The 131,494-nt window shown below is 52.7% G+C and overlaps 8 protein-coding genes across 13 annotated transcripts in view; 2 read left to right on the forward strand and 6 right to left on the reverse strand.

The window, feature by feature from the left end:
* Positions 1-4,593: 4,593 nt before the first annotated feature.
* Positions 4,594-12,858, forward strand: CALM3 (calmodulin 3). Its single transcript, XM_080908365.1, has 6 exons — positions 4,594-4,777; positions 8,702-8,732; positions 10,638-10,781; positions 10,871-10,977; positions 11,090-11,225; positions 11,311-12,858. Exons 1-6 carry the CDS (start codon positions 4,775-4,777, stop codon positions 11,337-11,339), a joined length of 450 nt encoding a protein of 149 aa, XP_080764491.1. The 5' UTR covers positions 4,594-4,774; the 3' UTR covers positions 11,340-12,858.
* A 5,257-nt stretch (positions 12,859-18,115) lies between these two features.
* PTGIR (prostaglandin I2 receptor) lies at positions 18,116-21,422 on the reverse strand. Of its 2 annotated transcripts, XM_080908491.1 has the most exons (3): positions 21,132-21,422; positions 20,400-20,516; positions 18,116-19,314 (listed from the first exon to the last, which is right to left on the reverse strand). In XM_080908491.1, the coding sequence occupies exons 1-3, from the start codon at positions 21,258-21,260 to the stop codon at positions 18,919-18,921; spliced, it is 642 nt and encodes a 213-aa protein (XP_080764617.1). In that variant the 5' UTR covers positions 21,261-21,422; the 3' UTR covers positions 18,116-18,918. The 2 variants fall into 2 exon arrangements, with proteins under 2 accessions (XP_080764617.1, XP_080764616.1); XM_080908490.1 differs by having other exon boundaries at positions 20,400-21,422.
* Positions 21,423-31,565: 10,143 nt separating this feature from the next.
* GNG8 (G protein subunit gamma 8) lies at positions 31,566-34,689 on the reverse strand (the record flags this gene model as incomplete). Its single annotated transcript, XM_080909184.1, has 4 exons — positions 34,428-34,689; positions 33,519-33,609; positions 31,878-31,963; positions 31,566-31,694 (listed from the first exon to the last, which is right to left on the reverse strand). Exons 2-4 carry the CDS (start codon positions 33,601-33,603, stop codon positions 31,566-31,568), a joined length of 300 nt encoding a protein of 99 aa, XP_080765310.1. The 5' UTR covers positions 33,604-33,609; positions 34,428-34,689.
* A 4,505-nt stretch (positions 34,690-39,194) lies between these two features.
* On the reverse strand, positions 39,195-50,514 carry DACT3 (dishevelled binding antagonist of beta catenin 3; the record flags this gene model as incomplete). Of its 2 annotated transcripts, none has more annotated exons than XM_080908188.1 (4): positions 39,195-41,309; positions 42,391-42,543; positions 42,680-42,776; positions 50,251-50,514. In XM_080908188.1, the coding sequence occupies 4 exons, from the start codon at positions 50,497-50,499 to the stop codon at positions 39,976-39,978; spliced, it is 1,833 nt and encodes a 610-aa protein (XP_080764314.1). In that variant the 3' UTR covers positions 39,195-39,975. The 2 variants fall into 2 exon arrangements, with proteins under 2 accessions (XP_080764314.1, XP_080764315.1); XM_080908189.1 differs by having other exon boundaries at positions 42,391-42,561; positions 50,251-50,499.
* A 4,559-nt stretch (positions 50,515-55,073) lies between these two features.
* PRKD2 (protein kinase D2) lies at positions 55,074-83,092 on the reverse strand. 2 transcript variants are annotated; one of them, XM_080908740.1, is made up of 19 exons: positions 83,009-83,092; positions 82,187-82,569; positions 79,934-80,072; positions 78,586-78,717; positions 77,482-77,636; positions 77,154-77,379; positions 75,851-75,928; positions 75,628-75,781; positions 72,865-72,982; positions 72,177-72,254; positions 70,383-70,641; positions 68,805-68,857; positions 68,562-68,634; positions 67,558-67,664; positions 66,891-67,052; positions 61,831-61,929; positions 59,778-60,045; positions 56,136-56,221; positions 55,074-55,900 (listed from the first exon to the last, which is right to left on the reverse strand). In XM_080908740.1, the coding sequence occupies exons 2-19, from the start codon at positions 82,424-82,426 to the stop codon at positions 55,700-55,702; spliced, it is 2,628 nt and encodes an 875-aa protein (XP_080764866.1). In that variant the 5' UTR covers positions 82,427-82,569; positions 83,009-83,092; the 3' UTR covers positions 55,074-55,699. The 2 variants fall into 2 exon arrangements, with proteins under 2 accessions (XP_080764866.1, XP_080764865.1); XM_080908739.1 differs by lacking the exon at positions 83,009-83,092 and having other exon boundaries at positions 82,187-82,998.
* Positions 83,093-85,081: 1,989 nt separating this feature from the next.
* On the reverse strand, positions 85,082-110,035 carry STRN4 (striatin 4). 2 transcript variants are annotated; one of them, XM_080909077.1, is made up of 18 exons: positions 109,737-110,035; positions 103,850-103,953; positions 103,353-103,426; positions 102,245-102,323; positions 100,066-100,266; positions 97,988-98,129; positions 94,846-95,005; positions 94,213-94,326; positions 93,768-93,862; positions 92,335-92,510; positions 92,204-92,251; positions 91,448-91,569; positions 88,180-88,350; positions 87,908-88,048; positions 87,529-87,627; positions 87,243-87,329; positions 86,001-86,232; positions 85,082-85,769 (listed from the first exon to the last, which is right to left on the reverse strand). In XM_080909077.1, exons 1-17 carry the CDS (start codon positions 110,016-110,018, stop codon positions 86,063-86,065), a joined length of 2,265 nt encoding a protein of 754 aa, XP_080765203.1. In that variant the 5' UTR covers positions 110,019-110,035; the 3' UTR covers positions 85,082-85,769; positions 86,001-86,062. The 2 variants fall into 2 exon arrangements, with proteins under 2 accessions (XP_080765203.1, XP_080765202.1); XM_080909076.1 differs by having other exon boundaries at positions 93,768-93,883.
* Positions 109,641-116,321, forward strand: FKRP (fukutin related protein). Of its 2 annotated transcripts, none has more exons than XM_080909078.1 (3): positions 109,641-109,671; positions 111,171-111,233; positions 113,684-116,321. In XM_080909078.1, the coding sequence occupies exon 3, from the start codon at positions 113,725-113,727 to the stop codon at positions 115,207-115,209; it is 1,485 nt and encodes a 494-aa protein (XP_080765204.1). In that variant the 5' UTR covers positions 109,641-109,671; positions 111,171-111,233; positions 113,684-113,724; the 3' UTR covers positions 115,210-116,321. The 2 variants fall into 2 exon arrangements, with proteins under 2 accessions (XP_080765204.1, XP_080765205.1); XM_080909079.1 differs by having other exon boundaries at positions 109,654-109,671; positions 111,174-111,233.
* Positions 116,322-121,005: 4,684 nt separating this feature from the next.
* The window catches only part of SLC1A5 (solute carrier family 1 member 5), a 16,897-nt gene continuing 6,408 nt past the window's right edge, over positions 121,006-131,494 (reverse strand). The window contains exons 5-9 of the mRNA XM_080909110.1: positions 129,783-129,943; positions 126,293-126,526; positions 124,944-125,138; positions 124,735-124,869; positions 121,006-123,684 (exon numbers count right to left, since the gene is read on the reverse strand). Coding sequence (XP_080765236.1) covers positions 123,447-123,684; positions 124,735-124,869; positions 124,944-125,138; positions 126,293-126,526; positions 129,783-129,943 — 963 coding nt within the window. The 3' untranslated portion in view covers positions 121,006-123,446. The remainder of the gene's footprint in view (positions 123,685-124,734; positions 124,870-124,943; positions 125,139-126,292; positions 126,527-129,782; positions 129,944-131,494) is intronic.

The raw sequence follows: 131,494 nt of genomic DNA on the forward strand, positions 1-131,494 counted from the left end.
CGTTGGTTCTATTTTCCCACAAACAGAAAAGAACCCAAGGCCTGTGTCTTTGGCTCAGTTGGGGGTCAGGGTTCTATCAGCCTTGGTTTGTTAGGACAGATGGTAAGAATCGTCCCCAGAGCGCCCTCTAGTGGCCCATGTGTGAACTGCAGGGTTCCTGGCCTTGCCTGTGGCCTTCGGGTTCCTCACTGAAGTCCTAACAGAGAGGTTAAGTCTCCTGCCCGAAGTCACACAGTCAAGAATGACAGGAGCAATGACTTTCATATATAAATCCGGGTCTCCGGGCACCATGTTAGCACAGGATGCACAGCCATGGGTCCAGGCACACACCCATACATGTGACATACAATAAGAAAGTAACTAAAAAGACATAGTTTTTTTTGGTTTGTTTGTTCGTTTTTGTTTTTTTAAGAAAGAAACCCAGGTCTCTCTGACAGAGCACTTAATATAGAGGAAATGTGTAGACAGATCCAAAGGGTGACACAGGTACGCCACAGGGCTCACTGCAGATTCTCTTGATGCTCAACAGCCGGACATCCACCATCATGGTAAACCACGACTAGCAGGTCCTGAGCGGTTATGAGCTATGCTCCAATCTCACTAAATCTTCCTGATAATTTTTGGAAGAAAACGTATTGCAGTGCCTGTTTCACAGAAGAAGAGATTGAGATTCTGAGGCTACCGTGAAACTGCTGTAGACCACCCGGTCAACAAGGATAGGACCCAGAGATAGGGCCCGCCTTCCCTCTCTGACAACTGTTTAGGGAGGGACATAGACGGTTGGCTAAGTGTGAGCCTGCCTCAGGGCAGGAAGTGCTGGGGGGAGGGGGCTCATGCCTGTAACCAACCCTAGCACTCAGAGGCTGAGGCAGGAGGATTGCTATGAGCTCAAGGACAACATAAGTCACGGGAATTTAAAAAGCAAGAAAGGAAAGGATGGAGGGGAATCTGCTGGACGAGTAATTTGCATATATCTAATTTGCATATCGCTAACTGCAGCGCTCTAGTAAGAACATATTGGGAAATACTTGGGAGGTAGAGGCAGAAGGGGCTCTGTGAGTTCCAGGCCAGCCAGGGCTACACATGTGAGACTTTACGTCAAAAACAAATAGAATCTATAGGTGGTAGAGAAACAGTGTGGCAGTTAAAAGCATCTGCTGTTTTTCCAGATGACCCAATGATGCAGGATGGCCCAGCTCCCTGTACACACAGTTCCATCCCAGGCTGGTAGTCCTGGATGGTATAAGAAAGCAAGCTGGGACTAGAGAGATGTCTCAGTGGTTAGAGCACTGGCTGCTCTTCCAGAGGTCCCGAGTTCAAATCCCAGCAACCACATGGTGGCTCACAACCATCTGTAATGAGATCTGATGCCCTCTTCTGGTGTGTCTGAAGACAGCCACAGTATACTTATAATAAATAAATAATTAATTTTTTAAAAAAAGGAAGCAGGCTGAGCAGGCCATGCGGATCGAGCCAGTGAGCAGCATCCCTCCATGGCCTCTGCCTCTGCTCCTGCCTCCAGGTTCCTGTCCTTCCTGCCCTGGCTGCCCTCAGTGATGGCTAATGGTCATAAGCTATAAGGCGAAATAAATTCTTTCCTCTCCAAGCTATTTTGGGTCACAGTGTTTTATTGGAGCAAATAGAAACTCTCACTAATTAGACCTGGCAGTGGTGGCGCACATCTTTAATCCCAGCACTCAGGAGGCAGAGGCAAGTGGATCTGTGAGTTCGAGGCCAGCCTGGACCACAAGTGAGCTCCAGGACAGCCAGGGCTACAGAGAAACCCTGCCTCGAAAACCAAAAACAAACAAAAAGCCTAACACACTCCCTTTTAAAAGTACAGCCCTGAAATTGGACACATAGTTTCTACTTACCTTCAGGGACAGAATTCAGTTAAACAATCACACCCAACTGGCAGGCCATTCGTAAACGCTGCTGTTACTGTGAGCGGCAATGCAGCTAGCAAAACCCAGCAGCTGCGGGAAGATGGGACAACAGAAGACCAGCGAGAAATGCAATGTGGGCTGTTGCTGGGATCCCTCATCCTTCCAGAGACTGGCAGCTCAGGGCAGCGCTGGATGAGGGCTTAGCTGGGGTGTGCCTGCCTTGGCGGAGGGTTTGCCTGGCGTGCAGAAGGTCCTGAGCTCAGTCCTTGCACTGCTCAAACCCACACCTGCAATCTTAGCATACACATAGCGGAGGCAGAAGGGTAAGCGAACCAAGATCATCCTCCCTGGTACATTCTGAGTCTGAGGCTAGCCTGGGATACTTGAGACCCGGTTCCAAAAAAAAAAGATATATGCTTGCAATCCCAGCACTGAAGGAGCTAAGGCAGCAGAATCAAGACTAGCTTGGGCTACATAGTAAGACCCTGTGTGCAGATTAGTTTTATTGCAACTTGCCACAGCTAGATTCATCTGAGAAAAGGGAACTTCAACTGAGAAAGTTCCCCTATGAGATTGGTCTCTGAGCAAGCATTTGGGGATCTCCTTGATTGAAGATGTATGTGGGGAGGCTCAAACCAGACGCCACCTCTGAGCAGGTGGTTCTGAATGATATAAGAAGTCAGGTTGAGCAAGCCAGGAAGCAGCGGTTCCTCCACAGCCTCTGCTTCAGTTCCTGCCTCCTGGTTCCTGCCCTGAGTTCCTGCTTTGCCTTCCCTTCAAGAAGGGCTGACGCCTGTAAGCTAAACAGACCCTTTCTTCCCCAAGCTGCTGTGGACATGGCCTCTATTACAGAAATAGAAACCAAACTAAGAGTCCCTGACTCAAAACAAGTAGAGAGGACACATTTTAATGTGCCAAGTCTGTACTTCTTAACCTTCCTAATGCTGCAACCATATAAAAGCAGTTCCTCATGTTGGGGGACTCTCAACCATAAAATTATTTCCTTGTGGGCTGGAGAGGTGGCTCAGCGGTTCAGATCACTGACGGCACTTCCAGAGGTCCTGAGTTCAAATCCCAGCAACCATACAGTGGCTCACAACCATCTGTAATGGGATCTAATGCCCTCTTCGGGTTGGTATCTGAAGACAGCTACAGTCTAATCATATAAATAAAATTAAATACACATTTTTAAAGCTTACTTCACTGCTACTTCAAACCTTTTGTAATTTTATTACCTGCTATGAATCCCTATGTAAGTATCTGATTTGCAAATGACCCACACGTAGGTCATGCATGATCCTTGGGTTGAGAACCACTGTGGTGTGCTATAATTCTCTCCTTACAGCTTGCAGTTTAAACCAACGTCAACAAGATCATTCCTCCTCTCTACCCCTGCTCTGTTCTTGCCCGGGAGTGGTGGCCCATGCCTTTGATCCTAGCATTCTGAAGGCAGAGGCAGAGGCTGATGGATCTTTGAATTGGAGGCCAGCCTAGCCTACAGCGGGAGCTCCTGGACAGCCAGGGCTATACAGTCTCAAAAAAAAAAAGACAAGGCAGGCAGGCAGGCCGGCCAGGTCCCATCCTATATGAGGGCTCTGTAGAGTAGTGTCTAGAGTTCAGTATATACACTGTGATATATAATACAGTAGTTTCAGGTACCCTTAGCAACAGTTCCTTTCCTTTCTGTGCCTGGAACCCCCTAGAATAAGACGTGAGTCAAGCCATCTAGATGACAAGAGAATGATTGAGAAGTGTGATAACTCCAGCCCAGCCAAGCACCAAATCTGTGCATACAGCGGTGCCCAATTCATGTTTATTGGATGAGTGAGTGAATGAATGAAAAGAATGTTCTGTATCCAGAGATCGTTCTGGATACAGATCCTGAGATCAAGTCAAGTCGAGATTTCCACAGGTTGCTGCTGTGCAGGTTTTAATTTTGTGTTTGTTTGTTTGTTTACACTTTATTTATACAGCGCGCATGTGGAAGTCTGTTCTCCCGGCCACCACGTGAGTCCCGGTGCTCGAACTCACACCACCTGGCTTGCCTGCAAGCGCTTTTCGTCGCTCAGCCACCCCAGCGAACTGTATGAGTCAAGGGTGGAACCTTCGGGAGGAGAGCGGAACCTTGAAGAGCGGGCCACGGAGAAGAGCCGGGCCAAGCCAGGCTCCCAGATTTTGGATTAAACCATCTTGTACCTGCTCAAGGGGCGAGAGAAGAAAGTCCTTCTGCTTCTTTCTCCATCCCCTTTTCTACTTCCGAGCCACAGAGACAACGCATTTGCATCTCCAGCGTCCATTCTGTTTCCGTCTTCGCCTCTTCATTCCTCAGAACCACTCGGGTCGTGCTGCCCCCCACACACCGCGCGGTGGCTCGCCCCAGTTTGACGCATTGCAGGGAAGGCCGGACCAATCGGAGTTGCGCTCTCATTTCCGCCACGAGGCGGGTCCAATAGCGGCGTGGCTCTCACAGGGACGCGTCACTCCCCGTCCACTGGTGCCCTTCCGCCAGAGAGGAGAGCGCAGCGGACGCAAGGGGCCGAGAGCGCCGAGACTGAAAGTAGTCCTCGTGGCGGGGAGCGCGCGTGCGCGTGCGCGCAGCACATCCGCCGGGCTCTGTGGAAGGGGCGAACCGCACGGTCCGGACGCGGAGGGATCCGCAGGAAGCCGCAGTGCCGCGGGAGCGCGCGAGGCGGCTGGGGCGGGGCCGGGCGAGGCGGGGCGCGCGCGGTGGCCGTTGAGGGACCGTTGGGGCGGGCGGCTGTGGCGGCGGCGCGCGCTGCGGGCAGAGAGTGTGGAGGCGCGGACGCGCGGCAGAGCTCGAGCTGCTGCAGCTGCTGCCGCCGCCAGAGTAACCTCGATCCCCGAGCTCCGGATACCGGTGCCTCGCCATGGTGAGTGAGGCGGCCCAAGTCGGGCGGAGACCCCCGAGATGGCGAGCGAACCCTGGGAGGGAGAGGCCAAGCCCCTCGGGACCTCCCATGCGGCCCTTGGGACTCCTAGCAGCGGTTTTAGTTGCAGATGGAATTGGTAGGACCCCCCCCCCCAAATAGTCTGAGGCTTCAAATGGAGAGTACCAGGACACCCCCCCCAGGCAGCATTGGATCCCTCACGGGGCGATTTGTCTTAGAATCACATCCACCTGGTCCCCCGGAGGAGGAAATAGGAAGCGCCGGCGATGAAGGCTTTGGGTCCTGGAGGAATGCAGGAAGCTACTCCTTGGAAGGGTGGCCGTGGTTAGCAGAGTCTGAGTGAGAGAGGACCGATCGGTTCCTAGGGAGTGTTCTGCAGAGAGGATAGATGGGGATCCTGGGTTACTTCTGCACACTAGACCCCGGTGGGGGAGGGGTCTCCAAGGACAAGCATTGCCGAGGAGGAAGAGGAGAGGAGGAGGGTCAGATGCAGGCTGAGGTAAGGAGGAGCCCAAGGTGGGTGGCAGCAGTGGCTAGAAAATGCTCTCGTCGCCTGTGAGGACCCAGAGGGGGACTGAGGAGAGTGGGGGGGGGGTGTCACAGAAATGTTTTAAAGGAGTGGAGATGTGATCACGGGTGGTGGGGGGAACCAGGGAGCCTTGTGGAGAACTTGGGGGTAGCTAGGAAGGATTCTGAGGTTTAGGTTGTTCCACTAGAGAGGTTGGGGTTGGTAAGGTGTGTTTTGTTTGGGTCAGAGAAAAACGGGGTTTCCAAGGTGAGGGATGGGGGAGGACTTGAGTTTGGGTGGTGGGGGTGAGGTTGAACAGGCTTCTAGAGAAGTGTAGGAGACAGGGAATGATAGATAGCTACTAGGGTTAGGTTTAGAGGTGGGTGTCTCCAGGGACTCAAAGGCTGATGGGTCGGGCTTGGTAATGGGCTGCAGAGGTCCTGAAGGAGTAGCTGTGCGACCCCTTTCCTTGGGAAGAATGGGCTGGGCCAGGCTGCAGGCACCGAGGCGAGGCAGTGGGCGCAGGTGGGCGGAGTTGTCCAGGTCCCTATTGCGTACTGAGGCTGCGTGAAGTAGGAGTGGGGTCAAAGTTTGGGATGCATCAAATGAGCTCTCTTGCTTAAGCCAGGAAGCCTGGCCCCTCATTGTCCCTTCTCGGCCAGTACACTGCCTTTCTCCAGCTCCATGCACCTGCTTCTCCTCACTGTGCCCAATGACAGTGCAGTACAGTACAGTGTGGTGTCAGTGACAGACGCCTAGTTCCATCCCCTCAGGGTGGGGGCTGCAGTGCTTGTCCAGAGAAGACTTCCAATGATCCTTGTTCTTTCCAGACCTCTTACCAGCTTCCGCAGCTAAAGCTTCTAGAAGCAAAATAGCAGATTACTTCTCCTCTGGTCCTGCCACCCACAACACCCCCAGCAACCTCCCCCCCTCCCCAGGCTCAGGCTGGGAACCGCGTGCACCACCCTCCCTGGCAAAGCTGAGGAGGACAGGCAGCCGCCACCGTGTATCAGATCTCATACTGCTGACACAGACCTGAGGGCTCTTCTTGCCGCCACCCCATTTTCCCCCCAGCAGGACCTCGCTAAAGGAGCCCTGCAGCTTGGGCAGCTGCCAGCAGCCCCACTCCCCACCTCCAAAGGAGGGTCCCAGCTTTGGCCCTGACTAGCTTTTCTCTTCCTGTTTGTATTCAGCAAGGTGTGGAAAGGAAGCGTCCCTGGTGACTGGCCTTGGACTTTGGCCTGAGCTCTGTGGCTCCTCCTTGGCCCTGGGTGAGGGGCCCTGGCCCTGGTTTCTGAGCTCATTTAACACTGCTTTCTGGCACCTGCTGGGGGCTGGGGCAAGACAGAGAAATAATCCCTTCTTCCCTCCTTACCTCAAGCTGATTTTTCTTGTCCAGCCCCTCTCCAGAGCCTGAGAGGAGGGTTCAGAGAACCAGAGACAAGTAGCTTATTGTGCGGTGAAAGCTACCGAGCTAAGCTGGGAAGGGCCACAGCCATAGTCAGGCTTACCTCTCGGGCCATCCATCTTCCAGGCCAGCAGCCGTGGTGTCTGCGGCCTCCCCTTCGTGGAGCAGGGGAGAGGGCTCCTGGATGTGGGAGAGTCTGACAGGCCACGCCTGTTTGCAGCGACCGTGACAGTGCCTCCTGTGCACCTTCCAGCTCTTTGGGGAGAAATGGCACACAGCGGCGTCCAGAGCCATCCTTGGCCATTCCGCAGCCTGCCTGGCCTCCTTGCCCCCAGCGCCTGTTATTGTCACCAAGAGGGGAAGGGAACAGGGCTTCTTGCAGACAGCGCTGTGTGCTGGGAAGGTCCCTGAGTGGGCTGGCTTTTCCCAGACTAGGCCCGTGGAAGAGAATGAAAAGCAGATGGGCTCCATAGCCATCCTCCCCGCTGCTCCTCTGGGCTTCCTCCTCCCCTCCCCCAGCACAGGCTGGCCTGGGAAACCAGAAGCCCATTCTCCTCTCACTTCTGGGAGCAGCCAGCAGCACTGTCCTCAGGTGTCAGAACTAAGGGGTGCCTTATCGTCTTCACCGGCCCTCAGGCTCAGGAGGGTAGATAGAACAAGAGCCCTTCAGCCCAGACCACCAAGTCAGGGTTAGGAAGCCCACCGCTCTGAGTCATTTTTGATGGCTGTGCAGAAGACTATCCATTTGGCCATTACCATTTCTTCTTTCCATCTTCTTTTCCCCCCACCGTACGCCCTCTGCGGGCATCCCCATCTGGCCTCATCACTAGATTCTCCTCCAATACTGCCTGTTTGAGGCTTGGTCTCTAGTTCCTCTTCCTCTAGACAATACCCCAGCCCTCCATTGCACCATTTAAGAGTGTAGAAAGGGGGTGGGGTGGACTGTTGTTAAGACCAGCTCAAGGGTCCGGTAGGTAATGGTTTGCCACCTCTGCTGGGGCCTCCAAAGCCTTAGTACAGCGACGCACGTGCCTGCCATAGTTCACTTCCGTTTCTGGGACTTAAAAGCTCAGGCCAGGATCCTGCCTTGGTACCCCTTGCCCTCATGGGAAAAGGAAAGGAAGCATCATCTGGACTACAGTGACCCCAGAACGGAGGAGATTGCGGGGGGGGGGGGTGGCAGGATACAGAGAGAGAGGGAAAACTGGCCTCATTAACTGTCCAAAGCTTGATGTTGGGATCCAGCTCCTGTTGCCCTCTCTCTCTAGGACACCCCGAGATAACTAGGGCTCCAGTAAAGGAAAAGCTGAGAGCTGTGTTTCCTCCAGGAGACACTAGATGCAGTAGGGCTGTCTGCCATGGCTGGCCAGGCCTCAAGTAGCCCAGACTAAAAAGGGTTAAAAACTGCAGTGCCGAATACCAAGCAGGTTTCAGTCCTTTGCCATCATCGCGGCCTGCTGCAGTCCCTTCCTGCCACTTGGCCCTCTTGTCTGAAAGTAACAGCAGGATGGCGCACTGCACCTACCCTGCATGAAAGTGGGCACAGCCGCCTCTTGCCTGACCAGGCCCTGGAACAACTTGGAGACACCGATTAAAAGAGATCTTGCCATTTGGAGCCACACTGTCTGGGCCTAGTACCCCCAAATAGGTGACAGAGAAACTAGCCTGTTTTGTTTTGGAGCCTTTGGAGCGTTTGATGAGGCCTCTAGGGCAGCAGCTTCTTGCCTCAGCCTCTGGGGCTCCCGGAGTGAAGCCTCAGCACCACATGCACTGTGTGTAGGTTGGACTGGAGCAGCTCTTGATGTTCCTCCAGCCTGCATCAGGCAGGCCTGTGGTTCCAGTGGGTCCCAGCTAGCCCAGGCCCTGACTCTGACATGATCTTCCCTTCCTTAGCAGGAATGCTTTAGGAAACTGGCCAGGGGGAGGAGGCCACATCCTAGGTGGGTGGGTACGTTAGCCCCGTGACTTATTCTCCCTCCTCCTTTTTCAGGCTGACCAGCTGACCGAAGAACAGATTGCAGGTGAGTTTGCCGCTCTGTCCCAAGCCAGATCTTCCACATTACCTCACGCCAGGCCTGTGGCTAGAATGCTGGGGTGAATGTGTGTGTGTGTGTGTGTGTGTGTGTGTGTGTGTGTGTGTGTGTCACACCTACTGACCTTGGTCAGGCTGCAAGGGCTGACTGTCCTCCCTTGCTTTAGCTCACCTGGGGCCTTGAAATGGACCTCTTATTGCAGGACCTACCCAGCCTTCCCACCCCACCGCCCAGTTCCAGCTAGCCAGGCAGGGTGTCCCCTACCTCTCCTGTGGTAGGCTGGCCACCCTGTGTACCCCCAGAAAATGGCTGGCCACAACCACCTCTACTTGCTCAATTGCTTCCTTCTACCATAACTTAGCTACCCTGACCCCAACTCAAGCAGGCAGCCCCTTTCCCTCCCTCCCTCCCTGCCTGTGAGGTGCAGGCTTGTCTGATGGGCCACAGGTGTTCCATCCAGTTCTTTTCCTGTTGTTGCCTGGCACCAGGAATCAGTTTCTAGAGCACAGGACTTGGTTTCCTTGATTGCTACCATATCCTCAATACCTGGTGCATTGTAGGCACCCCATGAATCCTTTCTGCATTAACAGTAAGCACGCACCTCCCATGAACTAAAAGAAACTCCCTAGACTCTGTGTGACTTTTGTGGCTCCAGGAGGACTAGTTGCAGGGCTGATGGAGCCATGGACTGTGTTTCTGTGGTTTTGCCCCTCCACAGCCTATGCTGCCAGAAACCTGAAGCGACTCCTGGTGTATCCGTCTCCTAAGAGCGGGTTGCTGCAGAGCTGACCAGAGGCCAAAGTGAGAGAAAAGGTCTCTGCCCTTAGCTTTGCCTACTCTGTGACCAGGACCTGCTTTCTCAGTCACACTTGGCCCTAGGCGGGTAGAGCCCCACCAAGAAAATCCAAAAGATTAGACTTGTTCATTGGTCATAGCCTCGTGGATCACATGACCCACTCAACTGGTACCCACCCATCCCCTGCAGCCAAGTCTCAGCACAGAGAGATGACAGCATCACCAAGGAGACTTGGACTATTTCCCCAGAGCTCAAAAGCTCAGGTCACAGCTGCCCCGCAGTGTGTGTCCCTTTCTTCCACCCCACCTGCCATCCCCATCCTGGCCATCTTGTAAACACACACACACCTCGCTTTTCACCCTGCGCATTAGCAAAATGTCCACCACTCCCCTCCCTAACCACCCCCAGCCCACACCCTCTGGGAACAGGCTTCGAGGCATCTGTTCTCAGAGGGCTTGGGGGTGGGGAGCTCTGAGTGCCAAAGTGGGCCCAGTGGGAGGGCAGGAGCCACATGCTTCTCTCCCCTCTCCTGATGCAGCCCCAGCTGCGGCCTTCCCACACAGCACCACACTCTGTATCCTCCTGGCTTGGCAACCATCCCCTTTGCGCCCTATCCCCTCACCGCACACTGCCCATCAGCCAAGCCCTGCTGTGGACCACCCCCACCTGTCACTGCCCCCACAGGCTTGGCTTCGCCCCTGGAAGCTGGGAGCGCCCACAGCTGGGGACTGGGCTAGCAGTGCCCAGGAGAAGGAATCGGATGCCACAGTTCCTTTTGAGGCTGGCTAGAAGTCTGTCTGCAGCCTCCACTTTTCCTCTTGCCAGTTAACCTTGGCTAATGAAGTTGAGATGAAGAGTTGTCTTGCCTCTTACCACTCTGTAACTTTGATGCAGTGCATCACTTTGAGAGAGAGGCCAAAGCCAGGGACCAAGAAGAAATAAGGCAGTAGAGGAAGCTGCCAGGCTGGGGCGCTCAGCCAGATGGGCTGAGGAGACGGACGGCTGTTCGTGCTACAGGGTGGAGAGCCATGAGGCAGTGCTACCGGAAAGGGGCCCAACCTGAGGCTGACTCCTGCCGTGTTCCTTTCCTTCCCCAGAGTTCAAGGAAGCCTTCTCCCTCTTTGACAAGGACGGAGATGGCACCATTACCACCAAGGAGTTGGGGACTGTGATGAGATCGCTGGGGCAGAACCCCACTGAGGCTGAACTGCAGGACATGATTAATGAGGTGGATGCTGATGGTGAGTGCCCGGGAACCCCGGGAACCCCAGGAGCCCTTCTCTCTAGAGGGCTCCACGTAACACCCATCCGCCTCCTTACCCTCTCCTAGGCAACGGGACCATTGACTTCCCAGAGTTCCTGACCATGATGGCCAGAAAGATGAAGGACACAGACAGTGAGGAGGAGATACGAGAGGCCTTCCGTGTCTTTGACAAGGTTGGTGGTCAACCCTATGACATGTCAAACAGCAAAGCCAGAGCCCCTCCTGCCCTCTGCAGCTCTCCCATCAGGGGACCCTGAGTGACAGGCCTTTATCCCCAAACCTCAGGATGGGAATGGTTATATCAGTGCCGCTGAGCTGCGTCATGTCATGACGAACCTGGGGGAGAAGCTGACGGACGAGGAAGTGGATGAGATGATCCGAGAGGCTGACATTGACGGAGATGGCCAGGTCAATTATGAAGGTGCGTTTGGTTGGGCACGTCATCCATGCTGGGAGGACTGTGGGGCTCAGTGTGTGCCGGACTCAACCCCGTTATCTCTTGGCAGAGTTTGTACAGATGATGACTGCGAAGTGAAGGCCCGGGCAGCTGGCCATGCCCGTTCTCCTGATCTCTCTCGCTCTCCTCTCTTCAACACTCCCCTGCGTACCCGGTCCTAGCAAACACCAATTGATTGACTGAGAATCTGATAAAGCAACAAAAGATTTGTCCCAAGCTGCATGACTGCTCTTTCTCCTTCCTTCTGACTGTCCCTCCATGCCCTCATCGCTTCCTCTGGCCTTCCCCCTCCATTCCCAGTCTCCAGGCCTGATGCATTCACAAGGTGAACCCCATTGCCCTGCCCTGGGGAGCCTCTGCCCTTCTCCTCCAGCCCGGATGGCTCTCCATTTTTGGTTTGTTTCCTTTTGTTTGCCCTTCTTTTGGGTGCCGGGTGGCCACCATTCCTATCCCTGCCCAGTGGGGAGGGGAGCATGTCCCCTGCCACTGTTGCATGCACCCCAGCCCTGTGACTCTGTGCAAGCCCAGCAGCCTGTGGGGCGGGGTGCCAAGAGGGGACGGGACTTTCCAGGCGGAGGGAGCCGGCCCCCCAGGACGGGGGTTGGGGGGATGAAAGGGTGGGAAGGGGCAGGAAGGCCTTGGAAGCTAACATGCTTTCACTACTGGAGGGGGACGGATGGAGCGGACGGCACTCGGGTCTCGCTGACGCTGTTCTGAAACCATCTGGCTGGCTTTCTGAGGTCATGCTGGGTGGGGGGCTGTCATCGGCCATGCTGCCGATCACACTAGCCCTCATCTCTCCAGCGATCTCCCGCTGTTCTGTAAATACCTGGTGCTAACATCCCATGCCGCTCCCCCATGGCTCCCCCATGGCGCCCCCAGCCACCTGCCCAGTTCAGGGCTTGTCCAGGAATGGACGTGGGGGATGGTCGCTGTGTAATGTGCTGGTGATCTTTTTTCCCTTCCCCCTTATGCCCCTTAAAACTTTGATTTTGTCCTAAACATGCCGGGCCAACTAAAGGGTGGGGAGAAGAGAGATGAGCCCCACCATGCTCACAAGAACCAACCGCAATAAATACTTCTGTGGGCCGCCGCGCAGAGCACGCAGCGGGCACCTCCTGCCCCTCCATGGTGACTTGGCATCGCTTTCTGCCCGCCTCTGCCCTCGCCCTGCCTGCCCCACTCCCCAGCGGAGAGCATGATCCGCGCCCTTGCTTCTGACTCTAGCCTCTGGGACACGTCAGTCAACGTGGGCAGTTCAGTCTGGGTTCGTTTCCTTTCTCTGTTCTCATCTGGCCCCCTAGGGCGATCTTGTTGCTTTTTGCTGGGACCTGCCCAGCTTTGAGACTCTCTTCTCTACCCCTCGGCGGCAGCCTTGAGGGAGGGGGGACAGAGCACATCAGGAGACCCAGCCTAGAGCTGAGAGCAAGGGCAGGTAGGCGTGAGCTCTGGACTTTGCGGAATGTTTCGGGGTTTTGTTTTGTTTGTTTTTCCGTTTTTTTTTTTTTTTTTTTTAAACCGGGCAATATTGTGTTCAGTTCAAGCTGTGAAGAAAAATATATATCAATGTTTTCCAATAAAATACAGTGACTACCTGTCTGGACTCTTCTGTCTGTCCTCAGCCTTCCTCTGTGGACAGGTCACTAATAGCAAGGAAGACCGGCCCTTCGCCAGGAGAGCATCTGGAGGCCCTGACTCGGGATAGGAAGGAAATAACCAGAAGGGACTGTGGAAACCCTGTGACAGGACATGAGGGGACAAAGAACACTGAGGCCAGTGGAGCAGAGGATGACGGCCTTCGTGGGTGGGTCCCACAGGTGGCTTCCTGGGTGTGCCACCGATGGAGCCCAGGTGACACTAACTAGCAGCATCTGTGGGAGCGGGAGTGCAGCAAAGGAGGCTGGACTTGAAAAGCAGTAGCTGTGACTTGCTCCCAGCTCGGGCAAACCAAGTTGGAGGCCAACCTGGACTTCAAGAGAGACCCAGTGTCCAGAAGCTCACCGAAGCCCTGTAGTTCCATGAGGCTGTGGGAATGGGAGTGAGAGAGCTCCTGGCTGCAGACCCCTCCCTCTCCTAAGCTTCAAATGGGCTCCTTGGGGCCAGACAGCTCTGTGCATAAAGGGCTGACGGCCCATGTTAGTCTCCAGAAGCTACATAAAAAGCCAACTGCTCAGGCACACATCATAGTCCCAGAAGTCCTGTTGGGAGGTGGGGACCCCCAAAGCAAGGTAGAGAGCAGTCCGTTGAGTGTCCACACAACAGCACCTTCCCTCATGCAGGCACAGATCCGTGAGGCCGTGGCTCTACCTGGCTTGAAGCAGTGACTTCTTCCCCTGGGCCACAGTTTACTAACAAGGAAAGTGACTACTGAAATATTAAAATTATCTCTGGGCCGTGCCACGGAGTGTTTCCACTCCTGCCGGTGGTGGGCATGCTCCGCCTTATGGACACGCCGCAGCCAATTGTGGGTTTTGGTTTTTCAGACTGAAAGGCCCAAGCATTTACCCACGGAGTACTCCACCCCAGCCCCCACGCCTTTGGTTCTGGATCCTTATTACCCGCAGACAGGCCACAGTGTTAAATATTCATCACCGCCCCCTTACAGACCGAAGACAGCACTCCATTCTGATTCTAACTACCAGGCTGGGCAGGAAGGGCTAACAGCTGCAGCCCAAGGCCTTTGAGATCCCTGTCAGGGTGTGTGTCCAGGTCAGGCTCCCGGATCTAGGCCACAGTGTGCCAGGCAGGGTCCCCTCCATACCCAGAGAGCCAGGTGGGACAGCCCAAGAAGCAAGCCACAGCCTCTCCTAAATGTCATTCTCAATATGACCAGCAGATGGGGCCATGAGGACAGCCGGCCTGCAGCTCAGCCTTAGGCCTGGTGTGTTAGTGTTGTACTATTTCACCGTCGATTATAATTTAGTCTGTCTGCACTTCAGTGCAGTCGGGAGACGGGCAGTGTGGCTGGTCTTGTAGGCGAAGCACATGGTCACCTTTGCTAGGGAGAGCTCTCTGATTTCACTGGTTTCCTCAGCAAACGGGCACTGCACCTCAACAAGGCTCCTGATGTTCCTGGGGTGCGTGCGTGCGTGCGTGCGTGCGTGCGTGCGAGCGTGTGTGTGTGTGTGTGTGCATATGCACGCTCTCCAACCCTTTACAACCATGACCATAAGGTGCTAATGGTTTAGTGGCATTTGCCTTCACGGCAACTTCTCCAGCACACTCGTAAATGTTTCTAACGTTTGCTCTCTGGGGACCTTTCTGGGCGCTGTGTGGAATTGCTCCCACTTTCTGTAACCTGTTGTGTTTGACTTCGCTTTCCTGTGGTGTCCGTGTCCCCAAAACTTAGTGGTGTGTTACTTCTCTTTGATTTGCTTTGAGAGACGGTCTCATATAGCCCAGGCTGGCCTGGAAGTTGCTAAGCAACTGAGGATGACTTCAAACTTCTCATGCCCCTGCCTCCACCTCCAGAATTCTGGGACTACAAGCCTGTACCGCCACACGCAACTTCATATGGTGCTGCAGATGAAACCCAGGGCTCGGAGCGTGGCTGAGGCAGCAACTTGGGCAGCCGGGCCACATCCCCAGCCTCCCAAGTGCAGAGGGTTAGGGTACTTGTCACGAGCCCTGTTTATGTGCATACAAGGAGGGAAATGAGTAAGACAGACGGTGAGCGAGATGGTTCGGCAGATAAAGGTGCTCGCCACCCAGCCCAAAGCCTATGTTCAATTCCCGGAACTGACTCAGAGAGAGAGAGCTCAGTCCTGAACGCTGGCTTCTCACCTCCACATGCACACACAAATGAAATAAACGTAGAAGACTTATAACAAGGTTTTAGAACTAATAAAGTCGGGCTGGAGAGATGGCTCAGTGGTTAGAGCACTGACTGCTCTTCCAGAGGTCCTGAGTTCAATTCCCAGCAACCACATGGTGGCTCACAACCATCTGTAGTGGGATCCGGTGCCCTCTTCTGGTGTGTCTGAAGACAGCAATGGGGTACTCAGATACATTAAATAAATAAATAAATCTAAAAAAAGAGAAATATTAAAAAATAAAGTCAAGAGACATTAAAGTGGGCAGGGATTAGTTGCACAGAAGAAGGGGTCAGCGGAGTTGGGGAGGGGGGATAAGAGAGGTCTTCAGTTTTGAAAGTGAATCAAGTCTTCGTGATGGAGACAGGCGCCCCTCAGCATCCCATGACTCCCACCAGACTATGGCAGGTGCCCAGGGTTTTTTTCTGACATATCCCTGTCTCAGGCCCAACTTGAAATTTCACATGCGATGCTTCCTGTAAAACATATTAGTGTGATTATTCATTTGTTGTCCCCCTGGACTGGGAGCCAAGCAGGGCCATTTATTGCTCCATCGGACACTGAATGGCCGCCAGCCCACAGTGGACTCAAGGGAAACTGTGATAAATTAGTAACACATGAGAGGCCCAAGAAGCCAGTGAAGCAAAATGGACACCAGAGTCAGAGATAAAACACAACAGAAACACTCCCTGCTACTTGGCTGGATGGCTTCCTAAATCCCTGACTCAGTGCAGCCACTGCCTCCAGGAAGCCCTCCCTGATATCCCTCTACCCTCTCTGAGCCCACCTGAACACAGGGCTGTCTTCCATATTGAACAATGAAACCCAGGAGGACAGACACACTGGCATGTCCCTAACTTCACAGAGGACAGGCCACAACGGGTGAGAGGCCAGACACAGGTATATTCTGGCAGGCTGAATACTGCCAGAATATATGGTACTGAAAGGGGTCAAGGGGTCATGGAGAGGTCAAGTCTAAGTATGATCTTCTCTTCCATTGTCTGAGGTGCTAGGTTGGCTCCAGAGGCGCGCACCTGTGAAATGCATGTTTCACCCCTTGCCCTGCCCCCATTCCGGTACTAAAGATTCAATATTGAGCCCAGGGCCTCTACTAGGCAAGAGCTGACCACTGAACCACCATTTTAAAAAAGACTTTTACTTATTTTGTGTGTATGACTGCTGTATGTGTACCCACACCTGCATGCCAGAAGAGGGCATCAGATCCCCACATAGATGGTTGTGAGCCACCATATGGTTGCTGGGAATTGAACTCAGGACCTCTGGAAAAGCTGTCAGTGCTCTAACCACTGAGCCATCTCTCCATCCCCTGAAGCACACATTTTAAAGTCACAGCTGGCCTTAAACTTTCTGTGACTAAGGGTCATCTCAAACCTCCTCCTGCCTCTCCCTCCAAGCTCCCGAGACAACAGGCAGACGCCACCTTGCCCCTCCGTCTTTAGAACGTGCTTTCCTGTGTACTTTAGATTAACCTCGAACACCCAGTCCTGCCTCGGTGTCTCCAGCGCTGAGATTACAGGTGGAAACCACCACGCCCAGCCGAGTTTTCGTGAATAACTTCATCCACTATACTACGATTCCCCTGGGACTGACATGAAGCTGGGCGTGGTGGGCTACAATCCCAACCCAGAGAGAGGAGAGGAAGGACCAGGAATTCAAGGTCTTCCACGCAGGCATGACGTAATCATGAGGTCCAGATCTGAGCATCCACATGACACACTGCACACCCCAAAGCATTATAGCTCCAGCCCCACAGGGTCCAGTGCTCACTTCTGGATATGCAGAGATGTACACACACACACACACACACACACACACACATACACACACAGGGGGGTGGAGTAGAAGGGGACAGAGTAGGGGGGGGAGAGAGATATCCGTAGTACAAGAGGAAAGAGACACATACACATCTTTAAAGACAAACAAAGAAGCAAGCAACAACAAAAACCCAGGCTGGAGAGATGGCTCAGTGGTTAGAGCACTGGCTGCTCTTCCAGGGGTCCTGAGTTCAAATCCCCAGCAACCACATGGTGGCTCACAACCATCTGTAATGGGATCTGATGCCCTCTTCTGGTGTGTCTGAGGACAGCGACAGTGCACTCACATGCATGAAACAAAGAAATCATTTTTTAAATTGTGGGGCTGGAGAGTTCTGACTGCTGCACCCACCATCCACATGCGTCAACCATCTGTAACTTCAGTTCCAGAGAATCTCAAGTCCTCTTCTCAAACACTAGACACACAGCCACAAATGTGCCCCGAAAGCCATACACGTGAACTAATTAAAAAAAAAAAAAAAAAAAAAAAAAAAAAACACGGAAGTTTCTAGGAGCCTTCATTATTTTTTCAGTATTACATTTTTTTTATTATGGTAAAATACCCGTAAATAAAAATGACCGTTTTAACCATTTATCATTCACAGCAAATTATCCATTCAGTGGCATTTGGACCTTTTACACTGTCAGTAACTGGAACCTTTCAGTACCCGAGGACTGGGTAACTCGGACCCTTGTTTTCTAGTTAATGTTGGCCCAGAAAACAAACAATATTGACAGGGAAGGCAGAAACAGTCACACCCGCTGTGGCTTTCTTCCAGGTCCTGTGCTAAATTGTTGTTTTGGGAAAGAGTCCTTTAATCCTCAAAGTACTGTCAGATGAGAGATTAGAAGGAGACACAGAGAGGCCATGATTAAGTATGGGATACAGACCTACTCCCCATTTTCTCTGTGTGACCCATGCCGGGGCTTTGCCTTCTCTGGGGCTTGGTTCCACTGTCTCTGGAAGGGCTTTGTTAATATGTTGCCAAACAGATGAAGTGGGAGGAGAAATGACCAGAGAGGCTGAGAAACAGGAACCAGGAGAAACAGCAGTCAGGAGCTTTGGCCCGCCCTCCTGACTCACTCACTTCCCTCAGCTCACAGCCAAGCACCCCAGGATTCCTTGCTTTTCTGTGGCCCCCATCTGTGAATGCCTGCTGACTTCAGGGTCCCCCCCACCCCCCCACCCCCGCCAGGAGTTTGTTGAATGAATGAGGGAAATTTGTGGAGGTTCCAAAGAAGGTGAGTTGAGGTCCAGCTCTGAATGGAGACAGATATTTGTTCCAAGACTGGGGGACAGGCTTGGGACATGCATCCTATGAAGCATTCCTGCAAAGTCCTTTGGTGCCTCTGCGTGCGACATCACCACCTCCTCCTTGTCCCTGTGCCCGCCTCCAAAGTTCACACAGCACAGTTCCCCAAGGTAGCTGTGGCATTTCTCAGGCCATTTTTGTGCCAGACACTTGTTCAGTAATGTCACCTGCAGTGTGATGGCTTTCCCTACTTCTCACTTTCTTTTGAGGTTCAGGATCCCCAAGTCAGATAGGGAATGGCAAAGGGGAGAGGCAAGAACATTTCTGAGAGAAGTTGCTGGAATGCCTTATGTCCCCTGGGGACCTGGGGTGGGCAGTCAGGGGGCCCACTCAGTGGAAGAGGAAAGCAGACGGTCTAACCCCACCAGACCCAAGTCCACAGAAGCCTCTGAGAATTTTTCTGCTCCTTAAATATTTAGACAATGAGATGGATGGAGGAACCCAGGGCCTAGAGCAGCCTGCCCAGGCCCTGGTTATTTTGAGAGAACCCTTCTGAGAGCCACAGAGCCTTTGGCATTCCTCACCCTCTTCCCAAGGCCTTTAGCCACCATACCAAAGGAGGAGACGCAGCAGCAGACACCCCCAGACTTTGGGGGTCACATATGTGGTTTCCGTTATCATCAGTTGAGTCCCTGATTTTCTGGCTTCTGGTCCTGTGATCCTGGGCTTAGGGTGGCATGCAGAACCAGCTCAGGTATCAGCAGAGAGAACAGGCAGTCATAGCCTCTGTTTTGGATGTCATTCCCACGGAACAGCCGTCACCACCAGACAGACACACAGCTGTCCGTGGTGCCACCTGTCCCGTACCCCAGGACGACAGGGGCACCCAGCTTCCTTCCTTAGCCTGGAGAGAAGCGGGAGCCGGTGGGTCTCTTCTCCCCGCTGCGGGCCGGGCGAGGGGTGTCTGCAGATCCCCGTGAACAGAACGGGTACACAGGCAACACAACCAGAACTTGAGGCGTTGGAAGACGGCCTTTCGGAAAAGGATGAAGACCCAGGGGTCCAGAATGGGGTTGAAGGCATTGAAGCGGAAGGCAAGGAGGTCCCCCATCTCTCTCTTGTCCGGGGCGATGGCCTGAGTGAAGCCTCGGATCTGAGGGGCAGGGCAGGTGACAGATGCATCATGGGTGGTCCTCCCCATCCTTAGGCCTCACCTCCCACTTCTTACCCACAGGGATGAGGACTTATGCAGTCACAGGGGAAGGAAATGAGATAGCGATGAAGAAAGATGCAGGCTGAGTTGCTAATGTGTGCAGGCATCCGGGGAGCCCAGGAGACAGCAAACATCGGGTAGAGGAAAGACAGGGTGGGGTCGTGGGTACCCACCTACCAGAGCCACCTTCGAAATTGAGGCGACTCCCCCTCCCCACCCCCAACCCGCACTGAGCCCTCTGAGGCTCCCAAAGCCTCTTCATGTGGAGCCACCCTTGGGGATAAGTTTGTCAGACGTTGTTAACCCTCAAAAGGCCTCAAAATCCATCCCAAACCCTATTCCAGGACCCAACACAAAGGTGCGGCTAGCCACACTGGCTGCTATACTGGGAGGGACAGCGCAGGGTCTCAGTGAGGCTGAACAGGTATGGGAGACAAGGGTAGGGCCCAGGCTCGGGGAGTGGGTGGGGTGCTCCTGGTCGTACGGCCAGGCTCCGGGATTCGAGGACCAGACGGAGACTCAGCCTGTGTGAGCTGGGGCAACACACACTGTCATCTTTCTGTAAAGAGGGTGCCAGGATGGGACCTCAGTGTCATTTCCTGCCCAGTGGTTCTGAAATGATTGTGTAAGGTCCATTTGAAATTTATCTGAAGAGGCATTTGGAAGCCGCTAAGCGTTGTGTCAGCAGAAAGCAAGTGTTTGTGAGTTGTGGGTCCCGTTATCACAACGGTGTGTTTGACTGGGGAGCCGGCTGAGAGGTGTTGACAGGGGACAGCTAAGGGCTGGGGATTGTCTAGCGGAGCAAAAGAAAGTGAAGAGATTCCTCAGAGTACTCAGGAGTACATGACACACAAAGTCACTGTCTGACCCCTTCTGAGCCTCGGTTTCCACATCTGCCAAACAGACTTGACAGGTGGAGATGAGGGATGGATGCTGCCCTCCCCTCCCCTCCCCTCCCCTCCCCTCCCCTCCCCTCCCCTCCCCTCCCCTCCTCCCCCTGCACCCCAGCTCCAAGGGACACTCACCATAAGAGGCAGGGAGCAAACAGCCATGATGCCTGTCATGAGGGCCAGCAGAATCAGGTGGTAAACTTCATCCTCTCGGGCTCGAGAGGTCGGGACGCAGGAGCCGTGGCTGCGTCTCTGCTGGCGGTACATGTGACAGAGGCTGAGAGTGACGGAGCCGTTGCAGAAGAAGATGGAGGTCACCAGCAGGGCCATGAGACTGGCGTAGGCCAGGGAGAAGGCACAGCCGCCGGGCTGGGCGGACCGCATGCGGATGAAGCACCAGCTCCCGGGGCAGTACTGCTGGTGCTCGCCGAGGCCCAGGCCCAGCAGGGGCAGTGAGCAGAAGACGCAACAGAAAGCGTAGATGGCAGGCAAGGCCAGACGGGCACAGCGGGGGCCGTCCATCTGCGCGTACAGGTAGGGGTGACTGAGTGCCAGGCATCGCTCCACCGCCATGGCGAAGAGGATGAGCGTGGAGGCCAGGCCGAAGAAAGTCATGGCGAAGGCAAAAGTGTCGCACAGCATCGTCCCACCGTGGGCCAGGCCCAGCAAAGAGCTGTTGCGAGCATAGGCCACAAACACTGCGGGGCTCAAGAAGCACGTGCCCAGCAGATCCGTCACCGCCAGCCCGGTGACCAGCACTGCAAAGGCCGACGGGTGTGACCTCCGTCGGGCACCCAGGATGCCCAGTGCCAGCCCGTTGCCCACCACACCAGCCACAAACATCAGGGTGCTGGTGACAGGTCCTACCGAGTCTTGAACATAGGTGATGTTCCAGCAAGAACCTGCCGTGTCCTGCCATTCTCTGCCAGCTGCAACGAGAGGGCTCCCAGGGGGGATGGAAGGGGGGCCACCAAGATGTCCACCGCTGGCCACCATCCTTACAGCAGCTGGGGTCTAACAGTCAGTTCCCAGTTCCCCGTGTGCGTGTGTTTCTGTCTTCTCCAGTGTCTGTCCGTCTCCTGTTTCTTTCCTTTTCTGTCAGCCCCTGTCCCTTGGTGCCTCAGTGTTCCCTGTCCGCTCCTCCTCACTTTTCTGCTACCTCCTTTACATTTCTGCTTTCTGGCCCCTCTGCCTTCTGAAGTCCCTCAGTCTCTCCTGTCGGGCTGTGTAGGTCTCTGTCAGCTTCTCCCTCTTAGGACCCGCCCTCTCTTGCCTCCTCGCCCCAGCTTTTTTCATTTCCTCTCTGCTCCGCCCTCCTCCCCCTGTGCTGGTCTCCAGAGGCCCCCTCGGGCTCCCTGCCTGCTTTCCCTGGCTTGTACCCCATCCCCTGCTCTGAGCATCCATCTCTTGCCTCCGCCTGTCCCCTTACCCCCTCCTCATACAGTCCCCGCATGGTCACCTCCAGCCACAACCAGTCCAGTCAGCCTCTGCAGCCCCCCATCCCAGCATGTCATTTCTGCCTCTCTCTTTCTCTCTGTCTCCGTCTCTCTCCCTGTCTGTCTCCAAACCCATTCCTATCTAAGTCCCTTCCTTATGTTCCCAGGTTCAGAGATGCCCCCAGGGAAGCCAGACAGTGCTGAGCGGTTCTCCAGCTTGGCCGTGGCCTGAACTGTGTGTGAGTGGTCTCTGAGAGCTATTCTGGGCTTCAGGCCCTGGGGTTAGGCCCTGGCCCTGGAATTGAGAAATGACCAGGAAATTCCTCCATGATGCAGTGTTTTCCAGACACCACGGAAAGCCTTGGCCCCTGGACACAATTCACTCCTTCCAGGAGTTGAGGAAGGAGGTCGCCCGCCAGACTTCATCGCTGACCTCCGAAGATCTCAGAGTCCTGTGTCGTGTCGGGACACACCGTCCAGCCACGGGGCCTTGGTGGCCCACCATTAAAGGCTGACCCCTCCCTTCTCACCCAGGCCCCAGGCCAATTGCTCACAACACTGACCTCCACATTCACACTCTGGCTGTGGATAGCTATCTCAGGGTCCAGCACGGTTCCCACTCACAAGGCTCTGTCTCTCCTCCCTCAGCACCCCCCCACCCCGCCTCCGTCTCTCTTCCCTCAGCATCCCCCCCACCCCGCCATGCCTCGTCAGCCCAGCTGTCAGCTCAGAGGTGATGGGACCTTTGCTGATTCCCCAGTTCCTGCTTGAGGGTCAGAGAGGACCTTAGAGACCCCAGCCACCCTGTGTGGCTTTTTAAAAATTATCTGTTCTTCCTGCTTCTGCTCCTCTGCTGTGTTTTTGAGATAGGATCTCACACGGCCCAGGCTGGCCTCAAATTTTCTGTGTAAGCAAAAAATTATTTTAGCCTTAAAAAAAAATGTGTGTGTGTTCTGTGTGTGTATGTGTGTGTGTGCATGCGAGTGTGTCACCATGTACATGTAGAGATCCAAGGACAACTTGCAGGAGTTAGTTCTCTCTCTGTTCTTCCTGTCTTTTTATCTCTCTCTCTCTCTCTCTCTGTCTCTGTCTGTTTCTGTGTCTGTCTGTCTGTCTGTCTGTCTCTCTCTCTCTCTCTCTGTCTCTCTCTCCACCATGTGGATCAAACTCAAGTGTCTGCTTGGCAGCAAGGCCTGCAGCCTTTGTTGTCTTCAACGGTGAGACACAAGGTCTCACTACTGTGGCTTAGGCTGGCCTTAAAACTCTCAGCAAGTCTCTTGCCTCAGTCCCCAATGTGCTAGCATTAAAATTCTGTGCCCTGCCTACACACTCAGCTGTGACTCCCTTGTTTTTCAGGGAGACTGTTTTAGGGAAGAGGTTACACATTTTATTTCTGTACCAATGTGACCACCTTTCTGATGCATTATGGTCCTGGGCAAGAGTGGCTTACCCCAGCCTCCTCTATGTTATGAGCATGTGGCTGAGTATATCCAGCGTCCCACCTGCCTTGTAGCAGGGAAAAGGCCAGTACAGAAATGTTTCATGTTCCGGGGCAGGGGAGTTCCTGACCCAGGGCTGGACTGCAAGCAGCTGCTGCCTTTCCCTCTCTGTCCCCACCCCCGTGGTGACCACATCTTCCTATCGTCCATGCCAGCTGCCACCCCGCTGGTATTCCTGGTTTCCGACAGGATGGATCCCCAGTTCCAGCTGCCCTGGGGATCCCCAGAGGACCACCCAGCCCTGCCCTGGGGAGTAAGGAGCCTGATGGGGTGAGGGGTTGGGGTGGGAAGATGGGAGGGGGGGGCAGCCTGTAGGCCATGTGGTCCCTGTCATGGGCTCTGGTTCCCAGGCAGAGCAGAGGGATCTCAGGAAGTCATATCATATTAATGAAAGATGATGCCTGGCAGGCTTGGCGTCCTGTCTCAGTACCAGGGGAGTTTTCTCCTGCCGACTTCCTGTCCCCATCACCATCACTTACTATTCGGGAAGTCCCTTGGCTCTTGCGCCCAGGGACCGCAGACAAGCCCTCACACTCTCCTAGGCCTCGGTTTCCCCTTTTACCCTGTGGATGCCAGCCTCTGCTCCAAGTACCCCTCCCCTGCTCCTAGGTCAGAGGTGGGTAGCTTCAAGCGTGTAGCTCTGTGCTCCAGAAGTGTAGCTAAGAATCAGAAGTTCAAGGTCATCCTCAACCACGCAGTGAGTCCCAGGCCAGACAGCGCTGCGCAAGACTCTCGCTCCAAAGGTCAGAGGCCATCAGAAGCAGGTAAGGAAGCACCAGCCATAGCTTTCACCTTAGGGGGGGACAAAGGGACCTTGGTATCGACGCCAAGGTTACCCATGGCTCAAAGTGCCCCCTAGTCTGGTACCAGGTGCTTTCTTGTGAGGGGTGAGCCATTTGCACCCCTCATGTGGTTTCTGGGAACAGCACTGCCTGTGAGGGTGACTCAGCAAGTTGCTTCCTACCCACCACAGACAAGAGGACTCAGCCTCCCCAAGGGACCCCAGGGTTCTCCAGAAGAGGAAGGACAGGCCACAGTGGGGACTGACTGAGGCAGGGAGCAGATGATGGGAACAAGTTAAAGTGTGAGTCCATGTGTTTGTGTGTGTGTGTGTGTGAGAGGGGGGGGGGGACTACACAGCTTCTGTGGGTGTCTTCACTGACCAGGTCTTTGGCACATAGGAGTCACAGGTGGGGTGTGCCCAGATGTGGCCAGGTGTACAGATATGTGATCTGCAACCAATCTATTCATTCTATATGTATAATATTACATGTATGCCTGTGCACCACATGCACGCCTGGGGCTCAAGGAGGTCAGGAGCCCATGTAGGGTCACCTGGAAGTGGAGTTATAGGCGGTTATGCGGCGCCATGTGAGTGCCTGGAATCTAACCCAGGTCCTCTGCAGAACAAGTGTCCTTATCCTCTGAGCCATCTGTCCTCTGCGGGTATATTTTTGCTGCTGGGTGTTATGCACGGATAGGCACGTGTGTGAGACGCACATGTGTGAGACTCACATGAAGACATGTATACTGCCAGTTCATGGGGACCTTTGCAAACACGTATCAACATGTCACAGCTCACAGTGATTCTATATCATATTCCTTGAGTTTATGTACTTTTTGATCATGGGCCAAGGCATACGTAGGTCAGAGGACAGCTTGCGGGTATTAGTTCTTTTCTTCCACCACGTGAGTGAGTTCTGGGGAATTGAACTCAGGTCTTCGGACTTGGTGGCAGGTGCCTTCACAAGAAGAGCCATCTCTCACCACTGTGAAGCCTCGGTGTTCCTTAACAAATGTCCTAGCGTGGGCTGCTGTGTAATAAGAGACTCCATCATCTCTCCGATAGTTGTTAAAGCAATATCTGTCCAACAAACCTAACAACCACCGTGTTGTAAGGCTGGAGGGCCAGAAGCTCAGAGGACACCCGTACACAGAGACTGTGCAATGCCACACAGTGCGGAACCTGGCTTAGCAAGTCCCAGCCGCGGCAGTGCCTGCTGCAGACCCCTCGTGCCCTCCGCCTCGGTCTCGTGTTCCACCCCACCCAAGTACTACCGGGCCGCCTTTGCCTTATGTCGGGCCTGTCTTGTCTCACGCCGCCCTAGCACTGCTTCCAGAAGTTTCTAGGCCTTTCCAGGCTCTCCTGCTCTTTTGGGCTCTTGGCTTTCTCTTTTCTCCCAGGTCTCCTGAGCTAAGGCAGCCCTGCTCCAGAGCGTGAGAAGTGAGGAGCAGGAGGCAGGGAACTTATTCACAAGAACAACGGGACAACCCGAGCCGAGCAAGCGTGGGTAGAGCTGGGAGGGGCACTTCCTTAGGCTACGCTCACCCTGCCCCCACCTCTCTCGGCCTGTGTCTGACCCCAGCTAAATCCTGGTCCCCAAAGCTGACCTCAGAGCTAGGGATGACAGGAAAGAGCTGGGATGACCAGAGACAGTGCCATTAGGAGTTGTGAAGTTAATGAGATTAATTAATCAAGTGCTTCTGGTGTCTGGTAAAGCTAGGACTAGCCTTGTCTCCCTGCCCCCACTTGAGGTTTCTGCCTCCTCCCAATTTCTCTCACCCGCCCCCCCATCTCCTGACTTCCCTCCTGCCAGCCAGTCCTCAGCGGTTCCCCACAGCCTCCCGCAAACCGGCAAGGTGCAGGAGGAAGCGGAGACCACAGGGAGACCAGTCTGGAAGGGCACTAAATCCCAAGGGTCTAGGCCAGTGGTTCTCAGTCTTCCTACTGCCTCGGCCCTTTAATACAGATCCAGTGCTGTGACTCCCAACCACAAAATTATTCCCATCACTACTTCATAAGTGTCATTTTGCTATTGTTATGAGCAGTAACAGTAACATAAATGTCTGTGTTTCCCGGTGGCCCCAAGGGGGTCCAGTGAGAATCACTGGCCTGGGCTCCCCAAGTTCCTTCCTCACAAGGCTAGAAGGCTCTGGAATGTGAGAGCCTGGTGGAGTTTATACCTCTAACTCCCCAGCCCCCGACAGTGAGGAGGCAGAAAGATTGCTTAGAGTTCGAGGCCAGCTTGGGCTACAGAATGAGGAAGTGTAAAACAAACACACAAACACACAAACACAGAGACAGGTGTACTGGTTGGTCTGTAATCACAGCACCAGAGAAGCTAAGGAGCCAGGAGGGTTGCTAGGAGCTTGAGTAGAAACAAAAGGATCAATTCTAGGCTAGCCTGGGCTACATAGTGAGTTCCAGCCAGGGCTACAGTGTAAAAGTAAGACCTTGGAGAGAGAGAGAGAGAGAGAGAGAGAGAGAGAGAGAGAGAGAGAGAGAGAGAGAGAGAGAGAGACTGATAGAGAGGGAAAGACAAGAGAGACAGAGACAGACAGACAGACAGAGAGGGAGGAGGGAGGGAGGGAGAACTAGTGGACCAGCTCAGCAGAGAGAGAGGCACCTGCCACGAACAGTTTCATCCACATGCTCACACACACACATACACACAGACACCATCCGATGTAAAAAGAAAGAAATTGAAACTTAGTGTTGGGATTCTGTAAACCCCACCCCTCAGTTACCTGGCAATAGCCAGGTGTGCTGCGCCCCCTGACACTATAAAAGGGGCTGCTTGCCCCCCTCTCTTGTTCTTTCTCTTGCTTCCTTCCCCTGCCCCCCCCCCCCCGTACTCCTCCTCTTCCCCTTCCCTTCCCCCTTCTCCCTCCACGTGCTCATGGCCGGCCTCTACTCCTCTCTTCTCTCTCTCCCTCTACCACACTCTTAACTCTCCCATGACCTGAATAAACTCTATTCTGTACTATACCGTGGGGTGGCTGGTCCCTCAGGGGGAAAGGATTCCCAACATGGGCCCCCCAGAGGCATCTCCCTTGTCCCCAGGCCCTGTCATACCTCCATGGGCCATGCTCCCCCCCACTCTCTTCCTCCTTTTCCTAATATTGGTGCCGAAAACCTGGGACATCATTTTTTAATAACATTGGTGCCCGGTGACTTTTCACAACACTTAGGGCTCAGTAGTTGTGGGGGCACAGATTCGCCCAGTGCTGACCTGTGAAGGGTTTGGGCTTCTGGCAACCCAGCAGCCTTGGGGCCTGCGCCCCGCCAGGTGTCCTTCCCCACGTCCCCCACCTTCAGCTCATCCTTGGCTCTCTCTGTCCTGCGTTTCCCTTGGGGCTCCCACAGACATGATGCAACCAGTATGGAGCGAGCTGAGAGGTGGGGGCAGGACCAGGATGTAATTGCAGCCGCTTTGGCCTCCACTCTTGCAGGAAGCTCAGAGTGGGGGCCCAGGGGACCCTAATCCGATGCAAATGTAGAGCACTTACCAGGCGCATGCAAGGCCTCCTGGGAAGGAAAGCCGGTGAGCGACTTCAGGAGACAGACAGTTCAGTCTCCATTAGCAAAGACTCTGAAGTGGGGTGGTGTAAGAGAGGCTGAGGAGGAAATGGGTAGTTTGGATTGAGTGAATGTATGATAACTAGATAAATCAAGTCTGATACCCCCCCCCCCCCGCTTTGTTTGTTTGAGAGGGTGTCCCTCCCTGGGACCTAGGGCTTACGGATTTAGCTAGATGGCCTGACCAGTGTCAATTGAGTTTCATCATTCCCAGCTTCTTACACGGTTGCTAGGGATTAGCTGTGGCTCCTATGGTCATGTGACAAGCACCTCACTGCCAGAGCCACCACACTAGCCCCCTCCCTGGTTTCAAAGGAAACAACAGTCCCTTTTCCTTCTCCTGTAAGAAGTCCCTAAGCAGCACCCAGGGTGAAGGACAATTCCTTAGCCTGCAGTTCTGTAGCTGTTCCTCCTAGCAAAAACATTCTCCTGTGGAGGGAAGCGGGAGGCACCTAAGACACTGCAAACCTCAAGGTCCAGGAAGCTCAGAAAGTCACAGAATTCATATGCACACCCGCATGCGTAATATGCACCTGCACTGGCACATGCATTGTGCACACATGGACATGCAGGAACACCTTTGCATACCTTTATGCATACATGCATGTACAATGTGCAAATCATGCACACACATAACCTTGCATGCACACACTCAACCCAGCCACAACACACACACAACTCAGCCACTGCATGCATACACACACACACACACACACACACACACACACACACAAAATACAGTCAATTCAGCCACCACCACACACACACACCAATGCAGAGTGATTTATCCATCTGGCCATACATTCACTGAATCCCAAACCATCCCTCCTCAGACTCCCGGAGCCCCTTTACAGTTCCATAAGCAGTAAACAGTTGCCATGGAAGAAGGTACTCTTCTGCGGAGCTGCCTACACATTGGGCTGGGAGGTCCAGGGATGCAGTTTTCCTGTATCATTAACTATGCCATGGTGGGCATTTTCAGTGATGAGGCTGCCTTTGAGTCATCAATGTTCCTGTAATTGACCTCAGTCAAGTAGTTGGGTCCCAAGCTAGATCCAAGTAGAATCATTTCCTTTGTCTATCGTTGATAAACAAGTAATTGTTCATGTGCTTCCTAAGAAAAAGTTACACAACAGAGTCACCATGGGGCATGATGGGAACATTGCACCGCGGGAAGTCCAGAAGCCTTATAAAATCGCAGGGAAGGCCAGGCATGTTGGCACATCCCAGTAACCCCAGGATTCACAAAGCTGAAGCAAGAGGACAGTGGGTCTGAAGCCAGCCTGGCTGCACAGCAAAACCCTGTGTGAAAAACCAATAAATGAGGGCTGGAGAGATGGCTCAGCGGTCAGGGGCGTCCTAAATCCAATCCCCAGCAACCACACGGCGGCTCACAACCATCTGCAAAGGGATCCCATGCCCTCTTCTGATGAGTCAGAAGACAGCTACAGAGTACTCATACACATAAAATTAATAAATCTTTTCTAAATTGCCTTTAAACATAAATAAATAAATATGAAATAAAATTTGCCCTCAGGGAAGCCGGAAGTAAGGACTTTGATGAGAAATCCTTCCTTCGTCACAACCAAATTAAGAACATGTTTAAGCATCATCTAGGCCCAAAATAGTCTCCAAACCACAATCGCAAGCTATGTGTACACTGTTCTAGAGTGTGTACAGGAAACAGAACAGGGGACCTCTGTCCTCACAGCTAAGAAAAAACATGGCTGAATTGGAGCTCACAGGACCTCCAGTTAAAATGACAACAGGAAGGTTGCAGAGGGAGAGACTCCTAAATGAGTGACTCCTTCAGTTTCTGCTTCTTCTGTTATCTAAGGACCTGCCTTTCTCTTTGTTTCTGTTTGGTTTGGGGTCTTTTGTTTGTTTGATTGGTTGCTTTTGTTGTTTGGTTTTTCTTTTTAAAATATTTATTTAATGTATGTGAGTACCCTGTAGCTGTTTTCAGAGCAGGGCTTCGGATTCCATTACAGATGGTTATGAGCCACCATGTGGTTGTTGGGATTTGAACTCAGGACCTCAGGAAGAGCACTCAGTGCTCTTAACCACTGAGCCATCTCTCCAGCCCTTTTGGTTTTTCAAAACAAAGTCTTTCTCTCTGTGTAGCCCTGGCTGTCCTGGAACTCACTCAGGAGACCAGGCTGACCTTGAACTCAGAGATCTACCTGCCTCTGCCTCCCAAATGCTCTGATTAAAGTCAGGAGCGCTGCCCTGCTAATCACATGATTTTCTTATTTAGGTTCCCAAGTCTTATCAACCCTCCATACTAGCCCAGATGTTTTTTTCCACAAGGAGCCCCTCTATGGTCTCCGAGGTGGGCCAGGAGTATTTTTTCTCTCTTTTCTCACCCCTTCCCCCCTCCCTCAACTCTCACCTGAGCTCTGCCCAGTGGAGGCAGCATCTACATCCCCAGAAGGAAGGATGTCTCTGCCACAGCCATATCCCCAGCATTGCCCAAGTCAGGACTGTTCCTGGGACAGTTGGGAAGAGTGAATTGGGTAGATGGATTAAGAACAAAATCAGTGCTTGAAGACAGAAGTAAGTTAGACAGGACCTGGCATGGTGGGAACCCCGGCTACTTAGTGAAACCCTGTCTCCAAACTGCAGGTTAAGAGGGGAGCCAGATGTGGTGCACACCTTTAATCTCAGCACTTAAGAGGCAGAGGCAGGCAGATTGCTGAGTTCAATGCCAGCCTGGTTTACAGAGCAAGTTTTAGGATAGCCAGGGCTACACAGGGAACCCCTGTCTTGAAAAAGCAGAAACGCACAGTAAAATGTAAAACGCACAGTAAAATGAGGACTGGTAAAATGGTTTAACAGGAAGCATCTGCCTAGAATCCCCCAGTGAGGGGCTGGGGGCGTGGCTCAGTGGTAGAGCCCCTGCCTAGAATCCTCCAATGAGGGGCTGGGGACATGACTCAGTAGTAAATTGCTTGTTTGCCCTGGGTTCTAATCCCCAGTACCTAAAAGGAAGGAGGTATGGAGAAGCCCAGCTTGTTGATGTATTCCTTTCATCCCAACACTCAGGAAGCAGAAGCAAGCAGGTTTCTGGGAGTTTGAGGCCAGCCTCGATTACAAAGCAAGTTCCAGGACAGTCAGGGCTAGGAAATAAAAGTCGGTCAAGGAGGGGCGTGGGGGGCGTTGTGTGGGCATGTTTCTGAAGTTTGCTCAGTAAAGAACACATACTGCTCTTCCAGAGGACCAAAGTTCGGTTCCTAAGCATCCAGATAACATCTCAGAGTCCCTCCAACAAATAGCTCCAGGGGAGTCTGACACCTTCTCTTCTGGCCACCTGCACTCATGCGCACATATCCACACACAAACATACACTCATTCATAATTTAAAGTAAAATAAATCGGGGCTCAGAGGCTAAGGGCACTGGCTGCTCTTCCCGAGGACCCTGGTTCAGTTCCCGGCAACCATGTGACAGCTCACAGCTGTCTGTAATGTTAGTTCCGGGAGATCTGACACCCTCACACAGACATATGTGCCAGCAAAGCACCAGTACACATAAAAAATTAAAAGGTATCGCCAAAAAAAAATTGTTTTCAAAATAAGGCAGTGGTATGGGCAACGCGATGTGAAACCTGGATGGGGTCTTTAGGGCATGAGCAGGGAGACCCACAAGCCCCACCCAGGAAGGAATGGAAGACAGGAGGTAGCCGAGGCAACAGGGAGCTTGTAGTTGGCGCCTTGGTCAGCTCGCAGCTGTGTGACTGAGAAGGGGACCTTCAGTTCCAACAACTGCGAAATGGTTACCACGCTGACAGGAAAATGAGAAAAAGGCTATACCGCACTCATCTCTTGCAGGGCTTTGCCATCCACATAGCTCTCCACACACACTCGGAAAAAAAGACACAGACTTCCCCCAAAAGTGGACCCCACATTCCAGCCTCGTTTTCCCCTCAAGTGCAGACACCGCCAAGTCAGCAAGTTTATTGGATTCATATTTCTGCGGGAGGCGGGGGATAACGCTGTCTTGAGGGCTCAGAGCAGGGTGCAAAAGAGTCGCTTGTCGCGGAAGGGATTCTCGGCGGCAGGGACAGGAGTCACCAGTGGGTCGTCCTTAGCGTGAGTCTCGCAGAAAGCCAGCAGCTCGGCTGCCGCCTGCGACACCTGCAGGCGAGGGATAGAGATGCAGTTGACCCGCCCCGGCTTGGTCCCGCCCCCGGGCCCTGACCACGCCCAGACTGGCCACGCCCCCGGCCCGAGCCCCACCTTTCCATCCCGCCTCAGTTCCAGGCTCCGCCCTCAGCGGAGACTAATGCCCTCAACCTATTTTCCCATCAGTCTGTGCACCTTCATGCGATCGATGTTGACCTCCAGCTTCAGCTGCTCCACCGTCTTGCGGGCCTCAGCGATCTTGGCCATGTTGTTAGACATGGCTGCAGCAGGAAAAGGGTTAAACGCCTGGCAGGAGTGTGGACTGGGGGCTGGAACACTCTTGGATCCCCCCCGGAAGTAGTGAGAAGCGGTGGTGTGGCCCAGTATCAGAAGTGGTTGGGACTATGAGTGAATGGGACCTCAGAGACAGATAAAGGAAAGGGTGACGACTCAAGAAGACAGGAGGATGGAGGGGTGCCCGAATGGAGGCACCAAGAAGCTGCTGGAGGGAAAGCAGAGGGGCGGGGAGGGAAGGAGGGACGCACGGGGTGGGAGGCTGAGAGGCAGGTGGAGGAGGGAGGGCCAGAAGGACAGGGCCACAGGTGCTTGATCAGAATCTACTGATCCAGGTGCCCTCACCCCCTGGGGGACAGAGCCTGAGCCAGGAAGGGGGGCCCCTCCCCAGGCCAATTAGCAGCGACTCCAGGGAGAACTGAGAATTAAGATCTCGGCGGGAGGGGCACAGAGGGGGCCTCATTAGGGCCTCAGCAGCAGCTGCCCCCTCTGCCACCCTCAGGGACCCACCCTCTCCCCAGCCCTGGCTGCCTCAAAGGCTGCTCTGCTCATTAGCAGGCAAAGGAGAGGAGGGTTGGGGCAAGCCAACCCAGCCGGCCATACAGAGGGGCAGAGAGGGAGGCGAGTGGAAAAGCCAAGGGATGGACATAGGGACTGGAATGACGGGCATGAAGGACCATAGACTGAAGATGGAGATGGAGATACTGGGGGAGAGATGATGAGGAAGAGGAGGGGGAAGGAACAAAGGGGGGGTAGAGGGAGCTACAGACGGAGCGGGAAGGAGGAGATAGGGAGACAGAGATAGGAGAAGAGGAACCCGGACAGAGGGGGACATGGCAGGGTTAGAAGGGAAACGAGCGAGGAACGAGGAGACCCGGAGGCATAAACAGAAGGAGAGGACAGAGGGGAAGATGGAGACACACGGAAGTAAGAAGTTACTGATTCTCTCATTCACCCATTCAACCATACCGGGCAGATAGTGGCCATCTAACCAGCTCCTGGGACCCGGGACAGGAGCCTCCTACCTACCTGTTGCAGCTCAGGGCTGGGATGGCTGGTGGGTGACAGAGGCTGACAGAGGCAGCGGCTGGTCCTCTTCCCAGCCCCGCCCCCTCCCCTGGGGTGCAGCCCCTCAGGACCGCCTCCTCCTCCTAGGCACCACCTGTCTCCAAGCCCCCCTGGGTCTGTGTCTCTGAGTCCTCTCCCTGCCAATGATGTATCCTCCTCCCCCTCCTCTCTCTCTCTCCCTCTCCCTCCCCCCACTCAGTCATTCCTGTTTCTAGCATGTCTCTGGGTCCCCCTGTCACACTTGCACTAAAAGATGGGCCCTCTAGGTGTTCACATCCGCTCATGCACACAGCATCTTCTTCCCCAGCAGCCTCTCGCTCCTTCACAGATTCGTCAAACCGCATCACCCTCTCGAGGCACACAGACTCACGCTCAAACCTTGCTCACTCAGGGACGCACCCTACTTTGCTGGGTCACTGAGTGACGCCCCCCCCATGCTTAACCCAACACACAGTGACAAAGGTCGCAAGATACCTGTCCACTTCTCATGATTTCTCACAGCAGAGATTGCGTCACTGCACAGTCGGGCACGGTGTCTTAGAGAGTCAAATGTGCACATTGTCACCTGCAAGTGCAGTTTTAACTTCTGAAGCTCTCGCTCACATTACCTGGGGGTCTCACACATCCGCAAACTGGTTCAGCCTCTCTGCCGAGCGTCCCATGCGTAGTGTGAGACAGAACCACACGGTTTTCTTTCTGAGGGTGCCTTTACTCCTGGTTATTTTCCTGATACACAGTGGCCCACGCTCTCCCTCACCCTACAGTGTCACATGTCATCGCTGTCATAGCAGTCCAATGTATTTTGGTGTCATACAATGTTGACATTCGATAGCATGGTGTTCACACACACACACACACACACACACACACACCGTTGTGGACATAGCCTTTGCTGGGCCTCAGTGTGTATCACAAGCGCTTGTCACATTCACACACCGTCTCTCTTTTCCTCATTCAGCATTCCCCGTCTTGCCTGTACCTCTGCCACCAGGAACAATCACACACCTTTGCACAGACAGTCACGGACGCAAGCCAATCTCTCAGCGTCACAAGTAGTCACCCAGTTTCTCAGGACTCACCAGTGTGGCAGACATACTGTCTCACCTCCACACAGGTGGCCTCACTAGGTCCCTCTCCCGAGCCTCCCTCTTGAATGGCTTATTCGGTCACTTGAGCATTCGGCCTCCCCTGGCTCACTCTGCTAACACGCGTGGCCTCCCTTACATAAGGCCAGACTTACTTGCGAACAGTCTCCAGGGAGTTCCTCTCCCAGGTCCGAAGCCACACACAGTGACCCACAGTCTCACTGATAAACTCATCAGCCACACATCACACTTACTCTGACAGTCCCACTCAATCCCTTCTTGTCATTCGTAATCTCACCTTGTCACACAGTCACGCGTCATCTCCTGGCGTCCCATACCACCTCTGAGGCGTGTGCCCTATTGGCGTGGGTCGCACCACCTTTGGATGTCGCGTGCGACACCACAGCATCGCTTGCTTGGGCGCTCACCCTCGCCGCCATCAAGGCCTCCGCGATGGCCACACGAGGGCGCCCGCGAGCCAAAATCGCCGGAGGAGCGCGAGCAGAAGAAGCAGCGAAGACTAGGGTCCTCGCCGGCCCTGAGAAGATTGAAACCGGAGATCTGGGGGGCCCGAGAAGGATAAGAGAGGGAGATGGCTTCCTAGGAAGGTGAAAGAAGTGAGGGATCAGAGCGAGGGATCAGAGACAGAGAACTTCAGAGAAAGGTGAGAAGTGCAGAAACAGGAGAACTAAGTTCGGAGACAGACGCAGGATAGATGGGATGCACCGGGAGAGGTCACAGAAGACAGACAGACAGACTGAGACTTGGAGACAGACACTCAGAGACCGAGTCAAGCCGGCCAAGAGACGAGACAGAAGGCGACTTCCCCGCTGGACCACAGGGCGGAGGCCGTGACTATAGGGAGAGAGCGATGTGGGTGTGGTCAAGGGCGGGGCTTTGCGGGGGCGTGGTGGATGGGGCGTGGCCTGTAGGAATGTGAGGGCGGGGTTTGACGTTCCTTTTCATTCTGGCTCTCTGGGATGCTGGAACCCCGGGAAGAGGTGGAGTAAGGTTTCTTTTGCAGACAGCTCTACCCTGATTCGGCTTTCACATCCTGCCCTGGGAAGCCAAACTGGTGGGGAAAGGATACCAGCCTCTTAATAGTTCCCACCTACCAGTACTGGGGATAGAATCCAAAGTCTCCCATGTGCTAAGCAAGAGCTCTACCACTGCGCTGCATCCCATAGCCCTCTTACTTTTTTCATTTTGAGACAGTCTCCTATAGTTACGCCAGACTGGCCTTGAACTTTCTTTTTGGCCAAGGCAGCCTTTGAACTTGCGGCCCTCCTGCATCGGCCATTCCAAGAGAGCTGGGGTGACAAACCAGAGAGAGCCACCCTGATAGCTTTTACTAGTAGGGAGTCTGGAGCCCTGGCTCCCTGCCCCCTCCCTCGTGGGCTCCCAGGGCCAGGTTGGAAGGAGAGCACGGCCCACATCTGGAAAGTATCAACCGCGCCGGACGTGCCAGGGCCCGAGGCCGGGGCTGCGGAAGGGGGAGGGGAGCCTGAGAGCCGCGTCTGCCGGCGCCTAGGAGGGGCCTGGGCGCGCGCCGAGCCCGGCGCCTCCCGCAGCTGGTTTTCATCCCCGGATCTGGCCTAGGCCGCCTCTGGGGAGGAAGCCCAGCTTACTTAAAGCTGGAAAGACAGGGTGACGACCCCGTCTCCGGACCAGAGAAAAGAAGATGGAGGACAGACAGACACGGTCTGGATAACCTCCAGCTCCCTCCTAATCTGCAGACCTCAGCTGCCTCTTTATTATTTAAATATATTTACGTTTTACTTATTGTGTGTATGGAGAGGTGTGTGTCGGCGCCACAGTCTTGATGTGGAACGGTGGCCACCTTGTGAGCCTCGGCTCTCTCCTCCCATCATGTGGGTGCCAGGGTGGAACTCGGACCCAGAGGCTTGGTGGCAAAGGCCATCTTCCAGCTGAACCATCTCCAAGTCCTTAATCATTAAGCATCTTAAAGTAAGTTCAGAATCCAGTTTCTTCCCACAAACTCAATCCAGCTTCACTATTCTCTCGACTTCCTTTTCTGGTTTCTGCCGTTTGCCCCTGACCCTATGAACACGTTCCTTGTAGAGAACTTTTGAGACTTTTGTCCAAAGTCAAGTTCCAGGGGCACGGGGGATAATGAGCCTGGAGCACCGGAAATTCTGGGATAGCCTGGACTATACAGTGAGTTCCATCTCAACTGGTGCTAGAAAGTGAAATAGCCTAAAAAGCGGAGTTGAGGGATACTGGGGGGAGTGGAGGAGAGTGGGGGGAAGTAGGAGGGCACGGGGGAGGGGGGAGGGTACTGGGGGTGTATTTTAGTTGGTAAAGGGATTCTCATTGTGTAGGAAACCCCATACCAGTATTTCTAAGATTCAGCATGTGGCCAGCATTGGCTACATAGCAATTTTTTTTTCATTTTTAAAAGATGTATTTTATGTGTATGAGTGTTTTGCTTCTATGTAATGCATTATGTATGCCCCATACAGCTACCTATGAATAATTGTGGAACACCATGTGGGTGCTGGGAACCGAACCCAGCTCTTCTGCAAGAACAGAAGGTATTCTTAACCACTGAGCCATTTCTCATGCCCCCAGCTTAATTTTTATTATGAGGATCAGAACACAAAGCAGTGTCGTGGGGTTGGTGAGGGGCAGGCCTGGAACTCACCATGTAGTCTAGTCTAGTCACATTTAAAACAATTCTTCTGCTTGTCTTTTGAGCCCTGGCAGGACAGCTGCATTAACCATGCCTAGCTGCTGTCCCTACGTTCCCTCTCAGCTTTTAAGTCACCCCCATCCCTGCCCAAAGATCTCTTCCTGGGACCAGGAAGAGATGAGTATAGCAGCCACGTTGAGAAGGTGGCCATTAGCCAGGTGTGGAATGGGCACACAGCTATAATACCTCAAAAGGCTGAGGCAGGAGGATTGCCTGATCAAGGCCAGTCCATCTACAGGATGAGTGTACGTTTCAAATACACACATATGAAGAGAGGTGGGGAAGGGTAACACCTACAACCCCGGATCCCACCACCTGGGAGACGGAGGTCTGGGAGCTCAGGGGTTCAAGGTCATCCTTAGTTACACAGAGTTCAGGGCGGCTGGGACAGATTTGAAGAATCATTCCTATTTATCTGGACCATCTCTAAAGCCCTGTGGAGCCCTAGCCAAATCCCTTCCCACTTCTGACCTCTGCTGCCTCTTTGGTAGAACAAAGATCCCCAGGGACTGACAAGGAACAACTTTTGAGAATAACATTGTATTCACTCCCTAGTGCGGAGGATCAAACTTTTGGCCAGTGCCTGCTAAGCAGGAGTGTTCCTTCAGAGCTGCACTGCCAGCTCCCAGCCTCTAACACCCATCTATACCGTTCAATTTCCTAGTTACCTATCTGTGAGTTTCATGTAGCCCAGGCTAGCTTCAAACTCACTTAGTAACTGAGACTGTCCCTCAGTGCCAGAGCCCCTTGCCTCTACCTACCTCCCAAGTGCTCCATTACAGATATGCGTGGCCACGCCTGGTTTCTGGTTTCTGAGCTGGAGTCTGGGGCTTCATTTATGCTAGGTATAAGCTCCACCCACTGAGCCACACCCCAGCCCGCCATTTGCTGTTGTCTCCTCTGTCCCCACTACAGGGGAGCAGGGACTCTTGTTTTCGGTTGTGTCCCTCTAGAACCCAGACCCGAACTCTTTCCTCCCAGTGTTGTAAGGGACATGGACCCATACGGATAGAATTTTTCCAGCTGTGGAAGCAGGTAGCAGTTGGATCCAAGCCCTGACTGCCCTCAGGCCTCGTGACCAGGGCTAGTAATGGCCTCTCCAGGTCTCTATTTACCCGCCGATAAAATGGGCATAGTCTCTGGGATTAACAATGGGGGGGGGGGGACGTGGAAAGGCTACAAACAGGCTATTCACATTAAGAGGAAACAGAAGGGCCAAATCCCACACAGAAAGATGTGCCAAGGCATAAAAATAGGGACTAGAGAGATGGCTCAGTGGTTAAGAGCACTGGCTACTCTTCCAGAGGTCACAAGTTCAAATCCAGGACGGGAAACTTCTAGCCTTTGACGGCAACAGGCATCCCTGCAAGCCAAACAGCTGTGCACATAAGAATAAAAAGTAAAAACAAAAGCATATAAACAGACGTGCTAATTAACAGCCATCACCTCCCATCTCTTGCCATGAACTGAAAGATACATCCAGGCAGGCCTGTGTCTCCAAATCCCAGAGGCTGAGGCAGGAGGATCTCCAGCTTCAAGCCAATGTGGGTTTAATCATAAGTCCATGGCCAGCTCAGCCTGCGCAAGGATGCCCTGCCTCAGTAAAACAGTACATGTTATTTTGAGACAGGGTTATGTAGCCCAGGCTTGCCTGGAACTATGTAGACCAGGCTGGAGATATGCTCACCTCTACCTTTCCTGGCTTTTCCCCGCCATGCCGGCATTCTACATGATTATAAGTGATCCACATTCCGGTCTTCATGCTTGCACGTGACTTCATAATTATTTAATGTGTATGATGTAAGAGGTGTGCACAAACAATGTTTCATGTGCGGAGGCCCGAGGACAATCTAGGGTGTCGGTCCTTGCCTTCTACCTCGACAAAGATGTTGTTTAACACTTCATATACCAGGGTGGCTGGCCCCTGAGCTTTCAGGGAGTCTCATGTCTCCTCCCCCCACTCCATAAGAGCACTAGCGAGTCGGGCTTTTCAAGGGACCTGAGGACCGGCACTCCCTCCCTCCCACCTGTACAGCAAGCACTGAGCCATAGCGCCAGCCCGATCGTGACTTGCCCTTCTTAGGAACACATAATGACATCCAAATATAACCAGAAGGTCAGAGTCGCTGAGAAAAAGTGGTCATGGGGTGACGTTGAAATTCAACCTGGTGCCACTCCACAGCGGACGGAAGGCGCCATACATGCTGGTTGGAAGAAAAAGGGCGCGGCTCTCATTCAGGCCAGAGCAAGAATCCAGAGACTATGTAACATTGTGCATTTATTTACAAAGAGGTTAGAGAAACACACAGAATCTGGCCCCCCATGCACCGGGGAGTCACCATTGTCATAATAAATACAGTAATTTTTTAATCAAAAAAAAAAACAAATTAAAAAAAAACCCCACTGGATCGGAACAGCTGAGGGTCATTCAGCTTCCCCCACGCCCCGTGGGGAGAGGCGCGAGATTGAAACCATCTTCCTTCCTCTCTCTAACTTCCCAATCCTCCATGACTGTCCAGGGATGGAGCAGAAAGAGTCCTTTCCAGGTGTCAGCAACTCCTACTTGACCCTCAAAGCCCCTAAGACAGAGTGCCACTTCCTCTTCCAGGGCACTCTGTAGGCATGACCGGAGTCAGACGGTCTCTGACTCGGGCCCCAGGGGATATCCTAAGGGTCCGGGGACATGGAGGGGGCACTTTGTGAATGAGAAGGGAGCCCTGTATGGGCAAGGAGAAGAGGAATGAGAACGCTATGTGAGAGAAGTGGAGAGAGAACAGACTAAGCTTCTAAAATTAAAACGGGGGCGGGGGAGGGGAGACCCGAACGGAATTACCGCATTTGCATACATGGACACCCATTGTACAGATGGGGAGAGTGTGGCCCACCGAGGGGCGCCTTCTGGTTCAAGGCTTTGAAAACCAGCAGTACTGGACCAATCTGGGCGCCTCCCGGTGGGGGGGGAGAGGGGCGGCCTCTCCAGGCCGGCTATGGTCGGCGGGCAGTGAGTGAGGAGGGTCTTTGGAAGCAGAGAAAACGGTGGTCTTTGGAAGGTGGGTGTGGAGGAGGTTGGAGGATGAGAAGTGTGGGGGTGCGGAGGCCATGGAGGTGAAGTTCAAGCCCATCCCGCCCCCGCTCACACAGTCGTCATGACCTTCAGAGAACCCGACCGAAAACGAAGGATCTTTTTCTTCAGCGCGTGCGAAGCCTTGATCTTCACGAAGACCTTGGCGGGGCCCGCGGGCGTCCCTCCGCCCGCCGCACCCCCGGGCCCCGACGGCGAGGCCCCGGCGGCCGCCACCAGCTGCTGCGGCCACACGAGGCCCCCGCTGCCGTCGGAGTCGCTGGAGGCAGAGCTGAAGGCGGGCGACTCGCCCTCGCTGGCGCTCGACTCGCTCTCGCCATAGCCTCCCGGGGCGCATCCAGACGGCATCCGACGGCCAAGCGGCACGGGCCGCCCTGCCGCCGAGCACTCAGAGTCGCTGCCCGCGCAGCCGTACAGCAGCCGGCGCGGGGGTGCGGACGGCGAGGGCACGGGGCCGCGCGGCGCGGGCACGCGGGCTCGGGCGCGGCGGCCGTCGGGCGCGTCGATCTCGGCCGTGGAGCGCCACCGACGGCAGGCCTGGACCGTCGGCGTGGGCGGGGGGCCACGGCGGGGCCGGGGCGGCCTGGGCTCGTCTCGCTCGGCCGTGGGGTACTTGGGCGGCGGAGCGGCGTGCGCGCGGCCCAGCAGACTGGTCTCAGACTGCGAGCGCGCCGCTTTGCGCGCCCTCGGCGATCCCCGACGCCCCGACGGCTCTGCCAGGCGGCCCCGACGGCCCGCGGCGCGCGGCCGCTCCCTGGGCGGGGACTGCTCCACGCTGCGACCGCGCGTGAGCGGCGGAGCCCGGCGGCGCGCGGCGCGGCCCGGGAGGCCCCTGGAGGCCGCGGGCGCGCCCGGGATGTACTGCGCCTTCACGAGGCGGCCCTCCGCGGGGCTGGAGGGCGGTGACGCGGCGGCCGGAGGCGCGGGTTCGGGTGGAACCTCCGCCTCCCACGCCGCTGCCCAGGCGCGCTCTGTCGACGGCTCCCGCGCGGGTCGCGCGCCTCCGGGGGGCGGGGACGCTTCGGGCGGCCGCGGGCGCGCGCCGTTCTGGCGCCGCGCGCCCCCGTCCGCGCCCCCGGGACTCGTGCGCGGTTGGCCCGCCCCCCGGCGGCGGCGCCTGCGCAGGAGCGCCGAGATGTAGCCGTCCAGGGGCCGGCTGACTGCCCTGTCCGGGGAGCCGCTCGGTACGCGTCCACTTGGCCGTGGGCTGCGCAGAGCCACCGCGTGCAGCGGGCTGGGTGTCAGGAAGGGCCCGGCTCTAGCCCGTCGTTCAGCGGATGAGCAGGTCTCAGCTCCCGCTGCTGCCGTCGGATAGGGAGCTGAGAAGGATCGAGGCACTGCAACCCGCGCACCCACTGACTCCGGATGGCTGGGACTGGCGTCGCCTGCAGGAGAGAGGCAGAGGGAGAGAAAGGAAGGGTTCTCAAAGGCCTTTTTTAGCCTAGAATGGAAGCAGCTGAGGCAAGAGGGTCACCTCGAGTCCCGAGCCAGCTGAGCTATGTAGCAAGTTAATAGTGTAAAATAAATAGATAAATAACCGACTTCGTGGTGAAAGTCTGTGATCTGTCATAAAACTGAGGCGGCGGAGGCCATGCTCAACTACTGAGCATGTTGGAGATCCCACCCAGCCCCCACTCCCGCAAAAAAAAAAAAAAAAAAAGGGCATACTGATTCAAATCTCAGCACTGCGTAGATGGAGGTTGCGAGGATCAGGAATTTAAGGTCCCCCTCAGCTACATAGCAAGTCTGTGGCCAGCCTGGGCTACAAGAGAGCCTGAAACAACAGTTAAGTTGGGTGTGGCGGACAGACTGAGGTGGAGAACTGCGGCAAGTCCAGGGCCAGCCTGATCTACACAGGGAATTTCAGGCCAGCCAGGGTTACATCCCTGAAGACCGGCCTCACTCATCCCTCCAAGTCTCCTCTGACCTGTCACCATTGCTGTCACTGGGCATCCCCATCCTTACATCTGCAGCCAGCTGACCTCCTAGATGTCCCAAATCGCTGGGCTCTGGCCCCAGGGCCTTTGCCATTGTGGTTTCTGCTTCCTGGCCTAGTCCTCTCATTTCTCTCGGATGGCAAGGGTCAGGGGCTCAGTAAGGCCTTCAAAGTTCCCTCTTGAGGCCAGGCTTGGTGGTGCGGATCTTTAATGCCAGCACTTGAGAGGCAGAAACAGGTGGATCTCTGTGAATTTGAGGCCAGCCTGGTCTATATAGTGAGTTCCAACCTCGAACTCAGAGATCTGCCTGCCTCTGCCTCCTGTGTGCTAGGATTAAAGGTGCTCACCACAGTGTCTGGCTGATGTAGACACTCTTAGGACCCCAGTAACTAAATGGAGGCTCAGAAGGAACAGAGATGCTAGAACTACACCAAGACTGATGGTCCCAGCCAGAATTGGACCCACTTGTATGGTCAGAGCTATCTTCTGACTGTCACAGGGCTCCACCCGCCCCACCCACCCACCGTACCTAAGGACTTGGGTCTCTCGCTGGCATAGATGCCCCGGGGGTCCGAGGGACCCAGGCGTCCATAGGAGCCAGATCCGGAGAAGCCACTGTCTCCGCAGAAGGTTGAAGGTGGTGAATCTGGACCTCCGGTAGAACTGGGGTCTTCATAGAAGCCTGGATTCCAGGAAGAAGCTGAGACAATTAGAGGGCTGGGGTTGGGAAGGGAAAAGGTGGGTCTGGGACAGAGGGACTGCAGAAATAGAGGATACGGAGAAAGACTGGGGTGTCCCGGAGAGACGCCATCCCTCACCTGAGCTGCGCCCACTCTCTTGGTCCAGGCCACCAGACTCCAGACTCAGGTCTCCCAGCTGCTGGCCCAGGTCCCAGATGAGCCCAGGCAGGGCCCCCTGAAGCACAAGGAAAGCAAGGCCCGTTAGAGGCTCCAGAGCCCACCTGCCTCCTGGTTCATGAACTCCTGGCAGAGATCCACGTGGAAATGTCAGTCCCCTGTCCCTCATCTCCATCAGGAGTCCTGTCTAGTTTCCAGCCTTCATGCTGTAGCCCCATCTATGTGGTGAAGACTTCAGAAGGGGGTGGGGCTGGAGAGATGGCTCAGCAGCTAAGAGCACCGGCTGCTTCCTCCAAGGTCCTGAGTTCAAATCCCAGCAACCATATGGTGGCTCACAACCATCTGTAATGAGATCAGATGCCCTCTTCTGGTGTGTCTGAAGAGGGTGACAGTGTACTCACATACATTAAATACATAAATTAAAAAACAAGACTTCAGAAAGGCCCATTGTTTGTTCATTCTGTTAGCTATGCCCTCATCTTCTCCCTAAACCCCGTTAGAGCAGCTCTCCCCAGCCTCACTTCACATCTTTGTCTTTTTGTGTTTTGAGGCAGGGTCTCTCTCTGCAGCCCTGGCTGTCCTGGAACTTACTCTGTAGCCCAGGCTGGCCTCGAACTCAGAGAGAGACCTGCCTGCATTTGCCTTCCGAATGCTGAGATTAACGATGTGCGCCATCATGACAGGCATCTTTATCGATTAATTAATTATTAGTTAATCAAATTAATTGGCTAATGAATTAATTGTATGTGGATAGGTGGTTTGCCTGAATGTATGTCTGAACACCGTGTATGTGGGGTGCAGTGCTCTAGGAGACAGGAAGAGGGCGTCAGATCCTCTGGAACTGGAATTACAGATGGTTGTGAGCCACAAGTGGGTGCTGGGAATCAAGCCTGGGTCCTCTGCAAGGGCAGTCAGTGCTCTTAACTACTGAGCCGTCTCTCCAGTTCCTTGTCTCTCTCTTAGGACAGAGACTGAAGCATCTATGGTGGAAAATGGCCTACCAACACCCCCAACAGGATTTCTTTGTGTAGCCCAGGCTGTCCTGGAATTTGCTCTGTAGACCAGGCTGGCCTTGAACTCAGAGATCCACCTGCCTCTGCCTCCTGAGTGCTGGGATGAAACACTTGCTCCACCATTACCCACCTCTTTTTCTTTATCATTATTTTAAGTGTATTGGTCTTTTGCTTGCAAATATGTCTGTGTGGGGGTGTCAGATCCCCTGGAACTGGATTCACAGACAGTTGTGAGCTGCCATGTGGGTGCTGAGAATTGAACCCAGGTCCTCTAGAAGACCATCAAGTGTTCTTAACCTCTGAGCCACCTCTCCAGCCCCTGCTAACTTTTTATTGGGGGCGGGACAACCAAAGGATGATCCGGTGTCTTCCTCACTGACTCTCCACATCATTGATGTTACATGTATTTATGTGCGTGTGTGCACGTGTGGTGTGCACGTGTGGAGGTCAGAGGACTGGTAGGAGTCAGTTCTCAGATGCTCTGCTGTGTAGGTCTCAAGGACTGAATCAGCTTGTCAGGCTTGGCCGCACCTTACTCACTGAGCCGTCTCGCTGGCTACCCTCCCTTTAAAAAATTACTTCATCACCCCTCACACATTTTTTTACATGCATGCACATTTTGCTCACACCTATGTCTGTGAGCCATGTTCATGCCTAGTGCCCACGGCACACAGAATAAGGCCCTGGATTCCTTGGAACTGGAGTTACAGACACACGTGAGCCACATGGGTGCTGGGACCCACATTCAGGTCGTCTGGAGGACAGCCAGTGGTCCCAGCCACTTGTCACTCTACTGTTTGCATATTCATCTGTTTATTGAGAGGGAGTCTCACTATCTAGCCCTATCTAGCCTAGAACGCCCTTTGTAGACCAGGCTCGCCATAAACTTGAAGAGATCCTCCTGCCTCTGCTTCCCGAGTGCTTGGAATAAAGTTGTGTACCACCGTGTCCAGTTCCCTTTTTAAGTTACCTCAGTGTGTGGGTGTCTCTGTGCATACGTGCATGTGTGTGCACCTGTACTTGTGTGGAGGTCAGAGGTGGGGTGTTAAGTGAACTCTATCACTGTCTGGCCCTGTGAGGCAGGATCTCCCCCTGAACCTGGGCTTCAGTTGCCCGGTGACTTTCCTGCCCCCCCCCCCCAGAGCTGCAGTTAAAGGTACATGTAAGACACTCTGTTCACCTCGTGGTGGTGGGATTCAAACTCTGAGGGTCCTCGGGATTGTGAGCTAGAACTCGTAACCACTGAGCCATGTCTCCAGCCCCTTCGCCTTACTTGTTGAGGCAGGACTTCAGCTGCTTAGACCAGCCTTGCTCCGAGAGCTCCACAATCCTCCCCCCCCCCCCCCCGCGCCTCACCCCGCCCTTTTGCCTGGCTTCTTATGTGGATGCTGAAGAGTCAAAGTCAGGTCTACGCGCTCAACCAGCCTCATTGAGACAAACTCCCTAGATGTACCCCAGCCCCTTCTTGAGCCAGAGTCTCACTTGCACAAAAGCCCAGGCTGGCCTCAAACTTGCCCCTAGGGAGCATGACCCTGAACCCACAACCTTCTTGCCTGTACCTTCTAGTAGGCTGCTGCTGGTACTTAACACACTACTCGAGGGCATTAAGTTCAGGTCTTCTTGCTGTGGGAGAGATCTGTGGTAAAGGGGTGTGCGAGAGAAGGCAGATCCAAGGCAGATCCCCCCTTTCTTAGACACTACACTCCATTATCACCAAAGGGAAGTTCTTATGAAAGTCTCCTCTTAGTGCTTCATGCTGCTGCAGCAGACTGGCTACCTCATATAACATACAAGCAGTACAATTTACACGTCTCATCATTCCTCCCTTCCGAAGGAACTATACCCTTCTTGTCCCCTGCAAGTCCCTCTGTAAACCTAGGCTTCCTGCTGGCTACAGCAGTGACCACAGACCAAGATGCTCAGGACTGGGGCTGGGGGGTGGAGCTAAGTTGGAAGAGTGGTTGCTTGACTCTTAGTTTAAACTCTGGGTCTAGTCCCCAGTATAAAAGACCTGTAGTCTTAGCACCGACCTGACCGGGGAGGTAGAGGCAGGAGGATAAGGAGTTCAAAGCCATTTTTGCCTGCCTACTGCTTCTGAGGGCAGCCCGGGCAACAAGACCCTGTCTCTACCATTTAAAAATAAAATCTAGAATTTTATCTTATTTTGGAAGCCACAGAATCAGGGCCAGGGAATGTCTCACAGGGGACTCAGTGAGACCAGAGGTAGCGGCTGCCAGGGGCAGACAGTTGACCCTCAGACAAAAGCGGCTTGTCTGGATGCTGGCGGGAGGGCGGGGCCAGCACCCAGCCCTGCCTATTTAGGGCAGAAAGACTGGCCTAGCTCTAGGCAGCAGCCACAGTCCTCCCCCTTCCCCCAGCCCTTGGCTCCCCCAAGCCTGGCCTCTTCCCCTCCCTGAACAGAAGCCCCCAATGTGGTCCTGTCTGTGCAACGAAGGTCAACAAATGTCTTCCACTCCAGTTATGTTCAGACGCCCATGGCCTAATCGATCAACTTTAATTTAAAAAGAAAAGTCTGTGCATATATAGTATCAGGAGGCATCCAAAAACAAAACAAAACAACACAAAACTGAACCCCACAGGTTGCCATCAACTGCCTGCGTCATGGTCCAAGTGGACCAGACAGTCTGCTGCCTGGCCCTTTGTATACTGCATGACTCTGGGCTTCTGCCCCCCACCCCTGCTCGGGCTTTTCTAATGTGATCTCCCATCCTCGCCTTTTTAAAACAGTCCCTTTGCCATTCTGTACCTTGCTGCTCTGCCTTTTCTCCTGCTTCCTCACGCACGCACGCACACATATGTCAGAGTGTCACTTGTTTATCATGTCTCTCAGTAGGAAGTGATTTCTCACTAGGACAGAGGGTTCTTTTTTTTTTTTTTTTTTTTTTTTTTTTTTTTTTTTTTTTGTTCACAGTGACACTGTTCTCTCTTGGGCTTGGAGCTTAAGAAATGTCTAATGAATGGATGCCAGAATGCTTGTGGTGGAATACTATACAGCTGTTAAGAGGGATGAAGGCAGACCCCCCCCCACCCCATGATAGATTACTGAGCAAAAAAGACACATGCAGGGGAGGGAGGGAGTCAGAATCACAGTCATAGGGACACGTTCTTAGAAACGTGTTGTTCTCTAACTTCATCATGATGGGGGCATAACAGACTTCACATAAGCGAAGACTACTACAATGCCGTCATCCTTTTGGGCTTTGGATACACTCTCAGGTAGCCCAGGCTGACCTTGGACGCCCTATGTAACCATGAATGACTTGCTTCCAATCTTCCTGCCTTCACCTCTGGAGGGCCTGAGTGCTCAGATGAGAGCAGACCCAGTGGTGATGATGTAATGGGGGGTCACCAGTCTATGTGCAAGCACCTCAGGTGTTGGCAATGGTAGTAAGCCTGACCCGCCGTGGAGGGTCTTCAAACTCCAAACTTTGCATATCTAACCATTTCCACACTTCTGACTGGGGGGGGGTCACATTTTGAGGACCGTGTGCAAAGCCTTGGGGCCTCGCCCAAGAAACTGGAATTTTATAAAACGGCAAACCCTTTGACACAGGCCAAGGGTGGGGTTTGAGATTCTTCAGTGCAGGAAGGAGAAAGGAGCATGCAAAGTTCAAAGCCTGTCTAGGAGTCAGAGAAAGCCAGTCTCAACAAGAGGGCTAGGGCCAGACAAGATAGAAGATCCCTGTGAGTTCCAGGCCAGCCAGGGGTTACATACTGAGATCCTGTCTCAAAAACTGAACCAAACCAAAACTAAACTAAAGACAAAAATGGGGGAGGTAGAGCCCCTGTCTAGAATCCCCAGTGAGGGGATGGGGGCGTGGCTCAGTGGTAGAGCCCCTGCCTAGAATCCCCCCCCCAAGGAGCTGGGGGCGTGGGGGCGTGGCTCAGTGGTAGAGCCCCTGCCTAGAATCCCCAGTAGGGGCTGGGGGCGTGGCTCAGTGGTAGAGCCCCTGCCTAGAATCCCCGCCTCCCCCCCCCCCCCCCCCCCCCCGTAAGGAGCTGGGGGCGTGGGGGCGTGGGGGCGTGGCTCAGTGGTAGAAAATCTCCATTTCTTTCCCATAGGAAAACTGTTTTTGAGATAGATACATTAGAAAAAGTCAGAATCGACTCAAACCAAGCCAAATGGTAGTGGTCTTCTCAGTGCAGGGAATCAAATGGAAGACAAGGTGAGCTGTGTGGGCCAATGACTATTTAAGGTGAGACCCAGTGTCCAAGATCCAACTCCTCTCTTCCACTGCCCGACTTGGGCCTTAGGTGGATGTCTTGAGCTCTCTGGGCCTCACTTCCCTCATCTAAAACCCGGCACCACACAGCTTGGTTTCCTTAGCTCGCAGGACGGGCTAAAGGGCAGTTTCTTTTCCAGCGCTGCACCAAGGCCTGTGGACATCGTTACACGGAAGCATCTCACCAGGAATAATTTCTAATCCTGCTTGCATATTAAAATTATATGTAAAACGATGGATTCCACAACTGTCATTTCAATTTTTCCACCAGAGGGAGGAGTCAAGAGTTGGGGAACAAACATAAATGATCCAATGTCTCCGGAGACTCCTTTGCCTAAACTTCCCTACATTTTTCTTCCTCTTTTTACATTCCAGTGCCTTTTCATCTATGTTAGGAAGTCCTTCTGCAAGTCTAACCCAAGTCCTCTTTGCTGGAAGGGATATTTTTTCTTCTTACAAGCAAACAGGACCCCTCTATACACAAAATCCCTGCCTGTCTCTCTGCAATACCTCCACTCTGAATGTGACATGCCCACATCATGTCCCACAGTCACCAAGTCTAACTTTGGGGCTTTTTGTTTTGTTGCCTCATAGGAAGCACGTTTCTGAATGATGGATAGAAATGTAAGTTGTCTCATGAGACAGGGGGTTCCTGGAATCAGGGGTGACCCCGCTTCCTCTTCAGAAAGACCCGGGAACCATGAACAGCAGAGGTGTTTATATTTAGCGCTTTTCTAAGCCTCCCTCAGCCAGGCTCCAGTCCCGGTCTGCCACCGCCTCCTCTTTGAGGCTGGGCTGAGCCTTGACTGCTTACAGTGGGGAAGGGGCGGAGTGTGAGAGACAGGTCCTCTCTCCCATCACCACTTCATGCCAGCCAGGAGGAGTGAGCACTGAGAAGTGGGAAAAGAGTGAGGAGGGAGAGGCCAGACCTCTACTGGTCTGCCATGGTGCCTTCTCCCGCACTCTCCTAATGGGATGGATGGAGGGGTCTGGCAAAGCCAGGCAGCTTAGGGCAGGGGGACCGGCTGAACACCTCCCCTCCTCGGTAACTTTTGGAGGAGGCGGGGCCTCCCACAGCTGTTTCTGCTTGGAGAAGAATGTGTAAGGTCCCGCTCCTTGCACGGTCAGACCGGTTGGGGGTGGGGCTGGCCGTCTGGCCTCAGCCCCTTCCCCATTTCCCATCTGGGGAGGGGGCAGCCGAGGTCAGCAACAGCCAGAGCCCCTCCCCACCCCCACAGCCTCGGCTCAGGTTTCCCTAAACCGGAAGCTCTGACCACACACATGTACACACATAGAGCCTGGGATGGGATGGGCCAGGGGAGTGGGCTGGGGGAAGGGAAGAGAGATTGAGACAGACGTTAGGCAGAAAGGCACCGAGGCCTAGAGACAGACCACGACCCCATCTCCCCTGGTTTTGGAAGCCTTACAGGTCTTGGAAGACCATCGAGACAGCGACAGGGTTAAGGAAATGAAACAGAGATACCGTGGTACGGAAAGGTTGGAGTAACCCCCGGGAAGGGTCTCCAGACTCAAGGAGAGATGTAGGGAGGGAGAAAGCTGGGGCCTTTTCAATTTGAAAGTCATCATTAGAGTGCCGCAGGGAATCATACTCTTTCTCCCCTCAGCCCCCAGCTACCTTCACCTAGCCCCCCATGTTACTGAGCCATAGGACCAAGTAGAAGAAAGAAGTGTCACTGGGTTGATCAAAATGCCCCCGGGGGTCCTCAGGGACTGTAAGCTTCTCAGCAGTGGGTCTCTCTCTCCAGAGGCCTGAAGATTCCCCTTCCCCCACCCCGCCCCCTCCAGGGATCTCCAAGCACCCCGAGACTTAAAGGAAAGATGGATCCCGGTTAGCGGGGGCCCAGAGGGAGGTAACGTTTGAATGCCGGCTGTGTGTGACCTTGGGTGAGTCTCTTCCTATAATCTGAGCCTCAGTTTCTTTCTCTGTAAAATGGGGACTTTCAAACCCTCATGAGATGGAAAGACTGTAAGAAGCTGAATGTTCGGTTTAACACACACTAGGCGTCCAGGACGGTTAACAGGGTCCATGCTGAGAGTCCAACGGAGGCCGTGCATCCTTCCTATCAGCTCTATTTGGGTAGGAGAGGCCAAGTCTCAAGTCTTATCTCTCATCTTTTCCCCCTGCCTGCTCTCCTACCTTAGGACCGGTGTGCTGAGCATACCGACAGACAGACCGACACAGGAGCAGGGAGGTGAGGAACGGATGGGGGAGGGAGGGATGCATGGATGGACGCACGGACAGGCGACCCCTCACCAGCTGCTCCTCCAGGGCTGCTGCGGCCCTGCGCGCCGCTGCCGCATCCTCGTCCTCCTCGGCGTCCTCCTCGTCCTCGGCCTCGGCGCCCCCCATCCCGGGCTGGGCCAGCCGCAGCGCCTGCTGCACGCGGTACTCCTGCCTCTCTCGGAGCCAATGCAACTCGCAGAGCCCGGCCAGGCTGCCTTCCAACCATCCCCGCAGCCGACCCCGCTCCGGGCTCACCGGGAACGAGAAGGCCCGGATCATGGCTGCGGCCCCCCGCCCCAGCCCGGCCGGGCCCCACGGCCGCCCCTCTCGCCGGTCCCACCTCCCCGCCCCAGCAGCCCGCCCGCCCGCTGGCCGGGCTGTCACCGTCTCATCTGCATAGGCGCCCGCCCATTGGGCCGCCCACCCGCGCCTCATCTGCATGACCACGCCCCCGAAGGAACGACAACGACCTACTATTGGCTGCTGCCTTCCATGACGCAGGCCTCCGCCCCGCCCCGTTTTTCCTCCTTAAAGCTTGCCCGAGACTACCTTGGGGGCATCAGATTTGCCACGCCCCTTTGTGCGGCGACTAAAGGGCTGTGGCCACGCCTCCTTTATATTACAATGAAACAAGCCCGCCCTTGTTCCAATTCCATTGGTGCTAGCCGCTTGGTTCTGGAGCTGGTCCCGCCCCATCACGGGCGAGCTATGGCTGCCATTGGGCTCTCCAGGTCCAGGGGAAGGGTGGTCTATAAATAGAGACTGAATCCACGTGACAGCTCCGCAGCTGCTCTTGCCGCCCGTCCGGAGCTTTCAGCTTCTGAGTCTGCGCAGAAGGATCATCCGTGATGATTGAATCCGAATCACGCCTCCTCTTCCAGGCAGCTTTCCCAGACCCTCAGAAGTAAGACGGAGTGAACATCTTAACATACGATTCGATTATGCTTTTAAGAAGGACCAGCTCAAACAGGCTCTGTAATTCCATCATTGGGTAGGCTGAACCAGGAGGAGAATTGAGAGTACAAGGCCAGCATGAACTACATAGTGAATTTCAGACTAGACTGGATCACACAAGGAGTTTCTGTCTCATCAAAACAGCACACTTATGGAATTACAAGACCCTGGATGAAATATTCTGTGATTTGACCAGAAGAGAATCTGAGGTCTTTTTTGTCTTCCAGGTGCGGTGGAGCTGAGTTCCACCAGTCTGAGCTCGCTGGGGCCTTTGTTCCCGGTTCTAAGAGGCTTTGTTCTCCATCTTCTGAGATGCTCTGTTCTCAGCGTTCTGTGGTCCTAAATCTGAGCCTCTCTGCTCTGGAAGGCTGCATCTGCCTCCCTTCACTGGGCGAGCGAGGCTAGCGCCCCCTCGCGTGGCCAGCCTCTGTCACTACACCCGGTGTGTCGGCAACGTTTGTGAAATAGCCCATTTCTCAGATGGACCTTTGACTCCTTAAAAGATATGTAAGGGAGGATGGGGCAGGAGAATGGCGGTGAGTTCGAGGCCAATCTGGGATAACTATGAGAGCCTGTTAGAATGTCTTTTATAATCTTTTACGATCATCTGGCAATAACCAGCCTTGATGTGGTGAGTATCTGCCACTTTAAGGTTGAGTAACACGAGGAAACATATTTAGTCTCTCTGTGTTCTTCATCTGCATCTCAAAGAGTTATTCTGAACATCAAACAACATAATTTAGTTTTGCTTTTTAAGGGTTCCACTAAGTAACCCTGGCTGACCTGTAACTATGTAGACCAGGCAGGCTTGTAAAGAGATCAGCCTTCCTCTGGGTCCTACCTGACTTCCCCCTCCCCCAGTGCTCACATTAAAGGAGTGGGCCACCACACAGAGCTGTGTTGGAGTAGTGGCTTCTACCACTCATAAAGAACTGAGGCCTTGGCATTGTGGGTCACGTCTGATCCTGCACTGGGGCTGGAGAATTGGCTCAGCGATTTGAGAGTGCTTATTGCGCATGCAGAAGACCTGGGTTGAGTTCCTGGCACACAGAGGGAAAAAAGGTTCACAGTCCCCTGTAACTCCAGCATCAGGGGATCCATTGTCCCCCCCCCCACACACACACTTTGAAACATTTACTCTTTTAAAAATTCTCACGGTACAAGAACGGTGGCCCAGATTGGCCCACCCCATTGCTCTAAACGATCTGCAGGTCCAGGCTAGCCTACACCACATGGCAAAACCGAACAAGGCTGGGGGTGAGGCTCAGAGGTTGAGGGTGTGTCTAGAATCCTACTAGTTTCAACCCCCAACACATGAATAATCTGTCAAATGAATCTTAGCTGTTGGGGGGGTCGAGGGCTAAAAGTCAGGGTGACCAAGCAACTAGAGAACTGGGCAGGGATCCAGAGTTTACAAGGACAAAATGGTGGCACACACCTTTAATCCCAACCCTCAGGAGGCAAAGGCAGATGGACAGTGAGTTCCAGGACAGCCAGCACTAGGTAGAGAGACTCTGTCTCAAAAAACAAACAAACAAAACAAAAACAACCATTCTTTCCCCACAGCCTGAGGGCCAAGCTGGGAGCAATGGAAGTTTAGCTGTTCCCTAGACACACGGGCCCATGCTCTGACTGCCTCAAGTTCCCCATCCCCACTCATCCAGTCCCCAGGTCTCATCTATTCTCAGTGCAATGGTAGCAGGACCTGAGGTGTCATGGTCACCACTGCATACCCAGAACCACTCAGCACAGTGACAGAAATGGACAGGAGCCATTGCAATAGAAAACACTTAAGGCTGGGAAGGCAGCTCAAAGGGTCCAGTGCTCACCCTGAAAACTCGAGGGTCTCAGCTCAGATTCCCAGGCCCCATGCAGAAGGCCAAAAGCAATGGTTCGGTTCCATGACTGTTATTTTAGTGCGGGGTTGGGGGGAGGGACTCAGGAGGATTACCAAAGCTTGGTGGGCCAGCCACACTGAGCTTGTGTGTCACCAAGAGACCCTGTCTCCAAAAGCTAAGTGAATGATAGGCCAGCAAGATGGCTTTCAGTGGGGAGATTGTGCTGCTGAGTCCTGAGTTCTATTCCTGGTACCCATGTCTGCATGGTGGACAGAGATAACTGACCTTTGCAGGCATGCCACCAGACACACCCTGCCCCAGAATTAGATATAAGAAGAAGCAAGCTAGAGAGGGTAACAGGAACACTCACGATAGAGACATTTTCATATTCTTCTAAGACAGGGTTTCTCCAAGTAGCCCTGGCTGTCCTGGAACTCAATCTGTAGACCAGGCTGGCCTTGAACTCAGAGATCCACCTGCCTCTGCCTCCTAAGGGCTGGGATTAAAGGTGTGTGCCACCACTACCCGGCATGATACACAGTCTCCATGTATGCACACTACACACTGACAGGCTATACTAGGCTGTACTCAGTGGTACGTGGCTCGCCTGATATTTGTAAGGGCTTGGGCTCCAACCCCAGAACCTCAAATGGAAGGACAAAAAGGAGGGAGTTTTGACATCAACATGGTGCAAAAATGGTTTTTAAAACTTGCTTGGAGGACTCGTCCGGCAGTTAAAGAACGTGCTGCATAAACACAGGGCAGGTGTTCGAACCCCCATGTAAATGATGTGCGCAGAAGCCTGCCTGTGACTCCAGCATCTTGGAAAGCAGACAGAGGATCCCTGGAGCAAGCTGGCCGGACAAACAGGTTAACAGGGAAGCTCTGGACTCCGGACATCCTGCCTTTGCTTGTGGGCTGGAGAGATGACTCGACAGCCACCAAGCGCTCTGTGGAACCCATAAGACTGCCTTTGGGAGCCAGTTTCCTCCTCTCATTGTGGGTTCTGGGGGCAACTCAGGTCGTTAGGCTTGGTGGCAGGCAGCTGCCAAGAAAGGCTCAGCTGGGCAGCGATGGTTCACAAGTTTAATCCCAACAGGTGGAGGTGGGTGGATCTCTGAATTGGAGATCAGCGTGGTTTACAGAGTGAGTTCCATCAGGACCCCGTCTTAAAGGGGGCGAGGGGGAAGAATCACTGATATATCCCAAACTGGTCTTTTTTTTTTTTTTTAAGATTTTATTTATTTATTGTATATATCGTTCTGCCTGCATGTACACTTTGCACACCAGAAGAGGGCATCAGATTCCATTACAGATGGTTGTGAGCCACCATGTGGTTGCTGGGATTTGAACTCAGGACCTCCGGAAGAGCAGTCAGTGTTCTTAACCTCTGCGCCCTCTCTCCAGCCTCCCAGACTGCTCTTAAAATATAATTTTAGAATAACGTATGTAGTTAAAGATATTGAAAATTTTTTTGCCTATGTATGTGTGTGTGTGTGTGGGGGTGGCTGGCTACACTGTGTTTTCCACACTGACATGGAGGTCAGAGGACAACTTCCTGGAGTCTGTCCTTGTCCCCAAGACTGCTGGGTTGGAGCGTGGCCTCAGCTCAGACCTCCTCTCAAGCAGTTCCTCCCTGAGCCGTCTCATGTGCCCGTGGATCTCAGTCTCTGAAGCTCCTGCTCTGACTCCTGCAGTGCACCATGACTGCAGGTGCGGGACACACCCAGCCTGCTTGTCCTTTCACAGTGGGAGATGTTGGGTCAGTGGCCCTGCCATATACTAGACAAATACCCCGGGCTAAGCCACCCCCTGCCCTCACTGGTAAGGGCTCCATCCACTGTCCCTTAAGTGTGCTTAGGACCTAAGATAGTTTTCTCCATCTTGAGAGCTGCACCCACTCATCTGCCATGGTGCTTCCTCTAACCCCTCCCCTTCACCTCCCCATCCCTTCCCCTTCCTTACTTTCCTTTTTCTTCTCCCGACCAGCCCGACCCGCACTCACAGAGATCCTGCGCACACGTTCTCCCTTTTATATATTCTCCAAGTCGTCCCCAAACTCTTCCCCTTCCTCCCGTCTTCTGCGGCACCCACTTTGTGTTTTTGAGACAAGGTCTCAACAGCCCGGACTGGCCGGGAACTCACGATGTACCTCAGTACGACCTTGAACACCTGGTTCTTCTGACTCCACCTCCCAAGCGCTGGAATTACTCAGCACACACAGACTTGTCTTTTTTGAAATTCTGCAGCCCTGGCTGGCCTTGAATTTAAAGCAACCCTCCTTCAGCCTAAGTGCTGGGATTATAGACATAAATTACCCTGGCCAGTGGGAGCCTCATTTATTTAAAAAAAAAAAAAAAAAAAACATTTATTGCCTGTGTTTGTGTGGGCACATGTGGGGGTCAGGGGACAAACGGCAGGAGTCAGTTCTCCAAATCGGTTTATCCCAGGAATCAAGGTTGTTAGCCTTGGTGGCAAGCACCTTTATCCACAGTCACTCTCCAAGGTTGGGGCACCAGAGACTAAGATCATGGCCCTGGGAAGCGTCTATTTCACTGACAGGAAAGACAGAGGGCCCTGGCCCTCCTGCATAATGTGCAGGAAGCTGCTTCCTCAAGAACAGTCCACTTTTAGGATGATGTGCAGGACTCCAAAAAAAGCAAGCAGCACAGCGGGGAACACTGGCCTCAGAGGATGCTGATCCGCTCAGCCAGCCCCTGCATCTCGTGGTCCTGCGGCAGACAGGCGCCACCCAAGTCCCCTTCTACAGGCGTCCCATGGCGCTCTGCCACAAACTGTTCCCAGCGTGCGTCGTCGCTCTCATGCGTGATATATCGCTCGCCCATCTTTCCCTCTAGCTCTCGGAGGTCAAGCCACGTCTGGTACTCCTGGGCCGGGAAGAACTGGGTTAGCTTGGGGACCACACACTAGGCAGAATACTGGGATCTCAGCAACAGCCTGGTTTCTGCTGGGACCAATGATGGCAAAGCACCACACCCCACAACCTGCTCAGCCAATAGCGGTGTAGCCTATTCCCAACTACAGCATAGCAACAGGCGAGTCAATCACGTTCCCATTCGCCCAGCCAATTGGAGACCTAGTTCTACCCCCTCCCGACGTCACCTGTAACCATGGGTGGCTGAGAGACTTGTCCACGCTGTAGCGCTTGCGCATCTTCACCTGCAACAGGTTGTTGATGAGGTCGATGGCTGTGGGGGAAGGAGACAGATGAAGCTCTGACGGATGGGCGGCCTCTTCCAGAAGGTCACTCCATCCTGACTGCCACAAAGGCATACCTCCAGCACTGGCCCAGGCTACTCATGGTGGCCCGCACTGGTAATTCCAGTACTTGGGGGAGGGAAGCTGGAAGATCAGGAGTTCAAAGTCAGCCTGGACTATACCTAGCAAGTGCTGGGATTTTAAGTATGTGTCGGTATGACCAGCTCTAATTTAAAAAAATTTTTTTGATTGATTATGGTAGAGGAAGCCTATATTTTATCCCAGCAGTCAAGAAACATGGTTTTCTGAGTTCAAGGACAGTCAAGGTGAGACATTGTATCAAAAAAACAAAACGAAACAAAATATATTTTATTTTTATGTATATACCTGTGCGTGTGTGTGCGCGTGAGCGCACACGCGCGTACACATGAATGAATGTCTCCTCTTAGGTTAGAAGCGAGTATTGTGATCCCTGGAGCTAGAGTTATATCTACCAGACATGGATGCTGGAACCTAACCTTCGTTCTCTGAAAGAGCTGCAAGCAGTCTGAGCGGCTGAGACATCTGCCAGCCCGTCTACCTCCGGTTTTTAACAGCATATTTTTTGGGGTGAAAACATATTTATTTCAAATGGAATATGACGTTACAGTGATCAGTAGGGACCTAACAAAAGGCCACACACTGAAGCCACTGTTGCCTGCAGAAGACCCCGAGAAGGAAGCCCGGTCTTTGTGAAAAGGAGGATTATTAAGTACCAGCTGTTCGAGCCAAAGCCCCACCGAGGCTTTGTCAGTGGAAGCACATTTAAAGGACAAGGCTTCGCTATGTGGGCCTGTGCTAGCCTAGGGGCAATGTCTGCAGGGATTTCCATGGATATCAAACTCCACAGATGCTCAAGTCCTGTACAGAAAACAGCAGTGTTTGCATACAGCCTCCACATAGTCTCCCTGTTGTTCTGAACCATTTCTAGATAATTTATAATGTTCTTACATTGCCATAGGGAGAACCTAGCACCCTGGTTCTGTACTTGTCCTTGAGACTTGTACTGGTCTCAAGCCACCATGACACCAAGACTACTACCACTGACCTGGCCAACAGCTTCTCAGGATAGTTTTCTAGATGTGTTCCACCACTGAGCCACGCCCCCAGCCCCTCACTGGGGATTCTAGGCAGGGGCTCTACCACTGAGCCACGCCCCCAGCCCCTCACTGGGGATTCTAGGCAGGGGCTCTACCACTGAGTCACGCCCCCAGCCCCTCACTGGGGGATTCTAGGCAGGGGCTCTACCACTGCCCTATACTCCCCCAACAGATTTCCTATACTAACACAATGGAAATGTGTGAATAGTTGTTACACTGTGTCAGGGAATGATGGAAAGGGTTACCAGGCTCTTCTAGTGTCAGCCTGAGATCCCAGCAGTGGGAACTGAAGGCAGGAGGATCAGGCGTATGCTCAGCTACACAGTCCAACAAGACCACCCCAACTCTCAAATTCTCAAATGTCTGCCCCACACTGACCCCAAAGCCCCACGCTTCAGGCTGATCTCACGGGCCCAGTCGCCAAATGATATCCTTGTCGTGAGACCCATGGCCACTGCTGAGCTCTGATGAAAATATCAAAATGTCTGCCCAGCCCTGGCTCTGTGTTCCTCCTACCTCCGTCTGGTCCTGGATCCCCACAATGCACCTCTTTCCTGGACCACCCCTATAACCACACCCCTAGACTGAACTGCCTTCTCTCTGCACACATTTGCAAAGCTGCAGGCTCCTCTCTGCTCCATTGAGAGTTAGGCTCCAGTCCCTCCTAGAGAGGTACCACCACCCCCATGCAGGCCACTGGCTTCCTCTGGTTCCGTTCCTTTCAGGCTCCTACACAAACAAGCTGCACCCCATCTTGAAGGCCAGACCACACACTATGGTTAAAACTTGAGTCTTAGGGATGGAGAGGTGGCTCAGCGATTAAGAGCACTGACTGCTCTTCCAGAGGTCCTGAGTTCAAATCCCAGCACCCACATGGTGCTTTACAACCAAGGGATCTGATGCCCTTTTCTGACCTCCTCTGTCACCAGGCACACATGTATACATGCAGGCAAAACACTGCTGCACATAAAGAAAGGAAGGAAGACAGATGATGAATGGATAGACAGACAGACAGACCAGCTGACCTAGAACTGGAGGGATGGTTCAGTGGTTAAGAGCACTGGCTGCTCTTCCAGAGGATTTGGGTTAGGTTCCTAGCACCTACACGGAGGCTCTCAACTGCTTGTAACTTTAGTTCCGGGAGATCTGGTACCCTTTTCTGGCCTTCAGGAGCGTATGATGCACATGCATACATGCAGACAAAATACTCATACACACAAAATAACCACACACACACACACACACACACACACACACAAGAAAGAAAGAAAGAAAGAAAGAAAGGAAGGAAGGAAGGAAGGAAGAAGGAAAAAAGAAACCTCATCTAGTCTGGCAGTTCCTCAGAAAATTGGACATAGTACTACCTGAAGACCCAGTTATTCCTCTTCTGGGCATATACCCCAGAGACGCCCCAACATACAATAAGGACACATGCACCACAATGTTCATAGCAGCCCTATTTATAATAGCCAGAAGCTGGAAAGAACCCAGATGTCCTTCAGTAGATGAATGGATACAAAAATTGTGGTACATTTACACAATGGAGTACTACTCAGCCATCAGAAACAATGACTTTATGAAATTCTTAAGAAAATGGATGAATTTAGAGAATATCATCCTGAGTGAGGTAACCCAGTCACAAAAGAACAGACTTAATATGCAGTCACTGATAATTGCACACTAGCCCCAGAAAGCTCTGAACACCCCAGAAACAACCCACAGACTATATGAAGCTCAAAAAACAAAACAAAAACAAAACAAAAAAACAAAAGGCCAAAAAGTGAAAGCCTCAGTCCTTCTTAGAAAAAAAAAGTGTATAGCACCCTCTCAGCTTTTCAGAGTGAGCTACACCTAGACCTTAAATCATTAATAATTCAAGAGCTAAGAATGTAGCCTTGTGGCAATTTTTGGTATTCAAAAATCATTATTTTTAATCTATACACATCAAGAAAACTGACTGTTTCCATGTTACGTTCTGTTCTACATGTACTTTATGCTTATGGTAACTAGTAAGATTCCAATGCACACTATCAAACCTGTAAAAGGATCAAGTACTGACAAAAATATATTCATATAGTTTTACACCAAAATGCTTTTAAAAATCTGTACACGTATCTCTCTTTTTAAAACCCTCAGGGGTTAACCATAGTTCGACCCGCTCCCACAGCCCAGCCTCCCTGACTGCCTTTCTCTCAGCCCCACCCACATTCTGACCTGGGTCCACACCCACCCTTCATAGTCCCGCCCACCCAGGCCCAGCCTTGCCCAATCTCTTACAGCCTTACCCACTAGGCGTGGCCTTGCCCTGTTGTACTCTTTTGCCCACGTTCCATCCCCACACTTACTGAAGTCTAACCCTGGCTTCTTCCCCACCCTCTTGCCTCCTAGGCTGTCCACAGTAGCTCACCTCCAGATGAGATGTGGCTCCAGGGGCTGGCCGGGTACATAAAGGCCGCATTCTGTATCTGGTCATTGATGTCCTCGTCCTCATTGAAGGGAAACGTGCCACTGAGGCTCACGTACATGATCACACCCACGGACCACATGTCCAGCGAGCGGTTGTAACCCTGGTTGAGCAGTACCTCAGGGGCCAGGTAGGCGGGCGTGCCCACCACTGAGCGCCGGAAAGACTTCTCTCCGATGATGCGAGCGAAGCCAAAGTCACATAGCTTCACCTGTAATGGTGGCAAGTTAAGGTTGCGCGGGATGATGACGCCACCTCCCCCGTTTGCCACTGCATGTACCAGCGCCTCAGTATTCCTCAGTATTCCAAACAATATTGCACGACGGCTCAAATCCAGGATCTACCACTCACTAGTTTAGTGGTCTCAGGTGAGTGACTTTCTCTCTCCGTACCTGTTTCCAAATCTCTAAGACAAGAATAATTGCACCTGTCTCACGGGGCTGTGGTGAGGACGATGTGAGTTAATCCATATGCGGCTCCTGAGTGGAACCAGTACGAAGACATCGCTGTTAAATGCTCTCTACGGCTGAGTGTCTGCCTCCTAGGTTAGGTCGCAGCCTCCACCTGACCTTTTGTTAACGGTGCCTACAGGACGGGTGTGTTATGGACTGGAAGGGGGGGACACAGGCAATACTTCAGAAGTCTGTCCAGTCAGAAGGGGCCCATGATTCCATCATCTGGGGATGGGTTAACGTCTAAGACTTTCTGGGGATACTAAAGAGGACCAGGTATGCAGGACCTGCTGCAGGTATGTGAGCTCAGCTACTGGGGGGTGGGGAGGGGGGCAGAGCTAGGATCACAAGTACAAGGCTAGCCCAGACAATAGACGTTCAAGGTTAGCCTGAGCACCTCTATTTATTTAGCTGTTTATTTATTTAGTTTAGTTTTGTTTTTGATACAGGGTTTCTCTGTGTAGTCCTGGAACTCTCTCTATAGACCAGGCTGGCCTCAAACTCACAAAAATCCACCTGTCTCTGCCTCCTGAGTACTGGGATTAAATGCATGTGCAGGGCTGGAGAGATGGCTCATTGGTTAAGAGCACGACTGATCTTCCAGAGGTCCTGAGTTCAATTCCCAGCAACCACATGGTGGCTCACAACCATCTGTAATGGGATCTGACGCCCTCTTCTGGCGTGTCTGAAGACAGCTACAGTGTACTCACATATAGAAATAAATGAATAAATCTTTAAAAACTGAAAAAAAATGCATGTGCCATCACTGCCTGGCAGATTTATTTACTTTTTAATGCAGAACAAAGACAGATTAAGAAAAAAAAAAAACTGAGTATGAGATAGATTCCAAGGAAGAGCTATTGAGACTTTGTTACAAATAAAATTTATAAAGCATAATGGTAGAGCCCCTGCCTAGAATCCCCCAGGGAGGGGCTGGGGGCGTGGCTCAGTGGTTAGATCCCTGTCTAGAATCCCCCAGTGAGGGGCTGGGGGCGTGGCTCAGTGGTAGAGCCCCTGCCTAGAATCCCCCAGTGAGGGGCTGGGGGTGTGGCTCAGTGGTAGAGCCCCTGCCTAGAATCCCCCAGTGAGGGGCTGGGGGCGTGGTTCAGTGGTTAGATCCCTGTCTAGAATCCCCCAGTGAGGGGGTAGGTCTAGCATAAGCAGGGCCCTAGGTTCAATTCCTAGAAGGTGAGAAAGACCAATGAGACGTGAGAGAAGTGATGTGGGCCACAATCCTCAGTACTTCAGAGAAGGAAAGGGATGCATGCATTTCTTGTCTTTTTTCCCCTTTGTCTAGCTGGACTACTGACTAGGAAGGCCAGTAGCACAACAAAAGTGTTTTAAATGTAACAGCAGGGAAGAGGGTACCCAAGGAGTAGTAACTTTGTAGCCCCAGAATGGAGTCCGAGACCAGGCCCTTGTGTTATGAAGCCAGGTCACCCAGGGTGTGAAGCTCACCTGCATCCAGGTCATTAGTCACCGTCCAGCCCCTGCCGTGGAGACCTCCCCCTCCCCCCTCCAGTGTAGGAGGGGATATAACAGACCTGTGGAAACGGATCGGCTGATGCCAGTAACACATTCTCTGGTTTCAAGTCACAGTGGACGATGTTCTTGAAGTGCAGGTGTCTCAGCGCCACCAGGATCTGAGCAGAGGAGGCGGGGCCAAGTGGGGAAAGGAGGAGATTAAGCTGATGCCCACAAGTCCAAGGCCCACCCAGGCCTTCCCTGCATCCCTAAGGATGCTGCCTAGGTGAGGGAGTTGTTAAGGAAAGGATCCCAGAAACAGTAGTACCACTTACTCTCAAGCTAAGAGCTTGATATAGAACTCTAGAAAGGTCGGGCCACAGTGGGAAGGGGTGGGAAGACCGAGCTTGAAACCCTAATGAGGTATTAAGACAGCAGGGCTTCCAAGGCACTTCCGTCCTGTGGTACGATTCACATGCATTTTTAGGTCTGATGTGACAGCACAGGCGTTTAATCTCAGCACTTGAAAGGCAGAGGCAGGTGGACCTCAGTGGGTTTTTGTTTTCTGTTCTGTTTAGTTTTGCTTGAGGTAGGGGTTCTCTGTGTAACCTTGGCCTTGGACTCAGAGATCCTCCCTGCCTCTGCCTCCTGAGTACTGGGATTAAAAGTGTGCCCCATCATCATGATCCGAGTGATTCTGAGGCTAGCCTGGTCTACAGAGGGAGTTCCATGACAGACAGAGCTACATTTGGAAGACCCCCATCTCAAAAACAATAACCAACAACCGCAAAATTTGTTTTGTTGGTAAGATGGCTGAACAGGGAGAGGTGCTTGCCACTAAGCCAGTGATCTGAGTTCTTTCCCTGGAACCCACATGGTGGAGGGAGAGAAACAAGCTATTCTCCCATTTATACAGGTGCATTGTGACACACCCCCCACCACACATATACAAACATACTACATTTAATTTCTAGAAAGTATTAGTGAGGTGTGGTAGGGCATGGTTATCATCCCAGCAGTAAAGGGGCTGAGGCAGGGCAAGGACAGCCTGGGCTATATGAGAACTAGGCTAGCCTGGGCTACAGTGAGAGCCTGTAGGTTTTTTGTTTTGTTTTGTTTTTCAAGACAAGTGTTTCTCTGTGTAGGCCTGGGTGTCCCAGAACTCGTTCTATAGTCTAGGCTGGCCTCAGACTCAAGGATCTGTCTCCCTCTACCTCCGGAGTGCTGGGATCAAAGCCGTGTACCACCAACACCCAGGAGAGACTCTGTCTTAGAAAACCAAATAAGTAAATAAATCTTACAATACAAGGCGATACAGCCAATAGACAGTGTAAGGAAGACACCAAGTGTATCCAGCTCTGTGAGGAGCAGTGGTTCTCAACCTTCCTAATGCTGTGGTCCTTTAATACACTTCCTCTGCTGCAGTGACCTCAGCCCATAATATTGTTTTTGTTCCTTCTTCATAACTGTAATTCTGCTACTGTATATCTGATATGCAGGACATTTGCTGTGCGAAAGGGTTGTTGGACCCTGGAAGGGGTTGCGACCCACAGGTTAAGAATCGCTAGTCTAGGGCTGGAGAGATGGCTCAGTGGTTAGAGCACTGGCTGCTCTTCCAGAGGTCCTGAGTTCAAATCCCAGCAACCACTTGGTGGCTCACAACCATCTGTAATGGGATCTGATGCCCTCTTCTGGTGCATCTGAAGACAGCGACAGTGTACTTATATATAATAAATAAACAAACCTTTAAAAGAAAAAGAATCACTAGTCTAGAGGTCAAAAAGCAGCTACTGGCCCAAGCAGAAAACCTGACTCCACATTTACTAAGGTGGCTTTAGGCAAACTGTTGCATCTTTGGGTCTCAGTTTGTTACTCTGTAAAATGGAAATAATAATGACAGTGTTTACATAAGGTCTTAAATTGAAAGAACAGACTGACTTTGTGCTGCCCAGAGTGACCTTGAACTTCTGTTCTCCCAGCCTCCACTTCCCCAGTGTTGGAATTATAGGCATGTGTCGTGGTTTCTGGTTTTTTGTGGTGTCGGGGAGTGAACCCAGGGCTTTGTGCGTGTTAGGTAACAAACTGAGCCATGTCCCTAGACCCTCCTCTGGTTTTATGAGACAGGGTTTTGCCCTAGTGCAAGCTGTCTGGAAATCTCCTTTGTTTTGTTTTAATTTTGTACGTTTTTATCTCAGTTTGTTTTTTGAGCCAGTGTCTGTATATCCCTGGCTGACCAGGAACTCACTACGCACCCCAGGCTAGACCCAAACTCATTATGTAGCTGAAGCTAGCCTTAAATTGATCCTTGTACATCTTCCTCTTGGGTGCTAAGGTTACAAGCCTGTGTCACCACGGCCTCTGGAGTACAGGACTCAGTGGTACCCACCTGGAAATGTAGTGGGTCAGGTCTAAAGTTCGTGAGGCAAAGAAATGGGTCCAGTACTTAGAGGTGGAGCAGGCAAGAGCCCCGAGGACAGAAAAAAATCTGCAGAGAGAAAAGAGAGGAGAGAGAGGGAGAAGGAGAGAGAGAGGGAGGGAGAGAGGAGAGCAGAATGAAATGGAAGACCAGAGAGAGAGAAACTGCTTTGGTTGTTGAAAGTACTCGGCCCCTTCTTCTGAGCAGTGGCATGTAGCTGCCTCAGGGGACCTCTGTCCTATCTCCCAGGCATATTGCTGGGGGCTGGGAGGGGTCAGAGCAGCGACAAAGCGCAGCAGGTATGCCTTGCAGCCAACAGGACTGACCTAGAGTGGGGAGAGTCCCAGCTGGAGGGGAAGCTTTTCCCGGAAGGACTGAAACCCGGACACCAGGGAGTGTCCAACACCGCACAGGTTAAAGTGGCGAATGAGGGCCGCGGTGGAGGGACGGCCCAGCCAGCGTGCACCAAAGTTCTCAGCACTGGGGAGGCAGAGCGGGGAGATCAGGGGATTCCAGGTCCCCTCTGACTACATGGTAGGTTCAAGGCTAGCCTAGGATGTAGAAGACCAGGTCTCAAACAACAACAAAAATAAGAAAGGATGAAAGAAAGAGAAAGGCAAGTTGGAAACAAATACTGGATAAAAAAGGACTGAGAAGCCCGCAGAGATGGCTCAGTGGGTAAAGGCTCTGGACAGCAACCCCGACACCTCAATCCCTGGGACCTACACGGTGGGAAGGAGAGAACCAACTCCAGCAAGTTGTCCTAAGACCTCCGCACGTGTGCTACGGAACCCAAGCTGTGGCACGTGCGCAGCCACTCACATACAAATTCACACCGGAAATATAATGAAACATTAAATAGCATAAAGGACAGTTGACCTCACATCTATCATATTATAAAGAGCACTTATAATGCAATAAGTATGCCTGGTGACCCCTGTGTGCCCAGTTGTTTGGCCATGTTAGGCCAGTCTTGTTGAAGTAGAGTTCCAGGCTAGCCAGGGATACATATTAAGACCTTGTGTCCCAAACCAAACCAAACAACCAAACAAAAAACCCAAACACCCCAAAACCAAACAACAAACCACCACCACCACCATCAAACCAAAAAACAAGAGCTGGAGAGACAGTTCAATGGTTAGGACCAGGGTTAAAATCCCAGGACAAAGGGTGCTTCACAACTGCAGTTCCTTCCTAGGGACAGCCGATGTTCACTTCTGGCCTCCCCCGTTAGTGTACACACCACATCCATACATTAAGGCAAACACTCATACACATAGAAAATAATAAATCTCACATGCCTTTAATCCCAGAACTTGGGAGGCTGAGACAGACGGCTCTCCATGAGTTCCGGGGCAGCCTGGTCTACATAGTGAGACCCTGTCTCAAAATTAAATAGTTTTTTTAAAAAGTGCGAAACTGACATAAAATATGGACCAAAATAACTTGAGTGTGTGGCACTTGTGACCCCAGCCTCGGGAAGGCTGATACAGGAGAATCACATGGGGTCAGCACTGAGTGTATGAGATCCTGTGTCTCAAAAAACCAAAAGGCAGTAAATAAGAGGTTTCCTGGGGCTGGAGAGATGGCTCAGTGGTTAGAGCACCGACTGCTCTTCCAGAGGTCCTGAGTTCAATCCCAGAAACCACATGGTGGCTCACAACCATCTGTAATGTGAGATCCAATGACCTCTTCTGGTGTGCAAGCACACATGCAGGCAGAAAGATATATATATATCTTTCAAAAACATTGTTTTTCTGAGCCTGGCAAATATTTTTATCCATCATTAGTAAGAAGTGTGAAAACATGCATCTTCCCACTCAGTTGGTGGAAAAAGACAGGAAAGGTTTTAGACAATAAAAAGTTGTGTTTTACTTTTTGAGACAGGGTCTCATGTAGCCCAGGCTGCCCTTGAATTCACTACATAGGGAAGGATGGCCTTGAACTCCTGATCTTCCTGCCTCCCATAGCATTCTGTCCCACCATGCAAAGTCTATACAGCATTGAAGCACCTACCCAAGTCCATAATCCCAGCACTCAGAAAACAGAGTCATGAGGATTCCAAGTTTATGGTCCTACTCGTCTACACAGTGAGCTCTGGGCTAGCCTGAGCTACACAAGATCCTTTCTCAAAAACCAAGAGGAAACCAGGAGTAGTGGCGCACACCTTTAATCCCAGCACTCGGGAAGATTAGTAAATCAGTACCAATCATAGCTACTATGAAAGGGGGAAGTTGGTTCCCCTTCCTCAATCTTTCAACCATTCCCTAGGTTATATGACGAAGGGTCCCCCAGATCTGCTCCATGCTTGTCCCAGTGGTAGCCATCCACCCTGGATGGTGTCTGTGACACAAGGTGGGCAGGGGGCCACGACGGGGAAGACTATAATAAATAATGTCATAGTATCTGCTAAGCCCCAATTATCGTCTCCCCGACCCCTTTTTTTCTTTCTTTCTGATAAATGGATCTTAAAATGTGGCCCTGGTTGTCATGGAACTCACTACGTAGACAAGGCCTTGAACTCACAGGGATCCACTGCCTTTGCCTCCCAAGTGCTAGGCATACACCACCACACCCGGCTTCTGTCCCTCTATTGTTTATCTCTTATTGCTATTAGTAAGATTTCCATCTATTTCTCTAATCTGATCTCTTGAGTGTCCAGGGCACCAGCCTCTTCTTCATGCCTCCGCCAGGGGGCGCCGGAGGCCACGGCGCACAGCGCACCTGCGTGATGAGGAACTTGGTGAGCCGCTCTGGAAGCCTGCCCTTCTCACTTGAGAGGATCATCTCCAACATGTCTCCGTGCAGTTTCTCCATTACCACGAATACCTTCTCAGGGGTCTCAAACATGCACTCGAGGTTCACGATCCCGGGGTGCCGCAGACTCTGTCCGGGAATGGGGGAAGAGGGGTCAGGGCTGAGGATCAGTATGGCAAGAGGTGGCAAGCGCCTAAAGAAGTCTTTGCATTGTGAACTAATGGGCAAGGCCTGGGCTGCAGGAGACAGCAGGAAGCTCGGGACAATAGCAAGATCGCACTGCATGTGTGCAGCTTTGGTTTCCATGTGATCGTTTTTCTTCTGATACTCGCACATCATAGGCAAGCTCTACCACTGACACCCTAGCCCACATCTTCCTATGGCACCCCAGATACCTTCAGAAGGAAGCCCACTAAGTGTCCCCCACCCTCTTCCCTGGTCTCATTTCTTCCATGACTCTGGAGTTCCCTGTCACCTGCACAGACTGGCCCTTGTCCCTCTCTGCCCAGGACACCCCTCAGTCCCAGCATGTGTATCTTCTCTTGCAGAAAGACTATCTTGATCACCCCTAGACTGCGGCCCAGGTTGTGCTTAAAAAGAATGTCTTGTCTGAGTCATGGTCCCTTCGGGTCACCTGGAGAATGGCCACTTCATTCCTGAGCTGGCTCTCCTGCTTGGTGGGGAAGCGCAGTTTGTCAATGACCTTTACTGCAACGTCTCTGCCAGTCTTCCTGTGTTTCCCTGAGGTGGGGCACAGGAAAAATAAAGGGTCAGAGATCAAGAAAGCCCGGTTCCTTCCCCTCTGTGGAGACCCAGATGAACTGAGCAAAAATATCGGAGGCCTTCAAGGTTTCTCTGAAGAGTTCTCAGTATGAGGAATGGAATGGCAGGGCTGGAAAAGTGGGAGAAGAGGGGCTAGAGGTATGGTTCAGTTCCAGAACCCCTGCCTAGGATCCCCAGTGAAGGGCTGGGGGCGTGGCTCAGTGGTAGAGCCCCTGCCTAGAATCCCCCAGTGAGGAGCTGGGGGCGTGGCTCAGTGGTAGAGCCCCTGCCTAGAATCCCCCAGTGAGGGGCTGGGGGCGTGGCTCAGTGGTAGAGCCCCTGCCTAGAATCCCCCAGTGAGGAGCTGGGGGCGTGGCTCAGTGGTAGAGCCCCTGCCTAGAATCCCCCAGTGAGGGGCTGGGGGCGTGGCTCAGTGGTAGAGCCCCTGCCTAGAATCCCCCAGTGAGGGGCTGGGTGGCTCAGTGGTAGAGCCCCTGCTTAGCGTGCCTTTCACCCCTAGAAAAAGAAAGAAAAAAACAAACAAGCCAGGAGTGGTGGTGCAATTTATGATCCCAGCATTTGGAAGTCTGAGGCAGGAGGACCACAAGCTTGAGGGGACCGTGGGCTGCTGATTAAAGCTACAGAGAGAGCTTCAAGAAGGGCAATGGATAATAGGCAACTATACTCCTAACCAATCAGAAGCCAGAATGTACATCTCCTATTGATAACAGTCAAGAAGCCCACTGATTGTCCTGATGGGCAAAGGAGCCTGAGAGTCCCTGAACTTAGGATCCAGCTTCCCAACCCAAACGAAACAGGAAGGCATGGCATCCCCCGACCCCGGTAGCCTCTGAGTCAGGCCTGAGGCACCCTTACCTCCATAGACCACTCCAAACTGCCCGGAGCCCAGCACCTCATCTGGGAAGATCTGGTAGACAGTGGCTATGTCCTGTGAGGAGGACACAGCAGGGTCACGGGTGCAAATTGGAAATAAAAGAGGGTCAAGGAGATGGGAGACTGGAAGGTTGGAGGGTGAATGGGAGAGCAGGGTATTTCATCACAACGAGTTAAAATGAAGTTAAGACAGAAGGAAGGGTCCTGCGCTGGCAGGAAACTTACCACGTTCTCTTGGATCTGACTGTTGGACACAGAGATGCTCAGAGAAGCTTGTCCTGGGAGGAGAGGAGACTCGAGTGAGCGAGCTCCGGGTCTCCCCTGTGCCTCCCAAGGCTACACATGAAGCCTTAGTTTCCTCATCTGGGAAATGGCCTACAAGAACCACCACGGGAGTAGACCAGATGTCCCCAGAGGCTTATGGGACCTCGCAATCCTATACCTGGCATTTTACCCAGCATCCTCAGTGCTGCAGAATGGAGGCATGCTGAGCCCATTTAACAGAGTAGGAAACTGAGGCTGGGAGGGACAGTCACCACAGATTGCGGCAACCTCCCCTGACCCTACCCCACGACATTACAAATCCAACTGAAGTGTTTACAAAGTCCTGTTCCTTCAGCCACTCCAATGCCTCCCTTCCTCTCCCACCCCTGTCTTCCCACCCCACCCCCAGATGCCTCTTTCTCCCAGCCCCAGACCTGCCCTTTCCGTCTCCTCTTTTCATTTTACTTTTGCACGTGCTTACAAGCACAGCTGTCCACAGAGAGGCCGGAGAGGGCAGAGGATCCCCAGTTCCAGGCAGGAGGGATTCATCCAGTGCGGGGGTGGGGGGGGCTGGGAACTGAACTTAGCCTCTGCAAGAGCAGCAAGTGTCTTACCACTGAGCCATCTCTCCCCTTCCTCCTCTTCCTCCCTCTCCTATTCTTTCTCCTTTGCGAAAGTCTCTGCTATACAGCTCAGTCTGGCTTTGAAATCATTGTGTAGCTTGGGCTGTACTCATAGTAATCCTCCTGTCTCCGCCTTGAGGTTGCTGGAGAAAGCAGTGTGTGTTGCTATGCCTGGCTCAGTTCTGTCCTTTCCTGTATATGCGTCTGTATACACATCAACAAAGCCAGAGGGGTCTTGTTAAATACAACCCTGAGGCTGGAGAGACAGCTCAGTGGTTAGGAGCACTGACTGCTCTTCCAGAGGTCTTGAGTTCAAGTCCCAGCAACCACATGGTGGCTCACAACCATCTGTAATGGGATCTGATGTCCTCTTCTGGTGTGTCTGAAGACTGCCATAGTGTACTCGCAAACATAAAATAAATAAACAAACAAACAAATCCAACCCTGATGCTGTCCCCCCTCTACGCTCTTCCCTGCCACAGCTCTCCAGTGCCCTCGGGAGGACGCTCAGGGCCCTCTAAGACCTGTAGGCTGATGTAAGCCTCATCTCTGAGGCTTCAACCCACTGCAGTGTGTGTGTGCTCCCGACATATGGCCTCCCTCTGGTGCTCATGCGCAGAAGGCTCTCTCCTGCCTCTTCTCTTTCATCCACACCGTATCAGAGATGTGCTGTCTCCAGTAAAGTGCCCCGGCTTCCCAGCTTCCTCACCCCTGTCCTGCCCTACTGATGCCACAGAACACTTCAGAGGCTGGGCTCAGAGATAACACGCCCAAAGTCGTATCAGGTCAGGCGTTTCATAGACTCAAACCCAGGCCCAAGCCCAGCCCACAGCCTGCCTGCTTCCGGGCTTGTTCCTTACCCAGAATACCTAGAGCCTCTCCTGCACCACCTGTGGCACCCCGGGTGGGGACTTACTGTGTGGTGTGTGGCCTGGGGCACTGGGTGCATCTTGAAGGATAACAGGCATCAATGCCTGGCGGATGGCTGTCTCCCAACCACGAACGGCCTCTGTTCCCTGCCCACTTGGCCCTCCCGGGGCCCCGCCAGGTGTCTCGCCCACAAAGTAGGTGACATTGGCCGTGATGATCTCGAAGCAGTGTGGGTTGGTGCCCGGAGGTACTAGGCTGAAGTTCTGAGCCGGCTCCACAGCAAGGATTTCAGACAGTGGGATTTCCTGGCAAGGGACGGGACTGTCAGTACAGGCAAACCGATCGGGTCATCGGCTGTTCTCAGAGGGCCGCGTTAGAACCAGCGTCGGTAAGGACAGAGCTGTTCTACATGGAGGCGGGAAGGCCTTCCAGAAATACCTATGCTTACCCTAAGAGTAGCCAGCTGGCAAGGAGATCATGGAACAGCATGTGAGAGGGCCCTGAGGAAGACTTGCTGTGCCCATCCTATGAGACAGTGCCTGGCACACTGCAGGCACTTGGAAAATGTTTGATGTATAAATGAAGGACACGAATCTACACAAGGACATCAGGGACCACACAGAGAAGCCTGGATTTTTGTATAAGGGCCCTAGTGCAGGGACTATGAGGTACTGAGAAAGGAAGGAAGAAAAGATGAAGGAGAGGAAAGCTATGTCTTAGTCACAGGGAGAGCTGCAGCAGAAGGACCACAAGTTCAAGGCTGGCCTAAGCAACTTGGTGAGACCCTCCTTCAAAAATAAAAAGTACAAAGAGGGGTGGGAAAATGGCTCAGTGGTAGAGCCCCTGCCTAGAATCCCCCAGTGAGGGGCTGGGGGCGTGGCTCAGTGGTAGAGCCCCTGCCTAGAATCCTCCAGTGAGGGGCTGGGGGCGTGGCTCAGTGGTAGAATGCTTTCCAAGCTTAAGTTGGACTCTGGTTTGAAAAAGTGACTTATGCAACAAGCTCTGTGGTGAGACAGATAGTGGAAAGTAAGAAAGATGCAGGCCTGGGCATGTCAAGAAAGACATGGTGGAGGCTGGCGACCTGCTCTCTATTCCCAGATCAGTGGAGTCACTGGATTTCTGATGCCTTTATACATGTGTGCATTTTGCTTTGGAGACAGGGCTCAAGTAGCCCAGGCTGGTTTTGAACTCTACCTCCCAGAGTTCCGTGATCACAGATGCATGTCATCATGTCCAGCTTACTCTATAGAGTTTTCAGTAAGGGCTCCTGGGCTCCAGAGAGGAGCAAGGTCTCACGACACAGACTTCCGCGAGGAAGGAACCAGAAACAGTGAGGATAAGACAGTGCCCCACGGGGAAGCCGCAGAAAAGACAAGCTATAGGCCACCAATTAATCTGAAGGTAATAACAGGCTTGCTAGGCGTGGTGCACGTGTCTTTACCCCGGCTCTCAGGAGTCAGAGGCCGGCAGATCCGTGAGTTCCAGGCCAGAGCAGCTCTGCCAGCCGGAGCCTTGCACATGTTAGGCCTGAGCTCCTCGCTTTCTACGGGTGATTTCTGAGTTCTCACGCTGGCCTTAGAGCAGAGCTAGTATTTGAGGCTTTTTTTTTTTTTTTTTTTTTTTTTTTTTTTTTTAAACAGGCGAGATAAAGGAGCGAGGAGAGGCTAAGGCACATGCCTGCCCCCCAGACTGGAAATCACAGATGTGGAACCAAGTGGGCGGTACTGGCTTCACCTCTAGAAGCAGGGAGACAGCGGGGCGGAAGATTATGGGAGTTGTAAGGATCTGGGCTGGCCACTGGAGAACAGGGAAGGAGCAGAGATGGAGGACACGGGCCCACCTTGTAGTATCTGTTGGTCGTGTTGTTCTGGAAGAGGGTAATGCATTTGCAGTCCAGGCGCCAATAGTGCCGCTTCCTCTGTCCGAAAGACACGGGCAGGGTGAGGGTGGTAACCAGGCTCTTCTTGGCCCCACCCACCAGCTGCCCCGCCCTAAGCCCGCGGGGCTGTACATCCTGCCCAGTCCCCTTCCTCTACCCCCCATTCTAGCACTGCCTACAGAACCCCAGCTCCTTAGACCTCAGCTCCCTGGACCCTCTTGGCCCTCCCCTCTGTATCCCCGCCCACCTAGACCCCGCCCATCCTGTATCCCCGCCCATCATGTAATCCCCGCCCACCTAGACCCCGCCTATCCCGTATCCCCGCCCACCCAGACCCCGCCTATCATGTAATCCCCGCCCACCTAGACCCCGCCTATCATGTAATCCCCGCCCACCTAGACACCGCCTATTCGGCCACTGAGTACTCTGAATGCTCAAGCTTTTCCAGCAAACCTTTACATCTAGTCACACCCAACTGGCCTCACCTGCCCATTTTCTCGGCCCACCCACAATTCCGGCCATGCCCACCCAGACTTATGACTCTATGCCAACTCAAGTTCTTCCAGCCCACCCCTAAGTCTATCCCCGCCCACTTGTCACCACCCACCCTGACTAGCCCAGTCCATCCACACGTGGGCCCCGAACTCACCAGTGTGTCCTTGTTGCTGAAATGGACCACCCAGCCCTCCCGCAGGGTGGTGCTGGATTTCCGGGTCGTGTGCCGCACAGACTGTACCACGCGCATCAGGGGGATGTATCCCAGAGAGCTGCAGGGAATGGGTGGGATGTCACGTGCAAAACTGATGTCCTGCCTGGGGCCACAGGGACATCTTTGAGCAGCCACGTGAGAATGCTACTTCTTTCCCCCACGGAGTTTACAGACTTTCATAGCAAGGAAGGCTCTTGCTTTTTAATAAAAATATGTTTTTCAGTGTGTGTGTATGTGTGTGTGTGTGTGTGTGTGTGTGTGTGTGTGTGTATGAACACCTTTACCTTCAGAGCCATCTTGATAGCCTGGCTATGCTTTCTCTTTTTTCTTTTCTTTTTTTTCTTAAAGATTTGTTTATGAGCTGGAGAGACGGCTCAGTGGTTAGAGCACTGGCTGCTCTTCCAGAGGTCCTGAGTTCAAATCCCAGCAACCACATGGTGGCTCACAACCATCTGTACTGAGATCTGATGCCCTCTTCTGGTGTGTCTGAAGAGAGTAACAGTGTACTCACATAGATAAGCAAATAAAATAAATCTTAAAAAATATTTATATTAGTTGGGCATAGTAGTGCATGCTTTTAATTCCAGTACTCAGAAAATGAGTCTCTGTATTTGAGGCCAGCCTGGACTACAGAGCGAGTTCCAGGATAGCCTGGGCTGCATAGCAAAAGCCTGACTCAAAACAAAACAAAACAAAACAAAACTAACCACACTTACTTCTTTTATATCATGTGTCTGAGACACATGCGTGCACAGCATGGTGCCTGACTGAGCCAGAAGATGTCAGATCCCATAAAGGGGACAGCTGGGCCCCGTGGGTGCTGAGAACTACACCCAGGTCCCCTGGAATACAGCCAGCCATCTCTCTGGCCCCTGGCTTTGCTCTCTGAGATAGTCTCATGTAGCCTGGGCTAGTACTGATTCTCCTGCCCAGCCTTCTGAGTATGACTACAGGGGTGCTCTGCACCCTTCAGTTTATACAGTGCCGGGGGTCACCCAGGACTTCCTGTTGGCCAGACAATCACTGTACCAACTGAGCCACATCCCCAGCAGGAAGATTACTCTTGAAAGGGCCACGTTGGGCTGGAGAGATGGCTCAGTGGTTAGAGCACTGACTGCTCTTCCAGAGGTCCTGTGTTCAAATCCCAGCAACCACATGGTGGCTCACAACCATCTGTAGTGAGATCTGATGCTCTCTTCTGGTGTGTCTGAAGACAGCGACAGTGTACTTATATATAATAAAAAGTAAAATGAAGAAAAGAAAGGACCAGCTTGTGAAGCTTTGGCCTGGAGGCAGAGCACGTGGGTACCATACCTGACCCTGGGTTCCAACTCCAATACTGTATTATGAAGTCAGACTGCGTAGCACGTGCCTAACCTCCTTGTACCTCAGTCTCTAGCTCTCCAAGGACCGTGGCTTACAGGGGACCTGTAGTAAGTGCTGGGTGGCATCCAATCCAGCCACTGTGGATCTCAGTGACTCAACGGCTCTGAAGGCCAAGCTCCCCTTGGGCCACAAGCTGCATGCTCAGTTCTGTCACCGAAGCTGCCACCTTTCCTGGGGCCTAGCTCACGCTGGCATGACGCTGTATCTTTCCTACCCAACCCCTCACGGCAGCAGCTGAGAGTCACAGTTTGCCTGTGTTGTCTTTCTTTCAAACACTAAATTGCCCTTGAACGTAAGAAGAAAAAACCAAAACAAGACCCTTTTAATGACTGAGGAGGAATTCGATTTTAAGTTGGCAGTTTACGAGCTATGGTGGTATGCCTGTCATCATAGCACTCGGGAGACAGAGACAGCACCAAGAGTTCTTGAAACATGGTCTTGAAAATGCCCAAAAGTGGTCTAGGGGTTAGGGTCGTAGCTCAGGGGTTAGGGTTGTAGCTCAGGGGTTAGGGTCGTTAGCTCAGGGGTTAGGGTCGTTAGCTCAGGGGTTAGGGTCGTTAGCTCAGGGGTTAGGGTCGTAGCTCAGGGGTTAGGGTCGTAGCTCAGGGGTTAGGGTCGTTAGCTCAGGGGTTAGGGTCGTTAGCTCAGGGGTTAGGGTCGTAGCTCAGGGGTACAGGGCTTGACTAGCATGGGTGCAGCACCACGTTTACTGTACATGGTGGCTCAAACATTGTAATTTCTGTCATTGGGAGGCAGTGGCAAGGATTAGAAGTTCAAACTTGGGGTGAGGCCAGTGTAAGTTATGTGAAACTATAGTTTAAAAAGAAAAATAACAACAAAAACAGTTCTGGAGAGATGGCTCAGTTGTTAAAGGCACGAACTGCTCTTCCAGAGAACCTGGGTTTGGTTCCCATCACCCCCATGGAGGCTCCAGTTCCAAGGTGCCTGGTACCCTCTTATGGTCTCCATGGAAACCGCACACATGCAGTGCACAACTGAACACACACAGAACTTATACATCACCCCTGCCCTCAAACCCCAGGGTCTCTCTGTGCAGCCTTGGCTGTCCTGGAACTCACTGTGTAGACCAGGCTGGCCTTGAACTCAGAGATCCATCTGCTTCTGCCTCCCAAGTACTAGGATTAAAGGCCTGCTCAGCTCACGTAAAATTGTTTTAAAACAGAAGAGAAACGAGAGAGAGAAAGACCCAAAGATAAAAATTGGGGCTCAGGAGTCTAGAACATCTACAATCAAACACTGCCCATTTCAAAGATGGGAAAGCACGGGCTTGCGGCCTCCCGAAGGGCCCCTGGGTACCTCTGGGCCTTGCGTCCCTCGCCCTCCTCTTCCTCACTGGCGTGAAGAGCATTCTCTGCATGGGAGCCTGGGATGACCCCAGAGTCCTCCAGCTCATCTGAGAGGGAGCTCTTATCAGCCTCGCCGTAGTCAGCGGCCTCCTCCATCGGCACGTCTGCGGGCACAGGGGCGTCAGAGGGGCCCCCACCCGGCCCCACCCTGCCTTAGATGGCAATTACCTCACCTCCATTGATGAGAGCCTCCCCCAGGCAGTCGTTAGGGACACGAGTAGCGCAGCGTTTGTGACAGTTAAACTTGCAGTCTGAAGGAACAGGATGGGCAGAAAAGGAGACTTACTATGTGCAGGAGTACGGGCATACATGATTGGCCTCACTACGTAACCTAGACTGGCCAGCATCTAATTCCTGGCAATCCTCCTGCTTCAGCCTCAACAGCGCTAGGAATGAATGTGCATCCTAATGTCACTCTTGTTTGCTGTCCTTGTTTGCTGTTTGAGGCAGGGCCTCATGTAGTTTAGAGTGGTCCAGAACCTACGTAGCCAAGGATAACCCTCCTCTCTCAGCTCCCAAGTGCTGCTTGCTGCCTTTACCGGTATGGGGAAACCAGGTCACGTGTTTTACCAGAAGAGGGCATCAGATCCCATTACAGATGGTTGTGAGCCACCATGTGGGAGCTGGGATTTGAACTCAGGACCTCTGGAAGAACAGTTATTTCTTCTGACGGCTGAGCCATCTCCCCAGTCCAACATTTTTATTTTTAATTATATGTATTTATTTGCGATTACGAGTGCGCACGTGTGTGTGTGTGTGTGTGTGTGTGTGTGTGTGTGTGTGTGCATGTATGAGCAGGCATGCACCTTCATAACGTGCACGAATACATCAGAGGGAAACTTGTGGAAACCGACTCTTTCTTTCCACCATGTGGGGTCTGAGGGTTGAACTCGGGTCGTGAGGCTTGGGGGAAAAGCCTTCTTTACCTCTCCTCTTTCTTCCGGGTGTCACGGTTGTTCTTTTGAGGGTCTCTTACAGCCCAGCATGGCCAGGGACGGCTAGGGCAGAAGGTGATCTAACTCCCAGCCTAAGGTGATGACATTCCAGGCTTGTGGAGGGTATTGGGGATGGAACCCAGGACCTGTGGCATGCTAGGTTGGTACCCCTACCCAGTGAGCTCCATCTCCGGCCCTTGCAGAACGTTTCATGTCATTCACACACTGGCTTCAAACTATATAGCTGAGGCTGGTCTTAAACTTTCTGATCCCCCTGCCTCAGCACCTCAAGTGCAGGGTGGGATTATGAGTATGTACTTCAGACAATTCCAGAACTCTTGACCCCTACACTCCTAAGTCAGATTCTTGGCTTTTATAGTGGGGAATTCTGCTCTGTTCTACAGATCTAGATTTCCAAGGGTCTAGGGTTCTAGAACTCCAGAAACCTCCAGAATGGCTGGGATTCAGGACAAGGCTCAGGGATCCTGTGTTCCTCTGGGGGAGTCTCACACCCACAGTCTTCCCAGTGGGTTCCACTAACCTTTGCACTGCAGGCCCTGGCGGAACAGACCCTTGAGCAGTTTCTTGCAAGCCTGGCAAACGGTGGGCCGTGTGTAGCTGTGTATGAGGAAGGTGTGTGGCACCTTGACCTTGGACATCAGCATCTTGTCCAGCTCAATGGGTCGGCCTGTGTAGAAGGAAGAGGAAGAGGAGGAGGACGACGACGAGGGTGGTCGGCGAGGCAGGAGGTCTGTGGTGCTCCGGCTCTACCCGGCAGGGAGGACGGAAGGAACAGATCAGCGTATTAGCACCTGCTTGGTGCCACCAGCCCTCAGTCTCCAAACCTCCCCATTCTCCAGCCCCCTCACCAGCTCTTCGGCGGTGCAGGGTAAGGACTCGGAGCTGCCGAGGCGCACAGAATGTCCGCTGGCCAGAGACGTGGATGACAGTCTGCGCTTGCGGGCACCACTACAGTTGTTCGGGATGCTGAAGGCGCAGCGTTTGTGGTAATTCAGCCCGCAGCCTATAGGGGGCGCAAGACCATCAGAGCCAAAGCCTGCACCCCACTATTAGGTGTGCCCCCCACCCCGGTCTTAAGAGGTCTTAAGAAACCGCCCCCAACCCGGCTTCAAGCACGCATGTCCTGTCCACATCAGCAAAGGTGGATGTAGCACCCCAAGATTCGGTGCTGCCGCTGAAGGAAATTTGTGCGCTGGATTTGAGTCTGTGTCTCATGATCGTAGCCTGGTTGCTAATGGGCCTGATTTTTCACTAAACCGCAAGCTTTAAAGAGATTGGCAGCGGATTCCCAGCCGGTAGAATCCTGCCCGTGGCCAGGCAGCTTGCGCCTGAGACCCCCAGCAGGCTGCCCTGAGGAGTCTGGAGCTGCCTGGCCAATTCCTCCACATAACTGTCTCCTTCTTTGCTTCATCTAATGGACACGGAGCTCACTTCCATCACCACACCTCAAGATCTGCCTAGATCTCAGCAGTGAGAGAGAGCACTTGTTATTTTTGTACAGGACCTGAGTTCCGAACCTAACCCCCATGCAACATTTGTGGTGCGATAGACAAACACCCATGCACATGGGGTAAAAATAAACAAACAGTAAACACATCTCCGCAGTAAGAGCCCTAGCTTCCTGAGCTGCATCCCCAAATCTGAACGACCCCTTCCCTCTGTCCAGGAACCTTTAACCTCCCTGACACCAAAGATCACCTCCTGGGCTCTGCACCCATCCGGAGCCCTCACTGTTTCCCAAACTTTGCCTGGAGTCCTAACTTAGCCCACCAGCCCCATGGCCAGGGGCTCTGCCCACAGACCGGAACCCCAGCCCCCTCCCAAGTTCTCTCACAGAGCTTAGGTTACTGCCTTCTAAGCTCCACTCCTAGACCTTAACCCAGTCCCAGCATGCCTTTCCTAGCTTTGTCTACCATGCCAAGCTGGCCCCGCCCCGTCCCTTTGTCCCTCACCGTCGCACTTGAGGCCCTGCCGCACGAGGCCGAAGAGCATCTCCCCGCAGTGGTCGCAGAAGGCCGGCGCGCGGTACGAGTGTACAGTGAGAGCATGGGGACGGATCTGGAAATCCTCGAAGGTGGCTGAGGCTGTGGGCAGCAAGGAGGGTGGAGACGCTGAGCCAAGAGGATGCGTGCCTGGCCAATGGCGGCCGGGGCTGCAGAGAAACGCTGAGCAAAACACCTACGAGCCTCCTGATAAAGTGGGAGTTAGTGGGCAGTTGTTCAATGGGTAGAGACCTTGTAATTGCTGTTCTTATTGTTGTTGTTGCAATATTAAAACAGTCCATAATGCCAGGCAGTGGTGGCACGTGCTTTTAATCCCAGCACTCACAGGCAATCGGATCTCCGTGAGTTTGAGTCCAGCCTGGTCTACATACAGAGTTCCAGGATGGACAAGGCTAGATAGTGAGGCTGTCTCAAAAACAAACAAACAGTAAAATAAAACATTCCTGGGGCCGGCGAGACAGCTCAGCAGTTAAAAGGTTGCCACACCTTATGACCTGAGTCCAACACACACACCCCATTTGGTGACTCAAGTCCTGCAAGTTGTCTTCTAATCTTTACACACACACACACACACACACACAGTGTAAAACAGTAGTGGTGGCTGAAGGTACGGTTCACCGGTAGGCACAATGCTTGCCTAGCATGTGAAATGTGCTGGGTATCACAAAAGGAGTGGGCTAGCTAGCTGGGTGTGATAGTCCACATCGGTAATCTCAGTAGTCCAGAGTCAGAGGCAGGAGGATCTCTGTGAGTTCTAGGCCATCCAAGGCTACACAGTAAGATCTTATTTCAAACAAGCAACAACAACAATAAAAAAAAATAAATGAATGAATAAATTAGCTGACCACTTCCTCAAGTTTTCTCTGAGGCATGTCTCTTAATAAGCCTCTCTCCCTCCTCTTTTTAAGATACATTGACTTTTTTTTTTAATGTGTGTGGCAGTTTGCTGGCATATATGCCTGTGCCTGTGGAGGTCAGAAGAGGCAGTCAGATCCCGGGACTGGAGCTGCAGTTTGTGAGCTGCTCTGTGTGTGTGTGTGTGTGTGTGTGTGTGTGCTGAGAATCGAACCCCAGTGCCCTGAAATGGCATAAGTGTTCTTAACCACTGAACCTGTTGTTCAGCCCAAATGTTTCACTCTTTCACCCAAGCTGGTCTTGAACACGTGGGACTCAAACTGTGCCTTGAGAATGCTGAGATCACAGGCTAGTCCCCCCATACCCACCCTCTGCCACCTCCCCCAGAGGCCTCCCCCAACCCCACCGAGGCCCCACCCTCAGGGTGATGGCCACTTCTCACCCGACAGAACCACCTCCACCAAATCCCCCTCCTGGATATCTGCAGCAGATCGCACCAGCTGCAGGAGGTTGGCCGATGTTGGGTCATGTTTGAAGAGCAGGATCTTGTCATACAGGCCGTAGAAGCCACACTCTGGAAACTGAGGGGCAGGAGAGGAGGGATGGGGTGGGTGACGACGGAAAAGCTCAATACAGCCTGCAGCGGAAGGCTACTGGAATCCTCTAGGGACAGGATCGGCTGTTTCCCGCGGAAACTGAGACCCTGCAGCCCACCGCTTCCTGCCTGTCCCCTCCCAACCCCAGCTTGAGCCAGCAGGAAGCCGGAGCCCCAGGTGTGCTAGGGAGGGGGGCTCTGGCCAGAGTCTGGTGGCGGGTCTGGCAGGGAAGGGGATCAGGGGCAAAGGAGGGTTAGATCTGGCTCCAGGAGCAGAATGGACATTTCAAAATTTCCAGAGCTGTCGGAACACTGAGTGATCACCCCCTTCTCGTTCCGCCACATCTCCACCCCAGCTTCCTTCCTGAATCTATTGTCCCTGTTACCTGGCTCTTAGCCCAGCATTGGGGCAGAATGAAAGAAAGGGGAGGGGGTCTGGGGGGACTTTTGGGGGAGTGCTTAGGATAGCTGGAAGTAAGGAGGCCTCTCCATATCCAAGGCTCCAAAGACCCAGGTGTCCGGGTCCCAGCTTGGAAGGGGGCAGGAAATGACACAGCGTCGAACAGAAAGTGAAACTACCCAGGTGGGGCACAGGGAAGGAAGGCAGGCAAGAAGGGGCCCAAAACAGCACCTGAGCCACCAGAAGAGCGGAAAACAAAATTAGGCTGGGCCCGGGGCGGGCAGGCTGGGGATCTGCACCCTAATAGAAAGAATTTCACTCCAGGGTCAATGTACACGAGCCCCAGTCCTGCCTCCTGCAGGCGGGCGGGGCTGACTCAGGAGTGGGAGGGGGCTGGGCTAGACTTGGAGAGTCGGTGGGCACAGCTTCCCTTCTTTCGATCTACAGAACATCAGAACTGCCTTGTCCCTGATGGTGGCCTGATCTAGTTTTTGTTTTGCTTTTTTTTTTTTTAACAGCCTCCCCCCAAGACAGGGTTTGGTTATGTAGCCTAGGCTGACTTAAAACTCCCGATCCTCCTGCCTCTGCCTTCCCAGTGCTGGATTACAAACGCGCAAGGACGGGGTGTGTGTGTGTGTGTGTGTGTGTGTGTGTGTGTGTGTGTGTCTTCTTTTAAACTAGTTTTTTTTTTCGGCTGGGAAAAACAAAAACAATAAAAACACAAACAAACAGACAACAACAAAAACCAGGGGAGGTGGCCCTGTTCCCGATGCTTCCCCAGAGACAAAGATCCATTCCCAGGAGCCCGAGAAAGGCCTAACCCTGGATGTTTGGGATCCCAATGTGCCCCCATTATAAGATCACTCTGGGTTATCAGTGTCAGCTAGGATCCTAAAGACGTGGCCACGTGATAAATTTAGGATTATAGTATCTGAAAGCTTTAATATGAAAAGGTTTGGATATTCAACCACTCATGTGTTCATCACCAGGCACTTGAACTACAAAAACCCCCTGGGGTTGGTGGGCATAGACCCTAAGGGGCTTTTGCTTGTTAGGCAAATGCTCTACCAGCTAGGTTGTAAATTTTAGCCTTCCTAGGATTTGGGCTTCTAGTCCTACTTGGTTCTTTCTAACCATGGTACTCAAGGGGAGGAACCTGGATAACCGAATGTAAGAGGAGCAGGAGGGAATTAATTAGGAGAGGAGTCTGCAGGGATTTTGGGGGGATGCCAGGGAGGTACACAGGAGTGCCTTACACCCCATCTCAGGCCGGAGAAAGGGTAGGGGTTGTACCCCGAGACCTTGTTTGCCCCTGGCGGCTTGTTCACACACCCACACATGTCACCCGATCACCACGGCCAGTATGGCTTCAATTTCTACTGTTTCCAAAGACGGGAGGCCCAGGACGGGCCCATCGAAAGAGGGCTTCTTGATCAGCTGCCCCTTCCTCCACACCTGGTAGGCCCCTCCCTTCCTCCCTGCCCGCTGCAGAAAACAACAAGCAGCGACACGCAATTTGGGGAGGCCTCTGGAGCACCCCACCCCTATCCGGGCCTCTCACACCGGTGGTGGAGTGGGGACTCGACTAGGGTGTAGTGCCCCTCCTCGTCTGTCACCTGGGCCCCTTTCTCCCCTCCCAACAACCCCAGGCCATCTCTGAAGCCTCCTCCCTTTATCATGAGAGTCCCCTATGCCCTCACCTTCTGGTCCACGATAGAACAGGCTAGTTGCTTCACATGAGCCAACTCCGAGGCGGCCGGCAACAGCACGAATTCTCGGGTCAATCCGATCTGGATGTGGAAGGAGACCCCCGAGCCCGGAGCCGGGATCTGAGGCAGCAGAGGTGGCGGAGACTGGAGATCCAAGCCACCGGGGGGTGGAGGAGACCCGGGCCCCGGAGAGCTGGGGAGTCCGGCGGGATGGGAGGGGGCGGCGGCCATGGGGGCCAGACCCCGGACCTGCCGCCCAGAGCTCACCGAGGAACCTGGGACCTAGATCCGCGAGCTCTCGTGGGGTGGTGGTAAGAGCGCAGGCATTTGAGAGAGAAATCTGTCAAGTTGAGAGACTCGAGGATGGCGGGATCCTGGGCAGTGAGAGAAAAGGAATCTAGTGGGTCACAAGCCGAGAGTCTAGAGAGCAGAGCTCAGTAAGAAAAACAGTGGTTTGGGGGAGGGTACCCAGAGATTGGAAGGTTGCAATAAACCAGAAAAGAAAGTCGGGTAGGGCAGGATCCCTGGAATAAAAAGATACTGATGCAAGGCCCCTGGAGAAAGAAGGTTGAGAGTCAAGCGGGGGAAATCCCAGGATCCAGTGAGTTCGACCTCAGGTCCAAACTCAGAACAGGCCTGAGGATGCTCTGCCTTGGGGGTAAGAAGCAGGAGTCTAGTACATCGTAGGGACCCGACTGGCTTAAGGGATGAGGAGAGGGGTTTCCAGGGCCAGGGCTGAAAGAAGAGACTTTCACAGGTCGCGAAAGTTAGAGAAAAGTTGGATCGGGGGGGCGCCGGAGGAGAGAGCGTTACCGAAGGCGGGGCGGGTCGGGGGCAAGGGAGGGTCGCACTGCGCGGGTAGCTCTATTTTTTTCCCCCTTCAAAGTTTAAGTCGGCGGCGGCGGCCCAGAAGGAAGTCTCAGGAGCGATGGCGCAGCTGGCCAATCAACGCAAGGCACCGTGACATCACAGGGCGGGCCTTACTGGGACGGAAGGGGAAGGCGGGACCCTGCACCAGGGAGTTGGGGGGGAATTTGGTGGCTGGGGGTAGGAGGGCGGAAGGGTCAGCGCTTCCTCTGCACAGTCCAGCCTGGAAAGTTGACTTTTCGCCTCAGTCCACCGCGGCACGCGGGAGGGGCAGGCGTTTGGTCGTTGAAGGAGTGAGCTGTCAGGCTGGCACGCATCCGGCGCCCACCGCAGGGAAAGGGTCGGAAATCGGTGAAAGTCCGGTGGCTTTAGTTTTTGCTCTTATCCAACTCCCAGTTCCAGCTCCAACACACACACACGCACACGCACACACACACAGTTTTCTCCAGCTCAACTACAAGCCCAGTATACAGGTGGGAAGTCGAGGCCTCAGGATGCACAGAAGAACTTAGTCCCAAATCTGTCTCCAGTGAGCTGAGGATACAAAGCCTGTCCCCCAAACCAAGGTGTCATGCCAAAGGACACCACCACTTGATAGACCTCCTGTGAGACCAAGTGCCTACACCTTTCTGGCTGTGACTTGAGGTGTGGGGCTTCTCCTCTGTGAGCCTTAGTTTTTCTGTCATGAGGCTGTATTTCAGAAATGGAATACAGGTAGTACCAGGACACCACTAAAATTGAGTTGACGTGACTGCCTTTAATTTTTGCAGAGAAAAGGGAGGGCACAGAAATCACTCAGGGGCTTCTGGGTGGGTTGGTGAGATGGCTCAGTGGGGAAAGCAAAGCTCACGGCCTGAGCTCCATCCTATAGACTCACATAAGAACCAGCTCAGCTACTGAAAGGTCCTCACCACCCTTTCTGAGATAAACAGTAGTGCAATAACAGGAAATCTAAAAAGCTAACATCAACTTCGAGCCTGTGAGCCGGGGCTGTGTAGTCAACCCCAACTCCATCAGGAGTGCTAACTTTCCTCCAATAGTCAGGCAGTGGCTACCAACTAGTTGTCACCTCCAGGAAGCTGGAGCTTGTCCACAAGGGCCCCCCTTACTGGTTCAGTGCTGCTGGGGGCAGCTGAGGTAGGTGCAGGGCTGGCTGTCACCACATCCGGGGGCAGGGGCTGGGGAAGGAAGTCTGAGGCTGGAGTGAAAACCCAAACTACCACCTGGGGAAGCTGCAAGGAGCCCAGAGGGGTGGGGGGAGGCAAGGCCACGTGGAGCTCACAGCCTGGCCGATGAGTGTCCCCTAAGAATCACATGCCTGCATGCACCTTCTAGATAGGCGTGTCTCCAGCAAGCTCGGCCGCCCTCCTTACCCCTTGCCCCTGGCGGGGCTGGAAGGTGGAGGCTGTGGGGCATGCTGTGCCTGCGGTTCACAATGTCAGTGGAGAGCTCTTAGCAGACCTCAGTTTCTCGCTCTGTAGTATGGGACTCCCAGTCCTAACCCACCATGGCTATGAAGACTGGGTGAGGCCTAACCCCACAAGTCGATTTTAAACATGAGGAAGGGGAAGGAAGTCTACACTGCTCTGAGGACTAGGGACCTCATGTCCTCTGTCTGGTCACTGGTGGGCCTACCTTCCTGTTGTCTATCAGTCCAAGAGTGGGCATGGGGCAGGAAAGGGGCTTTTATTCTGTCCCTGAGCAGGCAGGGGGTCTTCAACTATACTGTCCATTGCTGCACCCCAGCATCTGCTCATGAGCTAGCTCACTGCTCAAGGGGAGCACATGCTGAGGGACAGAAAGGGGAAGCTCATGGAGATTCTGCCATGTGCCCCCACTTCCACCCTCCCACTGACATTTCACCCCATTCCCCAGCCCATTCTACCACAGAACCCCAACCCACCATATACCCCTCTCCCCAGACTCCACTCAACCAAGGCGGAGGGAGTGGCCTTCCCCTACTGTCCACCATCCCCTTGACAGACAGCCTGGAGAACCTATCTTACTCCAAAGGGTTTATTGAGACAGATTTTTTTCACATACAAGTTGGGGCAAAAAGGAAGGGGCTTATAAACAGGAACCTGAAAGGGGAACCAAGGGCATAAGGTGGGACCCAAATAAAGAGTGAAATAAATAGAGGGCAAAGTGTGGAGCAAGGAGACTGACAGACTATCACACAGTGATAGTGTGGGGTGGGCGCCATTAAAATCCCATTCCTTTATACAGATATACACTGGGCTAGGGGCACAGCACCCACTCCACCCTCTACACCTCAAGGAGGGCCTGTGGTGAGGACAGTGCCTTGGAGGAGTGGAAGCTCTCCCCAGGAAGGCCTGGCCCCAGAGGCTTGGTTAGTGTTGGAAAGCAAGAGGAAGAGACTGAGGTCCAAAAGGACAACCTGGGGCCCACACAGGAGACCCCTCTCAGCACAGCCCTCATCCGATAGATGAGGAAGGGTGGCACTCTGGGGTGGAGCCTGGCGCCTTCTTTCATCTTGGACAAAATCAGATCCCAAAGGACACCCAGCCTGGGCCGTGTGAAACTCAGGACGGCAGCTATGTCAGAAGTTGAGAATGGGGCATGAGCAGAAACCCCAGAGGCCATCCTTGAGGGACGATTCCTGGGGAAAGGGCCATTAGCACCACCAGGCTCCAGGAAGATGAAAGAGGCCAAGACTCAGAGCCTCTAAAGGGAGGCTGGGGGCTGCCTGTAGAGACAAAGGGGAGGCAGCTGGTTAGGGCAGTGTCCCACTCTAGCCCCAATTCCCCCCTTCTCTTCTCAGAGGAGCCACTATTTCCACAGGACTGTGGGCTTTGACACAACTCAAACTGACAGGTAAGTAGATCATGGGGGTGGGGTGGGTAGAGGGGTATTTTCTGGGGCAAGGACACCGGGTATCTGCATTCCTACCTAGAGCACAAACGGCCCTGGTCCTTACCTCAGCCCCACTGCCTGGCCCCGCTCCCTGCCACTGTACAGCCAGGGCGAGGCCAGGTGGGATCATACGAAGACCTTGGCTAGGGCGTCAGCACCAGCACTGGCAATGAGTGCCTTGCTGGGATGGCAGGCCACCGCATGGATGGCCTCCTCATGCTTCTTGCGGTGGGCCGTGATCTCCTGCACACAGGTCTTGTTGTCTAGGCTCCATAAACGCAGAGAACAGTCATGACCTGCACAGGTGTGGAGCAGAGGAGGCTGTCTCAGCCCAGACCTGGGGCTTGAACCCTTCACCTGGCCTCATGGAAAGTCCTAGGGGCAGGAGCAGCTCAGCTCTCTTCCTGTGGCTCTGCCCTAAGGAGAGCCTTTCTGTCTCCATCCTGTCCACCATTCTGCTAACCACCGAGCATATTTAAGGACTCTGGGAGGAATGCTACACACAACAGGCAGCTCTAGGCCTGCAGGGAGACTGAGCAAGAACAGCTCGAAGCGGTAGGGTGTGGCCTAGCCAGCCCAAGGTCCTGGGTTCTATCCCCAGTACAAGGAAAAAATGAAAACAGCAGATCCTAGCTCCAGGTAATAGGCTAAACAACATGGCTTAAGGAGGGGGAGCCTTCCAGGTATAGGAATGGCCAACAGGGCCTGGAGCAGGCAGGTAATGAGGAATAATGGCTTCAGGGAACTGAGGACAGAAGTGACACCAGCAGAGCTGCCTAGGCTAGGCCTTTGCTGGGAGCCTCAGGCTCTGCTCCTCAAGTCAGAAAGCTCCCGGGACTCAGCCTAGAAAGCAGACCCTCAGATCTTAAGTTGCTATCAGGACTGGGTCTAACACCACCGGGAGGGAGACCTGGGGTGTGGTTGCTCAGTACATGCATCATCAGGCAGAGAAAGCTGTGATTCACTCCGAGCCTCCCCACAGCCTCCACTACCACTGCCTGGACAGCTACAGGCACATGTGCACACACTGCAGCTGACACTGGCTTGCGGGATCTATCCACCCATTCTAGAGTAGATGGCTGCTGAGCCTGTATCTGAAAGCAGAGATGGATCGAGTACTCAAACTCTGAGCCCATCAACGCATGCCTGCAACACAAGAACCCTCTCACCCCCACCCAGGCAGAGCCAATGAGAGTCACTGAGGCTGAGGCAAGAACGCTGAGTGAGGTTGCCTGCCATGGCTGTAGCCCCTCCCCTTTGCCTCCAACCCTCCAGAGGAAGGAACATCTAGAGGCGCCCAACTTACTTCCTGACATCAAGAACACGCCATTTGGGTCCACAGCTAGGCAAGTGACGGCGTCCAGGTGAGCCACCATGGAATGCACAGATTTACCTGGAGGGAGGACAGAGAGTGGCTGGGAGTCCCCACAACGACTTGCCTTACCTGGGATCTGAGGGGCTAGGAGCAGGGAGTCTGAGAGCCTATAAGGTAGACACCAGGACTTGGTAATCTGAACATACTCTGCCCTTGGTTCCATGCCCCCCAGACCCCCAAAATACACAATGGCGAGACAACCAAGGCTGGGCCTCACCTGTCCGATTGTCCAGGAACCGGATGCCTCTGTCGTCGTGTGCGGTGATGGTCAGAGGCTGGTTTGGGTGACTCACCACCTGGTTGATCTGTGTTGGGCCTGGAGGGTCAGTGGGAGGAAGGGGAGAGGACTGAACATGAAAGCAGGACTGGACAGAGGCAGGAGGGGCAGGCCACTTCTGCAATTGAGGACATGCTACCTAACCCTCATGTCAAGCTGGCTGGCTACCACTGAGCCTTGTTTCCTTCCTGCTTGTGGCATATGGGTAATATTGTCATCATCTACCTGATGGCTAGGTCCCCAGAACCACAGGAAGAACCGGGGTCCTATGGACATTCAAACCCCACTCTTATTGGCCTGTCTGGCCAAGGGCCCTCACCGCTGCTCCCTCGGGACTCCAACGTGAGAAGGGCGCTGCCAGCTTCCACATCATAAAGAACGGTATCACCAGAACGAAAGGAGGCCACGACATGGGCAGGCTCGGTGCTGGTGAAGGCCACTGAGGTGGGAATCCCGTGTTCTGAGAGCACAGAGGAAGAGAGAAAGCTACTTAGAGGGCCAGTCCTGCCCTGTGGCTGGGGGCCCTCCTTAGGAGCCACCAGGGTCATGGGCTCTGTATCCTGCTGGTGAGACACTGGGGTCAAAACTCACCTCCAGACGTGGGGAAGGTACAGAGGCAGCTTGGACCACTGCTGCTAGGATCCCAGATTCGGACGGTGCCATCGGCAGAGCAGGATGCTAGGCGTTGGGAGGTGGGACTGAAGGCTAGACCCCACACAGCATCCCCATGGCCTTCCAGGACATGGCTCAGCACACTTGGGTCTGGGCAGGCCAGGAGGAAATAGACTGTCAGGGAACCAGCTACAACAAATGGCCCGAGGGCGGCATCTCTGCTGGATCCTGGTGACTGTCCGCTGCCCACAAGCTCCTCTGATTCTAAGGCTCAGGAGCAACTCAAGAGCTTAGAAAATTAGGCTTCCACGTTCACCGTCTCTCCAGGGCCAGCTAAGGCCAGCAGCTCAGGGCACCAGTGGAGGGAAAGGCTGCCTCTTTGCTGCTCAAAGGACCTTCTGTGGTCTCTCTAGCTGGTGACTCCACATGGTTCTGGGTCAAGTCCAGCTGACACCTGAAGTATGGCAGTTCACTGAGGACTGATGCCTGACTTTCCCAGATGACTGCTATTGTGACAGGAAGTACAACTCTATATTCTGTCACAACAAATTTAGCACAAGGCCATGCTCAAGAATAAAACAGCACCCAGGAGGCAGAGGCAGGAGGATCTCTGTGAGTTTAAGGCTAACTTGGTCTACACAAAGATTTCCAGGATGGCTAGGATACCATAGTGAGATCCTGTCTTTAAAGGGGGCAGGGTGGGGGTGGAGAAATGGCTCAGTGGGTAAGAGCATTTGCTTTTATGCTAGGCTTGGTTCCCACATCTACACAATGGCACGCGTCTATCTGCAACACAAATACATGTGAAAAGACTTCACCGAGCAACAAGAAGCTAGGCAAGGACACTGAGTGGGAGGAGAACTGAGATTTCTTCACATATGGCCAGCAATGGTGGTGGCACACACCTTTAGTTCCAACCATCAGGAGGGAGGCAGAGGCAGGAGGAGCTTGAGGACAACCTGGTGTCAGAGCTCCAGGACAGACAGGGATACACAGAGAGACTGTCTCAGAGCTCATCATGAGGCTGCCTCACTGAGCTCTGCCCGTCTCTGCCCCTGAGTACTGGGGTTAAAGGTGTGCATGACCACATGCGGCCTATAAGACATTTAAAAATGTACTTACAGAACTTTTTCTTAAGATACAGTGTGATCACACTCTTTCCCTCCCCAGGTCTTCCCAGACTCTCTACCTCCTTACTTACTCTCCTGCCCAACCAACTCCATATTCTTGCTCTCTAAAACACTAAGACTACAGCAGAAGATTAAAAAAGGGGCTGGAGAGATGGCTCAGTGGTTAGAGCACTGACTGCTCTTCCAGAGGTCCTGAGTTCAAAGCCCAGCAACCACATGGTGGCTCACAACCATCTGTAATGGGATCTGATGCCCCCTTCTGGTGTGTCTGAAGACAGCTACAGTGTGCTCATATAAATAAAATAAATACATCTTAAAAAAAAAAAAAAAAGAAACATAAAATTCACCCCAACAACATGGAGTCTATTTTGTGTTGTCCAACCACTCCTGGGCATGAGGCCTGCCCTGAAGTGTCACCGACAGACCCCGTAGCACTGGGTCAGGAACAACTGATTTCCCTTCCTCAGCAGGAATCAACTGCAAATAGCTTCTTGTGAGGGTGGGACTTGGTGTCCATTTCTCCTAGTGAAAGACTTTTGTTTGTTGGTTCTTTTTCAAGACTGGGTTTCTCTGTCCTAGAATGCACTTTGTAGCAGAGGCTGCTGGCCTTGATTAAAGGTGTGTGCTACCACTGCTGGGTAAAACACTTCTTTAAAACAGACTTAAAAACTGGCCTTAAGACAGAGCAAGACCTTGTTTCAAAATGGAATAAAACAAAGATACAGGAGTTAATACAAAACAAGGAACTCAGGATGGTAAAAAACACTCAAGAACACGGGTGAGGGTGTTCCCAAGTCAGTGTTACCTTCTACTCACCTCATATTCACCCATCTACCTGCCCACTCACCAGCTCATCTGTCCAGCCCACACCCCACCCCACCCAGACAAGGTTGGTGTACAGTCCTGGCCACTCTGGACCAGGCTGGCCTCAAGCTCAATCCTTCTGCCTCTGCCTCCCAAGTGCTGGGATTAAAGTCTTGCACTTTTACTTACTTATATGCGTATTTGTTTATTTATTTATTCGTGCATCCATGCATGCATCTGTGTGTGTGTGTGTGAGTGCTCGCGTGCGCATGTATGCAGGAAGCCAACTCACGGCAGGAAAAGTCACCTCATGGTGCTGGCTTTCTCCTACCATGTGGATTCTGGGGACTGAACTCTGATCATCAGTGGTGGTGGCAAGGTCCCTTTACCTGCTAAGCCATCTTGCAAGTCCAATGTAGTGTGTTCTTTTGAGACGAGACCTTTCTATGCAGACCAGGCTGACCAGGACCTTAAAATCCCCTGCCTCAGACTCCTGAGCACTAAGACTATCATTTCCTCTAACTTTTTCTTGGGGTGGAGAAGATTTTTCCCCCAATAGGGATTCACGATGTCCAGACAGTAGCTTGGCTGATCTGTGGCATGGCAGACCTGAAACCCAACACATAATCAAGCTGGTCTTGACCTTGTGACTGTGGTTATCTCTCCTGCCAATTCTGCTCCATTACAAAACAAACCTGCATTATTTTTTTTTGACACTATGTAGCTCTAGCTGGCCTAGAATTTGCTATGGAAACCAGGCTACCTTGAACTCAGAGCTTTGTTTGCTTCTGCCTCCTGAGGGCTGGGATTAAAGATTTATGGCTTGTTGTTTTGTTTGGTATGTTTGTTCGGTTTCATGTAGTCCAGGCTGGCCTCAAACTCCCTATGAATTCTGATCCACTCAGTTCATGTGGTACTGGGATGGACCCAGGGCTTTACTCTACCTACCGATCCCCATCTCCAGCTCCTCCACTAACTCTTAAAGGCTAAAGGACAAAGCCTAAACTCCCTGCCATTTATGATCCTACCAATGCCTCTCAGCTCATCTTCTGTTTCTAACAAATCCATGACCTATAGTAAGACCTTAGCTGGTCTGCAACATAGTCCAAGCTGACCAAGCCCATTCTGGCCCTGACTCAGGCTAGCCTCTGCTTCTCCAAAAGCCAGCTCAAGCTGACCCTCAAATGCAGCCCAACTCTCCCTTCACTGGTATGACTCCTGCCTCATTTCCCTCTGCCCCACCTACTAATGTTAAACCGGACTAGGAACCCAGAGCTGGGACAAGAGGAGGAGTGGGCAGGGTCTGTCCTCACCGTAGCCATCATATGGGTCCATGTTGAGGTCAGGAATCCTCCAGCTGTGGATTCTGGCATCAGCCCCACCACTGTAGCAGTACTCACTGCTGCTGCCCATGGTGACGGCCAGCACAGGGCCCCTGTGGGGTAAGGGGTAGGTGATGCAAGGCGGCTAGGGCTCAGGCCTCCCTGTTCTTAGGAACCTGGCATTTCTCCTAGCTTTTAGTTTACTTTGGTTTTTGTTTTTCAAGACAGGATTTCTCTCTGTAGCCTTGGCTGTCCTGGAACTCTCTCTGTAGACCAGGCTGGCCTTGAACTCAGAGATCTGCCTGCCTCTGCCTCCCAAGTATTGGGATTCAAGATGTGTGCCACCATGCCTGGCTCTCCTAGCTATTTTTAAACACCATTTAAATGTATTTACTGTCATATATCACAATGCACATGTGGAAATTAGAGGACAACTTTCTGGAGTTGGCTCTCTCCTCCTACCACATGAGTCCTGGGAACCAAACTTATGTTGTCAAGCTTAGCATCTTTACCCACTGGGCTCTCCCATCAGTCAGTCTTCTTTCCTAGGGTTATTTTAAGGATGCCATGGGGAATTTGGCATCTCTGCTCTGGGAGCCTCAGTGAAACCACAATGGGAACCACGATGTCCCCTGAGTAAGGGGTGTACCCAAGACTCCACTGTACAGAGGTCTCCAGGGCAGCAGGCAGCAGCCCAGTCTATGCTGCAGGGTTGCAGGGCTTAGAGCAGGCTCAGCATCTCCCTACCTGTGAGCTCGGAAAGCATGAATTGGCTCCACATCCAGTGCAGCATTTCTGTGGGGAAAAAGGAATCCCGTCACTAGGACCTCAGATCCTAAGGCCCCCCCCCCCCGCACCCTCCAGGGTGGCACCCTTACTTCTTGGCTGTAACTGCCTTCTGCAGGTTCCACAGTTTGAGTGTGCCATCCTCAGAGGCAGTAAGCAGTGCTGACTGGCTGTGGTGAAAGGCCAGGGAGCGGATGCCATCGTAGTGTGAGCGGAGGGTAAACTTGGGGTTCCATGTCTTCTTGAAAGCGTCTTTGCTGTCAGACAGCTAGGGATGGGGAGCTGCCTCAGTGTCCTCTTGGACGTCCCAGCACTCACACAGACACTGACAACCACCCCGTCTAGACTGGAACTGACTGGCCCCAGCTTGACATTTCTTTCTGTGTGCCTCAGAAGAGCCCTTCACACATACTCAGAAGGTTTAAGCAGCAAAGGAGGCTCTGGAGAGGCATGGGGAACCTGACTCTTTGGGGCCTCACAGTTCAGAGGCCCCTGGGAAGGAGAGGTGGGTCTTTCCTAAACACACAGAAACAGAAATTCTTGAGTATGAGGAAGGGACACCTAGGCACCCCAGCCTCCTCTGCAGGGACCAAGAGGCGAGTAGAGACAGCAAGGCTGGGGCACACAAAATTCAGAAGCATGCTACACAAGAGGAAGCCAGAAAGGTCAATGGCAGGCAGAACAGTGGGTCCCATTTAGAAACTGGCAATTCCTTTTATCCTAAGCATAGCCTCAGGGTAATGGGAAGCCAGATGAGGCTGCAGAGCAGTGGAATGACAGTTGGTTCCGGCCTGAGGCTGGGATGGGGAAAGTCAGAATTAACTGCAGAGATAGGTAGTGAAGCTACACAGTCCCAAGGAACAACCCCTGACTGACTTGGGAAACAGGTTTGGGGAACAGAGCCTTCAGACCCTGGGAAAGACGCTCTGAGAGCACGTGCTCTGCAATGTGAAGCTGCTCACTGAGTGGAAGGCCAGGTTTGGGAGACGCCATGAGCTGTCAGGAAAGCCTCAGCACCCCAGACCCCCTTCACCTGTGCTCAGCTGGAGTGCCCACCATGGTTCTTAGGAACCAGATTTGTGCTCAAGTGGGCTGCCCTCTTTCTGAAGGGCCTCTGTGGAACAGGTTGAGGAACCATGCACTATAATCCCAGGTAGATCCTGCCCAGCCTTCTACAGTCTCCACATCTCCAACCTCGCTGGGGTCAGTAACCTGACCTTCTGTCCAAACCTACCCCTGAAAGTCCCAGTGACCCACCCAAGGTGCAGAGCACAGAATGCCTGTCACGAGGGGAGCACGGCTGCCAATCATCTCCCCACATCCCCAGAGAGGGAGGGCATGAAGTGAAGACCTTGCACCTTGGTGAGGTCTTTCCCAGGCACCCTCTAGTCAGGCACGATGTGTTGGAGCTGCCCACCGGGGCTGTGGAATGTCTCTCACAGTCCTCACAGGAAAAGGACAGAACCCAGGCCTGTCACATGGTCAGAGTTGAGCCAAGAACCGATGGGGCATCCCAACAACTTACATCACAGCTGAGGTCGTTGTCATTGGTGACGGTGAGATCTGCCAAGTCCCCCAGGCTCACCTCCCCGCCCCCGATAGTGTCCATGATGAAGACGTCTGAGGAGAAGCCAAAGGAACCTGGTAGGGGGGAGGGGTGGGCGGGGAGACAGGGCCAAGGAAAGAGAAAGAGGCAGAGAGAGGCGGAAAGGATGAGGAGCAAGGAAGAGAGGTAGGAAGACAGGATCAAGAATCGCAGCTGGAAAGGAAGACAGGGACAGACAGACAGACAGACAAGGGAGGACAGACAAAAAGAGAGGGAGACAGACAGACAGACGACCTTTTGGGACAGGGAGGCTGCAGACTGGAGGCTGGGCCTTACCTCTGAGGACACAGAAGCCCCAGGCTTAGCTCTGCAGCCTCCCTCTGTCATGGACCCCAAGGGACTGAAGTGTGGGGCTGGAGATTACCTTCATGAGGCCGGGGCTGGGGTGTGCCAGGAGGTGGGACAGTCACTTTCGGGGGCAGGCCATCTACATCCCGGAGGTCAGCAAGAATTCCCTGGAGTTTGACCCGACGGCTTTCTGCATAGAAGAGGAATGAGCAAGAGTTGCCCACCAGTTCTAGCCAATCTCTCAGGGAAGCCCCTCACTACCGACACCTTTCCTGCAACAGTGGAAGCTGTAAAGATCTGACCCCAGGAAGGGACAGACTGAGGAGACAGACTGGCAGAGAGGTGGCAGGCAAATCCTGGCCCTGCCCTAGACCCAGTAAACCTCAAGGCCCTTCTGGTCAGGAGTCACAAGACAGGAAGACAGCCATCCCCCTCTTCACCATAAGTTTTCATCCTGTCCTTTGCTTGAGCTAGACAGGCACTGGTCACCTCCTGTGAGGACCGGAGCTTGACTTCTGGCAGAGCTGCCTGAATACAGCTTGCAGGGACTTTCCAGGGAAGAGTAAGGGCCTGGCTCTGACTTGGGGCTTGAGCTATCCTTGACCCACCACAGGAAGTATATCCGTCCGGGCAGAGCCCTGGACAGGAAGCAGCTGAAGTATGCAGGGTCAGATTTTGCCCTGGCCAGGCCTCTCAGTCCTCAACTTACCCAACTCATGGGGGTTCCCCTCTGAAGCACAACGTCGAGGATCTGGAGACCCCTCTCCATCCTCTCCTGAGCCCAGGAAATCAAACTCATTGATGGCATCTTCCGAGTCATCTTCTTCATCCTCGTCCTCCATTTCAGGTACTAGGGCCTTGGATGGGAGCTGGGACGGGAAGAGAAGTGGGGAGAGGGGTTGGAGTCCAGAAATCAAACCCACCTGGTTCCCAGAAAGAGAAGCCATCAGCTCATTTTCCAAAGCCTAGATCTAAACACTGTGTGGTGGGCGCTCCTCTACCTACAGCACATGGCTCTCAGGAGGTCATGATACAACCCCTTGGGGTAGACAGACACACAATTGCAGGCAGATGAACAGAAGCCCGTATCTCCACTCTGGGCATAAAACTACAGCAACAACACACTTGTCACCAAGCAGTGTGTTGAGCATGAGCATCAATCAGTGACTCGTGGAGGAGCTTTCAGACACGGCTTCACGGTGCCCACAGCCCTGTGAACAGTGACGCAAATTGCAGCCCCTTCCCCATCCTATGTGTGTGGGAGCAAAGCTAAGCAGAATAAAGCCAATTGCCCCAGGTCCCCAAATGCAAACTGGGCCCAAACCTTGGGCAGCACCAACAGACAGTGGCACCCACAACTGACTCCCCAGGGTGGAACAAGGTCTGGATCTAGGCGCCCATAGGGCACGGGGACAAGTCCAGTGAACACGGCAGGTCTCAACGATATTCAACAGTCAGCGACAAGAAGGGTGTGATGGCTCATGCCTGAACTAGTACGCAGGAAGCTGAGGCAGAAGAGTGGCTAGGAGCTCTGGGTTAGCCTCAACTACAGTATGGTACCTTGCCTCAAAAGCAAATAAACGAGCTGAAGTTGGGCGACAGAGTGCTTGCCTGGCAAGTGTTAAAGTCCTGGTTTTGCGCGCCAGAACCACAGACAACAAAATCAAACTAAAGCGAAGACTGCCGTCTGCTGTGCGTAGCTAAGAGAATGTGAGGCCACTTCCCAGAGAAAACGGCATTCGGACTTTTTAAAGTCCTGAGAGGCTGAGGAGATGGCTCAGGTGACAGAGATTGCCAAGCAAGTAAGCATCAGGCCACAAGTTCAATCCCCAATATCCTTATAGAAAGGTGGTTATGGCAGCACAAACTTCCAATCCAGTGCTGGGGAGAGGAAAACAGGACTTCTGAGGCTTGCTAGTCAGCCAGACTGGAGACTTATCAGCAAGCCCAGGTCCAGTGAGAGACTTGTCTGTCTCAATAAAACAAGGTAAGCTGGGTATGGTGGTGTAGGCCTTTAATCACAGCACCCAGGATGCAGAGGCAGGAGGCTATCTCTAAGCTTCAGGCCATCTTGGTCTATATTCCAAACTCCAGGATAATCTAGGACTACATAGAGAAACCCTGTGTCAAAACCACAATAAATACACCATGATAGCCATCACTGGTCAACTTGATTACATTTGGGCTTCACTAAAACTTAAATACTGGGCACACCTGTGAGGAAATATCCTTAATTAAATTTTTTGAGGCGGGAAGACCCACCTTTAAATCTGGGCCACACCTGCTGACTGTTTATAAAAAAGGATGTGGAAGAAGGAAGCTTGCTCTCTGCCTGTTGGCAATCTTTAGCAAGCCCGTTCCTTCAGCAGCATTGGTGCTACTTCTCCAGGAGTCTGGCATATACTGAAGACCAGCTGAAACATATGCTGACTTCAGCAGATACTAAAGACCATATACGGAGACACCAAGCCTTGTAGACTGAAAAACTACTAGATTTTCCGGCCTTTCATTGGGGAACAGTTACTGCTGGACAATCTGGAACACAGCCTATAATCAATCTACCTTCCTACGTATAGATTTATTCCACTAGTTCTCTTCCTCCAGAGAACCCTGACTAATATATGCATACATACACGGATACATATGTGCATACATACATATATACATACGTACATAAAACACTCAAAATGAAAACAAATAAACAAAACAAGAAACCACAGGACAGATAGGTCTTAAGCAGACTTCCTGTCTCCAGATGAAGTCGCTCGCGCCTGCACATGCGCACACGCACGCGCGCACACACACACACACACACACACACACACACACACACAAAGAAAAGATAGTCCTAAGTAGGGGTTGGGAGGAGCAGAGGACTCCAGCTTCTGACCAGTCCACATACTCAAAGATGCCTTTTATCCTTTTCCCTCCTTCAGGTTCCAGGTGTGTATTTTGCTCTCATCAGAACCCCATCAGGACAGGGCCCTGTCTAAGTCATGCAATGCTAGAAACCCTAGAGAAAGAGTGAAAGCCAAGCCCCGCCCCCAACCCGTACCCTAAGGGGTGGTCAAGGTTTGAAGAAGGGAACCCAGAGGCTCTGGAAGCTGACAAAACAGATGGTCCCAGGAGACCCAGGGCAAAGCAGAGAAGGGGTGACTGAAGGGAGTGGGAAAGAGCCACAGAAGCTACTGGGAAAGTGGGGTTCAGGGAAACCCGAGGTCTTCCCCACAACTGGTGTCTCTGCTTCTACTTCAGCACATCCTACAGGTGGCCAACCCCCCCCCCCCCCCGCCACTACTGATCCACTTGTGGTCTAGATCTGTGCCTTCTTGTCCCATACCTGCTCAGAGTTGGGCTGTGAAGGGCTCAGCTGATGCTCAATAAGGCAACTAAGTCCATGACCAAGGACAAAATTCCGAAGGAAAAACGAAGAGCCCAGAAGTACCGAGCCCAAAAAGTAAATGACACTGGGTGCTCTGGGTGCTGGGAGCCAGATGTGAGGACATGCTGATAAGATAGGAGCTGCCCCACGGTCAGTGTCCACAACAGCAGACCAGAATATGCCCCAGGTCATTCTGACCCCCCAGAAGTCACCCAGGCCTGGGTCCAGACAAATTTATTTCATTTACAAATCTTTACTGAGGGCCTGTGCTTAACACCCTTTTCAGGATTTGGGTACAGACAGCAAGAGTCACAGGAAAAAAATTCAACTTAGGGTTGAGGGACAGACTAGCTGAACAACGACAGCCTACGTGGGGTCAGGGCACTGAGCTGGCCTGCAGGACCATAAATGGGAGGGTGGGGTGGGGTACTATCTGGGCCAGGGCAGAGGAGAGTAGTGGAAGGCTCACCCTCACACGCTGCTTCTTATGTTGCACACTGTCCAGTTCATCATCTTCATCGCTGTCTTCGTCCTCGCAGTTCTGCAGGAAGGGTATCTGCTCCAGTACGGAGCCACCCAGGCGCTCCTTGCCATCTTTGCCAGCTGCATTCCTGCCAAGACAGGGAAGTAGACAAGAGAGAGATTGCCAGGTGACAGAACCCAGAGAGGAGACACTCCAGACACAGCTGAGCTCCTAAGCCCCAAGAAGCCTTGGCTTTGAGCGTGCACAGCCTCCTATCAAGTCTGCCGTGTACCATCATCCCTGGAACCCTTGTATAGGCCTAAGGCTGCACCTCCCACAACACTGAGTTCCAACTGTGGTCACACGCAAGCCCCCAACCTGAACATTCCTGCCCCACGTGTGGCCAAATCAGATATGAGCCGGCTAAGAAGATATCCCTGCCCAGCAGTTCCCTGCCCTAATCAGCCAGAGGCAGCAGCCACTTGTAACACTCAGTCACCTCCAACTCTTCAACCGTCAACTAACACGGACATGGAGAGCCTTGTCCCACCATATAGGCAGTCTCCTCCGCTGCCTGTCTCCCTGGAAGCCAGACCCCAATACCAAGCGTAGGTGGCACAGACAGACTCAGATGCCCTTGCTTCCTTACAGACTCCTGCCCTCTCTCCCGCCGTCCACTGTCACACCAGAGCTGTGACCTGCCAAGACAGTTACTGCTTCCCATGGAAATCAATTTCAAAACACTTTCTTTTGAGGACTTCCTCCTTCCACACCCACCTTTGCCTCCTCACTGGCTGATTCCTCCTTTAGCTCTTTTTGCCATCTCTTGCTGAAGAGCCCCCAGGCTGTGCAGTTCGATCCCTTCCAAACACAGCACTGTGCTGGTAAACTAGACATCTTTAGGGCTCTTCATAGGGCACACAGCACCTTCCCCTTCACACTGCTGCACAACTGCTGATCCAGCTCCTGCTATTTCCCTCGGGTTCCTGACCTCAGGAGATGCCTCCATTCCTCACAGTTCCTTCTCTCCCCCTACCTCTAAGTCTTTTATAAGAGCACATTTCTTACCTGTCCATTGCTAAGGTCCAACAGCCCTGGCCTCCCTGCTTCCTCAACCTTTCCTTGAAGCAAACTGAGATGTCAAATGATGTACCTCTGCTGGAAATCACTGGCTTCCCACAGCCCTGTGGGTAAGCATCCACTGTTTATCGTGGCCTAGGAGGTGCTCTGTGATCTGCCTCCTGAGATCTGGCCTCACCACAGACCACAGGCCACAAGACTCATGTGTTCACTGCAGCAACCATGCCACAGTCTCCCGCTTACCACACACATTGAGCCCTCTGTCTCCAGTACTTCCCCTGCCCAGAGACTCTTTCCTGCTACTCTCTGGCCAAATGCCACCCCCACAAAGTGGTCCTCCCTTCCAGCCACCAAGAGAGGCACTACTTCTGTTACTTTTTCTTTATTTATTTTTTAAGACGGGGTCTTATGTAGCCCAGGCTGGCCTCAAATGTGTTCTGTAGCAAAGAGTAACCGTGAATTTCTGACCTTCCTGAATCTACCTTCTGAGTACCAGGATTCCAGGCATGAGCTGTTTTCCATGTCTGGTTTATACAGTAATGGAAATGGAAACCAGGGCTTCGTGCCCGCCTTGTCCTCCTCCTCCTTTTTGGCTAGGCCTGTCTCTAACCCCTGGGCTCAAGCAACTCCTGCCTCTGCCTCTTGAGTAGCTGTAATCCCAGGGACATGCATAGTACCTGGCAGTGTCCTGTCACTCCCCACACTCTTCACTGCACCTAGCAACACCTAATGACTTTTCTGCTTCTGAGGGGTACCAACCACAGATGGGAAGATGAACAAAATGAGCCCCTAAGACAAGGGTGGAGACCTCACGTTTTTATCCTCTGCAGCCAATCCCTCCCTCACCCTGTCCTCCCCACAAGAAAAAGAGACCACGTGACAATCTGAGGGAAAGCACACAACACACAGCGAAGGGCTGGCAGAAGAGCGGGGAGCACCTGACTTCCTGCCCAGGCTTCCCCAGGGGAAGGAAGAACAAAGTTCCTGATGAACCAGGGTCTCACCTCTTGATCTGTTCCTCGATCTGTTTTACCAGCAGAGACTCGCCACCGCTAAGTCCCCCAGGGCCTGGTGAAGCCCTGGGGGCCCCCTCGGCAGGTTCACCGGCCCCATTGTTGAGTTCCAGCGAACGGCCCAGAAGGGAACGCACACGCTTGGACCGCATGTCCAGGATGGTATCTGTGTAGCCCACCTCTTCTAGGTACCTGTAGGAGTAGAGCCGGGGCAGGTAACACATGAATTGAGCTGCTCCTGACTGCCATGGCCACGCAGAAGCCAGCAGCCTTCTGAGGGACCACCAAAAAGAGCAGAGGGCAGTTGTTCGGAAGCAACCCCTGAGCAGCAGCTTGGCTTCTGATACTTATCAATGGAAGCCCGGGTCCCCATGCACGCTGCTATGTATGGCACACGGTGTCCCCAACATGTAGGGGAGAGCCCACGTGCAGGAACAGCCCGATGTCCACTGATGGACGCTAGGCAGAAGGTGACAAAGGCAGAGTGCCACAGAGAGATGGCTATGACCGGCAGCAGTGAACATGGCGGGTGCGCCATGTTCCCATGTGATTCCGGGTTATAAATGGGAAGAGTGTGATGGTGTGTGTCTCACACACACACACACACACCCTCGTGCTTGCTTCCTGGATGCCTAGAAGACAGACATAAACTGAGCAACAGTGACCTCTGCAGGGGAGGACACAGGACACAAGAGTACACTGTTTGTTCTGCAGTACTGGGGACGGACCCCAGGGCCTTGAGCATGCGAGGCAAGCGCTCTACCGCTGCGCTACATCTGCAGCCTGTGGTCTACTTACTTCTACACCTGAGCATTTATTACGTCTGCAACTTAAAAACTGAAGCCAGCTGAGACTGGCCTAAAGGAAAAAAAAAAGAAGAGAAGATCAAAAAGTCAGTCACGGGTACCTGTGGCTTCCACAGCTAAGGGACAACACTGCAGCTCTGCTGCAGGACCCTTTGGACGCCTGTGCCCTTTGCTTGTCCTGCCTCTGCAGTGCCTGTGTGGCCCAGCCTCTTATTCCCCAGGGGACAAAAGAAGTAGAGAAGCCTAGCAATCTGGAAAGTGGGCTCTAGGGGTGACTGTGGCCCCTCCACGCATCCATCAGATGGTCTCAGTACCAATGAGAAGCAGGGGCAAGCCAGCAGTTAGAGTACAGGTACTGGGGTACCAGAGGACAGGGAGACAGGCGTAGTTCCAGGCCCATGCTCCCATTATGTTGGCTTCACAGCCCTCTGGGGTCCTTTGTGCCCAGTGGTTTGCAGACACTGAGCTGAAGACAGTGAAGGTGGGCTTCCGGAGTGAGGCCTGTCACTCATCTTAGACACAACACCTCAGGATGAAGATCTCTGGCTTTCCGGCGGGGTGCCTGTTACATAGTGGTGATCTTTGTGGTGCTGTGGATGGACTCCAGGGCCTGGTTCACAGTAACTAAGGGCTCAGCCCTTAAGCCACACACTCCACTCCATTAAGTTCTTAACATTATATAACCTAGCTAATCTATATGTGGGATTTGACAATACCTAGTAAAAGCATTAAAAACCACAAGGACAGTTTTTAAAAAAGAGTTCCGGCTCTTACACAGCATGGAGTTCACAACTTGAGGGACTCAGGGTACCTCTCCAAGTATAAAGACTGACAGAAAGATGCGAATGTCAACAGGGCCACATGTCCTCAAAATAAGATTATTTACTTCTCAGACACCCTAAAATGCCAAAATCCGTACAGTAATAAAATCCAGATTCAGTTAGAGGCTGGTGGCCCACTGATTCTCTGAGGCCTTTCTCCAGTCAGAAGGCAGGACAGCTCACCTCAGAGGGCAGGCGGGTAGAGCTTACCTTCTCTGTGGAGTCCACGCACCCAGGTACTACTACTCAATAATTTAACCTCACTTAAAATATTATTCCCCAACTTTACTCTTTTAAAAGGAAATATAAGATAGGCATATAGGGTCAAGTTTGGAGTATGTGTGTGGTAGGGGTGCCCCTGCTGCAAGCCTTCCCTCTATTTCCCTCTGGGTGACAAGTCATTTAGGCTCTGGGTGTAATTCTGATAGTCCATGTCCCAGTGGAGACAGGAAGGAAGGTCTGTGGATTCCTTGGGCCTATCTCCTGAGCCAAGTATGTTGTCAAGTCTCACACCCCATCCTGCCCCTCCCCTCCATCACTCACTGTCGCAGAAGCTGTCGCCCCTCCTTCCACACCAGTGGGCTGTTCTCCAGTGTGACTGATTCTACAGGGCCATTGGAGACTAGAGAGAGAGAAGAGGAGGCTGTCTCAGTCAGGGCAGACACTCTCCTATCTCCCCTCCATCTTCTCACACCAGGTCTGAATGGCCTGTGCCCTCTCCACCCACACTCCCGCTCCTGGAAGCTCTCCTCACTGTTAGGCTCTGACTGGCCCCTGCCAACCACAGCCAAGCATAGCAGAGCTGTGCCTCCACATGCACGGCTGGCTGCTGCTTCTTATTCGAGTGGGTAGTCTGGCTCTAGAAAAGGCTGGAGTTGAATCAGCTCTGCGCTTCCTGAAGGAGCTGTGCTTCCCATGCTGAGAATGGAGGGCAGTGGCTATAAATTTCACTTCTCTGGCTGAGGTGAGTTTGGCTGGAAACCAGCTCTGTGCACTGCACATCAGGTACCCACTGGACATCTACCCATAAGGCCGGGCTAGATGCCTGGGCCACCCCAGTCAAGAGCTTACATCTTGGTAGAAGCATGGCACGAAATGAAGACCTCCCTTAGCCCTGTAGGCGAGAACTCCACAGAACCCTGGGACCGAGCTCCAAACCCCACTGGCACAACCTCACACACACTGGGTCCACCTGACCAGACAGCAGTGCTTCACCTGAAAACACTCCCTCACCCCACAGACATCTGCTCCTCCTTCCAAAAGCTTAAGCCGCCATAGCCATAGAACAAACGCACATCTATGGCGCTCTCGGCTGTGCCCCGCTCTGTGACAGGAAGCCAGCACCTCACCTATCAATCTGGGGGGCAGTGGTAAACGACTAACTCACAACCCAGTGCAAACACCTCTTCAGTGGCGTTTTTCCTACACTTTTCACAGCACACTATAAATGGTTACACTCACTCTGACAGAAGGATCATGTCCTTGGGAGGACAGCAGGATGGCAGACAGGTAAGGCTGGACACAGTCTGACACAGGACTGGCAGAAAGAGACCCTGAGGATGCAAGTCTATCCGCCCACCCCACGACCATCTGCAATACGCCAAGCAGCTGCTGTGCTGGGGGTTGTGAGGGAGGATGCAAGGATGGGTACCTTGTTCTGACAGGTCTGCCTTCTTCTCCCCCTGACTCAGGTCTGTACCAAACTTCAGTTTATGATATTTGGCCCTAAAAGAACAAACAGCAAATGAGTAGAAGAGGCAAGCACACAGGGTAAGAGAGCACCGTGGGAAGCCCAGGGCCTACTTCACTAGCTCCCGGACCTACAAAATCAGCTCTAGGATTCTCAAAGTTGCCTCCCTCCTCCTGAAGCCTTAGTTCCTTCCCAGAACCACAGCCAGCAACACCAGCAGACTAAGGCAAAGATAAGCAAGGCAGCTGCTGTCTAGAACTGGAGTACACAGTAGGTCTGCCGAAGCCCTAATGCTGTTACTGGCATCTGAATCACACCTGCTACAAGTTGCTTCACACTCTTGTAGGGATGATGGCAAGAGGACAGACAGTAGAGAAACTTCCTTTGCTGGCAAAGTAGTAGTTAGCAGCCCGCCACCCTGTCAGAACAGTGACCCCTCCAGCAGGGGCAGGGCTCACCTCTCCTGCTTCAGTGCATACTCCAGCATCTTGATCCGCCGCACCAGGTCCGTCTTTAGATTCTCTTGGCCTTTCCTTTCGCCCTGGAGGAAAGCCACCTGAGCCTGGGACAGAAAAGAAAGAAGGACAGGTTCAGGGCTGCCTTCCTCTTCATTCAAGCACAGTTTCAGCCCCTCCCCTGCAGCGATGCCAGAGTTCAGTGAGAAGAAATGACATGCTGGACCCATCTCCAGGGTCTCTAGCTATGTTACTCATCAAAGAGCTCAGTCTATAATCTCAGCATTTGGGAGGCTGAGGCCGAGGGATTGCTGTGAGTTCAAGTCCAGTATGAGCTAAGACTCTATGTTTAAAAAAAAAAAAAAAAAAGCGGAGGAGTTACCTTTAACCCATGAAGTTCAAACAGGGACAGCAGGGCCTGACTTGGCTGTAGCCTTCTGAGGAGTTAGGTCATGGTGTTGGGGTGTTAAGTATTAACAGCCCAGGACTCTTCCCTCCCCCCAATCAGCTGCTGTCCCTGTGGTTGCTGGTGGAGGTGGTGTCCCACTATTCCTTCAGAGCATCTGTTGCTAGGAAGCGTAGGAAGCTACTTCTGGCACTCAGGGACAAGAGTAGGAGGCTGGGCTCAGCTCCCACTGCAATGCAGAAGAAGCTGTTTGAAGCTTTGTACTGCCCAAGGCATGAAATGTGCCACAGACATGGCCTACAGTTCCTGTCAAGCTCTCCTGTCTGTCTGCTAGCTTAGGCTGCCCCAGTAGGCTCCAATCTGTCAACATGTCATTTAGAGACGCTGGACCAGCTGCCTTAAGGCACAATCCTATGGCTCCCCAATCATGTTTGAAGGCCTCTACCAAAACCCTGAGCCTGGCGCTCTTGCTGGCTTTCTCAGAACTGCTTCACTGTTCCAGTCCAAGGCAGCCTAAGAGCCAGGTCTGGCTCTGCTGCTGGTTTGCTTCAGACACTAAGTTCATGGGGTTTTCCTCTAAGAGAATGGAGCACTGTGGGCACTGTCCAGTGTGCATGACAGCTGCTGTCTCAGTCCCTGCCTTTGCCTCTCTTCATTTTCTCTCCCTGTCCACTAATTCAAAAGCCCAGCTAGTCAAGGGGACCTAATCCTTGAACCAACCAAAAAAAAAAAAAAAAAAAAACCTATCATCAGGAAGAGAGCTTGGGAAGCCAGGCCCTTGCAGATAGATGTCTGTCTTCATGGGCCCTATTTTCTGAACATCACAGATCTACTTAAGTGCTTCCAGGGCTCCCCCAAAAGCTCACAGGCTGACCTAAACAGCTCCAGGCAGTATTCAGATGTCCAGCAATGCTGTTCTTTGTGCTAGCAGGGCCCTGACCTATCTGCCCTGTCCTTGTGCCCCAGGCTTGCTCTCTCTCCTCTCCATTTTAACTCGGGGCTAACAGAGAACTGAGGCTGATCAGAAGCAGCTAGCTGAGGGAGGGAGAGTTGTAAGCAGAAGACAGACAACAAGGCAGACTGAAGATACTCTTAAAACTTGCATCATGGCTGCATCAGAATGTGAACGAGGATTAGTGAACAAAGTAGGCTGAGAGGACCATGGCCACCTACACGAACAAGATGTCGACTGGAGGAGCACAGAGAATCCACAGAAGAAAACTACAACCAGGTGTGCAGGTTACAATGTCATTACAGCTACAATCTGGAGAACCAAGTGTGAATTTAGCAAAGCTCAAAGAAGAGGCACCCTATAAAAGGGGTAGATACAGAAACCCTGGGGCTGGGCTGAACTTGTTAGCACAGCATGCATGAAGTCCTAAATTTGATTTCCAGTACCACAAAAACTTTGGGATGGTGGCATTAATAGCCAATATCATGTGAATAAAAAAAAGCAATGAAAACATCTTTAAAGCCCAGGAGAACCGAGATGACGGAGTGGAGCCTCATCAACACCCTCTATTCTGATGTCCTCTTCTCACTTCTTCCAGAGAGGAAGGAGAACCAGGAAGATGTGACTGAAGCGTCTTGGGTCAGTGCATCCCAGGAAGTGGGGCACCACAAGGGTGAACTTGGAGCTGGAAGTGGCCCGCCCTCCATCCACAGGATTCCAACACCCTGGGTTCTGACTCGGGGCTGCTGTCTCTCCCAGGCTGCTCCTCTCTAAGGCAAAGTCCTGAACACAAAGCCACTCCTGCTGCAGACCTCCCATTCAGTGTGTGGCTGGACTACAGCTCACACAGCTCCTGGCAGGGAGAGCTTCCACAGGAGGCTGCACAGCCCTTCTTCCTCAATGTCTCATCTATCCTCTCCATCTCAAGAACATCAGGTCAGACCCCCCGCAAGGACTCCCTTCTCAGAAGCACACAACAGAACCCCACAATCAACTTTTTGCATGTTCGCAGTTGTCTGCAGTCTCCTGAGTAAAGCAGTTCTGCTGGTCTAGAAGCTTCTGAGGGGCAGGAGCCATATCTGCTCCTCAGAAACCACTCAAGCCACCCAGCCCAACACATTTTCACTGATTATCACAGTGCACCTCCACCTCTTCTTTGCTCTGATCTCTGGAGTTTCTTGGCCAGCCCTCTTCCGGCTGGTGTCCTGGGCACTGACTGCACAGTGGGCCTCATATCAAAAGCAGCCAGGGCCAGCTCCTCAGTACTAACACTGCGCAGTCATGAGGGTCTCATGGAAGTTACCCTTCAGAAGGTATGAGTTAGGAAGCAAGGTGGGTGAGAAGAGATGGTGCTTGTGATATGTGTCGGCGCACATCCATTACAAAGGATGGTAATGGTGCAGGATTGTAATTCTAGCTGAGGCACAAGGATTGTGAGTTCAAGGCCATCCTAAAATACAGAGTAAAGACCTGACTCAAAAAAAAAAAAAAAAAAAACACCCCAAAAAGGGGCCAGATGAGGTAGTGAGTACCTTTAATTCTAGCACTCGGGAGCCAGAGGTATTGGGGGTGGGGGACGAGCCAAGGGGAATTTCAGGACAATCTACTATGAAGTTCCAATACAGCCATAGCTACACAGCAAGATCCTGCCTCAAAAATAAGGAAGCGGGCTGGAGAGATGGCTCAGCAGTTAATAGAGGTCCTGAGTTCAAATCCCAACACCCACACGGTAGCTCACAACCATCTGTAATGGAATCTGATGCCTTGTCTGGTCTGTCTGAAGACAGCTACAGTATACTCATACATTAAATGAATAAATAAATCTTAAAAAAAATAAGGAAGCAAAGAAAGAAAGAGAGAAAAGAAAAAGAATGGACGATGCCAGCTGCCAAGCCTGCTGCTTGAGTCCCATCTCAAGGTCAACATGGTGGGAGAGAATCAACTCCTGCAGTTTGTCATCTGATCTCACAACAGTGCGCACTAATCCCAACACTCAGGGGCAGGTGGAGCTCTGTGAGTTCAAGGCCAGCTTGTTCTACATAGTGAGCGCCAGGACTACATTGTGAGATCTTGTCTTGAAACAATAAAATAAATAAAATAAAAATAAATGTAAAAATTCTTTTGACAGAGTGATCATTTTACAAACACACTTACGTCACTCTCTCACAGGATAAACACTTCCAGCAAAGCCATATTGTGTGTTATGTGTGAACACACATGTGAAAACACTGTTCCTCAGGACCCTCCACTTTGTTTTTGAGGCAGGCCCATGACTAGCTCCAGCCAGAGCTAGCTCTCTCTCACTTGTGCTCTCTTTTCTCTCCTCCCCTTCCTTCTCTCTCATGGTGGGTCCGGTAACCAGCCAGTGAGCACCAGGAACATGCCATACTGGATTACACACGTGTGTCACCAAGCCCGGCTTTCTCGTGTGGGCTCCAGGGGACCAAACTCAAGTCCTCAGCCTTCACTGCACGTACTTCACCAGCTGAGGCACTCGAGGTCTCAAAACCATTTTGAGCAGGGGAAAGGTAGAAATAATCCTGAAAATCCGTTAACAAGCATCAAAATAAATAAGTTATGGCATAAATACCAAAGGGAATACTACCCAAGTTATCAAAAATAAATCCTCTCTGTGTTGATGGGGAGAAGGAACTAAAATGCATGACTTACGAATGTGGAACATGGTATATTCTAGCACATTCTGGGCAAGTGTATACACACTCACAGACCTTGATGTTTGACTTATAATGTAACAAAAGCATGAGGTTGATGATGTTGGAGCCTTATGGGGTATTACTCTCTGTGAGTTCCACAGACGTTACACATCTCTCATCACAGCACACACCCAAAGTCTGAGTGGAGTCTGGGCTACACAGCAAGCACCGTACAGTGGATGCTGTCCAGTACGGGGTCAGGCTCCAGAGGCCAGGATTTAGCCCCACTCTGCTGTGAGGGCTTGGGTGACCTGGTGAGGCCTCTAAGCTTCCCTAGAGACATTTCTCACCTGTGCTCAGTGTCAGGGAAAAGACACAGGTGAGTACTGCCACCACTACTGTGATCTGCAGTATCTCCCTCCCTGCTTATTAAAAAAGAGAGGAAGGGATTCCACTTCCCCTCTCAGAATGCCACAAGAATTAAATGATAGCATGTATCATAATACTTAATACAGTGTCAGGCGCATAATATGCCCTGAATAAATAGCAGCTGCTGTCATGACTGCTGAGTGAGGTAATGACACTGGCCCTGCCTACATAATGGGGTATTGAGAAGATCTGATGAGATGTATGCTGGGAAAGAGCCCGACTTAGAGTTGGGCTCACCACAAGGAGCACTTACATAAGGACTTCTCTCTCAAGGATGGGAGATACATACACAAAAGTCAAACTCGCTTGGCATTTATCCCACGGACAAAAGTTGAGTCCATCAGTTATTTGGGGCCCTATTTGAATCTGACAGGAAAGAGCACATTGGAAATAGAAAGATGGGTGGCCAGAAACCAAGCACTGCCTGCTTTTGTTAATAACGTCCCAGCCTAGGAACCATCCCTGAAGGCCTTGAAGTGTTCGCCTTTCTGATTCCCTGCATCTGAAAGGCCACTATCCACAAGCAGCGCCTTGCTCAAGGTCACAGAGCCCAGCCCAACTCCTGCTCCACGAGCCACCAAGTGCCTTTACAGGACCTTACCCAAACACTTCTCTCATGGAGTCCTCAGTCTTTTCCCCTTACTCATCGCCCAAAGACACCTCCATTCCTCTCCACTGTGTGCATCACAGGCGCCCGTTCAGGGTTTTCTATCATCTTCCATACCGGAACCCTAATCCCTTCAAGCACCCTAACTGTCGCTTCCCATTCTCGAGCTCTCCTAAAGTATGTCCTCTGCCCTCTCTGTGATTCCACCCAAACGATCCCTCCCCTGCATTGTGGCCACACACGCCCAAAGTGTCCTTCTTGGACAGGAGGCCACACTATCCTGGGACACCTCCCATCAAGCTTCCTCCCACCCTCAGAAGCCCTCACACAGCCACCTTTCAATTGCTCCAGGACAGCCACTCCCCCAAGGTACCCCTTCCCAGCTTCCAGTCTTTCTCTCTTCACTCCCTGCACCCAGTGGATGTTAAGAGTGTGTCACCCCACTAGACACCTAGTCCATCCCACCCTGACAGCCTGCATCTGGTTAGGATCCGGGGGCGGGTGTGGCATATTTATTCGCCCAGACCCCATCCACTTTCTCGGCACTCTGTCCCCGAGGACCCCCGAGTCTCATCGCTCAGACTCTCTGGCCTTGGGCCCGTCACTCCCACTCGCGGCTCCCGGCCGACTCGACCCGGCTCAGCGCCTCTGACCGATCCGCACCCGCGGCCCGCCCCGAGACCCCGGGGACCCCGCCGCCGGCCGGTCGCCGTCCCTGCCCGCCCCCTCCTGGCCGTCCCGGCGGCCATTGCTCCAAGATGGCGGCGGCGGCGGCGGGTGAGGCGAGGCCGGGCCGGGCAGGGCTGGGGCGGGGGGCGCGGGAGGGCAGCGGCGGCGCTCACCTGCAGCTCGGCGCGCTCGGCCTCCCAGCGGGCCTTCTCGGCTTCGAAGCGTGCCCACTCGTGTTGGATAAAGTGCAGGATCCCAGGCAGGCTGAGGGGCTCCGGGCCCGCCGTGGGGCCGGGGCTGCCTCCGCCGCCACCTCCTTTACCCACCGGGCCCGGCCCTGGAGCTGGGCTGGAGGCCGGGGCCGCAGCCGTCGGGTTGGGGGCCGTGCCCGAGCCCAGAGGGCGGCAGGAGGAGGCGGCCGATGCGACCGCGGCGGCCGCTCGCTCCTCCATCATGGAGGCCCCGGGGCCGGCCCGCGCGCCCGCTGTGCCTCGCGCGCCTGCGCGGACGCGCAGCTTCGCACACACCCCCGCCTCGTGCGCGCGGGCGCGTGCGCTGGGCGGGCGAGGGGGGGCGGAGGCGAGCACAGGGCTGGGCACGAGCCTCGCCCACCGGGGTCGACCCTGGTGGTGCGCGCCACTAGGGTTGCTGACAGGCAGGGGGAGGGGGAAGGGCTGCCTCAATATAGGCAAAGGACCCAGGGTCCCTCGCAATTGTGTCCTTTGCGGGAGTGACACCAGACCAGATTTTTTTTCTGCCTTCTCCCCGATGTCAGTACTATCCCTTCCAGGTGCAAATACGTCCCCATGTCTTTCACTTACTAAAAGGAAAAAAAAAAAAAAGACCTGGTGTGGAGTGGGCTCTGTCCTGAGGAAGTCGGTTGTCATAGTAACCCTATCCAATCTGGAGGCCCCTCCAGCCCCTTCCTATTTTGCATATGTGGAGTCCCAAACCTCTCCTATCATTGCACTAGGAGGAGGTTGCTAAGGTAACCCAAGTCCCTGGTGGTTCTTCTGACCCTATCCTCATCAGTTACTATAGCAACCTCCCCTCACCTAGTGCTCAGGTAGCAAAAAGACCCATCCCCAAAGACATTTCTGCCCCACTCCTCCCCCAGCCAACCCAGCTGGCATTACCATGGTAACCATCTCCCCTTCCCATATGGGAGGTCCATGGACAAACCAACCAGGTGTTTTTATTTAGAAGGCAAGTGCTGCCGTGGGATGGTTGCTATAGTTACAGGGCTTGGACCATTTCCAGGGAGATGAGAAACAGTCAAAGCCATGCCCTGGTTACTATAACTGCAATCTCCCACACCGTCTGGTGATCCTAGCAATCAGGTCCAGTAAGGCAGGGATGTTTAGGATTAGCTCCAAAGGATTCAAGTGTCTAGGAAGGGGGTTGTCATGGTAACAGCTACTGCCCTTCCGGACATCCTTAAGGAAGGGGGATAGATATTGCTTACAATTGTTGGTTCCTACTCGCCACACCACTGCTGAGATGACAGACAGAGTCCGTGGCTTCATAAGTCACTTTCATGGGTAGAAGGAAGCCATACTTCCTTGTGACGAGTTGCTTCATTTCGTGTTTTCTGGTTCCTCCCTCAGCAGGGCAGGCGACTCCAGGTGCAACCACTCTTCTTGACCACCCTCAGCCTGAAACCTAGGGAGGTAAGAGTCCCTTGATGTCACCGTAATCACATGGATAACTGCCCTTTCTGTGTCCTTAAAGGCTTTGCTGAATACGTCTCCTTTTTTGTACCTACTGTGGTTGATAAGGCTCAGGCTAATTCCAAGTGATACACTTACACACACGTACATTTTTTTCCATTTGTTTATTGTGTGCTTGTGCATATGTGGAGGTCAGAAGACATCTTGCTGGAGTTGATTCTCTCCTTCTATTGTTTGGGTCTTGGAGACTAAACTCAGGTCTGGCTTGGGGTTAAGCACCTGCTGGGCCATCTTTAAGTATTGTTTTGTTTTGTTTTGTTTTCTGAATGTCTCATGTAGCCCAGGCTGGCCCCAAACTCAAACTGTGGTCAAGGATGACCTTGAATTTTCAATCCTCCTGCCTCCACCTCCCTAGTGTTGGGATTATAATCATTTAACACCAGATCCGTCACATACAATGTGTGGGGGAAAGAACAGAAAGCTACTAAGAGCTCAGCTTCACTCTTCCCTGACTACTTTTCCTAGGCAAGGCCCCATGTTACTCACTCCTGCCCCCTGCTGGTCTCCTACCTTACCACTAAGTTGTACTGGTCTGCCTGTCTTCTCAGATCGGCAGAGCACAGGCTGGGGTTGAAGCTGAGGAGACAGCTCAGCTGGTAGAGCACTGCTGGTGGTGGTGCATGCCTGTAATCCCAACCCGCCCTTGCCTAGAATGAGTTGAGTGGACAGTGGCATATGCCTGTAAACCCAGCAGTCAGAAGGCAAGAGGTTCTTAGTTCAAAGCCAGCCTTAAATACTCAGCGAGACCTCATCTAAACAAGACAGTTTCCTAGGGTTTGTTTTTGAGACAAGGTCACTGTACACCAGGCTGGTGCCCGAGGCTTAGAGATCCCCCTTTCTGCCCCTGGAATGCTGGGATTGAAAGCAGGTGCCACTGGCTCCCTAGTTTGAAGCAGGATGCAGCAACTACCTTCTTCTTGCATCAAATCCCATGTCCCTCAGAGCCTCAGTTCATTACTTAGGAGTATGAGTGTTTTTCCTGCATGTACGTCTACACACTACATATATGCCTGGTGCCCACAGAGGCCAGAAAAGGGCACCAGACCCCCTGGAACCAGAGTTGCAGATGGTTGTGGGAAGCCGTGTGGCTGCTGGGAGCTGAACTCCAGTCCCGTGGAAGAGCAGCCAGTGCTCTGCACCACTGACCTATTTCTCCAGCCCTGCTCTGTTTGTTTTTCCCATTCTTCTTGATTGTATTGTGGGTTAAACGTAAGATACCTTTTCATGTAATGCAATAATGCCACTAAATGTCACACCCCTGGGGAACCACTTGGTGGTGAATTTTAGACTAGCTGTCTATTGCAAAGCCATGTCCCCAGCCCTGTTTAAAAAAAGAAAAAAGTCATCTATAGCTTTGAACTCATGGAGATCCAGCCGCCTCTGCCTCCTGAGTTCAGGGGTTAAAGGGCAGCCGCTGTTGCTTCTTCCTTCCCCTTCCTACTTTTGGGTTTTTGTGTTTAGGTTGGGTTTGTTTTGTTTTGGAGACAGAAAGTCTCACATGTAACCAACCATGCTTGCCTTGAACTTACTGGAGAGATGGTTCAGAGGTTAAGAGCACTGACTGCTCTTCCAGTGGTCCTGGGTTCAATTCCCATGTGCTCCTATCTCACGTATAATGAGATCTGGTGCCCTCTTCTGGGCTGCAGGCATACATGCAGGCTGTGTACATAATAAATCTTTTTTAAAATTGTGATCTAATATACCTAAAATCAAATGCATCACCTTAAACCAGCCTGGCACACACAGTTCAGCCACACTAAGTTCATCTTCAACTGTGTGGTGTCCACAGCTGTAACCCCAACATTGGGAGGTAGCTGCAGAAAGACCGACAGGTCAAGGCTGGTCACTGCTCCGTAGCCTGGGATGTGTGAAACCACACGGTCCTCCAAGTACCCTCACATTGTTGGTCAAATAAGGCGCCAGAAGTGTTTCACCTTGCAAAACTAAAACTGGGCACTGGGGGTGTGCCTAAACCACCTCCCTGGGTCCCCCAGTGAGGGGCTGGGCACTAGTGGGGTTTGGTGGTAAAGCATTTGTCTAGCATGGGTGGAGCCTCAGGCTCAAACCGTCCACAGTTCTACCCTCTGGCAGCAACCAGCACTGTTTATTCATTTGCAGGAGTGCTGGGTTCAATTTGGGGCTTTAGCTGTAAACAGGCCCCTCACACATTAACCTAAGAACTCACTGTGTAGCTGAGTGGGAAACAGTGACCAGCTCCCCTCTCCCAGATGATGTGATGTTTCCAAGTGGTCTGCCTAGGACAGGGGCATGGACCAACCTAGGAATTCCTGGAGGGTCTGAAATTACATCCAAGAAGAGGAACTGAGAGTTTGAGAGTAGGGAATTGCTTACAACTTGCTCCAGACTCGCTTTCCATCCTGTCTCCCCAGAATGCCCTGGTTGCCCTGGCTAGGGTCTGACATCAGGCCCCATGCGGCTCACCCGCTGCTGGGCTGCCCTGGCAGCCGCCATCATCCTCAACCTCCTAGTCTTCTTCTATGTGTCATGGCTACAACACCAGCCCAGAAACTCCCGGGCCCGGGGCCCCCGCCGGACTTCTGCCATTGGCCCCAGAGTCACTGTCCTGATTCGGGAATTTGAGGCTTTTGACAACGCGGTGCCAGAGTTAGTGGATTCCTTCCTGCAGCAGGACCCAGCCCAGCCGGTGGTGGTGGCGGCGGACACACTCCCTTACCCACCCCTGGCCTTGCCTCGCATCCCCAACGTTCGCCTGGCCCTGCTCCAGCCAGCCCTGGACCGGCCAGCAGCGGCCTCCCGCCCGGAAACCTACGTAACCACCGAGTTCGTGGCCCTGGTGCCTGATGGAGCGCGGGCCGAGTCACCAGGCCACCTGGAGCGAATGGTGGAGGCACTCCGGGGAAGCAGCGCGCGCCTGGTGGCCGCCCCGGTCGCCACTGCCAACCCAGCGCGGTGCCTAGCACTGAATGTCAGCCTGCGGGAGTGGACCGCGCGGTACGGCGCAGCGCCCAGTGCGCCCCGCTGCGACGCTTTGGATGGTGACGCGGTGCTGCTAATGCGCTCCCGCGACCTCTTCAACCTCTCGGTGCCCCTGGCACGGCCACTGGCCACCAGCCTCTTCCTCCAGACGGCCCTGCGTGGCTGGGCAGTGCAGCTGCTGGACCTGACCTTCGCTGCGGCGCGCCAGCCCCCGCTGGCCACCGCCCACGCGCGCTGGAAGGCGGAACGCGAGGGGCGCTCACGGAGGGCGGCGCTGCTGCGCTCCCTGGGTATCCGCCTGGTGAGCTGGGAAGGCGGGCGGCTCGAGTGGTTTGGCTGCAGCAAGGAGAGCGCGCGCTGCTTCGGTACGGTGGCGGGCGACACACCCGCCTACCTGTACGAGGGCCGCTGGACACCACCCTGCTGCCTGCGCGCGCTGCGTGAGACCGCGCGCTACGTGGTGGGCGTGCTGGAGGCGGCGGGCGTGCGCTACTGGTTGGAGGGCGGCTCGCTGCTGGGTGCAGCCCGCCACGGCGACATCATCCCGTGGGACTACGATGTAGATCTGGGCATCTACCTAGAGGACGTGGGCAACTGCGAGCAGTTGCGGGGCGCTGAGGCTGGCTCGGTAGTGGACGAACGTGGCTTCGTGTGGGAGAAGGCGGTGGAGGGCGACTTCTTCCGAGTGCAGTACAGCGAGAGCAACCACCTGCACGTGGACCTGTGGCCTTTCTACCCCCGCAATGGGGTCATGACCAAGGACACGTGGCTGGACCACCGGCAGGATGTTGAGTTCCCAGAGCACTTCCTGCAGCCGCTGGTCCCCCTGCCCTTTGCGGGTTTCATGGCACAGGCCCCTAACAACTACCGCCGCTTCCTGGAACTCAAGTTCGGGCCTGGGGTTATCGAGAACCCGGAGTACCCCAACCCTGCCCTCTTAAGCCTGACAGGTGGCTGAAGCCCTGGTGCCCGTATTTGGGGCCAAGGGAACAGCAGGGTCAGGAATCTGTTCTTTGCCTCACGTTCTGTAGGGAACTGAACCAGTTTGTGTTTGGGCAATGGGGCTGTGCACCGGAGGGGTTGGGGGAGTTGTCCACGGAAGATTGGAGGGAGTCCACAGGACAAGTCCGGCTTTGGCAGGAAGCAGAATCCAAAGACTGGAGCAACACATAGGTTCTTAAGCCTCGAGAGGAGGCTATGTGTAGAGCCCTCCTAGCCCATCCTCACGAGGGAGCAAAGGGGTGGCCTTTGATGGAAAAACCCAGGGATTTGAGTCCAGTCTTCAGGGCTCTGCAGTCTCTGCCCTATATTCCAAGAGCCGGAGGACCTTGGAAAGTGAGGTCCAGAGAACAGACCAACCAGCTTCAGTCTACCACAAACAACTTAGGTAGCCCTGGACCCAGTCTCTCAGTTTCACTTGAGATACTGAATCCTCCATTTGAATTTAAGGATCCTCAGGACCGTTGGCGCTAGTGCTCGCTTCCTCCACTAGAGGGCGCTTCTGTCCCGCTTTTAATCGCTTCATCGCCTTCATCTCTGGTTTTCTTGGGGTGGCTCTGGGAGGTGGGACAGCACCGGCTGTCCTCCTCCCTGAATGTGGCACTTTTCTTTGGGAGTGCTGCTTGATGTATCTGCTGGTCCTAATCCCATCCCGCTCTTGGAGGACTGGCCCGGCTCTTTTCTTCAGTCCTCTGCACTGTTTTCCCCACTTCCAGGCAGCGACAAACCTGCGCGCCATAGCTCACAGTTACGAAGAGCTTGCTGGACCCAGGCATACACACGGAAATGACAGCTGCTATTACATTCATTTTCGGGGGGGGGGAGCTGAAGCCAAAATGACAGTTACTTGCCAATAACCAGAGAGTGTAGGAAGTGGCCAGTGGACTTGAACTCGGGTCACCGTTTCAAGACCCGTCCTTCACTTCCTCTTTAGATCCTGCTGTAGAAACAGTACCCAAGTGGAGCCTTGTGGTGGCTGTGCCATTTGAACAGGTTTTTAAAATTCTCACTTAATCATGCATATAAATTATGGCCAAACTGCTACTACTGTGTGTATACTGTTAAATAAGGCTTAAATTATGCTACTTTAAAGTTTAAAAATTCAAGATGAATAGAGTATTTGTTTTCTTGCTTCATTCTACGGCTTGTTCCACGCACTCCCTGGATGTGTCCCCCCCACCCCCCAACCCGCACACCCCATTCGTTTTACTGGGAGGAACAGCAGGCGTTTGAGGCAGGGTCTGTCTAGCTTTCTAGCCCAGGCTGACTTCAAACTTATGACCCTCCTGTTTGCCTGTGGAGTGCTGGGATTACAAGTGTGCCCCACATCTGGTCCAAAGAAAGATTTCTGTTGTTGGTCCTTGACTCAACATCTGTCCTTGCTGCGGCTCCTCGGCTAGCCTGAAAGACGACGTAGGACACCCTTGTCCTGACTATTTTTGTTTTTTAAGCACAGGACAGGGATGTAGGTCTCAGGTTTTCTGGCCTGCACAGTTCCTAGGCTTGGGTCACCTGTACCACAGAATAATAGCAGCTGACTATTCAAGCACAGGAAGCCACTTCCTGATCTCAGCTGTATCCATTCCTGATCTCAGCTGTATCCATTCCTGATCTCAGCTGTATCCATTCCTGATCTCAGCTGTATCCATTCCTGATCTCAGCTGTATCCATTCCTGATCTCAGCTGTATCCATTCCTGATCTCAGCTGTATCCATTCCTGATCTCAGCTGTATCCATTCCTGATCTCAGCTGTATCCATTCCTGATCTCAGCTGTATCCATTCCTGATCTCAGCTGTATCCATTTGTGATCTTGGCTGTTTAGCTGAGGCCGACTGAGGGGCTGCATCTGCAGTCCAAGATGTCAGGCCAGCAAGATGGCCTCTCAACCAAACCAAACAAAGCCACAAGTCCTGGTAAAGTGAGAGGTGAAGGACTTGAGAGGTCAAGGCAGAAGGATGGAGAGAGTTCAAGGCTATCAAGTTCATGGAGAATTTCAAGCCAGCCTGGACTACAAGGCTCTCAAAAAAATTACATACTATTGGGCTGGGCTTAGTGGTGCAACTTTAATCTCAGCACTCAGAAGGCAGAGGCAGGTGGATCTCTGAGTTCTAGGCCAGCCTGGTCTACAGAGCGAGTTTCAGGACAGCCAGGGCTACGCAGGGAAACCCTCTCTCAAGAGAAGGAGAGGGGCAGTCCCAGGGTAAAGTGCCTGCTGTCTGTGCTGGCTAGTCAGCTTGACACAGGCTAGGGCCATCTGGGAAAAGGGCCCTCAGCTGAGAAAATGCCTCTATCAGAGCGGCCTGTAGGAAAGTCTGGGGGGCATTTTCTTGGTTAATTGGTTCATGAGAGGGCCTAGCCCACTCTGAACAGTGGCATCTCGGTAAGGGGCCTGGGTTCGATATAAAAAAGCAAGCTGAGCCAGTAATGGGCGCCCTCCAGAGCGCCCGCTTCAGGCCACCTCTTTGTTCCTGCACTGACTTCCCTTCCCGATACCGACCTGAGAACGGCACAAAATAAGCCCCTTTCTCCCCAAGCTGCTTTTGGTCAGGATTTTCTCACAGCAATAGAAACCTAACTGGGACACTGCTCAAGCATGAGACTTGACTTCCGATCCCCAGAACCTTGTAACTTTACACGGGGCAGAAGGACTGGCTCGGAAACACAGACAAGCTTCCTGGAACCCACATGGTACCTCAGAACCACCCCTAACCTGAGTTCCAAGGGATCTAATGTATTTTCTGGTATCCAACGGCATTACGAAACACACACAGGCAAACTTCATAAACACAAATAAACATATTTTAAAAACAAAAGCCGGGCGGTGGCAGTGCACGCCTTTAATGCCAGCACTCGAGAGGCAGAGGCAGGCAGATCTCTGTGAGTTCAAAGTCAGCCTGGTCTACAGAGCAAGTTCCAGGGCAGCCAAAGCTACACAGAGAAACCCTGTCTTGGGAAACAAAAACAGAAAAGAATAAGGTAAAAGAACAATTGAGGGACATCCTGAGGTCACCTGAGCAAACCCTCCCCCACACAATAATAACAGGGCCAGCAAGACCGGCCAGCTGGTAAAAACACCCGACTTTACCAACTAAGTACCAGCCAGAAGAGGAAGTATTTCTACATTTTAATAACCTATCCATCAAGATCAGACTAAGCCTGGCCTTCTTTGCAGTTGAAAACACTGCTGGCCACCCCGCCTTGGAGTCTCCATCGTGAGCACAAGGTCTTCTGTGAGACTACGTGTCTGAGTTTTCCAGGGAGTGTGAGAGCCATGTAAAACGGGGGGAGCTTGTGTTGGCTTGCATTAGAAACTGGCCAAGGCGTGCCTGTCACATGGGAGAGTCCTCTTGCTTTTAGCACTTGGTAACTAGCCACCAGAACATCTTCCACCGTCTTTGGAGCTGCCAGTTGAGTGGGTGCTAGTGTCAGAGTGCCTGGGGTACCGAGGAAGGGGACCCACACACGCATAGTGTGACAAGCGACAGCGGGAGAGCTGTAGCTCGCTTAGCTCACACAACTTTAGGCTCAGCCCCATCGCTAAGGGAGGTAGTGGCAGAGGTGGGAGCTCAGGGCAACCTCGGCTACATAGAAAATTCTAGGCCAGCCTGGGCTACAAAGCAAGACCCTGTCTCGAAAAACGAAACAAAACAGGACCCGGGTGATAAAGGAGCTTGTCACTGAGCCTCTGAGCCTGGGTTTGAGTCCCACTGGCCCAGACAGGCTGGAAGGAGAGAACCGGGCTTAGTGCTCTGATCTCCACTTGTGTGCCACTTACACAAAAACAAGTAAGTGTGAAAAGTAAAAATAAAATCCACCCGATCAGCTAGAGTAGGCGACGGTAACAGTGGTGTATTACTATTATCCAAGATGAAGAAAGACCCAAATAGAGATGTGGGCCAAAGGTATCGGGGGAAGGGACAGCCGGAGCAAGGGCTCTGGAGCAAGAGCGACTCTGGCATATGCAAGACGGGGTCACGGTGCTTGCCATCAAGCCGAAGACCCGAATTCAAGCCCTAGATCCCATATGGTAGAAGGAGAGAACTCTCTCTCTCACACACACACACAAACACACACCTGCCCTTGAATGTGCATGAACATGCATGCACACCACACACCTTTTTAAAGAAGATGGAGGGGAGAGAGAATATTTAAGAAATTGTCAAAGGGGGCTGGAGGGATTGCTCAGTGGTTAGAGCACTGGCTGCTCTTCCAGAGGTCCTGAGTTCAATTCCCAGGAACCACATGGTGGCTCACAGCCATCTGTAATGGGATCCGACGCCCTCTTCTGGTGTGTCTGAAGACAGCTACGGTGAATTTATATGTGATAAATAAATAAATCTTAAACAAACAAACAAACAAACAGAAATTGTCAAAGAACGCTGGATGTGGTTGTGAACAACTTTAATGCCAGCACTGAGACAGAGACAGGTTTCCATGAGTTCGAGGCCAGCCTGGTCTTCAGAGCAAGTTCTAGAACAGTTAGGGCTACACAGAGAAACCCTGTCTCAAAAAACAAAACAAAATAATCAATAAAAAAGAAGGAAAGAAATTGTCAAAGTAATAGATTTTTAAACAAAATTTTTAAAGATTGACTTCATTTATTTTATATATATGAATGTTTTCTCTGCATGTCTGTCTGTCTGCACACCAGAAGGAATTGGATCCCACAAAGTTAGACAGTTATGAGCGACCATGTGGTTGCTGGGATTTGAACTCAGGACCTCTGGAAGAGCAGTCAGTGCTCTTAGCCAATGAGACATCTCTCCAGCCCCTAAAAATGTTTCTTTTTTTTTTTTTTTTTTTTTTAAGAAATAATAAAAGCTGGAGGGAGGCGGGGACCTGGAGTGTCAGGCCAGCTAGACTAGGGAATGAGACCTTGTCCCTAAAACAACCAAATGAGCAAAAAAGCGAAGTAGGAACTGATGCCCTCTTGTGGACATATGGGGAACAGCAGTTCAACAAGGCGTCTCAGACCCCATTCAGCTGTGTGAGGGGTTAGAGGGACCAGGAAAGCAGCCAGTGTGGGATGTCCTTGTTGAACTGCTTGTTGTTCCCCATATGTCCACAAGGGGGCATCGGTTCCCACTTTGCTTTATGTGGCCCTGAGGACCGAACCCAGGCCGTTGTGCTCTTTACAACCCATTACCAACTGAGCTGTAGTCCCTGCCCTTCGTGTCTCACAGTCACGCTACCACACACCACGTTTCCCTGATCTCAAGAGCCACGGCTGGCTTAGCCTTCTAAGTGCTAGTGTTTCCCTGGGTAGCCCAGGGCACCATGTACTGGGGATCCTTCTGCCTCTGCCTCCCGCATTCTGGGATTACAGGCACACCACACACAGCTGTTACAAATCCTCTTACACTCTTACTACAATGGAATAAGGACTAGGACAGAACAAAAGCATTAAAGACATTGTTCCATCAGGATGCAACAGTAAGCGCATCAGTAGTGTGTGTGTGTGCCACAGGAAGTCAGCAGTGTGTGTGTGTGTGCCACAGGAAGTCAGTAGTGTGTGTGTATGTGTGTGCCACAGGAAGTCAGTAGTGTGTGTGTGTGTGCCACAGGAGGTCAGTAGTGTGTGTGTGTGTGTGTGTGTCCCACAGGAAGTCAGGGATGGAACCAACCGGGTAACCTGCATAGGACTGACCTAGGCCCTCTCCTATAAGTTGCAGTTATATGGTGGGAGAAAGGGCTGTCTCTGACTGTTACTCCTGCTGGGCTGCCTCGTCCTGCCTTAATAGGCGACTTACTGCAGTGTGACAGGCTGTGGCTGGTTAATATCTGAAGGGCAGAAAGGGTGGGAGGAGATGGGCAGTGAACGGGGAAGCTGGGAAGAGGGGAAGGCGGGGAAACCGTGGTCGGGATCTAAAAATTAATTAGTTAACTAATTAATTAATCAAAACATTCTAAACCAGACTTGGTTCACATACCTTTAACCCTATCACTCAGGAAGCAGAGGCAGGAGGCTCGCTGCTAGCTCGGGACCAGCTGGAGCTACACAGAGAGAATCTGTCTTTAAAAGAAAACAAACAAAAAACAAAACTAAAAGAAAGAGCAAAGTCATTGTACGGGAGATATTTTGATAGTGGGAATTCAGCCAGGAAGTCACAGTAGTAAATGAACTTTCTAGAATTTGTACAAGACACCCCTCCCCCACTGCCAACACAATGCTGGGGTGAAACCAACAACTTCCCGCATATTAGAAAGGCTCTGCTACTGAGCCACATCTTTACCCCCTCACAGGGGATTCTAGGCAGGGGCTCTGAACCTGAGTCACCCCCAGCCCCTGTACAGGATTTATAAGTACAGAACAAAATGTACCAGTTTTTTCAAGCACAGGCTCATTAATTTTTCCAAAAGTAATGCATTATTCATCTTCTCTAAAAGGCTCTGGTGCTGATGTCAGCAAGCCGGGATCAATGGTGATTTTTAGCAGTAAAATGTACGTATAGCTGAGTGTGGCGGCACATGTCTTTAATCCCACCCATTCCTCAGGAGACAGAGACAAGTGGATTGCTGTGAGCTTAAAGTCAGAGAGAGGTATACACTGAGACCTTGTCTTAAAATAAAATGCTGTGGCTATGCGGGAGTTCAGAAGACAATTTGGCAACATCAGGTCTCTCCCACCTTCCTTGGGATCCAGAGACCGAGCTCACATTGTCAGGAACTGGAGTTAGAGATGGGTGTGAACCAGTTGTGGCTCTGGGAGTAGAACCCAGGCCCTCTAGAACATCTGGTGCTCTTAACTGCTGAGACACATCTCCAGCCCTATTACTATATGTTTGTTTAAACTTATTACTTTAAGTGTAAGAATGTTTTATCTGCACGTATATGCAATATCACATGCATGCTCGGTATCCGTAGAGTCAGAAGAGGGCATCGGATCCCATACGGGGTTGTGGGTGTTGTGAGCTCCAGTGTGGGTGCTGGGACTTAAACTCGAGTGCTCTGCAGGACTGTTGAGCCATCTTCCCACCCCCTTTACTTATCTGTGTGTGTGTGTGTGTGTGTGTGTGCAGGTGAGCACAGGTCAGGTGTTGCATCCTGGGAACTGGAGTCACAGGGAGTTGTGAGCTAGTGTGTGGGTCCCGGGAATGGAATCAGGTCCATCCCTTTTGACAGGTACCTATACCCGGAGCTGTCTTACCAGCTCACTCCGTTTTTAAGACAGGGTTATGTGTGTTGGGGGCGGCACTTGGCTGTCCTAGAACTTGTCTGTAGCTCAGACTGGCCTCAAACTCAGAGATCTGCCTGCCTCTGTCTCCCAAGTACAGGGATTAAAGGCATGCACCACCATTACCTGACCACATGATTTCTGATTAGTAAAGTTCAGTGAAATCTAAACTTGGCTTTGGTGTTGATTTGATTTTCATATTCAGTCAAAATATTAACAGTATGTTTTTGAAGAAACGGTCTCGGTACGTAGCACCGGCCTGAACCTCACTGTGTAGACCAGGCTGGGGTTGAACTCAGAGATCGGCCTTCCTCTGCTGTGGAGTATTGGGATTAAAGGATAAAATTATTTAAGACCATGTCACCAGCCCAGGCTGGCCTTCAGCTCCTGATTCTTCTTCCTGTGTCCTTCCAGGAAGAACCTGGAAGCTGCTCCCCAAATGAAAGGAAAGACTGTGGCAGTACACCTGGTGTAACTCAGACTCCAGGGCCATGGTTAGTACATTTGACACCATTTTATTGCTAAAAAATGTGCTCTGGAGTGACATTTATTCTTGGCTTTCCCTCAGGACTCATGGGAGTGTTTGTTGTCATGGAGGGAATACTGAGGTTATAGCAAGCTCGTGCGCGCATGCGCGCACATACTCACACACACACACGCACACACACACACACACACCACAGCTATTAAGATAGTATTACATCACAAAAGTTTTCCCTTCAAAGGGTGGAGAACTCTACAGGGCAACCCATTCCCTGAGGCAGGTAAGCCGATGGCTCTGGGTAACATAGAATGTCATCTCCTTGAATGGGGGACAGGATGGGAAAGATTTGTGAGCATATTCTTATATAAGCACATGTGCCCCAGTAACAAGCCTCTTAACAGCCTCTCCAGGAAGGAGACAGGGACCCCCCTGAATTCCCGGAGTGTGTAAACGGCCCATATCCAGCCCATTTCTCCAGCTCTCAAACCCTGATTCCCAATGTGAAGTCACCAGGGCATAGAAAGTCCCTCCTGATATTCACATGACAGATTCCTTTTCACACGTGGCACTGGAGTCCCCGGTGGGTCCCTGGTACTGTTTCAGGAGGGGATTCCCCTCCTCTGTGGCGAGGGGCACTGGGTTCAGAGACACCTCGTTCTTCACCTGGATCAGTTCAGGCTCCGAGCTCGGGATCTTGGAACGATCCACGTAACTCTGCAACAGGCCGGCCCCAAAAGCATCGCCCTCCACATTGAGGATAGTACAGGACCTGTCCCTAAAAGGGAGCACACAGCAATGTGAGACAGAAGGAAGAGGAAGCAGCAGGCTAGGACCTAGGGTCCCTGTACATAGCTGTCCTGGAACTCAGTATGTAAACCTGGCTGGCTTCCAACTCAGAGATTCTCCTGCCCTGGCCTCCCAAGTACTGAATTAAAGATGTGTAGCACCACACCTAGCATCCTTATGTTTTGTGATAGAATCGCTCACTGAACTAAACACGACTTCATCAATCAGCTAGGCTGGCTGGCCAAGGAGCTTAGAGATCCGCCTGTCTGCAGAGTCTAGGTTTCATATGGGTGACAGGGATCTAAATCCAGGGCCTCGTATTTGTGAGGCAGGCACTTTGCTACCTCCCCATTGTACAGATGGGGAAATCGAGACACGGGAGGATTAAAGTCACTTAGCTACGAACTGAGCTTAAGCTGCCCAGCCTAGGAGTCACAGTTGCAAGCTACAATGCCTTTCTAGGATTCCTTATAAGACTCCAAAGACTGCCTAGGCATAGCTCATGGTTTACACATGTATTTCTAATCCCATGGAAAGTTTGAGGCTTGCCTGCACTACAGGACAAATGCCAGTATGGCCAGGGTTGCACCAGCGTCAAACAAAAGACACATCCCAAAGCAAGCAAGCAAAACGGTAGGAGGGTCCAACAAGTGCTTATTGTACAAGACCGGAGGCCTATGGTTGATCTCCAGAATCCACACAAAGGTGGAAGAAACCAGCGTCATTATAAAACATGCCCCATGTCACTCACACACAAATGACAGGTAAGTTAAAAATAACCAGGCCCAGCTATATAGGCATTTAATACCAGCACTGGGGTGGCAGAGATGAGAATCTCTGAGTTTGAGGCCAGCCTGGTCTATACAGTAAATTCTGGGCTAAACAGGGTTTTGTAGTGAGACCCTGTTTTCTAAAAAAGAAAAGGAACTAGAACCCCTAAGTTGCTATCTATTAGGATCCGTATGCTCCCTCTAGACCGGTCTTGTCTTTCTGTGTGTCCACGTGCCCTTTCTGAGGAGATCCCTCAGGCCCCACTCACACTAGCCAGTCCACAGCCAAGATCAAGGAGATGTCCTTGACAGGGAGGCTGACGGCTTCCAGGATGATGGCGAGGGTGAGGACGCCCCCTGCAGGGATACCTGCCGCCCCGACACTGGATGCGGTGGCTGTGACCCTGGAGGAGAGGGAAAGAGGTAAGATGGCAGAATCCCGGGGACGGGACCTCCTGCCGCAGCACCCAGCACTCACAGGATGGTGATGATCTTCACGAAGTCCAGGGACACCCCATTCAGCTGCGCAATGAACACTGCGGCCACGCACTGGAACAGCGCCGCCCCGTCCATGTTCACCGTGGCGCCGATGGGCAGGATGAACCGGCTGATGTGTTTGGCCACACCATTCTTCTCCTCAACACACTTCATCATCAGGGGCAATGTGGCAGAGCTGACAGAGACCGCACCGAGTGAGCCTGGGCCAGCACTCCCGGACCGCAAAGGCTAGGCCGCTCCCCGCTGAGGTAGTCACAGACCGGCTTAGCCCTACCCACACCATCCAGAGTTCCTGCCCACCTGCCCAAACCTCCTTTCCTCACGCCACCTCGAGCTTCTAGCTCTCCAATGTCTTTCCCTTCTCAAAGCAGCATGCTCTCGGGATCCGGCTCAAACAATGGGAGTGTAGTCAGCTGCCTCAGCAAACACCCACAGAAAGCTGGATGTACTGGGAGGCTGAGGACCACGTTTCTTTGTGTGCATGTGGTTGGTTTTTTTTTTTTTTTGTTGTTGTTGATGATGTTTTCTTTAAAAGATTTATTTGTTTATTTTATGTGAGTACACTGTCAGTGTCTTCAGACACACCAGAAGAGGGCATCAGATCTCATTACAGATGGTTGTGAGCCACCATGTGGTTGCTGGGATTTGAACTCAGGACCTCTGGAAGAGCAGCCAGTGCTCTTAACCGCTGAGCCGTCTCTCCAGGTGTTGATGTTTTTAAATAGGGTCTCAATGTGTACGCAGCTAGGGCAGAGCCAGGCAGATCGCTGGGTTCGAGGCCAGCCTGGTCTATAGAACAAGTTCCAGAGCTGCACAGAGAAACCCTGTCTTGGAAAACAAAAACGGTGTCCTCTGACTTACACACACACTACACTGTGAGCTCACACACAACGAAATGGAAAAGCAATGGAAAGGAAACAAAAGACTGAGTGAGTAGCTGTCTTATTGTTTGCAAGGGCAGTGCAGGCCAGGACCCCAGCGCACTGATGAAGGAGGCTGGAGAGATGGCTCAGTGGTTAGGAGAGGTGGCTGCTCTTCCAGGGTTCCTGGGTCCCATCTCCAGCAGTCACATGGTGGCTCACAGCCATAACTGACTCGGGAAACATCTGGCCTTTGTAGGCACTAGACATACATTCAGGTAAAACACTGATACACTCAAAATTTAAAAAAAAAAAAAGGTTAAGAAAGAAACGAAAAACTGACAAAAAAGTAAAATAAAATAAGAAAAGACATCTGTGTCCACGTCAAATGACCCTAGTCACAATACAGGTCTTCAAGCACAGATACATACTCCCAGTTCCCTTCGTTACATTTGGTAACAGGGCTCACCTAGAAGACGTCCCGAAAGCTGTGGCCAGGGGCGTCATGATACCCCACAGGAATCGATAGGGGTTTTTGCGGGCGAAGAGGAAGTAGATGAGAGGCAGAACCAGGAGCCCGTGGATGGCGTGGCCCAGCAGGCAGCACAGGATGTATTTGCCGAGGCCGATGAAGAGCTGGCGGATGTCTTTCATCTCCACAATCTTGCTGGCCACCAGGAACAAGATTCCCGCGGGGGCGTACCTGAGCATTAGAGACAGATTGCAGGCGCTGATCGCGGGGCTGTCACAGCCACGCCCCGCATGCAGCCCTTTCCGAGAAGTCTGGAGTTACCCAGGGCACCACTCAAAGACTGTCTGGTGAGAGACTCAGATAACAGTAGACAAGATAGCACAGCGAGGAAATGAAAGCCCGCGCATGCGCACGCGTCCCCATCCCTACCAGAACGGTGACCTCAGCTGTAGACGTGACACTGAATTAGAGAAGGAAGCACCCATCACTCTGAGTCACTCGCTTTCTGGGTTTGCTTGTTAAAGCAGCAAAGCTCTCTGTGGCACTTGCTACATACCCTCACCTAAGCCTTTGATCATGGATCACGGACAGCCCACCAGACACGTAGGAAGTTAAGCTATGAGCCTGGGAAGTCCAAGGCTGGAGAGACGGATGGCTCAGCAGGTAAGAGCACTGGCTACTTTTCTACAGGACCCAGGTTCAGTTTCTGAAACTAGTCTGAAAGTCCAGCTCTAGGGGATCTGGTGCTCTCTTCTGACATCCACAGGCACTGAATACACATAGTGCACAGACGTACATGTAGCCCCTGCCTAGAATCCCCTCAGTGAGGGGCTGGGGGCGTGGCTCAGTGGTAGCTCAAAGACCTGCTTTTAATCTTCACCACAGAATAAATGAAGAAAACACCAACGGGCAAGGTAAGGTAATGCTACTAACCTCCAGGAACTGCTACAAGATAAAGCACAACACTAACTGGGAGGCATTTGTACACTCGTCCCTCTCCTGGGGCAACAACCTTCCCTGTGTCCTACAGCAAAGATTCCCATGGTGCACTAGCTGTTAGCCAGGTTTCCCAATACCCTCCTTCCTTGCAGCCATAGCTGGTTGTCTCCTCGGTTCCTTGTCCTTTACACAAAAGAAAGGCACCAGTTCCCAGCCACCTGTGCAATTAGGGAGGGCCAGTTGGCCACGTCTAGCCACTCAGACGTGCCCAGGAATTTCATAAGCACAAATGCTTAAATAAATATCTGCCACTGTTTACTCAAAGAATGCGACAGAGCAGGCACTGGTCTGAGAACGCGCATTAACCCTTTTGTGACCTCTGAAGCAGCTGTCCAGGCACCGTTTTCTGCGGAGAAAAACTGATGCTCTGGGAACTTCAGTCTAACTTAGAGTAGCGCCCAGAGCTGGGAAAGGGAGGGAGCATGGGGGGAGGACCCAAACTGTCTAGGAAGCTGCTCTGCGCCATGTTGCCTCGTCTCACCGCATCTTCCTACTGATTAAGGGCAGGGATGTGGCTCAGTGGTACAGCCTAGACTCCGTCCCTCCAGTGAGGGGCGAGGGGCGTGGCTCAGCCCGAGAGTACTTAGCTAGGCTCTGGGCCAGATCGTCAGCACCACACACAGAGCATTAAACGTGGTGGTGGGCGCCTGTGTTCCCATCACTTTGACGCCAGAGTAGGGAAATTCTGAGTTTTAAAGCAAGTCTAGGCTGCGTAGCGGAAACCCTATTTCCAAAAATCTGCAACAAAAAGGCATACCCAATGAGCATGGCTGTTTTAGTTTTGGCTTTTTGATGCAGGAATTCTTTGTATAGCCTTGCACTCAAAAATTTCCGCCAGCCTCTACCTCTCAAATGCTGGCATCAACGGCGTACACCAAAACTTGGCATTTCGTTTTGTTTCTAGATTTACTTATTTTTATGTGAGTACACTGTAGCTGTCCTCAGACACACCAGAAGAGGTCATCAGATTCCATTACAGATGGTTGTGAGCCACCATGTGGTTTCTGGGATCTGAACTCAGGACCTCTGGAAGAGCAGTCAGTGCTCTAACCACTGAGCCATCTCTCCAGCCCCCTTGTTTTGTTTCTTGAGACAGGGTTTCTCTGTGTAGCCCAGACTGGCTTTGAACTCTGAGATCCGCCTGCTTCTGCCTCCCAAGTGCTGGAATTAAAGGCATGTGCTATCACTGTTCGGTGCATTTTTTGTTTTTTTAAGATACTGTCTTACAGTTTGCCTCATCTTGGTACTGGCTACATAGAATAAACTAACCTTAAACCCACAAAGATCAATCCACTTAGTACTTACTCTCCTGAGTACCAAGATTAAAAGCATGGTCCACCACGCCAGGCTAAGATCTTTCCGTTTCATTCCATGTGTGTGAGTGTTTTGGCTACATGAATTCTATTCATCATGTGCATATCCGGTGCCCTAAAATGCCAGTGGAAGGTGTCTGACCCCTGGACCTGGAATTACAAATGATCATCAGCCACCGTGTGGATGTCTGAAATCAAACCTAGGTCGTCTGGAAGAGCACCGGGTGCTGTTAACACCGGAGCCATAGCTCTAGCCACTGGAAAGTTACTTTTCCTAAAGATGTATTTTTACTCTACATGTTGGGGTTTTGCTTATATGACTGTGTACCATGTGAGTGCAGTTGCCCATACAGGCCACAAGGGGGCAACTGATACCCTGGAACTGGAGTTAGAGACGCTCGTAAGACACTGTGGGTGCTGGGCTCCAGAAAGGTGTCCCATGAAGAATGGGGGCTCTTAACCACTGAGCAGCCTCTCCAGCCCAGGGAAGTTCTGCTTGTTGTCATTATTACTATTACTTTTGGGGGGGGGAGTGTAAGCAGCCATCTTGTCTTTTCTCTCAATTTCTGATATTTACATCCAGGCCAGGTGGTTGGAGTCGATGTGAGACCAGATTAGACAGGAGGAAAGCCCCTGCACGTGGTCTTCGCTCTCACTTCCTGAAGTCATTTATGAAATCCGAAAGGACAGTACTCAGGTCAGGGGCTGCTCACTAGTTAGAACCAGGCACAGGGACAGGACACAGGGTGCTGGCAGCCCTGTGAGGTAAGCCCTCTCCGGCTGAGTGATACCCTGGCCCCAAATAAACCCTCCCTGTGCCTCTGTGGTTCCCCTACACTCTACAGCAACGGGGTAGGGCAGGCTCTACCTCAGATCCTCAATTCGAAACGAGCCACGCTACTACAATAAAAGCCATGGTACATCTGTTTGGCTGTCTTTCAGTACCTTCTAGAATGACCAAGAAAGCCAATGCATCAGTCCTAGCACCCATGGACTACAGGATGGTCACCGTTTACAACTGGGGAAACTGAGGCACAGAGAAGTCACTCACACAAAATCATACAGCCAGGGAACGGTGGACACAAGATCTGAGTGCAGAACCCCTCGGGAAGCATACTGGGAGGCTCCTCTGCACCACACAACAGACATGCCCACCCCTTGTCCCCAACACCTACCACATAATCCAGGAGACCAGGACCATGGTGGCGTCGTTGAAGGAGTTGAAGAATTTAATGAGCAGCTCACCCTCGGGCCCCAGCTTCCTCAGAGCCACACCAAAGACGATAGCAAACACCACCAGGCCCAGGATGTTCATTCCCTCCACCTCACAGCCAAGCTTGAGGAAAGAGCAGGCAAGGAGTGGGGAGAGAGCGTTAGCCCATCCTCACAGACACCGAGTACCCAGCGCGGCCGAGTGGGGCCGGAACTAACCAGTCCTGGCTATTCACCTTCGTTTACTTTTTTGACAGCTTTGTACAAGCTAAGTTCATCTTGGAAGAAGGGACGCTCGAGACTGGGAAAAAGCCTGTTTGATTGGCCTGTAGGCAAATGGGGAAGGATTAAGGGTCCCAAAGGGGACAGGAACCCCACAGCTAGACCTGAGTCAACTAACCTGGTCCTTTGGGGCTCTCAGAAACTGGACCACCAACCAAAGAGGCTAAACCTAGGCGTCCCCAAGACCAGGCTGGCCTCAAATTCAGAGATCTGCCTGCCTCTGCCTCCCAAGTGATGGGTTAAATGTGTACACCACCACCTTTTTTTCCCCATTTTTATTTATTTTTTATTTATTCACTTTATATCCCGATTGCTGCCCCCCCCCCCCCCGTCACTCCCTCCTACAACCCTTCCTAGTTCCAGGACGGCTAGGGCTACAGAGAAACCCTGTCTTTTAAAAAAAAAAAAAAAAATGTAGCAGATGGGCAGTTCGGTCTTCATGTGGGGCCCAAATGAGTAGAGCGGGGGCTGTTGCCTGCACATGGGACATTCTTCTAGCTGGGCTGCCTTGTGTGGCCTCAGTGGGAGAGGATGCACCCAGCCTCACAGAGCCCTGATGTGCCCGGGTGGGGGGAGACCCAGGGGGTGGGGGGAGACCCAGGGGATGGGAAGATACCCAGGGGGGGTATACCCAGGGGGTGGAGGTATACCCAGGGGGTGGGGGTATACCCAGGGGGTGGGAGGATACCCTGGGGGTGGGGGAAGACCCAGGGGGTGGGGGAATACCCAGGGGATGGGGAGATACCAGGGGGTGAGGGATACCCAGGGGGTGGGGGTATATCCAGGGGGTGGAGATATACCCAGGGGGTGGGGGGAGACCCAGGGGGTGGGGGATACCCAGGGGCTCCTCCATCCTCTCAGAGAAAAAGGGAAGGGGGTTGGGGGGAGGATTGCGGAAGGAGATGCCTGAAAAGGGACAACAATCAGGATGGAAAGTGAATAAATAAGAAATAAATAAAGATAAAAGAGTGAAAAAAAATGATGTGGGAGCCGGGTGTGGTGGGGTAAACATTTTAACCCCATCACTGGGGAGGCAGAGGCAGGCAGATCTCTGTGAGTCCAAAGCCAGCCTGGTCTACAGAGCAAGTCCCAGGACGGCCAGGACAACACAGAGAGACCATGTCTTAGATGAGAGAGGGATCAGCCCACTCGGTGAGAGCACCACCCGGGCAGTAAGTAGAGCCATTCCTCCTTGGCCGCCGCTCCAGTTCCCGGGATCGATTGTATAGGGCGCTAAGGTGAAACAAGCCCTTTCCTTCCCATGTTGCTTTTGGTCATGTTTCTCACAGCAATAAAAAGCAAAACTAGGAGGGTCCCCAACCAAGGCAGAGCCCTCAGAGGGGGTTCCAGCTGGGAGCAGATGGGGCTGGAATGGAATATGGAGCCCAGCATT

Source organism: Micromys minutus (assembly GCF_963924665.1).
Source record: "Micromys minutus genome assembly, chromosome: 32".
Lineage (NCBI taxonomy): Eukaryota > Metazoa > Chordata > Mammalia > Rodentia > Muridae > Micromys > Micromys minutus.

What these genes read in the sequence shown, in the direction of transcription:
- PRKD2 (XM_080908740.1), bottom strand. Translation starts at nt 82,426, where the DNA reads ATGGCCGCCGCCCCCTCCCATCCCGCCGGACTCCCCAGCTCTCCGGGG. An exon ending in CCTGCACCGCCGAAGAGCTG is followed by an intron (nt 77,380 to 77,481) that starts GTGAGGGGGCTG and finishes CCTGCCGGGTAG; the next exon opens with AGCCGGAGCACCACAGACCT. An exon ending in CCCAGGCCACACACCACACA is followed by an intron (nt 68,858 to 70,382) that starts GTAAGTCCCCAC and finishes CTCTCCTCCCAG; the next exon opens with GACAAGCTTCTCTGAGCATC.
- PTGIR (XM_080908490.1), bottom strand. Translation starts at nt 21,260, where the DNA reads ATGGTGGCCAGCGGTGGACATCTTGGTGGCCCCCCTTCCATCCCCCCT. An exon ending in TTTGCTCCCTGCCTCTTATG is followed by an intron (nt 19,315 to 20,399) that starts GTGAGTGTCCCT and finishes CCTGCCCCTCAG; the next exon opens with ATCCGAGGCTTCACTCAGGC.
- CALM3 (XM_080908365.1), top strand. An exon ending in TAATGAGGTGGATGCTGATG is followed by an intron (nt 10,782 to 10,870) that starts GTGAGTGCCCGG and finishes ACCCTCTCCTAG; the next exon opens with GCAACGGGACCATTGACTTC. An exon ending in TGGCCAGGTCAATTATGAAG is followed by an intron (nt 11,226 to 11,310) that starts GTGCGTTTGGTT and finishes ATCTCTTGGCAG; the next exon opens with AGTTTGTACAGATGATGACT.
- FKRP (XM_080909078.1), top strand. Translation starts at nt 113,725, where the DNA reads ATGCGGCTCACCCGCTGCTGGGCTGCCCTGGCAGCCGCCATCATCCTC.
- STRN4 (XM_080909076.1), bottom strand. Translation starts at nt 110,018, where the DNA reads ATGATGGAGGAGCGAGCGGCCGCCGCGGTCGCATCGGCCGCCTCCTCC. An exon ending in CCGAGCGCGCCGAGCTGCAG is followed by an intron (nt 103,954 to 109,736) that starts GTGAGCGCCGCC and finishes TTTCTGTCCCAG; the next exon opens with GCTCAGGTGGCTTTCCTCCA. An exon ending in GGGGAACCCCCATGAGTTGG is followed by an intron (nt 94,327 to 94,845) that starts GTAAGTTGAGGA and finishes TCTTCTATGCAG; the next exon opens with AAAGCCGTCGGGTCAAACTC.